We start from the raw sequence: 104,378 nt of genomic DNA, 5'->3' as shown, positions 1-104,378 counted from the left end.
GCGACCTTTTCAGGGTGTACCCCCTCCTCTTGCCCTTAGACCACTGGAGATAGTGACGCTGTGCAGAAGAAGAGGGTATAGAAAATAGATGAACTTCAAACACAGGACAAGATGTGATTTATCACAAAATTATTTCTCAGCATGTAATTCCATTCCAATTCCCAGAATCTTCGCAATTTGAGAACAGAAACATTTATCATTTTACTCAAGGTAGCAAGAACAAAGCTCTTTCTGGCTGGCCAGGACATTTCATACCTCACAAGAACTCAAATGCAGAACTCTTAGGAAGTCCTCCTAGGTTCCTCCCAGTAAAGCATTTATCAGTGTACCAACCACATACAGTTTACATTTATGACCAATCACCCAATAGTTCTTGGATACCACACAACCAAAATGTTCTGCTCAGAATGTCCCGAACCTCGGGTGCAGGAACAGACTGATATGTTGTTCTTGCAGCATAATAATATTTTACTAATCTTTAAATCCTAAAAAGAAAATTAACATGTTTGGCTTGCTATTTACATTTTTAATATATAGTACATTATTATTATCATTATTATGGAGATGAGGATGTCTTTTAGCCGCTTTACTGACTGTAAACAAAGTAGAACAAATCCAAGCTTTCTTTTTTATGTGGGGATGTGTCAGAGTTAGACATACTGATAAACTCAGAGAAGGTATGCAATGAAGACACAAGCGAGTCACACTTATCTTTGGCGGGCCAGGGAGACAGTCCGTTCTCTCAGAGGAGCTGCCCTGTGTCACAGCTTTTATTGAAGAAAGGGGAAAAAAACTCAAATTTTACCACATTGTGGGTGTGGCTACACACAGTTTCACAAATACAAGTCCTACTGAATAAAGCTGGTCCTATCCAGATACTGATACAGCCCACACATCCACATCTGGCACTCAAGTACCCGAAGATTGGCTTGGGTGCGAACAGCCCTCTTCCCAGAACACCCCCGCACACACACAAGCTCCTGCTCAGCCTGCATAGCAACCACCCAAATGCAACTCTAAGACAAGATAACAATTCAGTTAATAGTTTATAAAACACTCAAGATAAATATGAAAATTATTCAAACCACTTCTATCAAAGTTCACCAAACTAAATAAATGAAAATGTATTTTAATGATAAATCATTTAGGATAAAGAACCTTTTTAAACTAAGCAATGATAATTTATGTACAAATCTTCCAACAGGATGAGATATAGATCAATGCCACTTGGACAGCAACCATCACTGAGTAAAGACAGTCTTGCAGAACATTGGTCCATCAGAAGCAGTGCCAATCTTTCTTCTTCTTAAATACATACTGCTTTCCAACATGGAGTCATTATTATTACAGTCAGCCGAAGTATCATGAACTGAAAATTTGTTTGATGCTTCAACTTTAAATTTAGATCAACAATCTCAATCTGTCAAAACATTTTAGGATGCTTCTTTTAAATCTGTAAGACACTTCCACGCAAACCTTCGGGTTACTGAGACTTCAACAACAAGGCCCTTAATAAAAAAAAACAAAAAACACTTTTTCCTCAGGACAACACTTGACCTTTTAAACATGAGATCATAGAGGTCATATATTTGGTGGGTCATCCTTAGTTAGCTGATTAGCTCTCCATGCAGAAGTTTGTTCACAGCAACAAGTCTGAATGTTGGTGCTGCTGTGCAGAAACAGGGAACAGCCAATAAGCAGTTGATCATAATCATTACGACAGGAGTAGTCATGCTGCCAGCTCTCATAAAATGATATACTGTATGATTCAACAGCAATAATAAACACGAACAGAGTTGTTAGTCTTTCATTTTCAATGCACTAAATACGGTCTTGCACTTCTAAAGATACTCTGATCTTCTTTTTCTTTATAAAGCCAATTGATGAGATGAGCCTGGAAATTATGTAAAAACCTCTCTTTGGCTCTTTTTTTGTGAAAAGAAAAAGGGCAGTCATTAAGTGATACATCTGATTGATAAAAATACGAAATAGCATTTGTAACGTATGCAGCTATACATTATTATTTAGTGTGCGCCTTTATATAATGCATTTTGACAGTTTTATTAGGGGAGGCCTGAGTAATAAAAAATGGGCTAATTATTTCAGAGCTATATTCACAGTGTTAGAAAACAGTGTTTTCAAAATTGCATTACAACTGCAGTGATGATGTTTAACTGTATGGTTTGCAACTACTAATTTTCTTTTTTGAATTGGATTGACATTTGTTGCATTTAAATGGATTTTAATTTAAGCTTTTTTTCTTTGCATCTTGAGATATTGTTTTTTTCTGAGAATTGGCACTATATAAATAAAATAAGCTGAACTGCAAAGCCAGAAGCATGCTGCTATGTTGCACACAAAGACAGAGCTAATAGTGAAAAGAAATGCTCTGACTTTATGAAATAAGGATAGCCTTGAATAAAAGCTTGGATCTGGAAATGAATAATTTCCCATATCAAGTGGAATTTAATCTCAATTTGTTCATACATGTTTGGTATGTTAAAAGTTCAAAATACAGACAGGAACTTGGGATGAGAATGGTGACTATTGTAAACAGAAAAGTTGCATACTGTATCTTGGACAAAGAGAACAGGACATGGGGCACAGACAGAGTAATGCCTGGTTCACAGAATTTCTATGCCGATTTTTGACCCGATCTGTCCTTTCCGACAGGCCCCGGTTATTGTGATGGCTCTTATGATAATCTTTAGAGATATTCCTGCAGTGGGTGGTGTGTTACGAGTGATCTAGTCTGCTCGGTTGGATGTTGGGACTGCTCTGACCTCAGATTGGGGATATTCAACATGTTGGATTGTCTTGGCCCAATATCTTACGGTGTGGGGTGTTCCCTGAGGACAAACAAGCACGTAGCCCGTTGAATGTGATGTGTAGCCAATCAAACAATAATGTGACAGAAACATGGAATGGAATTACTCTGAGGTCACATTTGCTCTTGACAGGATTTCCTGTCTGACATCTGAATGTTCGTGAGTGAAATATGTTTGTGTGTGGCGTTTTGAGCTTCCCAGGTGGCTGGAAACCACACACTGTAAGAGCAAACCTTTTATACCTACGATTTTTTATTGTCACATGTGAATCAGAATCAGAATCAGAAAAGTTTTATTGCCAAGTACGTTTTTGGACATACAAGGAATTTGTTTTGGCGTAGTCGGTGCAATACAATACAAATTAAACAGTATAAACATATCCACAATATAATATAAATATATGTGCACAGTTTTAAGTGAGTGAGAGTAAATGTAGAGCAGTATAGGATGCAAGAGCAATACAACAGTGCAGGTGATCATTGTGCAAGTATGGCAGTGCAAGTAAAGCAGGAGTCCAAGCTGAGCTGTAACGCATAGAGACCTGGGGTCTCTCAGGTCTTGAAAATCAACTGACAATTTTAAAATCATGCCGTGTGAACCAGGCATAACAATAACAACCAGTGATCTTATATACTGAGGGAAGAGTGGAGAATGACACCAAATGCAGGTGAGATAATATGGGTATTAGGAACAGCTGTGGAGGAGAGCAAACAGGCAGACTGTGGGGGGGTGAATAATTAACACAGAGGAAACTGAACTAGACACAGAAACTACAAACTAAGGAGAAAAAGACTAACACTAATCTAAGAGAAAATAAACCCCAAATGCACAAAGAACAGAATACAGAAATAAACTAAAAACACACATTAACTAAACACAAACGAGCAAACAAGTATGTAAACAACTTTCCAGCAATAATGAATACAGATAAATTAACTAAACGTGGCAAGACCTTCAGAGCATAAATAAACAACAAGGAAATAATCAGAACAAAAGCATAAATGAAAACCAAAACCCAAACATTCAAGGATCATAACATTTTGATGGTTCATTTTATATTAGATCATGCTCTGCATGCCTTCTTACTGGTTTGGTGCACAAATACAATCTAGAGTTGGTGGTTTATAATTTATAATTAACTACATGTTTTGCCAGGCAGTATCATTTAGTCTTTCATTTTAATTTTAGGTGGAACATCATGTGAAATGCTTACAGACATACAGGTACACTTAATAATAAAATATTACTGAACAGTAAAATTATTTCAGCAATTCAATAAAAAAAAAAAATTAAACTTATACATTATATAGACTCATTACACCCAAAGCAAAATATCACAACATCTATTTCTGTTTATTTGAACAATTATAGCTTATACTGAAAACCCAAATATCTGTTTCTGTCAAGTCAGCAGTCATCTCCATGATTGTGTAGGCTACGAAATACCCATAACATTTCTATGTTAAAAATCATTTTTCATTGGTGTTACGATGCTGTGAAAAAGTGTTCACTTACTTACAGTTTTCTTTTCTTTTTTTTTTTTTTTTTCTTTTTGTCACTCCTAATTATTTCAGATTTAAAATTTCAAAACAAATTTTACCATTACACATACATAACCTCAGTAGATTCTCGGTCCACAGTGAGAGCCTTTTTTTTTTTTTACAATGAAGAAAACATGGACTGTTGATAAACGTTTACAGGAGAGGTCACCAAAATTAAAGCACTGCAGGCCTTACTTGCCTCAGTAAAGGTCAGTGTACAGGATTTAACAATCAGAAAGAAACTAAGTAAAAATGGCCACCATAGGAGACTTTCAAGATGAAAACCAATGCTCAGTTAAAGAAATAAAAAAGAAAAAAAACAACACAAATTTTTCCTCAAAAACATGCTGGTTCTCCAGACTTCTGGCAATATATTCTGTGGACTGACCACACAAAAGTGCAGCTTTGTGAGAGGTGTGCCTCCTGTTCAATCTAGTGTAAAACTAATGCAGCATTTCGGCAAACGAGAAAAACATCATACCGACAAACGTGGGTAGTGTAATGGTATGGGGCTACTTTGCAGCTTTAGGAAGTGGATGACTTTGTGTATTTGATAAAATCACAAATTTTGTTCTTTATCACAAATTGCTAAAGAAGAAAATCTGGCCATCACTTGTGGACATTATGCTTGAGAGTGCCTGGGTTATGCAGCAGGAGAATGATCTTAGATAGGGGTGTCAAACCCCAGTCTTTGAGGGCGAGTGTCCTGCAAATTTAAGACTTGTCTCCGCTTTACACATTGTAATCCAACAACTGGGTCATTAACAGGTCTTTGTAGAACTTGACTGCATGTTGTTCCTGTTGGAGTTTTTTTTTTATTTAGTGTTTTTATTTTTGTTATCATCTTTTTAATTATTAATTTGTATTCTCTTTAATTTTGTAATTACCTTTATGTACTTTTCCTATTATATTTCTTTTTTTTTTTTTTTTTCATGTACAGCACTTTGAATTGCCTTGCTATTGAAATGTGCTGTATAAATAAACGCGCCTTGCCTTTCCTCACCTTGCCTGAATGTTGAAGGACATTGAGCCTCTGGGACTAGGGTTCAACGCCACTGATCTAAAACATACAAGCAAGTCCACCTCTGAATGGCAGAAAAGACAAGACCTAAAATATTAAGGTGTGACAAAAAGCAAAAACAGAAGAACTCTGTTTTGGGCAAATGCCTTTTTACATCATTGACGTTATTATTATTGACAACATAAATGTTGTGTTTCATTTACTCATTTACTGTAAGCCATAGTCATTTAAATTAACAGAATAAATGCTTAAAATATATTACCCTGTGTGTAATAAATCTATATAAAACAAACGTGTCATGTTCATGAATATTCCAAAAATTAAACCTCTTAATGGTCAAGTAATTGTATTTGAGGAAACACAAACGACATAAAGGTGGATTACATGCAGGGGAAACAGTGGCTCAGGTGGTTCGTCTCAGTCATGTCCTTCACCCGCCTTGCCTGCTGATGGTGGTTATAGGGCTCGGTGGTGCAGATTGTAAGAAGCCCCACTCCTGTCAGCGTGCTCCAGGGCAGCTGTGGCCACAATGTAGCTAGCCACTGTCACTGTTTGAATGTGTGTATGAATGGGTGGATGACTGAATGTAGTGTAAAGCGCTTTGGAGTCCTCTGACTTGATAAAATGCTAAAGAAGTGCAGTTCATTTACCATTTAATGTTCAGGTAATTGTATTTGAGGAAACACAAACAACTACCTAAGGCTAGATTACATGCTAGATTGTTTTATTTGATTTTGTCAGGTAATGTATTGTGTGTTTAAATGCAGATAAAAGAAAATAATACATATTTTCCCTAAATTAGCATGCATCAAAATAAAATGGGAACTACAAACAACATTTTTCTCGTTTTTTTCCATCAGTGTATGCCATTAATTTCGAAAGTTATCACTTATTTTTCCAATATTTTATTCTGCCTTCAATGTGTTTTCTTTTTTTAGAACATTTCTTACCCACTTTAACTCAAAGGGCTACTGTCTCTATTATGAATTCCATGGCTCTTTGATATTGTTTATTGTTATTCCTTCTCCTCCTTTCTGAATGCACAGAGAAGAAGATCTGACATTCTGTCCTTGGTCAAGAACCGACCATTGTTCATGCATTTATGCCAAACGCAGAAACGTCTGAGCAGCTGATGGTTTATTTAGAAGCAAGAAAGAAAACATTCAGTGACATTTATAGATGCTCCTTTTTTTCATAGACAGCTTAATAATATTAGTAATGCATTTTAGAATGTCATCCATAAAAAAAGACATTACCGTCTGTACAACAGATTACATGCAGTTTCAAGACCGGATCACATGCCATAATAAGTCACGGGACGAGTAATTTACGACTATGTTGTTGGTACATAAGAAGTCATGATGTGTTGCAGATAAAATGCACAGCTTTGTCTTGTCCTTCCAAATAGGTAGTCATTTTCTTCATTGTGCATTGTGCAAATACAACATCGTAACAGTAGTCCTATTTCATATTTCATCCATTTAGTTCCTGCTGTCTTTCAAGATTTAGGTCTGTGTATCTGTGGGTTTTGCTTGTCAGATACTGCTGATTATGGAAACAATAATTTTGGAACAATGTTATTTTGGACTATTCACAGAAAACAGCAAGCTCACAATGTTGGTCTGTAGCTTCATATTTGTGAGGAGCAATCACAGAATGTCCGTAACTTCATTTTATTATTGTTATTTTTTGTTTATGTCTTTTGTAAATAGTCTAAATGTGGTCCTAAAAGTGTATGACATATAAGAGTAATTGTTTAAAAAGCATATTATAGCATATTACATTATGTATCCCTTGAGGGTTCACATTCATTTTAAGCTCCATCTGGGTCTCTTGGACGAGAAAAAATCTATTTTAAATATTGCCACAGAAATATCTTGCATCAACATATTTTGTTTCCACTTTTGTTGTGAAAACCATTACTAACTCCAGTCCACACCATTCATGGCAAGTATTCATGGTAGATATTTTTCCCTTCCCACTAATGCAAACTGATATTTTAGGGGGGTTATTATCTGATTCTAGAAGAGTCACAATTAGCAGCAGTAATGAATCACATAAAAGACTAAATGTTTTCTTCCAGTGGAAATGAAGCAGGATATTTTGAACAAAAAATGCTGAAGGGCACAGATTGTTCTGGTTTAAAAAGCTTATGAATCCCTTCATGGGGAAAAAATTTAATTAACCCCCAAAATACTTCCTGGCCAAATTATACTTCATTTTCCTTAAATGTACCTCTAAAGTAGTGCAAAAATAGGACACAGAAAATGTCTAGGGCCAAATGAATTTATGGTTTTTTCAAACAATGACACTGTAAGCTATAAAACAAGGAAGAAAAAAAAAGAACAAATTATGTAATGTTTTGGTATTTTGACCTTCATATTATCAACAGATGTTTGCATACTATGTGGAGTGGGAAAGACAATAGGCAGTGAAGACAACACCTTATGTTTTTCAGCCATTGGCAGATTATTATCATTTAAACTACATTTCCTTTCAATTATAAGGGTGAAATATTTCTGATCGAAACTCAACAACCTTCTCTTGAGTTTAATAAATGAACCATCGAAACATAACCAACTGATCTTCGTTCAAGAACAGAAGTAAAACAACTACAAAAAAAAGATGTCAGCCATTATTTCTTCACTTCAAATTGTTGTATGTGTATTGTCATAGTGTACATGTCTTAGAAAGCAAAAAAAAGAAAGATAACTCAAACAGTTATAAATGGGATCCAAGTTCTCCTTAGTAAGTCCGGTTCTCCATCATGCTCTGCCTCTGCCTCTGTCTCGGCGAACGTTGTTTCGTCTCCAGGTCAACTTAATGGGATGCTGACACCCCCCAAAAAAAACCACAAAAGCAGCTTATACATTGTTAATACTGCAACCCGAATTGTATAGTAAGGTTTTTAAACTCAGCTCACTTTGGATATTAAGAATTGTTTAATGCCAATAAAGGCAGATACAAATTAGATAAGAAAGCTTTTTCTGGTGTCAAACCACCTAACAGCACAGTTAGCATTGCTTTGAAGGGCCATTAATGAGAGTTGTTAGCTTCTTGCTTTTAGCGCTCCCTACTGTTCAACCTGCATTGATCTTTGTAAATAGCCTTTTATTTACCTTCTGAACAAATATGTATGATTTCAAGATAATAGGACCCTTTAGTTGGGAGGGGACCCATATCAAAGTAGTACGAGCAATAATAGCGGTGACACCAAATGAAAACAAGAAATCACTAAGAATATGAAATATTCATCAAATTCTCAAAATATTCCCAGATGATCAGGTCCATGTTTGGTACAAAATTATTTTCTTCATGCCTCTTTCAAGGAATTTTTTTAATAAAAACTGTTAATCATCATTAGCAGCTGGCATCAACATGTAATATAGTTCACTTGTAAACTAAAAGCACTGACTTGAACAACACTTTACCGCTTTAAAAGGCGAGCTGTTATGAAGAAGTGTGTGCAGAGTTTCATTGTAGTAGTCCAGAGATTTAGAGATACAACAGTTGTCTTAAATAATGTAAAAATGTAAAGCAACGGATTTCACGATAGATCATGAGTTGCAGGACATTTAATTTTTAAGTTCAAGACTCATAATTCAAAAATCTGAACTCATTAGAACAAACGGGTGATATTTATTGAACTGAAAATTTCACCTTTTCATTAACAATCCACATTCACTTCAGTTGTTCATTTTCATATAGACGTTGCTTTAGGAATAGACCCTTACTGCATGCACGAAGTTTCGTCCAAATCTGTTGGGCTGCTTTTTGCAAAAATAAACATCTCCACATTGCAGCACCCCCTAGAGTTGGAATAGTGTGATGTAGGGTATCCAATTTGGTTGCAAAATTGGATACCCTACCTCAAGGATCAAGTTTATGGTTTGGGATAAGAATTTCATCAAAATTATTTATTAACATATTTGAAATAAGCTGAACTAACATTGTAGCTACCCTTGTGATAAAACTTTGCTTGCAAAAATCTTTCTTACATGTAAAAATTTAAAAAATCACATCTTCAAATATGCAAAATTCTGGGTCTTTCAGTGTAAGTTTTTGCTTGAAACCTTTGCATATCATGTGGTTTAAAAAAGTTAAGGGGCGCGGCCTTGCTTATCTGATTCAGAACCACCAAATGTGCTGTATTGTTCCTAGAGAAGAGATACAATTAAACAATTACATTTGGGTTTAATGCTCCACTAGTTGCATTAAAAACGTTGCTGCTTTGCCTTTTTGAGCTTAGACCCCTAAAAAGCTCTTAACATACATTTCATGGGACTTGCAGCATGTGGCAGCTCCTGAGAAAACTTTGCTGCTTCTTTTCATCGCCATATTCTCAGCCAACTGTGAGCAATTACAATCAAAGGTTTAACAGGTGGTTGAAAGCCGTGCATGCAAGAATGGACAATGTGACATCAGCACCATGTTTGACTCAAAGCAGAATATTTGCCACAATTTAAGGCTTAACATTGATTTTAAACCCTTTGCATACAACAAGGTGTTAGTGTGATAAAAAACAAAATTAGAGACAATAATTTTCATAGTTGTGCATTTACCATATATAAATAAGAAGCAAAATACTTACACTACTATACATGGGCCATAAATATGATATGTTCATCTTTACAGAGCCTCATTAAAAATATGGGTCGGTAGAATATCAAGCAGAGCGACTGAACAAGGCATTTCGAATGTAGTTACACATGTCAGAACAAGTATGTATAAAGATATAACACAGTGTACTGTACACTCCTGCTTGGCTCACCTTTAAGTTCTCTGGTAGAGAAATGACTCCATTTAAAAGCCATGGCTGTTAAACTGTGGTTAATCATACACTAGCAGAGCCAGGTATTTGCACTAAAATGGCTCGCTTTTAATACTGCACAAACAGGCAGATGCATCTTCTTTGCTGGTTTGGAGCACGGTTTGGCACAATGATTCACTGCGACAAACACAAATGGTTCCGTTTATGTACATTCAGAAGTTTCTCCGGTTTTGTGGAAAGAGAGCAAACAATTCTCAGGTCCAAGTTTTATTCATCAGTCATAGCGAAATCTTAAGTGAGACAAAACCCTGAAGTGGCTAAAGCTAAAACGGCGCTGACCAGAACGGTGATTGGTGTTAATAGTTCAGGTGAACCTCTGCTGCAGCCATACAAAGGCTCGTTGAAAGCACAGCAGAGAGAAATAACCTTGAATTTCACCTCACAGTTAGCAACCTCTTTACACAGGCAGAAAAGCCATAAAACCTTTCAAGAGTAACAAATACAAACCAACTTCTTTACAATTAATTTCAGCAAAATCCATCCTCAAAAAGACATCTGGAGGAAAGGTTGGGTGAAGGCAAATGAACATAGGCAAATAACTGATTTGTTAGCTCATCATAAAGCATCAGAGATAAGCTGAGGGCTTTGACTGGAGGCTAAGATTAATAAGGCAGAAAGAACCACATTAACAGGCTGTAAAATAGGTTTTATAGATCAATCAACCCATCTACCTTGTTACCGGAAAATATTTCTGTCTATAGAACATATAATCCTTTTTAAATTAGGAGGGTGAGTTACTTTAATGATTCTTGATTTTTTGCCGTGAGTCTTATCCTTTAAATACAGGTAATTTGTTTAGAATTAATTCAAGCATGGATTTGCAGATTTATAACCTGACTCTGAGCAGAGCTACAGAAGACAGTTGGGAGCGGAAATGGTAATCTTTTTCTCTTCCGTTTTCAACCACTAATTAAAGCCCTGTGGTGACTTGTGTGACTTCAGAGTTGAGATCGTCGTTGGCAGATCCTCCACAACAGCGAGAGTCCACCGACGACCCCTCCAAGGCTAGTCATACCTGCAGAGGGGAAAAAAGTATTCCTGTGTCATGTCTGGGTTATCTGTCCTTCATTTGTTTTCTCCAAACTGTAAATGTCTGATTTGGTGCCAATGAAAAGCAAAACAGAAGAAAGTCAAAAATGACCTTGCAGAAACCATTTTATTAGGTAAATATGAAAATGTTAAATTTTGATATTTACCTATATTGTTTGAACACATGAGGAATGAGAGGCTAGCCAGGAATTAATGTGAACCTGATTATTCATCCAGTTGCTCCAAATTATCTTACAGTATTCCTTTCAACAGATAAATATCCTCGTAACGTGCCCACAAAGCAGTTGAATACCTGTTGATTGGACCTCTCGCCCGTGTTTGCACTGTTGTGTTCACGCTTTGGGACCTTGCGGCTGGTGGCTCCGGTTCTGGATGAGTTCTGTAACTCCAACACTGAAGGACTCGGTGTGCAGAACTCACGGAAGCAACGCTTAAAGTTCTCATCCAGGTAGCCGTAAAGAACCGGGTTCAGGCTACTGCAGGGCAGGAGGAGATGTAAACTGGTCAGTGTTTTGTGTTGACCATGACAGAACAGAAATCATCTTTCAGGGAACGTCCTAAACATCAGCTTTATTTCTGTTCACTACAATGGGGAATGGAAAACTGTGCACTAAACAACTTTACAATACATGCCTTTAGTTCCAGAGTTGCGAGCTTTGTTTTATTGCTATTAGCATCTTTGAGTGCTACACATTTTGCCCCTACATTATTGTGTGCTTGCAGTTTTAGCAGTCTTCTAGCTCCAGACACTTCAAATTGCCATGCATTAATTTTCACTTGCCTTGGGGGCATGCCATACCTGCTTTAACAACTGATGATTTAAAGTAATTTTCTATCATCAGCTCATCAACCACATTTACAAGCTTACTGCATGTAAATGCGGTTATCTTACTCCGTTAAATATAATTCACCATCAGGAGAATGCTTATAGCTAAATTGATTGGATCAGAGGTCCCAATCTCCAGTCGTCCAACCTCATTCAGAATAATAAAAAAAAAAGGTCAGTAGAAAATGCTGACTAAAGCTGATAAGAGAGTGACATTAAGGCCACTGAGAGAGGAGGAAGCCTTTATACCAGAAGCTACTTAAAAAGTAAGATTACAGTTTGTAAGCACACTCAGGACAATGACCTTTATTTTTGGAGACATTTCCTCAAGTCTGATGAAACCTATAATTAAAGTTTTGGGCATTTGGACATTTAGTGGAAAAAGAGAATCATGCGAGAAGATTGGGGGTGGTAGTTGTTTCATCATGTTGTTTAGGTATCTTTCTAAAGGGTGGGTTGGTGCACATTACAACATGATTTTCATGTTGAAGCAAGAACATCCTGTGGAAATGTTGAAGAAACACCCCAAGACATATCCCAGGAAGTTGAAGCTTGGGCAAAAATCGATCTTCCAAAGAGACAGTGACACAAAGCATACCTCTAAACTAATTACAATCCGACTTAAGGACAACAGTTTCCATCGCACAGCCTTGATTTCAGTTGTGTGTGAACAAGACGGCCGTTACACTAGTTGTGTCAGGAGAAATGGGCCAAAATTACATTGTGACAAATTTGAGGAAAGATCCCTAAAATGTTTGACCTGGATCATGCAGTTTAATGGACATTTTTATCAAATACAGAAACTATATGTACATCACTGAATTTGAAGAAAGTAAAAAATAAATTCTGGCACATATTTGTTATGTTTCCTTTCATACAGTGCATGAAAACATCTAAAACATCTAATATTAATGCACATCAGAATAGAGTGACTTCCCTTCAGACCACATTCTTGTGTTTGCACTTAACTACATAGTAGTTAGAATGTAATAAAGTGTATGCAGCAGCATGCATCAACAACATACTGAAGTGATGAGAACTGGGAGTAATGCTGCAGTGCAGTGTTGGATATTAGTGTGCATTGTGTTCTATCATTACATTACTGACTGCAATATGTCCTACAATATTATTTAGAAATTATTACAACAAACACATCTGTCTCAGTCTGTTTTGTACCTGTTGGTGTAGCCCAGGGCAATGCAGAAGTGCCAGGTGATGGTCTGCAGGGTGGAGCTAGGAATGTTGATCAGAGCTGTGATAATGACAAAGACGTGGATTGGGGTCCAGCAGATGATGAATACAGCAACCACAACCAGAACCATGCGGGTGATTCTCCGAAGATTCCTGTCCTTCTCCTTTGAGAGTTCGTATGGTATGTTTGTTGGGGAATGAAATGCAAAATAAGAATAAGCTGGTAGAGTAAGGAAGAATCATTATTTAATTCAAACCAATAATAAAAATAGATAGCACCTAAATAACACTTATGGAATGAAAGCTCTTATATTATATATATATTAAAGTGGTGAGTGTTAAGCACATAATTGAATCTAAATCACAGCCTCCTCCTTCAGTTGATTTCTTCTAATTGTTTTATCTGGAGTTTAATGAGTGGACAGTATTTCAAGGCATGCCCTGGACAGGTTCCCACTGTGCTTGATTACACTTAAAATATGATAAATTTAGTCCTTCAATCTTGTGTAATCAAGAGCCTACGAGATCTGAGTTTTGAAGAATATTCATTTAAACTGTCTTAAATATATAAAGGAAAAAATAGTTTGTTATAACCTGGGAGCCCGACAGCATTCGCACACTCTTGAGTCGCAGGATCATGAGGCCATAGCAGACAGTGATGATGAGGACAGGCATGATGAAGGCAAAGATGAACACGCAGATCTTCATCAGGGTGTCCCAGTACCAGGAGGGGTGGGGGAAAATCAGCTTACAGTCAATAATTTCGGAGGCTGTGCAGAAAGACAAATAGGCTTAAATACTTTTCCCAGAAGTTTAATTTAAAAAGCCCAGCACGTTCAGCTGTAAAATCAGTGACGTCACTAAAATTTAAAGACAGAGTTATGGAGCATTCAGAAGGTTTAATTTCCATTTCCTGTTTTGTCTGGAAGCCCACCTGTCTAGAAAACACATCTAGAAGACCAAGAGTCAAAACAAGTTACAAAAACACGTGTTATTGAAAAAAGATACAAGTAAATGCAGCTGTAGAAGCTCTTTATTCCATTTATATGATCTTTAACCTATTTCAATAGTGTTTCACTCCAGCCAATGGCATTGGAAGGGTACTGGCCCAGTCAAAACAAGCTTTTTGTCTCTACAGGTAGTGGGAGTGTTTTTCAATGACTGAATTATTTGCCTAAAATAATTGAAGAACAACTCATGAAATAATTACCATGGTTAAAGCGATTGATTGCATCATTTCTGCAAATATGTGGGGCTTAGAAGGATTTTCTGATGCCCTAAGGAGTTGTTTTACAAATAGAAATTAGTAGAGGTTTAGAGGTTAAAACTGAGAGCTCAACTCCCACGGACGCTAGCAAGGCTGCAACTTGGACGGGCACTATGTTTAACTGCATTGTCCCTATTACATAAACTGTATAAGGATCATTTTTAAAATCTGATAGGTCTGCCACATCCACCTGGGTGTACCTGGAAGAGAGAGAGAGAGAGGATCATTAGTCTCTCGCTGACAGATGGCTACCCAAAAGACTTTCCCACCCAAACTATAAACTATAAAATCTGATCTAGGACTGGCCTAATCACCTGGTTCTGGTTTGAATACTTTGGAAGATAAACCCCATATGTTTGTAAAGTTCTTGCAAGAGTGTGTTTGTTTTTCACCACTTCCATTGCGGAGACTATTCCAGCTTACCCTGCAAGTTTTCCTTTTTTTTTAAATTTTGTTGTTTTATTAATGACTGTTCCTGATAGGACCCAAAGACTCATTCATCCAAAAATCCAATGCTTGTGCAAGAGAGAACATCTTGTTCTCTCCTTCATTCTTCTTCATGTCGAGAACCACCCCACTCCCTCTGTGACTGCTGGTACATCTTTACTTCAAGATTAACTGTTTGTTTCTTCAGACGTCTTAGAATTGCATAAGATCCAAATAATTGTGATGTTTTAATCAGGTAGATAATGGCACTTAAACGTTAATTTCCTATTCATACACTTTCCAATCTGTTTTATTAGTATGAAGGAATTTCCTAATTCTTCTTCCACTTTGTAATAAGGATTGCTTTGGTAAATAAATATTTATCTAAATAAAATTGGAAATACATCCATTTAATAAATAAAATGATCTAGAATGAATTAAATGAATCAATAATTTATCAAATGCATAATTAAATGTTGAAATAAATGATAACGTTTATTTAGCATAAGTTGAATACATATAATTATTTCAGTATTTATGTAATTATTTTATAGTCATGTGTTATGTGTCAGCTACCACTGCTACCACAAAGCACAAGATGATTGGCTTTCAGCTGAGGTGCTGTGCAGGTTATACAATCATTTGTTAGGGTTTATTTGATTAGCCATAGTGATAGTTTAAATAACTTCATGATGGACTAAGCACAGGAAATATGAACTACATAGATACTGAAATAAATATATATGATTTAAATATGGACTGCATGGGTTAGCACTGTTGTCTTGCAGCAACAAGGTCCTGAATCACAGACTGGGGGTCTCTCTGGACGGTGTTTGCATGTTCTTTCAGAGTATTTGTGAGTTTTCTCCAGGTACTCCAGCTTCCTCCCACAGTCCAACATGATTGTTAGGTTAATTGATCTTTATAAATTGCCGTTAGGTGAGTGTGCATGCATGGTTGTGTTTCTCTGTGTTATCCTGTGATGGACAGGTGACCGGATCAGGGTGTACCCAACCTCCCGCCCAATGAATCCTGGAGATAGGTACCAGCCTACCCATGACCCTGCAAGGATAAGCGCGTATAGCCAATGGAGGGATGGATGGAGGGTCAGTCAGTCAGTCAGTCAGTCATTTTCTACCGCTTTTTCCATAGTGGGTTGTGGGGAAGCCGGTGCCTATCTCCAGCAGTCTATGGGCGGAAGGCAGGGTACACCCTGGACAGATCGCCAGTCCATCTCAGAGCTGGATGGAAAGTTTGAATGTACAGTACAGACCAAAAGTTTGGACACACCTTTTCATTCAGAGTTTTCTTTATTTTCATGACTATGAATATTGTAGCTTCACACTGAAGGCATCAAAACTATGAATTAACACATGTGGAATTATATACTGAACAAAAAAGTGTGAAACAACTGAAAATATATCTTATATTCTAGGGTCTTCAAAGTAGCCACCTTTTGCTTTGATTACTGCTCTGCACACTCTTGGCATTCTGTTGATGAGCTTTAAGAGGTAGTCACCTGAAATGGTTTTCCAACAGTCTTGAAGGAGTTCCCAGAGATACTTAGCACTTGTTGGCCCTTTTGCCTTCACTCTGCGGTCCAGCTCACCCCAAACCATCTCGATTGGGTTCAGGTCCGGTGACTGTGGAGGCCAGGTCATCTGGCGCATCACCCCATCACTCTCCTTCTTGGTCAAATAGCCCTTACACAGCCTGGAGGTGTGTTTGGGGTCATTGTCCTGTTGAAAAATAAATGATGGTCCAACTAAACGCAAACCGGATGGAATAGCATGCCGCTGCAAGATGCTGTGGTAGCCATGCTGGTTCAGTATGCCTTCAATTTTGAATAAATCCCCAACAGTGTCACCAGCAAAGCACCCCCACACCATCACACCTCCTCCTCCATTCTTCACAGTGAGAACCAGGCATGTAGAGTCCATCCGTTCACCTCTTCTGTGCCGCACAAAGACACGGTGGTTGGAACCAAAGATCTCAAACTTGGACTCATCAGACCAAAGCACAGATTTCCACTGGTCTAATGTCCATTCCTTGTGTTCTTTAGCCCAAACAAGTCTCTTCTACTTGTTTCCTGTCCTCAGCAGTGGTTTCCTAGCAGCTATTGTACCATGAAGGCCTGATTCACACAGTCTCCTCTTAACAGTTGTTCTACAGATGTGTCTGCTGCTAGAACTCTGTGTGGCATTGACCTGTTCTCTAATCTGAACTGCTGTTAACCTGCGATTTCTGAGGCTGGTGACTCGGATGAACGTATCGTCCACAGCAGAGGTGACTCTTGGTCTTCCTTTCCTGGGGCGGTCCTCATGTGAGCCAGTTTCTTTGTAGCGCTTGATGGTTTTTGCGACTGCACTTGGGGACACTCTCAAAGTTTTCCCAATTGTTCGGACTGACTGACCTTCATTTCTTAAAGTAAAGATGGCCACTCATCTTTTCTTTACTTAGCTGCTTTTTTCTTGCCATAATACAAATTCTAACAGTCTATTCAGTAGGACTATCAGCTGTGTACTGTATCCACCTCCTGCACAACACAACTGATGATCCCAACCCCATTTATAAGGCTTGAAATCTCACTTATTAAACCTGACAGGGCACACCTGTGAAGTGAAAACCATTTCAGGTGACCACCTCTTGAAGCTCATCAACAGAATATCAAGAGTGTGCGGAGCAGTAATCAAAGCAAAAGGAGGCTACTTTGAAGAGCCTAGAATATAAGACATATTTTCAGTTGTTTCACACTTTGTTGTTCAGTATATAATCCCACATGTGTTAATTCATAGTTTTGATGCCTACAGTGTGAAGCTACAATATTCATAGTCATGAAAATAAAGACAACTCTTTGAATGAGAAGGTGTGTCCAAACATTTGGTCTGTATTGTATAAGTAAATAAGATTTAATTAAGAATTTTCACATTATTATTTAATTATTTAATTGTGCATTTAATACATAATTAAACTATTTAAATAATTATAGGTGTATTTTTCAATGATTTAATATATTTAGTAGAGTTTTACTAAAACTATAAAATATATTAACATTTATTGAACAAATTGTCTAATTATTGGTCATCTGATCCACAATTGGTTTCCCAGATTGGAAAGTTAATCAGTTAATCAAGTCTAAAAAATACATCTGTTTTCTGATGATTCATTAGGTCACGATGAAGGCAAAATGGAGAAACTGCAAAAAAACAAACAATTCTTTATCGAGTGAAAACAACAAGAAGAAATGTTTAGTTATATATTAATTCTATTCTTTTGCGCCTTATCTGTGATTCTGAATGAGGATCCATCAAGTATGATGAAATCATACTTTGAATGAAGAGTTGAATTCACTTCATTTTTCTTTGAATCGTGTATTTAAAATTAAAATTAGACACACTGCTTTCTATGTAGAGATGCAGTATAAAGACACTGAGATAACTTCAAGGCACTTTGCAGCATAAAATATCAAAAACACAATCGATAAAACCTTTATTTTTCTTTTCGGTGAAGATGATAACTTTTAATTGCTTGTTTTTGTTCAACAAAGCCTGATTCAAGCACTTTGCAAAATCATGAACCCACGATGAACCATTAAATGTGGAAACATCAAAAGCTTATTTTATGCCTTCTTGATGTTGCTGAGTGAGTGGAAACATTCTGAATGCTCTCCTTTGACATCCATGTGATGCATCCAGCAGATACACACTAACATTAGAACTCTTAATAATATTTGTGCTTAAAGTTTGTTCATTAAGGCCTTGTTTACTCTGTTTAGGATGGTGCATGTTTACAGCTGTTAATCAGTATACATTTGTCATTTATGAGCCTTTGTGTGTACCTTTGTAATCACTGTATTTATTGTTTTTCAACATTAATGTTACCAGCAAAGATTTAAGGAGCTAAACCTTTAGGTTTTTGTATCATTGCAAAATCATCAACTGAAACAAGATGTTTTTATGAAGCTTAGTGGCACCTTTTCAAAATGCTTTTTTTTTTAAGATGTGCTGCTTTAATCGTTTGTAATCAAAAGCATCTCTAAGCACACATCTAGTACCTTATCCACCCTCAATGGTTTCTATTGTAGAGACAAAGACAGACATGTTTCTGTGCCAGTTTTTTACTAACCTCATTTTAGAAGAATTAATAGAAACATAAGTTGCAAGAGAAAAAAAACAATCAGCCTGTCCCTTGTTTTGTATCCTTTTTCCTGCCTGTCAGAGTACCTTCAGCATATTTTCTGCAGACATGGACATGCTTGTATTCATACTATTATTTGGTCATATGTATCACACAATTTACAGTGCCCTATATATCTGTTAAAATGATTTCATGTAAACATAGCAACATGGGAATGTCATACCGTTCACAAAGAAAATGGTTTTTGTGTTCCAAAGATGAATCCGTTTGAGGGAAAAATGTGTGCAACCACAGGACCAAAGTAAAAGACCATGAGAAGATACTAGCTGAAACTGGCAAGAAAGTGTCATTATCCACAGTGAAACCAGTCTTGGACAAAAAGACCACTCGGCAGGAAAGAAGCCAAAAATCCCAAAACAAACATAAAAAGATTGATTACAGTTTACAAATGCATACAGTGATAAAAACCTTAATTTTGGGAGACCCCATCAGATCTGGTGATTTAAGTGAATTTGAACTTGACATGGTTGTTGGTGCCAGGTGTGCTGGGTTTAGAAACTGGCGTTCTACTGATATTTGAACACATCACAGTGAAGCGACAGTGGCAATAATCCAGTAATCGGTGGGTTGCCGGTTCTGCTCTGTCTGTCTCAGTCGTTGTGTTCTTGGGCAAGACATTTCACCTGCCTTGGGCAAGACCACCGCCTTGCCTGGTGATGGTGGTCAGAAGGCTCGGTGGTGCCGATTGTATTGCAGCTTCAGTTCTGTCAGTCTGCCCCAGGGCAGCTGTGGCTAAAATGTAGCTCACCACTGTCAGTGTGTGAATGGGTGGGTGACTGATTGTAGTGTAAAGCGCTTTAGGGTCTCTGGGGACTTGATAAAGCACTATACAAGTGCAGGCCATTTAACATTTACCATCATCTCTTAAGTTGACAGAAAATTATCTGAAAAAGAGAGAGTATCCAGTAGCAACAAATGAATGAAAATGTCTTGTTACTATGAAAGGTCAGAGGAGAATAGGCAGACTGATTTCACATGACAAAGGCAACATTGGCTCAAACTATCACTTCCCACAACAAATTTGTGCAGAAAACCATCTCTGAATTCATAACAGGTCAAACCTTGAAAAAGATGGACTACAGCAGCAACAGAGGACCACACTGGGTGCCTCTACCATCAGCTAACAAAAGGAAATTGAGGTTACAGCTCAAAAAGGTTCAACCAAACTGACCATAACAAATTAAAAAACATTTCCTGGACCAATGTGTCTTGATTTCAGGTGATGCAATGATGTGGGGTATATACTTGGCCCACATTTTTGCTTTTAGTACCAACTGAGCATTTTTTAAATGTCACAGCCTACCTGAGTATTGTTGGTCAATTCTTTATGACCACATTATACCCATCCTCTGATGGCTAATGCACCATGTCATAAAGCTCAAATCATCTTCAGCACATTTTATGGATATGGCAATGAGTTCACTGTACTCGTTTGGTCTTCTCATGGAAATTCTCATTATGGATGTGCTGTTGACAAATCTTCTGCAACTGTGTGATGGTTTTAGTTTAATATGGACAAAAATCTGTAAGAAATGCTTCCAACAGCTCGTTGAATTTATGCCACAAAGACAGAAGGCAGTTCTGAAGGCTAATTTGGAGTCATTGCCATGCTGCAATGGGCTTATGGCTGAGGATAGCTGCTTTGAATAAACAGAGCGGTCTGAGGAAGAAAAGGCCAGAGGTCTTATGTTCGTTCTAAGAAACCAATATTGACTTTTCTTTTCTTACATTTTCTGTGGCACTCGTGCCTTTTATTTGAGAGGATTTGCAGACCAGAAAGGGGCGTAGGAAGAAGGGGTAGGCATGTAGTAAATAGCCTTAGCTGGAAATCAAACCCAGGATAGCTGGATAGAGGGTTATGCTCTGCACATGGGGCACCTACTCTACATTTCTACATTCTTATCAGGTTAGAGATTTAGACCCAATTTGCCCTCTGAGAAAGAGATACAATTTTTAAAAACTACTACTTGGTAGGGAGATGGTAGCACAAACTGAATAAAGTGTGTTACTTTTGTTTTATTGGAACAAAAAACAAAAATATATTTGGTGACATTCCAGGTAGTGGTCGTCTGCAGACTGAATACATAATAAACCCATTAGGTATTTTTAAGAAAGCTGATTCTGTTTCATCCAGCAAAGGCCTGCAGTACTAGATGTTGGTAAAACATTTAGTACATTTATTGTTTTTATTTTCTCTTAGTGTACGCTATTTGAGTAATTCCTGCACCAGATCACTAGCCTTGAACTTAGTCTTCCTTTCAAGTTCGGATTCCCTGTTGATGAGGTGTCAACCCCATGTCAATGATTTTCTGCCAGCAGTCACAATATTGATGCTAGAGCTGGTGTTACAGACAATTAAATAACACCCTAAAGCTGCTCTGCCCTTATAATGTCAACAGCAGTACTAGTTTAGTATTGTCATGGGTGAGCTTGCAGAACCGATTAAAGACCTAGATGCAGGAAGAGACAATACATTCATTCATCTGTTTTACTACATAAAATCACCCAGGTGCTGCAGAGTCATCTAATATTAATATACAAGGGCTTTTCCTCTTACAGTGAACACATAGGGAGTTTGTTTCATTGCTGGAATGATATTTTAGGGTTGTCCCTTTTAATTTCATTCCAAAATAAATGTTTTGCCATGAAACATAATATGCTTCAAACATATTTCCACACGGTCTTGCTATATCAGCTCATTTGTTCCTTCCAGAAGGGATGCACCCCATACTAAATTATGTCAGAAAAATCAATAACTGTTTAGATATATTCCATATATTCCATCTCATGTATATGAAATGTTTCTCATATACAAGTGTTTTTCTGATATCACACATGTGCTCATGCTTACGGGTGACGGCCGAAGAGGCCATGAACATCACAGGCAACCCAATGGCGGAGGAGAGAATCCAGTTGCAGACGTTGACAATCTTAGCGTTTCGTGGTGTCCTGAAGTCCAACGCTTTGACAGGGTGGCACACGGCGATGTAGCGGTCAATGCTCATGGTGGTGAGAGTGAAAATGGAGGTGAACATGTTGTAGTAGTCTATGGACATCACCATTTTACACAGTATGTCCCCAAACGGCCAGGTGCCCATCAAGTAGTTGACGCTCTGGAAGGGAAGCGTGCTGGTGACCAAGGTGTCTGCCAGAGCCAGGTTAAAGATGTAGATGTTGGTGGCTGTCTTCATTTTAGTGTACCTAAAGATAAGAAACAGGTTTCACGATTAGTGAATCTGTAAAGTCCGAACATTTAAAGTACCCCAATATTCCTTCACAGTATGAACACATATTAGTCGTCCTTTATCTTTTTATCTATAACTGTATTTTACTCCTTACGGATGAAAAATGGAATATATTGTGACCACGATCATCTAAAGATTGTGACTTCACTGACTTCTGTACCTTTAGCCTTAGTAAAAAATCTGTCTTAGATCTTACAAGCTTAACAAATATGTAGGGACTAGGCCGTTTCATTATACTACATTTATTGTACCTGAGCGTTCTCAAGTTTCCAGTACTGAAAAAAAAGCCGTTGATATTCTAATAGAGCAAAGCGCAATGAGTAAATGTAGGCCTCTATGAAAAGTGTTAAAACATACCTGCGAGAGTGTGTCAAAGGATAGTCTAATTTCCAACAGCTCATGTATTAATGCAGAATTATGTCGAGACAACCGCTGAAGTTCAAGCGGATGTCTTAAGCATTGGTAAACCTACATCATCAAACATGTTGGGTAAGAGAAAACTGGAATGCCAAACGTGGGGCTCGAGCCCACAACCCTGAGATTAAGAGTCTCATGCTGCAAACCTGAAATGTTAGAGTATACTGATCCAGAAGATGTTTAGATAGATAGCTAGATAAATAACAACCTTTAAGCAGGTGTTAGACATACCTTTCATCAAGCCCACATTACTGTACTTAATTGAGGTACTGAATAATAATACTAACACCAACTATTTTAAATAATGGCAACGCATTTGAGTTGCTCTGAACCACATTGTCTGATTTGGTGGACTAACTGTACGATAAAATATTGCTTAATTCAATTAATTAATAGATGTTGTTGAATACTTAAAAAAGTGGTATATTAATAAAAAAAAATTTTCAGTTACACTCATTTGAAGAGATTTTGTTAGAAAATAAACGTGGTAATGGTGATTCTAGAAATAACTTAGATTTAACTTTTCAGCAATAGGATGTTCTAAATAGTTAGATTTTTCAGTCTGAGATTCTGATAATGCAATAAAATCTGAAATTATTTGAAGTCCTGTTATAAATCTTTACAAAGAATGTGAATAAATGTGGGGAGTATTGTGGTTGTAATTCTAGATAAGTTCCAGTACTGTATGAATAAACTGGAATGTACTGTGAATAATTCAGATGTCTTAGATCAAACAGAAGTCATTAATGGCTCCATTCAATGTGCTCCTCAGACTCTTCAGCCCTTTTTAAAGCATGACAGAGAAATGCATTCCCCCAGACTACTTAGAAGCGATTATGTACAAATTTCAATGCATCTCTTATTAGCATAAATGTTTGAAATGTAAACCAACACTAATTCTGAGACATGTTTTTTTACAGACTGTATATGTTATACTATTACATTTATAGTTTAGACATAGCTTCTGAAACAAATGGAAACATTTATGCAACATTTAGGAGTGGATAAATACACATTTTCACAAGAACCAGAAGAAATGAATAAGAGGTTGTGTTGAAAGGCCCCGTTTACTTTCTCCTGAGTTGCCAGAAAGGACAAAGAAGACAGCACTCATTGACAAATGCCTTTTAAAAAAAACATTCTACTGGATTTAACAAAAATGTTCCTTCAGTCAATAACGTTAAAACTTGGAGCAAGAAAAAAGGGAATGAAAAGGACCTATGAAATGATGAAGTGATGAAGTAAAAAACAAACAAAAGAGACTATGTGCATCCATTAGCTCAGAGAGAGGATAAAACACAGACAGCAAGGACTCAACTGTTTAGACTGCTTGTCAGAAAAGATGTATATGATGTTTATCGTTTAATAGCTTTAGGCGGGAAGACACGCACAAAGAAATTAGCCATTACCCACACCCCAGTCACCCCACTGAAATATTAAAAACAGTTGAGACTGACAGATTTGGAGTTGGGCTTGGGGATTGTTAAAAAATTTAAATTGAATAAAATATGCTTTCTTAGAGGGAAAAATAAGGTTTGAAAAGTTCAAGTTCACTCAGCTTGAGACCTTTGAATGTTTGATGAGGGATATGTGGCATTTATTCAAGCTCTATTAGCTCTACAATTTGAAAATTAATATTCTTATTTTAAAGGTGATGGAGTTTTATTTTAATTCTCTGCTTGTATAGATCCTAAAAGGCAGGTTTAGCGTGTCTTGCCCATGCATTAATGTCTCCTGAGCTTTTTCACTTTTTGTGAATTTACAACCTATAATTTCAATGTATTTATTTATGTAGACCAACACATAATAGTGCAAAATTGGAGGAACAAAAAATTATATGTTCCTTTCAAAAATTGTTTTTAGAAATAAAAATGTAAAAACTATGGCATGTGTAAATACTTTGCTGAACCACCTTTCATTGCAATTACAGCTGCAAATGTTTTTTGGGGTATTCTTCTTCCAGGTTAGCACATCTAGAAATGGTGACTTCTTCCAATTCTTCTTTGATGAATAGTTTTACCTCAGTCAGACTGGATGGAGAGCATCTGAGAACAACCATTTTGAAGTAGAATTAGGTCTGGTAGTTGGATTTGAACACATGAGCTCAGGTTTTATGTTTAGGTTTGTTGTCTTGCTGGAAACTGAGCCTCCACTTCAGGTTCGAGTCTTTAATAACCCCTAACAGGATTACTTCCAGGTTTGCCGTATATCTCTATACACATTCCAATGAATTCTGATCAGTTTTCCTGTACCTGCTGAAGAAAAGCATCCCTGCAGCATAATACTGCCACCTCCATGTTTCACAGTAGGAATGATGTGCTCAGGGTGATTTCTAGTGTTAGTTTTCGGCCAAACAATGCCATCATGTAGGCGAAAATGTTTCATTTTGATCTCATCTGACCAGAGTAATTAGTTGCATAGGAGTCATAACTGCACAACAGTTAACTGATTTGTACTTGTAAAAAAAACTTTAACAACAATGTTTTCTTTTCCCTCCATTTCATTAATGTGCTACTGTCCCATCAAACTCAGTAAAACAGACTGATATTTGTGGATGTAGCACAATAAAATGGGAAAACTTTAATGTGAACTTTTTGCAAGAAACTGTAAAGGCCTCTTGATAAAATAAAAGATGTTTTATTATTTTTAATTTTTTTATGAACTAGCCACTTCTCATTTATAGACAGGGAATATTGCGGCTTTGTTGCATGAACTGGAGTTACCACAAATGTAATAAATTGAAGGATGAATAACAAAAACAAAAAAGGAAAGAAAATATTTTTTAACTTGATTTATTTTATAGTACTATAGTATAGATTATTTTTCTATTTCAATACTTTGGCACCTGTTACTGCTGAACTCTCTATGACAATGAGGCTGAAATTATATGAGATGTTTCTTTTTTTTTTCTTTGGAACACACATCTTCACTGTGTTTCTTTGACACTAAGTGTTTTTGTTTGGCTTTCGTTTTTAATGCCAAAGAGTATAGACCAAGCATTGTTACTTTGAACTTATGATTCCAAACACGATTCAAAGAGTTAAGGATGAGGTGGTGGAGAACCTTAAAGCAGAGTTAAAGGCAGATTAATGGTGGATATATTTTATTCACCAAACTAAAGATAAAGTTGCTCCAATGGCAGACTAAAGAACAAACAAACTAAAGACAAAGATGTTTACTGGGAGACAACTGAGCCCTACAACAGTCTACAGTGCTGCGAAAAGTATTTGCCCACTTGAAGATTTTTTTTCTCTTTTTGCTTTTTTTTCATTTAAATGTTTGAGATCATCTAATCTAATATCAGACAAAGATAACGTGAATATATACAACAAGCAACTTTTCAAATGATGACTTAATCACTTTGGGGGAAAGAAAAAGTCTGGTTTTAAGTTATCAGCCCCTAATTTTAATAACTGGGTTAGGACCAACAACTGTCATTAAACTGGTTAGTCATTCCGAAGAAATTTTGTTCTTTGCAGAATAGTACTTGAGGATTTTTAAGCATGAACGGCCTGTTTAAGCTCACAACATGAGCATCACAGCATCTCAATTGGGTCCAGACACTGACAAGGCCACTCCAACAGCTTTTTTTTTAACTGTATGACTATATTAGAACGACTTGGATTCATTTTGAATTTAATTTAGACAAAGGTGGATACTATATACAGTGCCTTAAAAGTATTGAAAGAGTTCCACATTTCTTTTGTTTTAGCTATTTTGTCGCACGTGTTACACAAGGTAAGTATAACTTGAGTAAACACAAAATGCAATGTTCTATTGATGATTCTATTTGTTATTGCTAAAAATTTGCTATTCAAACCAACCTAACCCTATGTAAAAAAAAAAGGAATTTCCCCCTAAATCTACTATAGGATGTGTGAAAACTAGCAATGAGTCTGTTTCTTGTAGAGGAATTTTGACTCGCTCTTCTTTGCAGAATTTCAGTGATATTGGAGGGCTCTTTGCAACATGTCACAGCATTTCAATCAGACCTAAATTCAGATCCAGGCCATTCCAAAAGCCTAATTTTGTTTTTGTGAGCCATTCCATTGTGAACCTGCTTGCATGCCTTAGCTTAAAGGTGACAAAATGATGGACATTCTCCTTCAGGTTTTTCAGATTGAGTGCAGAATTATTGGTTCCATAAATTAAAGCTAGTCTCTCAGATCGTGAAGATGCAAAGCAGCCCCAAATCATCATACTTTCACTATCAGGTTTGGCTGTGGCATGATCTTGTTTGTATACAATGCAGTTTTAGGCCAGGCATAACAAGATGCACACATTCCAAAAAGTTGCACCTTTGTCTTGTCAGTCCACAGAATATTTTGCCCAAAGTCTTGCGGAACACCAGTGTGTTTTTCAGGAAATGTTGGATGGGTCCTTGTGATCTTATTGGTCAGCAGTGGGTTAGCCTTGGAAGTCATGGATGCCATTTTGCTCCGTCTCTTTCTTGTTGCTAACTGAAGCTAGTGAGGCCTGCAGTGGTTTTGATGTTCTAGGTTCTTTTGTGGCCTCCTGGAGTTGATGAAGCACTCTTATAGTAATTTTAGTAGGCTTTAGTAGGCCTTGGAAGGTTCACCATTGTTTCATGTTTATAACATATGTGGATAATGGCTCTCACTTCGGTTCATTGAAGTTTCAAAGCCTTAAAAATTGCTTTGTTAGCTCTTTTAGACTGATAGTACTGAATGACCTTTTTTTATCATCTGTCATGGAGTGTTTTTAAACCCTTTTGCCTACTTCATGTTGTCAGACAAGTTCTATTTAAGTCATTTCCTGATTCTACAAATTTGGCCGTATAATCAGGTCTTGGTGTGGCTAGCCAAATCAAACTCAAAATGTGGTTAATAACTGTTGATTCATGGTTTCAAAAGGTGCACAATTACTTTTCTGCAGAGGGTCAGGTTGGTTTGGATAGATTTAGTTCCTTAATACCTTAAAACATCATAACATTATATTTACTCAGGTTATCTTTGTCTGATTAATTAAATTTGTTTGATGATTTGAAACACATAAGAGTGAATACAATCTAAACAAAACAAAAATAAATAAAATTATGTAGAAAAATCAGCTAGACTTCAATCTTGTTTCTATAAACAAGCATTTCCATGAAAGGGCCACTTAGATGCTCCCAATAAACATAAAAGAGGTTTTATTTTGTTCTTCTCAGCTCCGTGCCATTATGTTAACAAGCTTCTTGTATTTCCCAAACTATCCAGTTATTCCTTTTTACTCACTGTCAGGACTCTGGGGGATTATTCCTTGTTATGTGTTAATTCCAGTAGAGTACCCAGAAACATTCATGCTGAGAAAACATTGAATTAACATGAATATGCAAATACAGATCATCTATATTAGATCATCTAATGCTCTCATATTAAACCCCAAACAGTCAGTCCACTTTTGGTCCGAATATTTTATGTATGTTTTCTTGCAGCACTCTTCTCAGTGACCTTACATCTTCCCAACAGCTGCAGGTGGCAGTTAGTTTGTTAAAATCTGATTAGGTCTAAGCCACATTTTAGTGTGTTTGTTATGTCAGACTTTATTTGCACTGGGATCAACTAGACACCTTATGGTGCAGTAAAAAGCTCTCACTTGAGTGAATGTGATGAAGCTGGATCTAATTTTCCAACATCTCCACACTGACATAAAGATTCTCATCAAGACAACTTTAGATGAGCATTTTGTGTGTTTTCCCTGCAGCACAGGAAGGTAAATTGCCTCATTCCATGTAAATGTGCAGAATTAGGTGTTTGTCAATGAGCTTCCATCTTTAATTTATAAATTCTCCTAGTCATTTTACCTGTTAAGCTACAAAATGTTCACATAAACACACATTTCCTGCTTCTTCCGAAAGTGTTAGATTTTCGCACTTCTGTGGTTCCTTTTCCATATGTTCTTATCTAGTAAGGGTATGTTAAAAACGATTAGATGAAGTTCATGCAGTATCCTAAAGTATTGTGACCTTGGTTTTGTGTCCAGATTTATTTGGATATTTCATTGGTATTATTTTCTACTCCCCTCTATCAGCCATTTCTCCCATTTCCACGGTTCTACTCTACTCACAGCTGCACCCAGTTTCTTATCAACCAGCTGCTCCTTGTTCAGTAATCAACTCTCCAGCTTAAATGCACCATAGTTAGTCAGCTCTCAGTCAAAACATCATGTTACTCACACCAACGTGTTTCCTTGTGTTCCTTTTCTGATGTATGGACCTTAGTTTTTGTACATTTTTGAATTTCCTTTAAGTAAAACTATTTATTTTCACCTGGTGATTTCTGCCTCCTCCCAGCATGCGGGTTTACATGACATGACAAGAAAGACTGCTATATTTGCTTGCCTCTTCTCATCAAAACAATGTAAGAACCATTCCTTAGCGGGCTCTAGAGAGAATAAGCTAAAAACTGTTTGGTATCATAACTTATAAGAATCTCTTGACAATATGTTCATTTTCCTCCATGTTCTTAAAGGACAACTTTTGATGGTAATCAAGAGTTTACCTGCAGAGATAAGTACATAAAGCTTTATTTATATAGCACCTTTCAAGATAAAAATCACAAAGTGCTTCAACAAAAATAAATATGTAAGAGAAAATTAAACAAGAGCAGATTAAAAAAAAAAAGTTTTTAGCTGGCCCTTAAAGGAAACCACCGAGTCTGCTAAGCTCAGAACCAGAGGAAGGGAGTTCCAGAGTTGTGGAGCTACAAAAGAAAACGCTCTGTCTCCTTTAGTTTTCAATTTTGTCAGCAGGCCCTGATTACAGGACCTCAGGGCCCTAGTAGGGGTGTAGGGATGAATTAGATCAGCGATATACACAGGTGCCTGTCCATGCAGCACTCTCCAAGTCAATACTAGGATCTTGAAATGCACTCGATAATGAACCAGGAGCCAGTGAAGTTGCATTAACAGTTGAGTCACATGACAAAATTTAGAGGATCTAGTCAGGAGCCTAGCAAGAGCATTCTGCACAGACTGCGACTGGTCTAGGGAGGCTTTTGTAAGACATGTAGAGTGCATTGCAATAATCCAAACGAGACAAAACAAAAGCATGAATTAAGATTTCCATCTCAGGACGAGAAACAATAGGGGTAAGTTTGGCAATATTTCGCAAATGGTAGAAACAGGAACAAACGAGAGTTTTGACATGATTTTCCAGCGTAAAGTCTGAGTCAAGGGTTATCCCAAGGTTTTTACAGAAGATTTAGCCAAAAGACCAAGGGGACCAAGGATCTGCTTTATCTTTCCAGTTATTCTTTCTGTTGCAAAAAATGATTACTTCGGTTTTTTCTTCATTTAATTGAAGAAAACATTCCGTCATCTAATGTTTAATTGACACCAGGCATTTTCATAAAATGTGCAGTTCTGACACTTGATTTGGAAAAAAATAAATATATAACTGGAAATCATCTGCATAGTAGTAAAAGGAATTATCCTGAAAAGATGTCAAAATGGTACAACGGGGGAGCAGATAAAGCAAAAACCGAGGCCCTGAAACAGAGCCCTGTGGAACATCAAACTGAACAGGACAGGAATGGGATTTGTAAATAGATGCAGCCAAAAACATTGATCTATCAGTCAAGTATGAAGACAACCATTTTAAAGCAGAACCTGAAATACCAACTCAATACCTCAGCCTATTTGGCAGTGTTGGATGGTCAGCAGTATCAAAGTCCAACATAAGCAGCACAGAACATTTTCCACAGGTGTGGTAATAACCCTGTTAAAAACAGTTTAGAATTACCTTTGTTCCTAGCAATCAGATTAGAAAAATAATTTGATCTTGCTTCTTTGACTGTATTATTAAAATAATCTAAAAGATCCTTTAAGCACAGAAGATGCACCTGTAAATGAGTTTCCCTCCACAAACATTAAATTTTTCTACAAGTACGCTTTAAACAGCGGATACTATAATTTACCCACGGTGTGGAGTTAGAAACAGGTAATGATCTAATTTTAACTGGGCAGATATTGTCTAAAATAGAGAGACAATGTTTATTAAAATGATCAGTCAGAGAATCTACAGCACTAAAAGTTGATAAGAAGGGATTAAAATCCACAACAAAAGGTCATAATGTTTGTCTGGTTTCCCTGCATATGAAGCCTAAAAGTAAAAATTGTTAGACTGCTGCTGCAGTTTAAAGCTTTGTTTAGTTTTTGTCACCTTTCATTAGGTTTTGTGTTTGGTTTCTATATTTTGAGTCATTCTTCTGTCAGTTGTTGAGCCGACTAAAGCATAGTGACGAGTTTAATAGAAGGTGACAGATCCAAACTTACAAAAACTGCAAGGAATCAAAAGCGAGGAACACAGGATGCAAACAAACATGACTGGGCGCTATTGGGAGACTCTGAAAATGGAAGGGGTGAAGACCGTGAACATGTAAACTGGGACTGGATGCGGACAAGGTGGAACTAAGTAGAGTGGAAACAGCAAAAGGCGAAAACTACTGAGGCTAAACTACTAAGGAAGGCTGACTAAGAAAAAGTCTGAACACAACTGAACACAATGATGAAGGACACCTAAAAGAAAAAAGAAAACCTAGAACAGGCAATAAATACAGAGGCCAATTGGAAACCAGTGAATGCTAATATCAGCCAAGATAAGAAACTAAAATGGAAAACTAAAAAACAAACAAACTATGTCCTAGATCCAGACAGTAGGAATGTTTCAAGATAAGTCCAGAACAAAAAAACAACCCAACTCCAGGTGGACCGATGGGGCCTGGAAAAATGGACCAAAACAATAAACAAAAAGGACAGAATATTGACCTGAACTCTCTGCCTCATCAAGACAGCATCCCAGCTAAGCTTTCTCCTTTGTAGGGATGGCCTTCCAGCCTAGCCGCTTTCTCTGCCTCATCAGAGTTCCATTGTCCCATCCTTTTTGGTTTTGTTGTTTTTTTTTGGTCTCCGCCTATCCAGAGTGGTTACATAGGGGTTACTGTAATGGTTGTTACTGTCTTTATTTAGTTATTTGATTGAGTTTCAGTTTAATCATTTTGGTATTGGCTTATTTTCTATTGATTATGTTTTTTCACCCCTCTCAGTTGTTTATCATTAAGTTTTTCAACCTCATCAGTTTTCACTCCAGCAATCACGCCCTCAGAATATACACCTCCTATTTTTCTTTTACTACCCCTATATGCTGTACATGTCCTTGCTGCTTGTTGTTTCTCTCCATGTTGTTGTTCTTACTATTCACCAGTTTTAATTTGACCTCAACTCCTCCTCAACTTGCCATTTGGTTACCACTTATCTAATTGGTACTCAAACAGTCATTACATCACAAAAACATGACAGAAAATAAGAGACCAAGTTGCAGCATCTGCACTCAAATCAAATGTCTATTATGGACAGATTTTTGTCAAAGAAAAAAAAAATCGCTAATTGAATGTGAATAAGTTCTGTTGATTTTATTCTGTCTGTTTGCATTACATTTCAACAAATACAATGTTTTGTCTGCTGCCAATTAGCAGTGCATGCATGTAGGCAGTGCTGACATTTCCAGGAAAATAAACACCAACAGGTCTTCTATCTACAAGAAGCTGATCGCTGCAGTAATGACTTTTGTGTCATATTAATTAGTGACACAAGGTTAAAAATTAAATCCAACTTATGAAATTATATTGTATCACTACATTAGGTTTAAAATTAATTTCCTTCACAGTAGCAACATTTTTTGGCATTGGAAAGAAACATTGGCAATTACCATGAACAGAAGACAGAAAACCATAGTATTACTCGTGAGCTCATTAGTGTTCATTGGGGGTTATTTTACCTGGAAACATATCACAAAAATTTGTGCCATAAAACACATTTTGAAACCTCATCACCCCGGCTTGCATGGAGATCGAAGCGCTACTCTTATTTGCATTGAAATAAGTGCATAATATAATAACATGCAAGGCTTTTTGCTAATCAAACTATTACAAAAACATTAATAATGTCTTCTTGTAAATGATTTTCAACAAAAAGTCAAATAAATGAATGGGAGTTGATGAATGGCTAACGGTTTATTGAGGCCAAAATACATTTTTACAATTATGACATCAGAATGAAGTGAAAGACGGAAAAAAAGACTTAATTATTTCCTAGTGAGGCACAGGCCTAAGGGAAGGAAACACTGTCTATGTTGAGTCTCCACTTGGCAGAATGGTAGACAGCATACAGGTCCTTCTCAAAATATTAGCATATTGTGATAAAGTTCATTATTTTCCATAATGTCATGATGAAAATTTAAGATTCATATATTTTAGATTCATTGCACACTAACTGAAATATTTCAGGTCTTTTATTGTCTTAATATGGATGATTTTGGCATACAGCTCATGAAAACCCAAAATTCCTATCTCACAAAATTAGCATATCATTAAAAGGGTCTCTAAACAAGCTATGAACCTAATCATCTGAATCAACAAGTTAACTCTAAACACCTGCAAAAGATTCCTGAGGCCTTTAAAACTCCCAGCCTGGTTCATCACTCAAAACCCCAATCATGGGTAAGACTGCCGACCTGACTGCTGTCCAGAAGGCCACTATTGACACCCTCAAGCAAGAGGGTAAGACACAGAAAGAAATTTCTGAACGAATAGGCTGTTCCCAGAGTGCTGTATCAAGGCACCTCAGTGGGAAGTCTGTGGGAAGGAAAAAGTGTGGCAGAAAACGCTGCACAACGAGAAGAGGTGACCGGACCCTGAGGAAGATTGTGGAGAAGGGCCGATTCCAGACCTTGGGGGACCTGTGGAAGCAGTGGACTGAGTCTGGAGTAGAAACATCCAGAGCCACCGTGCACAGGCGTGTGCAGGAAATGGGCTACAGGTGCCGCATTCCCCAGGTCAAGCCACTTTTGAACCAGAAACAGCGGCAGAAGCGCCTGACCTGGGCTACAGAGAAGCAGCACTGGACTGTTGCTCAGTGGTCCAAAGTACTTTTTTCGGATGAAAGCAAATTCTGCATGTCATTCGGAAATCAAGGTGCCAGAGTCTGGAGGAAGACTGGGGAGAAGGAAATGCCAAAATGCCAGAAGTCCAGTGTCAAGTATCCACAGTCAGTGATGGTCTGGGGTGCCGTGTCAGCTGCTGGTGTTGGTCCACTGTGTTTTATCAAGGGCAGGGTCAATGCAGCTAGCTATCAGGAGATTTTGGAGCACTTCATGCTTCCATCTGCTGAAAAGCTTTATGGAGATGAAGATTTCATTTTTCAGCACGACCTGGCACCTGCTCACAGTGCCAAAACCACTGGTAAATGGTTTACTGACCATGGTATCACTGTGCTCAATTGGCCTGCCAACTCTCCTGACCTGAACCCCATAGAGAATCTGTGGGATATTGTGAAGAGAACATTGAGAGACTCAAGACCCAACACTCTGGATGAGCTAAAGGCCGCTATCGAAGCATCCTGGGCCTCCATAAGACCTCAGCAGTGCCACAGGCTGATTGCCTCCATGCCACGCCGCATTGAAGCAGTCATTTCTGTAAAATGATTCCCGACCAAGTATTGAGTGCATAACTGTACATGATTATTTGAAGGTTGACGTTTTTTGTATTAAAAACACTTTTCTTTTATTGGTCGGATGAAATATGCTAATTTTGTGAGATAGGAATTTTGGGTTTTCATGAGCTGTATGCCAAAATCATCCGTATTAAGACAATAAAAGACCTGAAATATTTCAGTTAGTGTGCAATGAATCTAAAATATATGAATGTTAAATTTTCATATTGACATTATGGAAAATAATGAACTTTATCACAATATGCTAATATTTTGAGAAGGACCTGTAGATCCATTCAAATGCCTCTGTATTTTAATGAGTTGATATTGGTGCATTGCATCATGTGCTTCACCATAGCAACTATTCGGACCGAAGAGATGAAAGTCCCACGGCCCTGGCCCACTCTTCTTTTAAGGATTTTGAGTTGATAAAACGGTGCTTAAAATTAGAGACAGTGACAAGAAAGGCAGTTTTATTACTTTGAAGAAATGTTCAACCAGAAAAACCAATATAGAATCTCCTGATTTGAAAATTTGGTCATTATATTCAGGGTATTTGATTGCATTCCAATTAGCTGGTGCTGTCTAGGATGGAATTTCTTCAGTCAGCTAATTTTACTTCTGCACCTGCAGAATTAGTACAACATTAAATCTTGATATGTTTATCTAGTTTAATGGTACACTTATAAAACAAAAAAACATCAGAATCAGAAAAAACTGCCAAGTCTGTGCATACACACAAGGAAACAAGGAATTTGACTTCCCTCCTAATTTGCTCTCAATGAAAACATGTTGAATGAAGAGAAATAAAAAAAAAAGTGTAAATATTCATATATACACATTGTTTTTACACAAAAGAGACATACATGGTTGATATAGTGCACATTTCCATGGTAACAATCTGGACACTGGACAAACTGGACAAGTGTTCATCAGAGAGACGGCCTATGGAAGGAAACTCTCTGTGGCATCTGGTTTTTGCAAATAGTGACCCTTCAGGTCAGCTTTGTAGTGCTGACCTGAAGGAAAAAGTCTAAAACACTTTATATCCAGCATGTGTGGAGTCTGCAGAGATTTTAGATGCCCTTTTCCTTACCCTAGACCTGTACCAGTCCTAAATGGAGGGAAGGTGAGCTCTGATGATCCTCTCTGAAAACATATTTGTTGAAGTTTGGACCTGTCCTGTTTTGTAGATGAGCCACACATCAGACACAGATGAACATAAGATAGACTGAATAATGGCAGTATAGAAGCTGACCATCAGCTTCCATATGGAATGTTGTACTTCTTGAGTTGCCACAGGAAATACATTCTCCACTGGGCCTACCTTAAAACGGTGTCTAAAGGTGTCAGAAGTTCACCGTCATCGCCACTGTCTCAAGGTTAAGCTCCAGGTGGTTTTGACCACACCAGTGGACCAAGCGATCCACCTCCTGTCAATATGTGGACTCTTCATTGTCCTGGATCAGACCAATAACCGTGGTGTCATCTGCAAACTTCAGGAGTTTCACAGATAGGTCTGCTGAGGCGCAGTCATTTGTGTACAGAGAAAAGAGGAGCAGGGAGAAAGCACACCTCTGGGGGACATCAGTGCTTATTGTTCTTGTATGCGAGAAGATGCTCCCCAGTCTTACCTTCTGCTGGTGGTCAGTAAAGAAGCTGGTGTTCTACTGACAGGTGGAGGCCGGCACTTGAAGCAGGGTTAGCTTTTGGTGGAGGATGTCTGGATTGATGTCTGGTGTTGAAGGCCAAGCTAAGGTCCACAAACAGTATCCTGGCCTACATCCCTGCATGGTTGAAAAAGTGCAGAATGAAGTGTAGTGCCAAGTTGACTTCATCATGCTGACCTTTTTGCTCAGTAAACAAAGTGCTGGGGGTCCAGTAGGGGGCCTGTGATGTCCTTCAGATGGTTCAAGACCAGTCGCTCAAAGGATTTCAGGACCACAGACATCAAGCCGAAAGGTCTTTAGTTCAGTGTTTTTCAACCCTGGTCCTCAAGGCACACTGCCCTGCATGTTTTAGATGTTTCCCTGTTTTATCACACCTGACTCAGATGACTGCAGTCTGTCAAAAGCCTGTTTATCAGTCATGAATTGAAATCAGGTGTGGTGAAGCAGGGAAACATCTGACACATGTAAGGCAAAGTGCCTTTGAGGACCAGGGTTGAAAAACACTGCTCTAGTCATTAAACCTATGATGGTGTGTTTCTTCGGGATGATGGTGGAGCCTTTGAAGCACAAGGGAATCTTACGCAGCTCCAGAGACTTGTTGAAGATATGATTAAAGATGGGGGTTAGTTGTTCACTGCAGGTTTTCAGGCAGAGATGGGAGACAATATCAGTACCCTGAGCTTTCCTTCCATTTAGATGCTGGAAGACCTAATTTACATCTTCTTCTCTTTAGTGCAGACAGGGAAAGGGGGTTGTAGATTTATTGGTGGGAGATGCAGGTTGACCCCTTGTGTGAGAGTGAGTTGTCAAAAGCTGGTAATCAAACCTACAGAAGAAACGGTTCAGAACCTCAGTAAGGCGGGGAGGTAGGGCTCCTATATTGGTATGGGTCTGCAAACTCCTTCATACCGAAGTATTGTCATTAGCTGATAAGCTGTTTAATAATGCTGTGTAATAATGGTCCAGTGTGTTTTTATCCCTGGTGGAACACTTAATATTCTGTTTGTATTTTGGAAATTCATTGGAGAGGTTTGCACTGTTAAAATCTCCCAAGAACAATGATGAGAGAATCTGGGTGTTTTTTCTCCACGTCCATTTTCAGGTAGGCGAGTTGTTTTTCAGATACAAAGTCTTGTGGTGGTATGTAAACACTGGCCATAACGAATAAGGAAAACTCCCTTGGTGAATGAAGAGGTTTACAATCTATGACAACTCACTTCAGGTGAGGACTACATGTCTTCTATAACACTGTGACATCAGTACACCAACCTACATTTATGTAAAGGCAGATTACACCTCCCCTCCTTTTTCCCCCCCGAGAATGTTTATGCGCAATCTGGTATGTGGTCACCTAGCCAGGTTTCAATTAACAGAGGGCAAATCCATGGACGTCTGGGTTTTTTGAGTTGATAAACTGCAATTCATCCATTTTGTTAGCAAGGCAATGAACATTAGCCAGGTGGATCGAGGGCAAAGATGTGGGGAGTCCCCTTTTGCCGAAGCTTCACAAGCACATCTGCCCATGTATCTTATCTGCATCTCCAGTAAATCCCAGAAAGAGGCGCTGCACCTCCAGCCAATATCTCAGTGAAGCTGGGGTTGATGTAAAACGGAGAAAACATGTTCAGAGAGGACTGTCTGATGTTTAGGAGTTCTCCTCTAGTGAAAGTGACCACAGAATGGTCACAGAATAAACAGAGTGAAGTACCAAGGCTGCCATCCAAGGCACCACCTTGGATGTTACATACAGTAATTATTAAGTCTACGACTTTAAACTACATCAAATAAATCAAATTTTAACTTACAGTACTGCAAATGTTGTTGTTATTCAAGAAGCCCACTGATAACTAACTGCTAATTATTGTCAATAAAGCTGTTTCCTGTGGATCTTTTTTTAAGGATCAACTGGACTGACTGGAATTATGAGGTTATTCAGTTGGCAATATTAAAGTTAGTATGCAAGAACCGGAATATTCTGTGATATGGAACAAGTGTGCATTGAGTCATCAGTCTTCCAACAGCAAACTTTCAAAAATGTCAAAACTGAAACCTACACACTTATGCTCAACGGTTTAGAACAGAAACATCCTTCTTTTTATGAATCGTATGCCACAGCAATCTAAACAAAATGCTTTATTAACCCGGTGCCTGTGAAGTGAGCTGGCCCTGTGTGTTTGTAGCCCTGAGTTTTATTCATGGGCTGCTGCTGCTAGGTGCAGATAAACCATTAAGTCCCAGCTGTAGAAACAGGCTGTTTGTTCATATGAGCAGACATCAGTATGCCTCTGGCTCTGAAGCGTACAGTAACACTGTCCATGTACCCTTGCACAAACAACATGATGGACGCCGGGTTGCAGAGTGTGACTGAGTAAATGTGTTAATGTAGTAAAAGTGGAAAGAATGTTGAGCTCTCCGGTGTTTGATGCTGCCTGAAGGTTGTAAAAGAAAAGGTTTTCACTCACTATGTGTGAAACCTATATATTACTTATACCTACACTCTGATGATATATTGTCTACAGATTTGTAAGGCCTATTCAAATATAGAACTACAAGGCATTTATTTTAATAAAAGTGCAACTCAAGAAATTAGTAAGACATCAAAAAATCGAGGAAATGTAAAAAATGAAAATTATATATTATTTAGATCCACTACTCAAAGATGGATTTACAGTGATGTTGTCATACAATGTTTGAAAAAGCATTGTTCTCACATTCTGACTTTAAATCAGACTAAACATTTCCTGTTATTGGCTAAATACAAGAATATAATAGAGTCATATCTTCTGGACAGTGGTCAAATCATCAGATTGTGTTGGCCATAATATGGCCACATCATATTACTTTAATTTATTGGTCTTAACATGATATTCTAATTCTAAACTGAATTTTGGATTTTCATGAGCTATGAGCTATAATCTTCAAAATGTACAGAAATAAAATCGAGAGACATTTTACTCTGTAGCTAATTAATCTATTGGTTTCACTGTTTGAATTTAATTAGAAAAATAAAGAAATGTTTCACAATCTGAATCAATTTAATTGGACTTGTTTCTGTGCACAAAAACAAAATTTGACTAAAGTTACACATGCTCATTTCATACAAACATCAAGTATAAATACTGTATATTAACTTTTGGTTTTTTTTAAAACCATTTTTAACCTGCTATAAGCAGTCCAGCATGCAGAAATGGACATGCAGAACAGCAAAATGCTCTTTCCAGTTTTCATTAGTTGGCTTGGTACAGCACAACACCGCTCATCTAAGGAAAAGGTCTTATTTAGTTTTGCTTCCAGAAATGATCCTGTGGAGAGCAGAGTCACCTTTTAACATTTACAGCTTTTACATCTACAGTGAAATACAGAAATGACCTTAACTTTACTGTTTGTTTACTTCATTACTTATTTAAACTCCTCTGTTCTGTTGCAAACATTAACACAAAATAGAAACATTTCAAACTTGCACGTGGAAGTGCCAAAAAATTATGTACATTTTATTTAACGCTGGTACTACTACTAAAAAAAACCTATTCTACTTGTGGTTATATAACATCTTCTTTTCATCAGACTCAGGTTTTTAATAACAAAACCATGTCTTATGCATGAGCCAGTGCATTTTTAGCCGGCTTATACCTGAAATTCAGGTTGGAACCAGAATATCCAAAATATTTGTTTTCAGCCAGAAAAGGATTCAGGAAGAATACAAAACATGTCAAGAGTGTCAGCTAATGGCAACGTAACATCTTGTACTGAAGTGGCAAAGAAGCTGAGCATTAAGCAACACCCCAATGCTCACTAAAATAGCTGAAGATAAAAGATAGAAGAAGTTCATGGTTTTTTTTTATTAGAACTAATAAAAACAGCCAGTGATCCACCATACCTTATGCAGATGCACTGTGTGCCAGCTTCACCAGTCATAGCCAGTTTGGTGGAATCCCTCAGCTGACTCCCTGTACAGATTATTACATCTCCCAGATGGCCTGGGAGCAGCTGGGGATTCCCTTGAACAAGCTGGAGGAGGTTGCTGGAGATTCCAGAACTGAAATCAACGGGTACCTATGGTAGGGCCAGAAAATTGGTCTTGCTTTGTTCATACAATCTAAAGTCCAAATCCTACCAATGGGCACCAGTGCAAAATGATAATTCTGGCAGCAGCATATCATTCTAAAACTTGCTGAGCAGTTAGTATACTGGCTTTGTAAAAAAGAGAGAAAAAAATGGTTTCCTATAATCATCATAGTGAGTCCTTCAATTTAGAACATCATTGTCATTAAGCTTCCACCAGTGGTGGTGTGAAAAATGTTAACACAAATGTTAGTCCTCTCATACACGTATGAGCCAAAATACAGGAAGAGAATTCACATGCTGAGCTGCTGATAGATGCAGAGAGACCATCAACCCAGATTAGTGTGTTGCATGTTATTTATTGTAATATTAGAGTGAGATCAGATCAAATTATTTCAAAAAGTCATGATTAGTAACCCACCACATTACATTATGGTGTGGTTTCTTTTTTGTCTGGATTGACAGATTTGATTAATTAAATGAATCTTTTACACCTTTCACATTATTTTAACTGTTGAAAAGGTTGAAGGGGTGTTTGGTGATTCACAAAGGTTGCAGGAGTTCTACTTGCTGCTGCAAAAGTCTGGTTATTTATTCAGTTCCATACACAGTTTTCTGCAGCAACCTAAAAGCTTCAATGTTTCATGGAAGACTTTAGACATCTTTGTACAGAGTCACATGGCCACAAGTCTGACTGGGCAGGGACAGACCTGATGTGGCAGAACCATTTGTGAGGCCACTTGTCCGTCCGTCCGTCCGTCCATCCATCCATCCATCCATCCATCCATCCATCCATCCATCCATCCATCAGGTAACAGGTGAGAAAAAGCCAGAAGTCCCTCCACCATGTGACCCTCTCTAGATAAATCTAGGAGTTCCCAAAGCATTCCCAGGCCAGAAGGGATAAAATAACAAAATGAATAAATAAAATAAAAATTCAATCAGAGGGCTTCCTGTTATCTGTAAAAAAACAAGTACATGTGATACCAGAGGGTAGATGCTTTTATGGATTCCATTTAAATAGAAACAGCAAAAAAGTTTACTCTTTAATGTCCCTGTGAACTCACAGATGTTAAAGTAGAAATCAATCTCATTTAGTCCTAAAAGATTTATTGGACAAATGTGTAAATGAAAGAGCATTCTTTTCAACGTAGAATAAAGAATAAAACTCTGAATTGAAAGCAAGTAAATAAAAATGTGATTTTGAGACAGCTTGATTAAAACAAAGTTTTATTTTATTCTAACTGCAATCTAAATTTTGTTTTCTGAAAATACCTACCATGATTGAAACATGCTGAGAAAGCGATTTATTGTATCTTTACTAAACCTTTACTGTCATTAAAATCCCTGCTGTGTAGAACAATTTGGTTATTGTTGTTTGATATATATTTGCTTCGGTCTGTTTTGTGTTAGTCAGAAAGACAAAATTAACTGACCAATAATCTATTCACACAGTGCTTTATTTTAGCAGACAAAGCTCTAAGCAGGGGCTCCGTGAGAGAGAAACCTAGCAGTAGCAATCTCCCCAAAAGGGCTTAATGAAGTGAATCAGGAATAAGAAGCCATAGCGGGTAACCATGATTTGTGAGTCAAAAATATTTAGGCATTAGGTTAGAACTATTTACAGATCAACATGTGCCACTGGAGGAAATAGTCTTTGCAGAGCTTCCTTTTTTTTTTTTTTATCTTGCATTTTGGATTTATTTTCCATTGCTTCACATCAATATTCCAGTTATAGAGAGAAGAAATAGACTTGTCAACCACATGCAAGACAAGCCTATGGATTTAACTCTTACACTTGACTGATATAAGGAGAAGAGTGTTGAATGTTTGTATAATTTCTGTACTCGTGTGAAATTCCTATTTTTGGTTTGAGGCTTCTGGACTCTACAAGGAACAAAGTCCACTCTGACTGAAGATCAGATTCGTCTGAACAACATACATTTTCAGAGTTGTCGCAGAACATCTGCTGTGAATCACCAATGCATCAAACTGGCAGAACCTGGATGATTAATTATACTGTGGAAAAATCGAGAGATAAACAGCCTGACACACGTGTTTCGAGGGGTTGTCAGGCAGAAATGGATGGACAGCAAGGTGATTTATGTGTGGCTGGAACAAATTCATATGCATACAAAGGAGTTCACACTCCTCTCTGAGGTTCTTTAGCATTTTTAAACAACAGAAACGTTTAGAAAAATTGGCTTTTAACTCGGCTGCATGATGGCACCATGGTTTGCCTTGCAACAAGAAGGACTTTCTGCATTTCTCCCAGTGCATATGTTGGTTCTCTCCAAGTACTCTGGCTTCCTCTCACAGGTCGAAAACATCACTGTTAATTTGTGTAACTAAATTGCTCTAAGGAGGGATTGTCTGCATGCATGGTTGTCCTGTGTCTCTGTGTTGCCCTGTGAGGGACTGGTAACCTGTAGAGGGTGTACCCTGCCTCTTGCCCGATGAGAGATAAGCACTAGCCCCCTGCGACCCTGCAAGGAAAAGCAGGTAGACAATAGATGGATGGGATTTCAACTTTTTTCTCTATTGAATTCCATCAAAATCAAGATATTTGATTTGTAAATGTTTTACCTAAAATAATTGGACTAAAACTCTTCTTTAGCATTCAGACTTTGGCTACTTTTATTCTTGTCATCCATATGTCGCAATGCTGCTCATCCAAAAAAATATTAAACAGAATTTTAAATGTATTTGAAAAAAATTTGAAATTTTGCAGTGGAAACTCTGGCTTGACAACAATCTGTCAGGATCTGGAGTTTGGTGTGTGTGTGTGCTTTTTCTTTTGTTACTGTGTTCACTTCTCAAATGGTGCTGGAGTTCTCAGGTGTGCTGGGTGACAGGTGCCACTGATCTGCTGATTGCTTGGAGGAGTATTTAAGCAGGAGGCTGCCAGTTCTTCAGCACCAGAGTGTTTTCCTTCAGTGGTACAAGCTCAAGCCACAACTAATCTTTGCTTTGTGCTATGCTCTAAGCAACCTTCGTTTGTGCTCCTTTACAGGTTGTTTTTACCTTTGGATAAATCTTGTTGATGACTGACTTCGCTCTCAGCATTGTTTTGCTGTTTTTGGATTTTCGACCTCTGGAGAAAGGTCTCCTATTTTTATGGAATAAGATCCAAATTTCCTGTTTACTTCGTCTGGACAACAACCAGCTGGCAGCTTCCTGCGTTGCAGGGTGAACGTAACCTGTTCACCCTGCAACGCAAGTACCTCCTTCCTGAACTCCTCATCACCCTCACAGATCTCTCAAGCCTTACCGGAGAAACTTCTGTGCCAAACACTCAAATTCTGAATCCCTCAACCCCCCCCCCCCCCCCTCCCCACCCTCGGCGGCTAGATTACTCCAACATAGTAAGCCTCATCTCATAACTCATTTATCACGTTTAGTTTAGTGTTTTTATTTATTCACCTGCTTTTTCTCTCTTTGTACAGTTGGCGATTTACCAGTTCCTGCACATTTCCCATTTTACCATTTTGTTTAAGAAAATCTTCTTCATAATCCAGTCTCTTCTTCTGAGTGCTAGTTCTGACCCACATGCAGAATTATCTCGAGCATAATGACACAATCAACACTCCTTCCTGCCACTTCAGGCAGTGGGAAAAGCGAGAAGAGGATGTCATGTAAAGAGGTAAACAGCCCCAGGATATAACACAAGAACTGAGCTATATCTGAGCATATATATATATATATATATATATATATATATATATATATATATATATATGATTCCCTTTTCTACAGACTTACCATGTGTTAACTGACAGAAACACTTAATGAACACATGCATCAGCTTTGAGAGGTGACTCACTGGAACACTACAGATCCTTCACACTGCAAGTGATGCATGGAAATCAATATCTATAAAAACTAAGATGAATGATGAAGGGGATAGAAACTCAGCACTTGCACCACAGAAGCAAGACTTTGATAAATAGAGCTGATGGGCTGGCTTTGTGTAACCATATAATTTTTTTTGGGGTCAAATATGAAGATTATGAGATCACAATCTTCAGTTTATGAAACAAATCACTCTAGAAATGAAGATTGTTTTAGAGCTCAATGGTCTAGTTTAACTATAACACAAACACAAAAATATTGTGCTGACAATCTCCTTTTAATTGTACAACACCCCTGTAAAAGATTACCTTCTGCTGAAATGAGAGATCTGTTTGAGGTCAGGTCCAGATGCTCTGTTTGTTGCCTAGGAACACTGATTTTAATGGACAAAAGACCTCAGGTTCAGGGTCCCTTTGGACCCTCTCAGACTGTAGTAGCAGTAAATGGGACTAAAAGATATTTCGAGTAGCAAATAGATTGGCCTCATAGATATAGAAGTATTCATACACCTTGAACCCTTTTACCTTTTCTTACAACCAAAACATCTGTGTATTTTATGTAACAGACCAACAACAAGTAGCACATAAAGTGGGAAGAAAATGGTTGGAAATCTGAAAAGTGTGGTGTGTATTTGTATTTATTCCTCTTTAATCTGATAATCTATAATTAAATCCAGTGCAACCAGCTGCCTTTAAAAGTAACCTAATTAGTCCACCTGTGCGGAGAACATTAATGAATAAACAGCATCATACAAACCACCAAACACAGCTAACAGCTCAGGGATGAAGATGTGGAGATGTTTAAAGCAGGTAGGTTTAAACAGCATCCCCAGGCTTTCAGGATCTCACAGAGCACTATTCAATCCATCATCTGAAAATAGAGAAATGTCCCAATTAATGTTTGCCATAAGCTAAGTGGGGGAAGTAGAAACCACATGGAAAGCTGTTCAGAGATGACAGGAAGATAGATGGAGATAAGTACAGGGCTAGCCTGGAAGAAGGCCCCAAAGGACGGGACTGGGAAAGAGGTTCACCTTCCAGCAGGACAAATCGCCCCAAGTCCAGACATAAACCAAACTGAGGATCAGTGGCAAGACACTTCTGTTAAAGGACACTCTCCTTCCAATCTGACTCTAAATAGCAAAGCTGGTAAAGACATATCCAAACAGCCCTGAAGCTGCAATTGCAGTAAATTGTGGTTCTACAAAGTATTGACTAATGGGGGCTGAATAGAAATGCATGCCACACTTTTGAGATCATATATTTTTGGATAGAATTAAAAACCACGTCACTTTCCTTTCATGTTACAGCTATAAACTGCTTAGTGTTGGTCTATTACATTAAATGCTAATGAAAGTACATGGACAGTTGCTGCTGTAACTGGAAAAAATGATAAAAGGTTCAAGGGCTGTGACTGCTTCTGCAAGACATTGTGTTTTGATTGCTCATGTTTGACCTTCTAAAAAATATTTGAAATGTCAGCTTTAAAGTTGCTATTATAGAAAATAAAGAGCAGAATCACAGTGAATCAGTCATTAAATGACACATGGACAAAAGAGTGAAGAAATTCCATCAATCATCGATTACAAAAAAACAAAACATAAAAAGGGTTTTCTTTTCTCTGTTTAATGATTCACCATTCCTTTCCTCTCTCAGCAAACAATCAATGACTTTCACTTCATTTTTTAGGAAAATTACCTTATGCATTTTCTCTCACAGCCCTGTGGTCTTATTGTTCCCCTTTCTTTATTTTTATCAAGTCTATTTTGTAATTTAACAGAAAACCTGCTGAAACAAAAAATACAGAGCTCTTCTCCCGGAAGGCCAAAGAACCTCATTACTGATAAACACAGATAGGGAGGGCCGTAAGATTAGCTCCTATAATTGTCATCCTGTTGTAAACTCTGACGCCGTTTTGCTCTTTTGTGAGGAGATACAAGAACACAATTAAGAACTGGATTCTCCAGGTCTTTTGCTCTGTTTCTCTTTTCTGACAGATGTGATGATTGCCAAATGTGCAGGTTACTCCCTGGTATGTTTTTCTCTACTCATCTGTGCCAAATGAGTTTGTCTGCACCCGAAAGCAAACAAGATAATTGCGGTATAAAATCTGCATGCGAGCGGCAATTATGGAGCTGTCAGTCTGACAGCTACCGTTCGAGTTGCACATGCAGATGTTATAAAACCGTAGCTTGTCTGCACAGATCATAACCGGAATATGTGCTGCTGCAGGTTTAATGCTGCTTTCTCTATAGACATCCATCACCCTCAGAAACATTCATCCTTATTCGAAGCATTCAGAACCATTTCACATTCATCAAGGAGAGGATATGAAATAAATTAAGCGATCCTGAGGATTTGTTTCTACATTATGCACACACACAGAGCTCTAATCTGCATTAATTAGGCTTAAAGACATTCTCCTTTATCCCACCTCCTGTTAATAGCAGCAATGCATGTGAAACTATTTCAAAAATGTAGGTGCATTCTCTCCCAAACCCCAGATCTTTCAGCAGGCGTTGACTTTATTGTGTATTAATACCTCATTTAAAAGGGTTCACATCTAGGACAGAAGAGTTCATTGTTTGTATTGTTTCCTGCATAAAGCTCCATCCTTCAAGAAACAACACCACGGGCTGTTTGTGCAAGCTGTTAGTCTGACCTGTGTCCACTCACAGCTATGGGGGGAAACTGCATGTAAAACCTCGTGTGCATTGGTAAACTTGGTAGCCTTAAACCTCTAGCTAGAATAAAGCTAAATTGTAAAAAGGTGAAGTTTAACTCTACCATGACTTTTTTACAGATGCAAACTCATTTGTTGATACCCCTGGTTAAGTTGAGTATAATAAATTTATGTTCTATTGCAGTGGAATAAGCTTACATGTAATTTTTTTTTTTTAAATCCAGCGCTTAATGTGAATACATTTACTTAGTGTTACGAAATAAATGTTTTCCACAAAATCCCCAGTGGTGCAATTATTGGCACCACTGCTGTTCTTATTTGTACAACCCCTTTCTGCTAAGTGGAAAACAGTCTTCTCCTGTAAACTTTCACAAGGTTGGAGAATTTCACAGTCTCTTTAGACCATTCAGACTCCTTATGCCCTTATCAATGTAGCTCAGCCCACGTTTCCTCAGCCTGGAGACTGAGATGGTCCTGGAAGAAGGTTGATTTTGTGTCTGGTGAACCATATCTGTGTTGATTTATCCAATGTGTTTGACAAATCAAAATAGCAGATTTTTATTTAAAGTTTGCTGCTAATTTAAAGAGATTATGTTGCTAGGCACCCCCCCCCCCCCCCCCCCTCCTCCCATGTTTATCCTTTATTTTACAGCAAATGGAAGGTTTTTCTTTGCTAATAAGCTCCATGTTGCTCTCATCTGACCAAAACTCAGTTTTAAAAAATGTTACATTTTTACATTTGTGCTAGTAGGATAGAAAAAGGGTTTATCCAGGCATCACTACCAAACACTTGTGTAACATCAACCTGCCAGGGGGGACTGCGGATGGAAATTAGCCTAAGGCTATAGTCTGGCATAATTAGATTTGTGTAAATGTTCGTATGCATTGTCCCTCATTTTCTTCCTAAATGACTAAATAACATTGCTCACTGACCATGTTGGCAAGATACATTTGGATTCAGCCAAAAGGAAATGTGTCTTTGTGTCATTCATTATGTATACCCCAAGGCAAAAATGGTGGATTGATAATAAGAAGTTCCTAGAAACTGTAGAAAACCTAAGATGAAGTACAAATTTAAAAAAATGCTTCAGTTATGTTAATTTTATAAGGATTGCTGGGGTAAAAACAAGTGTGCCACAGGTGATTTTGTTTTTAACTACTGAATAAATATACTAAAATCAAAGGTTGAATTTTTCTCAGAGTATGAGATCAGATTAAGTGATTTGAAGGATTATTCCACATCTTTACCATATTCCAACAAATGTGTCTATTGGAAATATTACAAAACCATTTGTGACTAAGCCAATTGCACAAATGCTGTGAAATCAAACAGTAATATGTGAACCGCTTCTGTTTCTCAAACTGTTAACTTTATTTATCCTTTGCTGCCACATACTCAGGTAAGGACAAGGTGGAAATTAAGTTATGATTTAGTATGAAAAAAGACTAAATAAATCCAGCTTCCGACATAAATGCCTCTGAGCTTTTGTGTCTGAAATACGGTGAGATAGGATCGGCCTTGTTCTGTAGATGTGTTGCCTATACAGACAAACAAACCGCCCTGACAGCTGTGATTGTTGTTTTAAACACAATATGTTCACGAAGCAGAACAACACTGCTGAAACATAAACTATTTAGAAAGGGAAACGTTGACAGACTCCGTGTGTCTGCGAAGACAAGAATCCAACAATCAATTACAGAAGAGTCCAAAATAACAATAAAACCTAACGTGTCCTAGTATGCCTTTAAAAATAAAAATAATTTTTGCTCTTGTCTTTGCAATAAAATTCATAAGAGAGCCTCAAAACCAACAATTAAAAAAGACACCCACTTAACATTTATTAAAATGCTTTCGATTAAAGAACAGTAAATCGTTAACCTTTTTTTGCATTTTTAGCTGTTAGACATAATCGAACTACGTGATGAAAAAGTAGAATTTTCTGACTTACTGCATCCCAGTGGAAATGGATGGAAATAGAGATACATGCATAATAAAAAAGGAGCCCATTTCGAAGGAAATTAAGCATTCAGGTGTAGCTGTACTATTTAAAAAGAATGAAAATAAAAAAATCAGAATTGAGGTATTGGTGTCATGCTGGAAATTGTGGAAATTGTAGAAACATTACATAACAGGAAAAATTTGAAAACTATAGCTTCTCTTACTGCTGTTTCAAACATGAACATGAATAATTCATTTCTATTGACTTTTTGAAAAAGCCACATACAGCTCTGTAGAGTCACAGTTTGTAGAGCTTTCATTTTTATTATGTTTATTTATTAATAACATGAATAGGATAAAAAAACATGAATAAGTTTAATGCGGATTTAAGTAACCTTAACTTTGTGTTGGTGCTTTTAGAATGTGCAGTCAAGAACAGCTTTGCTGGGTACTCTGCAGCCAGTACTCTCCTGCATTGTTAGGGATATAATGTTTTTATTTTGTAATTCAGTACAAGATTGTACAAATATAATTTACCTTTGTGATTAGAGAGGTTCCATCCATGACCTAAATTCAAAACTTCTTTAAAGAAATTGTTTTAAATTGTCAGGTTGGTGTAAAGTATTTTGACTGTAGGTCTGCTGTCTTAACCCTCCTGTGACATCCCACTGTTCTGCAGATCAGAATTATAGAAATACAGCTCTGTGCAAAAGTGTGTCAAACTGCCAAATCTGCACTGAACATTTAACTTGCTGAACTGTACAGATTTTTCTCCATTGTCCTAATTAAAGTTTTACTATTTAATTTACTTTATTTTATTTATTAGAATGTCACATTCTGCCAGTAGAATATAATATATTATGCAACAAAACCACGTTTTGATGCATAATATGCAATTGAGAAAATCTTACTGTATGTTTTTAATGAGTCTTAATGTCTTTATTCTTTGCATCCAAGGACACATATTTTCTTGAAAATGAAAAGGAAGAATATTTCTTTAGGTTTCAGAGAGTGCTTTGAAGTTTTTCTTAAGACTCTGAAAGCTTTTTCACTTTATGTGACCTTTTTGTACCTGCACATGACATAATCATTACATATTATGTTGGGTGCACTAAGAAATAGGCCCAATGGGCAAGTAGAGGATAAAGAACATGTTATCCTGTTAAGCCCTAAGTTGTTTTAGAGCAGTTTCCACTTGAAATTACATACCATAAATAAATCAAGTATAGCTCCAAAGTTATACGGCCTACATGCACACTTTTGGTACCAGTGTAAAGGTGAGACATAAAATAACATTTTCCCCGTGGAACCACTATTGTAACTGTTACTATGTCTGATTTATTTGTGATTAAACAAAGAAAAAATAAACATTTTTCAGCCTTGCCGAAGGTTTGTCTAAATGAACAATGCAAAACACTATTGAAATCCTATGGAATTCCTAGGATAACCCCTAGGTTGCATTCATCCACATCTTCTCTATAACTGCAGCAAATTTGGACTGGATAAGTTGAAGCATATATGTTCCTCAAACGTTTTAGAGGGCAATGTGCCAGGTAGAAATGGCAGTTAAGCAAAGGGTACCAAAACTTTCCCATATACAGGTCCTTCTCAAAATATTAGCATATTGTGATAAAGTTCATTATTTTCCATAATGTCATGATGAAAATTTAACATTCATATATTTTAGATTCATTGCACACTAACTGAAATATTTCAGGTCTTTTATTGTCTTAATACAGATGATTTTGGCATACAGCTCATGAAAACCCAAAATTACTATCTCACAGAATTAGCATATTTCATCCGACCAATAAAAGAAAAGTGTTTTTAATAAAAAAAACGTCAACCTTCAAATAATCATATACAGTTATGCACTCAATACTTGGTCAGGAATCCTTTGGCAGAAATGACTGCTTCAATGCGGCGTGGCATGGAGGCAATCAGCCTGTGGCACTGCTGAGGTCTTATGGAGGCCCAGGATGCTTCGATAGCGGCCTTTAGCTCATCCAAAGTGTTGGGTCTTGAGTCTCTCAACGTTCTCTTCACAATATCCCACAGATTCTCTATGGGGTTCAGGTCAGGAGAGCTGGCAGGCCAATTGAGCGCAGTGATACCATGGTCAGTAAACCATTTACCAGTGGTTTTGGCACTGTGAGCAGGTGCCAGGTCGTGCTGAAAAATGAAACCATCATCTCCATAAAGCTTTTCAGCAGATGGAAGCATGAAGTGCTCCAAAATCTCCTGATAGCTAGCTGCATTGACCCTGCCCTTGATAAAACACAGTGGACCAACACCAGCAGCTGACAGGGCACCCCAGACCATCACTGACTGTGGGTACTTGACACTGGACTTCTGGCATTTTGGCATTTCCTTCTCCTCAGTCTTTCTCCAGACTCTGGCACCTTGATTTCCGAATGACATGCAGAATTTGCTTTCATCTGAAAAAAGTACTTTGGACCACTGAGCAACAGTCCAGTGCTGCTTCTCTGTAGCCCAGGTCAGGCGCTTCTGCCGCTGTTTCTGGTTCAAAAGTGGCTCGACCTGGGGAATGCGGCACCTGTAGCCCATTTCCTGCACACGCCTGTGCACGGTGGCTCTGGAAGTTTCTACTCCAGACTCAGTCCACTGCTTCCGCAGGTCCCCCAAGGTCTGGAATCGGCCCTTCTCCACAATCTTCCTCAGGGTCTGGTCACCTCTTCTCGTTGTGCAGCGTTTTCTGCCGCACTTTCCTTCCCACAGGCTTCCCACTGAGGTGCCTTGATACAGCACTCTGGGAACAGCCTATTCGTTCAGAAATTTCTTTCTGTGTCTTACCCTCTTGCTTGAGGGTGTCAATAGTGGCCTTCTGGACAGCAGTCAGGTCGGCAGTCTTACCCATGATTGGGGTTTTGAGTGATGAACCAGGCTGGGAGTTTTAAAGGCCTCAGGAATCTTTTGCAGGTGTTTAGAGTTAACTCGTTGATTCAGATGATTAGGTTCATAGCTCGTTTAGAGACCCTTTTAATGATATGCTAATTTTGTGAGATAGGAATTTTGGGTTTTCATGAGCTGTATGCCAAAATCATCCGTATTAAGACAATAAAAGACCTGAAATATTTCAGTTAGTGTGCAATGAATCTAAAATATATGAATGTTAAATTTTCATCATTACATTATGGAAAATAAAGAACTTTATCACAATATGCTAATATTTTGAGAAGGACCTGTATGTTTTTCACCTCATAAAAAGGAAATAAAAGGGAATCTGGTCAAATAAAAGTGCTGATTTCCATTGTAGGAGTCCTTCTGCATATGCTATAGCCTTTAGTTATGACATTTACCCTGTGTGTCATCAAAATGCACAGTTTCAAACATGACTGGAAGCTAACGGAGTAGCATGCAAGCTAGTAGCCTGCAGACAGCAGCCAGCAGACTGTCAAGGGCAAGCAATGTCTAAGTGACCTTAAACTTCCTGTAAAACTAACAGGTATTTGTGCAAAGCTCATTTGTTTTGTGAAGATTAAAGCCTCCTCTTGTGATATATTTAAGAAAACAAAAGGGTGTAGTTTTACCTAGTTTGCCAAAAAGGGGCATGGCCTGGCGGGCCCGCCAGGCTTAAGAGGTTATGCCTGAAAGATAAATAATCTATGGTACAGTGGTGCCACCAAAGAGAGGCCATGTCAACCTTTATACTTATTTAAGCCTATGTCATTTTTGTCGTTTACTGAAAGCCATTTTTAAATGCTTATCCACTACCCCTTTACACATGAGAATAGTATAATAAAACTCCTAAAACTCTACTATGGCCAGTGGTTTTGGTTTGCCACTCCAGAATTATTAGCGGCTGCCATCTGGTCACTTTTTTTGAAGACACTACAGCACATGTGAAGAAATCTAAGAATTAGGAAAAAATCCAGCAAACACCTGACGCAGGGACCTATTATCGACAGTATGCCAAGTTGTGTCAAACTGTGCTGCATTTTATACAACAATGGTAACAAATTTAGCCTTTATGAGAGGCTGCCGGAAACTAAGCTTCTCCAGATGCAATTTCAAGTTTGTTCTTTACTAAGGTACATGTTGTTCATCCCCAGTTCCAGCATGTTTGCACTGACTGATGTCAGAAGTCATTTAAGGTTCTTTTGATGCTGTATAAGGCTCTAAATAACCAAGCGCCTTCATCTGTACTGCAACCCACCTTGTCAACTTCCATCTACCCCTAAATCTCTTAGATTTGTAGACTAACCTCTCCTAGATGTTCCTAGATCACACCTGATGCACAAAGGAGGCAGAGAGTTTTCAGCTGCTGCAACACGCCTGTGGATATTAAAAGTGTTCTCTTCATCCCTGTCTTCAAGGCTAAACTATGGCCCTGTCCCAATACTCGCACTTCTACCCTTGTGTCCCTGAATTGCACGTTCCCGTTGATGGGTTTGAGTGCATAGCGTGTCCCAATTCCCCAGAGGGGTCCTTAGCCCCGCCCCCTTTGTGCTCTCAATCCACACTTCGGCGAAGCCCGCATCTAAGTGGACTTCGGCAAAGTATATTACCCACAATTCACTGCTGCAGATGATGTTCTGAGCAAAAACCAATCACAACCATCAACGTAATCAACCATCAAATCAGAATAATAAGAACTCTGTAAACTTTAGATAGCAAGCCGACAAATATTTTTTTTTACTGGTTTTCCAGGCTCAACATTGTAAGATAAGACTGGGTGCAGAGTGAGTCTGGGCAGTCATTAGGCCATAACACTGAAGTTACCTTTTAAACAAACACTGGCGCGGCGAGAGTCTGGTGTATAAGTCTCCTTCGCTTCCTGCACTTTCTTCTCCTCAAAACAATTGCTTGTTGCAGTTTTAAATTGTTTTTTTAGCAGCAAGACTGTGAAAACAGCACTGGTTCCCACCCTTTTTGATGTTGCAGTTATGGTGCAGATGTTCAAGTCGATGACGTAACCCCTACTGTCCCAATTCTGCAATTTTGCACGCTTGTAACCTGCGCACTTCAACCCCTACATGCACTTGTACCAGGTAAACACTTCATATAGGGGCGTAGGGTGTAGTGTGGGAATTGGGACAGGGCCCAAGTTTTACCTACTGTTTGTTGGAGTAAGACTAGCTTAATTATTATTTTTTTATTTTAAATGTTTTAATATGTATAGCACCTTGAGCTCTGTATTTAAATGTGAATAAATAACATTTATTCACTTACTTTATGTCTGAATAGTTCTGATGTCAGCATAAAATGACTTAAACTAAAATACATTAATCTGAAAATAGTTTGATACTGGACTAAAACTGCAGCAGCCAAAGTCTAAAGAAAAAAAAAATATTGATGAAGATAGCAGGAAGTTCCGACTCCCTTGAAGCCAAATATAAAGAAATAAGAAGAATCAACAAACCCGTGCAAGACAGCATTTGTTGATCAGCTGGGTGTGGCATAAACCATCCATGTATTCAGACTAGCAGGTGCTTATTAGATTTTGTTCTTTCAAAAAGTATTTCAGAGAGAGTCCAGCCGCTGAAAGCAACCGACCACAGACACATCTGCTCATGTTGCCGGATGGGTCAAGGAGGAAGGGAATTTGGGGAAGTAGCGGACTTATTTTGCTCATCGTCTGGCTTCCAAACACATCTCCCTGTGTTTCCATGGCAACAGGAAGCTATCTGCTCTAGCGGCGGAAGAAGCATATTCCTTATGGAGCTCTGACTCCTTTTGTTCAACCAGAATTTATTTTTCCAATTGGGTGAGCAGCTCTCTGGTCTTTTTGGTTTGTGCTGTAAAAGTTTGCAGATGTTTGAGAGAGTTTCTCAGAGGGCCGAAGAGAAGAAACAGATAGATGCAGAGAGATAAAGAGTGAGAAAGAGATGTTTTACAGCTTTAAGACTGCATGACCAAAAACAAGAATCCCACATCAGCTGTTTTGCTTTAATATGGCCAAACTGCGTTCAAGGGCATATCGATAAAATGGGGATGGAGAGCTCAAGACAACAAGAAAACATCCATCTGCTGCTTGTCATTATCTAGATGGCAGCTCACTTTTACCCTGCCAAGAGGGAGAGAAAAGATGAACGGAAAGCAGAAACAGAGAACAAAACACTGACATTGAATGCAGCCCTATTGGATTGTGGTTTGATCCTTTACATTCCTTGTAATTCCCTAAAGCTTCATTAGCTCAGAAAGTTGGAAAAGAGCATGAAAAATGAGCAGATCCAGATCAGTGCTGGACAGATGTGGGTTTGTGTTTTAAGAATTAATTATTATTATTTAAATAAGGTCTCTCTTCGTATTTCAAGCTGTTTGCATCACTTCAGAGCAGGATTTTACTTCCTTAAAGATCATTTATGCAAGTTTCTTTGAAACCCCCAGCAGGGCAATTGGGATGTAATCAACTAATTTATGGTAATACACATCTGGCAAATATGTACCATACTATGCCACTTATTTCTGATCAAGTCAACATTATTTGTGAGACTTGCAGTTACAAATAAAATTGTTCAACTCCTGATGCAGAGGGGTTTTTTGTCAAAATTCTAAATTGTTCAGATTTTTGAAATAAGCAAATTACACAAGATTAGTTTAAATGGGTAAATAGTAGTACACAAATGTTATCAAATTTTAACATTAAATCCGACTTTTAGTTTCTACTGCAGCCTCAAAATTATTCAAACTCCAAAATAAATTTCTCCATTAGAGCGCACATTTGCAAATTATGTGTGATCTCAGGCACCAGCCAAGGACATAATTAGCTGCATCAGAAGTGCTTGAAATAAAATGCCACAAATACTGCGATAGCTGACTGCCTGTTTTTTCATGTAAGAAAAATGAGAAGGATCATTGCCTCGCACAGACAAAGAAAATGATTCAAAAAGATAGCAATGAATATTCCGAGACTCAGCTGAAAGCAAAGTTTGCACGTTTAAAGTTAAAGGAGCAGTGGTTGTACCACCTGGTGGCTGAAAGAGGGAACTGCAATCACATTGCATAGGAGGTAGGTAGTCAAAAACCTTCATCCAGTGAAAGGGCTGCATCCCTAAACTCCAAGATGTACATTACTAGTGATCCAAAACCCCCCTCAAAACTATATAATTAAGTCAAATAGGTTTTGGAATTCTGTTCAATGAATCTAAGCGGGATCTTTTTGGGCCTATGGATCTGTGTTGTATCTGGAGGAGGAAGAATGAAGCACATAATCAAAAGTGCACTATACCTTTAGTAAAGTATGGCAGTAGCTCAGTGATACTCTTAGGCTGCTTTTCTTCCTCTGGCACTGGAAATCTGTAGTGTGTGCAGGGTACATTATTTCAATCAAGGAACAAGAAAAATGTCATGCCATCAGTGAGGAGGCTAAAGATTGGGTGTCAATAGACCTTCAAACAGGAAAATGACTCCAAGTCTGCCAAGGATTGATTAGCCTGTAAGCTGCTAGAATGTCCACCATAATCGCCTGACTTAACCTCTATTGAAAATATCTGTGGGATTTGGAAAAAAAAAAGCATGCAAACCGAAAAATATCTATTTCAAATCAACTGAATGGATTTCCCCATGAGTTGTATGAGATTCTTCAGGAAAGCTACTTGAAGCTGGTGTCTGCATCACGTTTGCAGCAGGTTATCTAAACAAAAGGTTGCACAGCTTAGTGCCAAAGATGCTTGTCATGAAGGGGTTGAATAATTTTGAGTCTGCAGTGATCATTAAAAGTGACATTTTGTATTTAATCTGAAAAAAAAAAACACTTGTAATATCAGTGTGGAGTTATTTCAATTGTTCTGATTGACTTGTTTACAAACTGCTGCTAGTTTGTGTATTTTTACCAATAAACCTAATTTGCAGTGAAGGATAAAAAATTGTAGCTGCTGTTTTGTTTCAGGAAACATTCAGAGCAGAATCACAGTTGGTGATGGAAATAAACAGAACAAAATGCAGTTGTGTAACATCAATCAGTAAAAGATAAGTAAACAGACACATCTCTTTCATGTTTGCACTTTACAGCTGGATGGAATTAAGCTCTTGTTTGAAAATCTCTTCAGAGCAAACGTTCTGCCTGACCACTCCTTGACGACTCCATGAGATCAACGATGTGACAGTAAGCACTCCATGCTCACATGAGTAGAAAACCTTGAGCCTTCCTTTGAGTTCTGCTCACATAATCCGTGCATGCTCACAAATCACCATCCAGTTTTAAAACGTCCTCCCATGGGCAGTTCTTCTCCAAGTTTATCTGCCATTTTCCTGCCATCCCCCAGTTTTCTCTACTAATCTAGTACTTTTTTATTTCTACCTGAAAACACTAACTTACACAAATGCCATTCAATTTCATTCGATTATGATTCTGCAAAGCAAGGATATCATCAGAACACTGCATGTTTTTTGTTGAGAGAAAAGAGCCCAGAAGCTCTTTTCTTTGTGCAAAAGTTCAAAATGTTGATTAATGACACGTGAATCATAACAGGCTGTTTGTGCGATTAGGTAGGGCAGATTAAAATAAAGGAGTAAAAATTGTGCAGCCACTTTTATTTTTCCCATCTTGTGCGTAAAATCGTGAACTGTGAACCTGAGCAAAGAGAAACATGTGGCTATCCGTTGCTTATTTAGACGCATTTTCCAACTATCTCTGGCCTTTCCTCAGACTTGCATGAACTGAAAACACTGAATCCAAAGATATGGGGTCTTTAGACACCCTCTATGGAACATTTTGTTTTATTCAGCACGGCAGTAATGCGATTTCCCAGTTTAGTTAATGCGCTGTGGATCAAAGTGGCGTATCAAGAGATATTATGTCATAGTGTAAAACAACAAAGGAAAAGTGTTTGTTGTTTTTTTTTCTCTATTGCTTTGGGTTGTCGCCTTTTGCGCGCTAGAGTACACATTACAGCAGATGTTAGACGCATTTTACGCACGAACTGCAGCCCAGCTGGAAGCTGCGCGTTTATTAGACGCAGGAACACACAAATGCACAACACCTTTTAGTACAGCAGCAACAGGTTATAAGAGTTTTAAAGAGTCTACAAATTGTAAAATCTGCACCAAAAGACAAAGAATGGACATCATAGACTTTTTTTTTTCTTTTTAAATTGCTCTTACCTTACAATTATGTACATAATCAGCACGTTTCCCACTAGCCCCACCATACAAACTATGGAGTAAAGAGCGGTGATAATGATCGCAATGATGACCGGGTTGGCGTCTTCGTCCACTCTGCTGGTCAGTCCGCCGTCGCCGCATCGCCTCTCTGAGAAGCTGGTGTTGTCGGTGAGGTTCCGACAGAAGCTGTTGTTCTGGTTGATAAAAGGGAGCTGGCTTTGGAGGTCTGAGCTATTAGCGGCGCCCTCCATGGTCCTCGTCCGCTTTAACGCCACAAGCGCTTCTTTACGGGTGCCCGTCTGCGGACTCGGTGGCAGCGATGCCCTGCTGGGTGTTTGTGCCGGGTGGTGCGCTTCACAAGTAGGAAGAGTCTGAGCCGCGCCGCGCTGATGATGTGCTGTGGGGATGCTGTAGTGAGGGTGAGTTAGGTAACGACCCTTTCGTGGTGCTGTAATCCCGCGTGGAGGCAGATGGGATGCATGAAAATGAATTAATTGTCGCCCTTCCTTTTCGTTTCAAGTGCTGCGTCCCTCCGTACCATCCTCCTTCGCTTCTATCCTCCAGTTCCCCTTTCAGCTCACATATCAGTACTTTTTCATTAGTTCCTCCTTTCTCTTCCAGTGCTTCTTTTCCTTATGTCTTCTCTCACTATGCTCGCATCCTTCCTTCTCTCTTTTCCAGTAAAGATTATCTAATTTTCCGTCTTTCCTCGAACAGATTTTACCTTCCTTTTCTAATCTTTCCCTTTATTTGCATCCATATCCTCCCATCATCCTGTTTTGAGGCAGTTTCCATTTATGCATCTCACTAAATTAGAATATAATTAAAAAGTTATTTTATTTGGGTAATTCAGTGGAAAAAGGGAACATTGTTATATAGATTGACTACACACATACTGGTGTATTTCATGCTTACAGTACAGTTAATTTTGATGTTCATGACTTACAGCTAATAAATTCCTCCTTTAGTCCTTCTTGGTCCTCCTTTAGTATGAATCACTGCATCAGTGCAGTGTGGTGTGAAGGCTGTGTCACTGTTGATATGATTAGGAAACCCAGGTTACCTTAATAGTGGCTTTTAGCACATCTGCATTGTTTGCTCTGGGTCTCTCATCTTGCTCTTGACGATATTCTGTAGATTCTTTATGGAGTTTAGATCAGGCCAATTTGGCCAATCATGATGCCATGGTCATTAAACCAGGTATTTTTAGTAGTGTGGACAGGAGCTAGGTCCTGCTGGAAAATTAATCCCGCATCTCCACAACGCTTGTCAGAAGAAGGAAGCATTAAGTGTTTTAAAATGTATTGTTTGATGACTTTTCTAACAACCCAGTGGATGATCCCCAGATCATCACTGACTGTGGAAACCTCTAACCTGACCACAAGCAGCTTCATTTTAGTGGCCAGTCACTCTTCTTTCAGACTCTTGGATTTTAATTTGCAAATCAAATGTAAAGTTTACTTTCATCTGAAAAGAAAACTTAGCATAACTGAACGACAGTCCTATTTCTCCTTAGCCCATAGAGGACCAACACACTTTTTGGGAGGTGGTCATAATGCTATACCTGTTTAGTGTATATTGCAAAAATAAAACCCTCTGTAACAAAGTTTACTTTACTGTCCATCCTCGTCATAGCAGTGAGACAACAATACATCTGTTTCTTCCTGCTCTCGGTGGAGGAGGACGCTTTTTCTCTGTCTCCTGCACCCCTCCCATATCTGCCCTGCTTCAGCTCTGTGTCTTGTCTTCTTTTTGGAGCCTCTTTTTGCATATCTTCCAAATTCTGAGTTATGGATTTGGTCATCTGGTCTCTCAATGCAATTGATCAAATTTTCTCGACGAGAAGACAGGCTGAAGGAGAGCCCACTTTTCCGGACTGGACGTTTTTCTCTGGATACACAATGGACTCCTGACAGAAGTGGAGGATTGTGTGTTTGTCGATAATGTCAGTTGAGGATGTTGAAGATGTGTATATAATTGGATGTTTGATATCACGATTTATGCTTTTTGAAGTCAGCGGTTACCTGGCATATTGAGAAATTCGGAGAATGTCAGCAGGTGTTCTGGCAATTGTGAGGCTGCCTGGCATGTGTGATGGGATCTTCAGGGCGATCAACACTCAGACTGAGATGTTACGTGAGCTGAATCGCAGACTGGATGTGATCCTTACACAGGATTGCAGGCAGGTTGCGGTTCCTGGACTCAGGGGTGAAATGGGATAAATCTTGGAGAAAGTTGTTCGCTCGGATCTGGTAAAAGACCAGGAATTTGGCTGTTTGGATTCGCCTTTGAGAAGCACCAGTGAGACTCTCAAGGCTGACGGAAAATTAAGAGTCAGCCTAACCCAAATAATTATTGTTTTTCTGAATCTGGCTCCCCTGCACGGCCTTGATGGCTGGCTATCCTCAACTTCTCCTGGAAGTTATGTAAACATGATGCTCTGCTCCCTCTGCCCCCTCCCTTCCCTGAGGACATCTGTGGACCTGCTCAGAACTTTGTGGCCAGTTGATGAACATTCCAACGTACCATCAAGGACAATGGTCTCTGGGACAGTGCTTCATGGACTTACTTGCACACACACACATACTATATAACAGCCTCAAATCCAAATATCTTCACCAGCACACTTAAAACCTTGTGGGAATAAAAAAAAAAACATGTAATTTGAATGATCAGTGAGGACCGTAATGGAGGAGTCAAGAGATTATTTGACAAGATGTTCACACACAAAGCCTCTTTGAGTCATGTTACTTCCACTTTCGTTTCTTTGTCTAATAATAAGAGAGCTAGGCAATCAAAATCCAATAGCAATTGATTTTAATCAAAGTAATGTCTCTGCTTGCCTCATTACAATATCAGAGTGGCTTAAATGGACAAACAGCATTAACTGAACAGGCTTGATGGAAGCTTTTCAGCATAAATAGTCACTGCTGACATTCACAGTTATTGTCCTACATTTGGGACAAATGTACGACAACTTAGCATGCCTTTCAGGTTATAACATATATATATATATATACATATATATATTTATATATATATATATATATATATATATATATATATATATATATATATATATATATATATAAAGGCACTCTACCCATTTCCAGCTCAAGACCATGGCCTTGGACTTGGAGGCACTGATTCTCACCCGGCCGCTTCACACTCGGCTGCGAACTGTTCCAGTGAGAGCTGTAGATCACAAGCTGATGAAGCCAATAGGACCACATCATCCGCAAAAAGCAGAGACGCAATCCTAAGGCCACCAACACAGAGCCCCTCAACACCTTGGCTGCGCCTAGAAATTCTGTCCATAAAAGTTATGAACAGAATCGGTGACAAAGGCCAACCTTGGCGGAGTCTAACCCTCACCGGAAACGAATCCGACTTACTGCCAGCAATGCGAACCAAGCTCTGACACCGATCATACAGGGACCTAACAGCCCGTATCAAAGGGCCTGGTACCCCATACTCCCAGAGTACCCCACAGGATTCTTTGAGGGACACGGTCAAACGCCTTCTCCAAGTTCACAAAGCACATGTAGACTGGTTGGGCGAACTCCCATGCACCCTCCAGGACCCTGCTGAGGGTCCTAGAGCTGGTCCAGCGTTGCACGGCCAGGACGAAAACCACACTGCTCTTCCTGAATCTGAGGTTCGACTATCCGATGGAATCTCCTTACCAGAACCCCCGAATAGACCTTACCAGGGAGGCTTAAGAGCGTGACTCCCCTAAAGTTGGAACACACTCTACGGTCCCCCTTTTTGAATGGGGTCTGCCACCACCCTGGTCTGCCAATCCAGTAGAACTGCCCCAGATGTCCACACGATGCTCCAGAGTCGCATTAGCCAACACAACCCTACCATATCCAGAGTCTAAGGAACTACGGGCGAATCTCACCCCCGGGGCCTTACAACCGAAGAGCTTTTTAGTCACCTCGGTGACCTCAGCACCAGAGAGCCCACGCGAAGGTCCCCAGGCTCCGCTTCCTCAGTGGAAGACTTGCCGGTGTAATTGAGAAGGTCTTCGAAGTACTCCGCCCACCGACCCACAACATCCCAAGTTGAGGTCAACAGCACAGCCTCCCCACTGTAAGCAGTGTTGGTGATTTCTCTTTTGTTCATTCACTGCATTTTGTTGATTGATGAAAATAAATGATTAACACTTCCAGTTTTGAAAGCATTCTTTGTTTACAGCATTTTTTTACACCTTGCCTAAAACATTTGCACAGCACTGTATACTGTATATATACAAATATGTATGTGTACAGATTTGTACACATACATACATTGCCTCCTTTCACCATCCATAAAAACTCTGTCTGCTGTTGATAACTTCCGGTTCTTTTAGGAACCACCCTTTCTCCAGACCTGAGGTGGTCCTCACACATAGACACCGTTCGGTAGTAAGTGAAGCAGAGACTGTACTTCCTACATCAACTCAAGGAGTACAACCTTCCACAGGAGCTGCTGGTCATCTTCTACACTGCCATCATCCAGTATGTTATTGTGCTCGTCCATTACTGGTCCAAACTACAACAAACAATTAGATCTGCAGAGAGGATCATCAGGGTTGACCTTCCCTCCATCCCGGACTTGTACAGGTATATGGTCAGGAAAAGGGCATCTAACATCTCTGCAGACCCCACACATCCCGGACACAAACTATTTAGACTTTTACATTCAGGCTGCTGCTACAGAGCGCCAATAGCAAAAAATAGTGTCCACAGAGAGGCCTCGCTGATGGACACAGTGAACACCTCGCAGGCAGAGTAGTTAGCTACACTAGTGGAAATAAGTAAGCATATTTGCACTGCCACAACCTGTACTACATCTTTTATAAACATAAAAAAACTCAAACTTGTACACATTGTTCCCTGTTATTATTTATTTGTTTTTACAGATTGTGGTTGTTTTTTGGACTGATGTTAATATACAATGTGAGTCATGATAACCAAAGTCAAATTCCTGGTTTGTGTCAATCAATTTTGGCCAATAAAGTTAATTCTGACTCTGATTCTGACATGCCTAGCAACACTGGAGTGCTTATTATTAGGAGGAGGAGGGCAGGGTCATTGAATTGGGAAGACTTTGTTCAACACTTTACCCAACAGCTCTAAAACATATTAGCATATAGCTGTCATAATCTTTGATATATTTAGGTAACATGCTGTATTGTAACTGTCTTGTAACTCTAGTTTCATGTATTTCTCACATTACAGGCACACATATTGCAGACTAGTTCTTTGATGCTGTATAGTGAGACTGTGATTTATTCAAATATCTATTTGTATGCAGTATGCATCAGATGTTGTTCCCGTTTCTTAAATGCTACTCTGTTCAACGTGTATTATTTGGGTAATAAAATATATTACTCATACCTTGGACTACTGTTCATTACAATAAAAGACTGCATTTAAAAATATATATTTCTATGTGCCACCCCTCTGCAGTCTGTGACGCTGCCTGGCCACCCCGAGAACAAGGGATTCATTAATATCATTGTTGGGTCATTGCACTAACATTGCAGTTGGAGATGCTTTTGCAGCAGGGTTGCATATGTGCAGTATATACATGATTAGTGAGAACTGTGGCTCTCATCTACCGGGAATGTTCAATATGTCCGAAATATCTGTCACAGACTGGCTTACATGATGATCACTTTGTGAATGCTACAGTGGTAAATGTGCAGAAAAGTAATGTGGGAACATTATTTCCCAAGGTGATTGTGTCTTCCAATGTCATTGAAATAAAAAGAAAATCACCAAACAGGATCACAGGTTTCACAAGACCCGGCTAAAATGTTCCAGAACTCCACCATATACCCCTTCATTGAACTTAAAAATGTGTCTCTGAAAAAGCCTGAAACTGAGACAACAGGACAAATTCTTAAAACATGCAGTTGTCATAATCATGTGAAACGCAATGTTGTAATACTATATTAACTCTCCAGCATTAGAAAATAATTCCAGCAGAAGATAATTTGCAAAAACATTACATCACAATGTTTGAACCCAAGTGATGAACCAAAGAACATATTTTAAATAGGAAATATTTCTGGCATTTCGTTACCAGTAGCCTGCTGCAAAGACATCCCATTTTCATAATTCCTTTTTTGAATCTATGAAAAATATAAACGATAGCAAAGTATGATACACACGGTATCAACATGAGTATTCTGAAGATTTCATAACTGAAAACTTGGTGGACAAGAGTACAGGTGCTTCTCAAAATATTAGCATATTGTGATAAAGTTCATTATTTTCCATAATGGCATGATGAAAATTTAACATTCATATATTTTAGATTCATTGCACACTAAGTGAAATATTTCAGGTCTTTTATTGTCTTAATACGGATGATTTTGGCATACAGCTCATGAAAACCCAAAATTTCTATCTCACAAAATTAGCATATTTCATCCGACCAATAAAAGAAAAGTGCTTTTAATGCAAAAAACGTCAACCTTCAAATAATCATGTACAGTTATGCACTCAATACTTGGTCGGGAATCCTTTTGCAGAAATGACTGCTTCAATGCGGCGTGGCATGGAGGCAATCAGCCTGTGGCACTGCTGAGGTCTTATGGAGGCCCAGGATGCTTCGATAGCGGCCTTTAGCTCATCCAGAGTGTTGGGTCTTGAGTCTCTCAACGTTCTCTTCACAATATCCCACAGATTCTCTATGGGGTTCAGGTCAGGAGAGTTGGCAGGCCAATTGAGCACAGTGATACCATGGTCAGTAAACTATTTACCAGTGGTTTTGGCACTGTGAGCAGGTGCCAGGTCGTGCTGAAAAATGAAATCTTCATCTCCATAAAGCTTTTCAGCAGATGGAAGCATGAAGTGCTCCAAAATCTCCTGATAGCTAGCTGCATTGACCCTGCCCTTGATAAAACACAGTGGACCAACACCAGCAGCTGACACGGCACCCCAGACCATCACTGACTGTGGGTACTTGACACTGGACTTCTGGCATTTTGGCATTTCCTTCTCCCCAGTCTTCCTCCAGACTCTGGCACCTTGATTTCCGAATGACATGCAGAATTTGCTTTCATCCGAAAAAAGTACTTTGGACCACAACAGTCCAGTGCTGCTTCTCTGTAGCCCGGGTCAAGCGCTTCTGCCGCTGTTTCTGGTTCAAAAGTGGCTTGACCTGGGGAATGCGGCACCTGTAGCCCATTTCCTGCACACGCCTGTGCACGGTGGCTCTGGATGTTTCTACTCCAGACTCAGTCCACTGCTTCCACAGGTCCCCCAAGGTCTGGAATCGGCCCTTCTCCACAATCTTCGTCAGGGTCCGGTCACCTCTTCTCGTTGTGCAGCGTTTTCTGCCACACTTTTTCCTTCCCACAAACGTCCCACTGAGGTGCCTTGATACAGCACTCTGGGAACAGCCTATTCGTTCAGAAATTTCTTTCTGTGTCTTACCCTCTTGCTTGAGGGTGTCAATAGTGGCCTTCTGGACAGCAGTCAGGTCGGCAGTCTTACCCATGATTGGGGTTTTGAGTGATGAACCAGGCTGGGAGTTTTAAAGGCCTCAGGAATCTTTTGCAGGTGTTTAGAGTTAACTCGTTGATTCAGATGATTAGGTTCATAGCTCGTTTAGAGACTCTTTTAATGATATGCTAATTTTGTGAGATAGGAATTTTGGGTTTTCATGAGCTGTATGCCAAAATCATCTGTATTAAGACAATAAAAGACCTGAAATATTTCAGTTAGTGTGCAATGAATCTAAAATATATGAATCTTAAATTTTCATCATGACATTATGGAAAATAATGAACTTTATCACAATATGCTAATATTTTGAGAAGGACCTGTATATCAAGTAAAAAGCAACCTGTGTCTCAGGTCCTGTCAGGTCCTCACTAAATTATTATTCCTGTTCCTTAAAACGATTGTCAGATTCAGTTTATTCCATCTTCTATGCTTCTGCAATTGTCCTCAGTCCTGATTTTCTGTACATACTATACCAGTAGTCATATTTAGGTAGAGGCACTGAAGAGAAAATCAATGCCACCTACAGAGAAAATTATTCATTGAGATTGCTTTTAGATTAATTGAAAGTCTGACTATTTGGGAGCAAATTATAAAGAAATGGGTGTTGGTTTATTACGGTTGCACAGTATGTTAAAAGATTATGGAGGGATAAAAAGCTTTCACAGTACTATCGCTAATGTAGTCTAGTCCTCTTCATATATCTTGAAATGCAATATATTTCTTGGGATTTCATGTCATAGATCAACACAAAGTTGTAGATAGTCTTGGAAAGTGAACCTCTGCCTCAGTCTTAATTCTTTTTAATCTTCTAATGTTTTTTTATTCCAAGACTGCCATGTATTTAGCTCCATACACCTTTCAATCAAGTGTATCAGGTGCCTTTCCCTGCCAAAGAAAAGCATCCCCACGGTAGCTCATCACCATTTTTCACGATGGGGATGGTATGTTTGAGTTGATGTACAGTGTTATTTTTTTGTCACATAGCAAGACATTCAGTTTTGTCAGCCATTTCATTTAGGTGTGTTGGACCAAGGACATGTCTAAAAGCTGCTGGACACCGGCCCTTGAGGACTGGATTTTGACACCTCTGTTCTCTAGCAATAAAAATCGCAATAGGACCTCTTCTTTTCTCCCTATATCTGCTCCCACTTGGTTCCATATTAAAAAAACATGGTATTTCATTCCGTTGCCACGCAGATGATAGATTCATGTCCCTCTTAAAAAGTCAAATGAATACTGTCTCAGTCCGTTTCTTAGGTGTCTTGAAGACACAAAGGCCTGGCCGGCATTTAACTTTTTGAATTTTAATAAAAACAAGAATGAAGTGCTGGTCTTTGGGGGTACTACTGGACCCTTTCCTGTAGATTTAGATTGGTTGATCCAGTACAGCAAGCTGCCTGTGAGGAATACGGGAGTCAAACTGGATCCTGAGCTCAAATTAGACAGCCATATCAGAGCAGGTTTTATCATTTGAGACAGCTGTCCCAAATAAAACCCATCCTTCAAAGGAGGCACTTTGGTACAGTAATCCATGCCTTTGTCACTACCTGCCTGGATTCCTGTAATGCACGTTATATGGGGGTCAGTGGGTCCTTCATCGACGTGCTGCAGAGAGTCCAAAATGCTGCAGCACAACTTTTAATTGGCATAAGTAAACATGAGCACATTTGCACTGTTTTATCTTCACTGGCTGCCTGTACGTTTTAGGATCCATTTTAAAATTCTTTTATTTGCTTTTAAATCTTTGAATGGCCTAGTCCCACCCTACCTTTTTGAGCTGCTGCTTCACAAAAAACCTACCCTCTCTCTCAGATCAGCTGAGGGGGGATTTAAAATGCTCTTCAAAGAAAATTGGGTTGGATAGGATTGGATAAAAAAATGATGTTCCAGCTTGTAACACGGCAAAATATCAAGAAGTTCTGGAGTCATAATTTATTGGAAAGTCTGTGTACCAGGCATAACAAATGCGAAGAAAACTACATTGAAGAAGAGGATGGCACAATAGGGGCAGATGTGACAGTTATAAATGGGACCAAGTGTGACAATAGGAATTAAATTGAACCCAGAAAGTAAAACAGGAAGCAGGAAAAACCAAGGTTACGAAGAACATTTTGTTCTTTCGTAGGCACCTGATGCAGGAGAGACGAGTGTTTATTACTGCTGCTTTACAATGGTCTGCCTTTAAGGTCTGAAATAAATGTTACTCAGTGACTTGAAGGTTTTTTAGAGCTCCTGCCTGAATGACCTTTTCAGTCAGCTTTCACACTGGCAGTGTTTTTGCACTGATCAGTATGGTGCAAGACTTAGAGGTGTTTTTCAGACAGGTGGTACAAGTCCTAATAAAATATGAAACAAGCAGAAACAGACGGTGGCAACATTTCAGATATATCAGCACCCCTCCAGCTGCTCTGGTTGAGAAGTCTAGTCATGTACCATCCTTCTGCAGCAATACCAAGTTTAATTTCATTACTGGTCCTTTGTTAACAAGTATTAGCCTGTTTTTGAGTAAGGGCCTCTAATTCCTTCATGTATTTTGGATAAAAGGAAGACAGAGATGCCTTCTCTCAGTCTTACTGTAAGAAAGACTTTTACTTCAGAAATTATGTCCATCAGCCTCATTTTGACTGCTTTGCAATTTTACCCTCACTGCTGACCAGTTATACCTTTCTTTCTTTGATCTTTTTTTTTTTCATTCTATGTATTTTCTGCACCAGTTATACAAACCAAAATACAAACAAACACAGGCACACACAACCTTGGAGAAAAACAGAAAAATTATTTCAGAGATTTAATATCTCACTTCAAGTTTTGACAGAAGCAACAGTTTGCAAAAAAGTACGGCATATATTACTACATAACAGCCAAAAATCTAAGTTTACCAGTGTGTATAAAACATGATAGCAAAGCATAACAGCAACCTGTAATTTAAATAAGCACAGAGGACAGTAATGGAGAAGTCCAGGGAGTATTTGATGCATTGTCCACAAACCATCCTTAGCCATTTTACTTCCTACTTAGCTTATCTGTATGAAAATAAGAGAGCCAGGCAAATGAATGTCAGCATAATCCAATAGGGATTGATTTTAATCAAAGTAATGCTTCTGCTTGCCTCATTAAAGAGTGGCTGTAAATGGGCAAAGAGCAGTAACTAAAAGTGTTTGATGGAAACTTTTCAACATAAATAATCACTCCCACTCAAAGTTATTGTTCCACATTTGTTTTTAACAACTGATTCATTTACAAAATCCGGATATAAATAAAACTACTGAAACTTAACGGTACAACTATATATTCGTTGTTTAATATTTAAGCTTTGTCTAGTTACAGGACAGTGATAAGGTCTTCCTGATGTCCCTTGTTCGCCAATGTTGTCTAACAAACCTTTGAGGCCTTCACAAAACAGATGGATTAATATTGAGATGAAATTACACGGGTGGACTCCAATTAGTTGCCCTCCGAAAGGCAGTTCATGGCACTGGGTTTTTGTCGGGGGTGTCTAAATAAAGTAAGTTGAAAAACAATGCATACCACACTTTCAGCTTTTGCACCATTTTCCACTTCACGATTACTCTTTAAAATTGTATTTGTAACTACATTTGTATTTGTAACCCAACAAAATGTGAAAAGGTTTATAGGTTCTGAATAATTTCACAAGGTACTGTACGTGTTAATAGCCAAATTTATTGTTATAATCTTGTGATATCAGCTATCTGACATAAAACCAAGGCAGACCAAGAATATAGACAGAGGTATGGAGGCTGGCAGGCATTAAATGCTGCACCACCAGGTCTGGGTTTGATGTCTGAAATAAATGTGACTCAGTGACCTGAGGGCTTATTTCTAGCTTCTGACTAAATTACCTTTTCAGTCAGTTTCCACACTATGTGTTTGCACAAAGTATAATCCACTGGTGCATTATTTAGAGTGTTTCAGCGAAAGGTGTTACAGGTTCTCATAGAATGTGAAACAAACAAAACAAACAAACACAGTCATGCAATAAAACCTGTTTTTTTTCTAGCAGAAGTGGATTTATGGATATTTATTATTAAATAAAACTGATGTTAAATCAAGTGAAATCTGTATTTGTACTACATTCAAAACAGCTCCCAGTCTCTAAGGGGTTGGATGGGGGCTGAATTTAAATACACATCACTTTTCAGGTTTCTGTTTGTCAACAATTTTGTAAATGATTTTTCTCCCACTTCACAATAACGCACTACTTTGAAATGCATTAAAGTTGCAACACAAGAAATTTCAATGGAGAAAACCTTTGCATTGAACTATTTTCTTTTTCCAAATCTGTAATGTGTTTATACTCTAGCTTAACAGAAATAACGCTGGCTTGCTTGTTTGCTAAGTGCTTGAAGATGGGAGGTTTTTTTCTGTTGCCATGCTAACAATTGATGCTACATCTCACAGCAAAATAAAATTGTCTTTTCATGCTTGACAGGTGGTTGTTAACTCAGCAGTCATACCATTTGCTTTTTCTGAGGAGCACACAAATGCATAATACAACTGCATGCACAAACAAGACTACAGGTCCTTCTCAAAATATTAGCATATTGTGATAAAGTTCATTATTTTCCATAATGTCATGATGAAAATTTAACATTCATATATTTTAGATTCATTGCACACTAACTGAAATATTTCAGGTCTTTTATTGTCTTATTACGGATGATTTTGGCATACAGCTCATGAAAACCCATAATTCCTATCTCACAAAATTAGCATATCATTAAAAGGGTCTCTAAACGAGCTATGAACCTAATCATCTGAATCAACGAGTTAACTCTAAACACCTGCAAAAGATTCCTGAGGCCTTTAAAACTCCCAGCCTGGTTCATCACTCAAAACCCCAATCATGGGTAAGACTGCCGACCTGACTGCTGTCCAGAAGGCCACTATTGACACCCTCAAGCAAGAGGGTAAGACACAGAAAGAAATTTCTGAACGAATACGCTGTTCCCAGAGTGCTGTATCAAGGCACCTCAGTGGGAAGTCTGTGGGAAGGAAAAAGTGTGGCAGAAAACACTGCACAACGAGAAGAGGTGACCGGACCCTGAGGAAGATTGTGGAGAAGGGCCGATTCCAGACCTTGGGGGACCTGCGGAAGCAGTGGACTGAGTCTGGAGTAGAAACTTCAGTCAGTGATGGTCTGGGGTGCCGTGTCAGCTGCTGGTGTTGGTCCACTGTGTTTTATCAAGGGCAGGGTCAATGCAGCTAGCTATCAGGAGATTTTGGAGCACTTCATGCTTCCATCTGCTGAAAAGCTTTATGGAGATGAAGATTTCATTTTTCAGCACGACCTGGCACCTGCTCACAGTGCCAAAACCACTGGTAAATGGTTTACTGACCATGGTATCACTGTGCTCCATTGGCCTGCCAACTCTCCTGACCTGAACCCCATAGAGAATCTGTGGGATATTGTGAAGAGAACGTTGAGAGACTCAAGACCCAACACTCTGGATGAGCTAAAGGCCGCTATCGAAGCATCCTGGGCCTCCATAAGACCTCAGCAGTGCCACAGGCTGATTGCCTCCATGCCACGCCGCATTGAAGCAGTCATTTCTGCAAAAGGATTCCCAACCACGTATTGAGTGCATAACTGTACATGATTATTTGAAGGTTGACGTTTTTTGTATTAAAAACACTTTTCTTTAATTGGTCGGATGAAATATGCTAATTTTGTGAGATAGGAATTTTGGGTTTTCATGAGCTGTATGCCAAAATCATCCATATTAAGACAATAAAAGACCTGAAATATTTCAGTTAGTGTGCAATGAATCTAAAATATATGAATGTTAAATTTTCATCATTACATTATGGAAAATAATGAACTTTATCACAATATGCTAATATTTTGAGAAGGACCTGTATAATACTAGCTTTAGGCTTTAAGACCTTTTTAAAAACTCGTTTCAAAACACACTTTTTCTCCTTGTCTTTTAACCCAGAATGATCTAACCTTTCATATTTTTAATCTTTTTTATGTACTTGTACGATTTTATAGTCACAGCACTTTGGTCAGCTGTCATGTTGTTTTTCAGTGCTTTATAAATAAAGTGGTATGGTATGGTAAGACAATCAGGCATCTTTTTTCAAATTAAATTAAAGCCCTGGCTGTAGTTTTTTTTCAACGTGCCTTGTCTAGAAAGTGTGTAGGATGAATTTAAGGCACAATTGTTTTTCTCATTTTGATGGACAGCTGTCTTTTGTCAGGCAAACTGTTATTCTATTCTCCAACAGCTTAAAGTTAAAACCGATGTAAAAAAAAACCCCAGCACTCTCAGAACTTTATGCAATTTGTCCACCATGAGCGACATTTCCACCGTCTGGTCTCTGTTCTCCTCATTTTCTTTCTGTGGTGTACAATTCAAGTCATATTTTTTGCCAAAGGCTCAGAAAAACTGTTAGAACTATGTTTGTTTTGTTCTGACACTGGAAATGGTTTTTCCATCTTGGATTGCCTGTTGAAGAATAAATGCTACTGTTGTATTGCATGCCTAACTGGTTTGATGTGTTCAAATTGTGAGCCTTTTTGTTTTCAGCTGATAAAAGCACAGGCTGAGAAACTATATAGCAGGATATGTCTTTATTCTTTTAAAGAGTGTTACTAGTTTCTTACCCTTGAAGCTTTTTAGTTAACAGGATGAAAAAATACAGAAACTTGACATAATTAAAAACAAACAAAAATATAAAGAGAAAAAGAAAACAGATTGTTTCTCCATTGAAGGTTTTTGTGGCATGGAAAACTCCTCTCTGATGCTAGTTTGGGATTGTTTGCAAAGATTGCAGTATAATATTTATCATCCTTTTGATTACGGTCAATATTTCCTGGGCAGATTGGAAGATGCATCATTAACAGTTCCTTTTAGCAGATTGTTCTGGTTTAAAACTTGCAGTAAATGATGATTGGGGGTAGAAAAATAGAAAAATATAAGATTCGAGAATTTTAAAAATAGCTTACCTAACCCTCCCAAAACCATTTTTTGGTGTGTGTTTGGGATCATTATAGTGTTGGAAGACCCGATTGTATTAAAGTATGAATCAGCTGATCCACATTGTCATCCTCTCATGAAAGAACAGCATAAGAACCACCAAAATCCAGCCTATAATGTATTGGGAGTTGCATACATTTGGAGGGGCAAAGGTTTTTTTTCTCATTGTCTGACATTAATTCAACCTAAATGTTCCCAGCTTCAAGTAATGAAAGGATTACGAAAATTATTTATATTTACACAAAACTCCAACATAGCATTTTTAGGATGTGGTGAAATGGGACGTTCAGCCAACAAATCTGCAGCAACTGCATGATGCCACCATACTAATATGGACCGAAGTTTCAGAGGAATATTTCCTACAGTTCTGAAGGCAAGGGGGTGTCCAACCCAGTACTAGCAAGGTGTACTTTATAAATTTGCCGGTAAGCATATATTCACATGTGCCCAACCGTCACCCTTAAAGAGCCAAAAAACATGACCCTACCTACTAAAGCTTAACCATACAGAATCATACAAGTTGTTTAAAATAAGCCATTAGTAGTGTTTATAGTCATTCAGATACAATTTCCTGTAATCCCTGCATGTTGGAACACAAGCCCTGCAGTTTTTCAAACAAAAGACGCACATGTGCTTATTTTTTCCACGACAGGAAGCTGCCTACTTCACTGTCTGAAGTGTGGTGTTTTAGGAGATATATTTTCAAACAAAGCAAGATGTATTTTCTTTAAGAATGCAGTGCTAAATGTTAACATGTTAAATGTTATTTTTCCTTGTTCTCCTTCCTGTGCTTGCAGGAAAATTATGTAATACAGTCTTCTCCATTCATCATTCTCTATGCTTCCTTTGAATTTTTTTCTGAATAACGTTGTTCATTTTGTTTCAGCCTCCTATTTTATTTTTTTTGTGGATTCCTCTGCAGTCACACCACCAAGTTAATGAATTCTGGTCCTGGTGTTCCAATCACTTCCATGGTTGCAGGTATATAAAGTTTTGTGTGGAGAAACCTGACTGGCCTGACGTCAACCTTCTTGAAAACATTTGGGATGAATTAGAGCGGAGGCTTCAATTCTGGTTTTCTCATCTATCTGAACACACCCTAAACTGTGTGGAAGATGTTTACAGAATAGTTAAAGTTGCTGTTGCTGCCAACGGTGGGCCCATCAATAAAGTGGCCCTCATTGATTAAGAATAGGATGTCATCAAAGTTCATGTACATGTAAAAGTAAACAGACAAATACCTTTGGGGACTGAGAAAATAACTGTTTACTTTTTCTAAAGGCCTGTGTCTACCTTTGAATGCAAATGTGTTGAACAGAAAACTATGGGAAAGAAAGAAAAGAGGGAACAGACTCAAGGTAAGCCACATTTGATCTATCAGATCAGGCCACTAATGAATGACCACAAAAAATTTGATAAGAAGATTCCTTACTTTGGTCAGATATTAGACTGTTGCGTTGCCTCTCTGGGAACTGCATTTGGATCTCAGCAGTTTCAGTTCACACTTATTTCACAGACCGTGCTGACAGGAAACATCTTGAAACACAGCTCTGGTGTTGGAATGCAGTCAGGATGCTTATAATATTTAATTAAATAACCATTTGGTCTGTTAAGTGTTTCCCTGTGAATACCAGCCTAATATGGCAGTGGTATTAGGACAATAAATAAAAGGGTGAATCAAGCTCTGGCATTCTGGCATAACTGAACAGCAAAACTCTGCACACACATGGAATAAATTCACACAATTTCTTAAAATATAAGAATTTATAAACAAAAATTATTCCACTGCAAGTTAAAGATATTTCAATTAATCTCTTTACTATAGTAGAACAATTCAACTAAAACTACAAAGCAAAATGAAAGAATAAAGAAAACCAAACTATATACAAATGAAGGAACAAGGGAATCAATAAAAATCGTTAAAACCATGACCAACAAAATAATGCAATATTACCATTCAATGTTATTCATGTTTGAGAGGTTTATCTTGAGGAACCTGGAAATGAGGTTAGCTTATTCTTAGAACTAACTTGGAGCAATAATTGCTATTCCTCCAAACAACCATTCACAATGCAAAAATAATAGGGGTAGATAAAACAATTTTTTAAGGAATGACAACCTTCTCGGTAGTTATTTTTCAATGTTTGTTTGATTAGCTGTCTTTATTTAATAAAATAATATTTGAGGAAATATTATCTGAAATGGAAATCAACAACCTGTCTGGAAAGATGATTCTTAATGATGTTTAATTAGAAGTATTAAACTAATAACCTTTCTGGGTAGTTCATTCTAACTGTAGCCATTGCATGGGGTAATGGACTACTAAAATGGCGACGAGGAAGGTCTGTTCAATGAGTCGTGTGTACACATCTGACTTCACTGGAACTAGCATCAGCTGTTAGTGATTTCAGCTAACAAAGTAAAGTTTATAGCTTGTCCACCAATTCTTTAAAGTCATACATGTACCTTAAAATACCATTAATACAAAGATTAAGATGCATATTAGCATTGACGGTGCATTATGGCAGATCTGGGTTTAAACCGCCCTTTAAATAAAGTTTGTCCTAACTTTAAAACACAACACAGAACAAATAACTAGCCTCAAGGCTGAGAGGCCTGTTCACATTAGCTGAACAGATAGCCTGCTAGCACTTTGATAGCTTTCTTACAACAAACAAAGCAAAACACAATCAAATAAACACTGTTTAGATTATTTGATACGAATTTTCTCTGCCCAAACACCACCTCTTACGTGAACTGTTCTGAAGCAGATGGTCCAAAGGGTCCTGGTTTGGGAAGCTAAGTTGATCCAGTCTGGGCCCGTGGTGTGCACAGACAAAGGAATGTGGCATTTACTCTCAGTACCGGGGTCGGGCTGCATCAGCGTGCAGAACTGTGGTTCCGATACCTTTTTCTCCAGGTCGTGGGGAATACTCAACGTTGTTAGAGACAGGGTCTCTAGTGGGAACTCTCTGGCTGCTTCTCTGAAAGGCCCTCAGAAAGAAAAGCTCAAGCCACGCTTATCTTAATTACCCCTTATGTATGAGCGCTGGATTGTTTGAGCAGCAGATCATATTTAACTTTGTTGCACGTGATCGGCGGGTATTCCACCGTCAGATCGGAGTCACCCTGGATCCAAGTTTGAAGAGTTAGTCCTCTTTGCCAGCAAAGAGACATTCACACACGTTTCCTCATCCTGACCAGCCCTCATTTGAGAGTCGTGTGGAAGAGAAGGAAATGGAGCCAACATGTGGTTTTGTTTCACAGACTGAGTTATGTCACAGGGATTCCACCTGTGACTCCTCCTTCCTGGGATGAGCTAGTTGTTAGTGTAGATTTAAAGATGCAAAGAGGTTCTTACCGGCACCTTTGTTGTACAGTTCAGTCCATATTCCTTCTATGTTTTTAATCCATAGCTGGGGGCACAACAGTTGTCTGGTCCATGGTGTCAAATGGTCCAAAAGGTAAGTACAAAAGGTAATCTGACTGAAAAAGCTGTGCTTTTTTGTTTTGTAAATAGGTACAGCTTTTTTAGTCTGATTCCCTTTTGAAGAAAACAAAACAAAACAAAACAATTACTCAAACCAATCATGTGATCACTTTTGATTCCTGATGGGGCTAAAGCTTCTTCATGATGGTTCTGTGTTCCTCAGCCTGTCTTTAAGCTGAGTCAGCATCAGACCCTCATGTAACATCATCAGGTGCTAATTACCGCACCTGGGAGAACTTGTATTTGTGAAACAATACACAATCAATGCCAAAATAGAATTTGCTCTCATTTTCAAAGCCTGCTGATTAAGTTGTCAGGGATAGACTTTTCCAAAATACTTCATAAAAATATCTTTCTGGCTGGGGTCACTAATTTAAAGTTACCAATATGTCATGTTTTAAAGAGGAAAAACCCAAGAATGCATTTAACGTGTATTATAGCCCTTATTAATAATGTAATAACTACTGAGTTCTAAACTAGCAGAATAAAATCATTCACTACAATTAATGTGTATTGGCTTACATCTAAATAAACTGCTTCTGGGTCATAAAGATTGCATGGTTTCACAATCTTAGGAACATCATCTGTGTTATTGAAGAAGATTGTTTTAGTTCAACCTAACACCATGGTTAAGGGCTTAGTCACAGTCTGCAAAATGTTTTTTCTAAAGGTTCATATTTCTACAGGATTTATTTCCTCTGCATTTACACTCACTGGCCACTTTATTAGGTACACCTTGCTAGTACCAGGTTGGACCCCCTTTTGCCTTCAGAACTGCCTTAATCCTTCGTGGCATAGATTCAACAAGGTACTGGAAACATTCCTCAGAGAGTTTGGTCCATATTGACATGAGAGCATCACACAGATGCTGCAGATTTGTTGGCTGCACATCCATGATGCCAATCTCCCGTTCCACCGCATCCCAAAGGTGCTCTATTGGATTGAGATCTGGTGACTGTGGAGGCCATTTGAGTTCAGTGAATTCATTGTCACGTTCAAAGTCACTTAAATCACCTATCTTGCAGCAGATCCATGTCTACATGCCTAATTGCGTTGAGTTGCTGCCGTGTGATTGGCTGATTAGAAATTTGCGTTAACGAGCAGTTGGACAGGTGTACCTAATAAAGTGGGCGGTGAGTGTATACAGTATCCCAATTTAAGGTCATTCCAATTTGGTGCCCAAAAACAAGACAAGTGGGGGACACTTAAACTCACAACACATAAAAGTACACATGCAAAATCTTAAGATTCAGTTGCACACAGTGTATGGAATACAAGAATAAGAGAGGTTAACAGAGTTAAATATTTTTTATCTCCTCTGTGCAGTGGAACATGGCATTGTAACAGAAAAGAAAATCAACTAAAGAAGGTCTTCAGAGCATCTTTAACCAATAGTCCGCTTGCATCATGGAAGCTAACAGGATATGAGTATATGAAATAATGGCCAATGTGTCAGGTTAGATAACAGTATGAGACCTGGCACTGGAAGATCATAGCTTATGCATGACCTGCATGATGTCATTGTGTAGAAAGTGCCAAGGACTGCAGAAATAAGAAATGTAAACAAATACTTGCACAGACCATGCTGGCTGCCTTGTGCGTAATTCGGTGTGTGTTTCTAATGCTTGCTACTAATCATTTTATCTGGAGTGCAGAATAACAATTGGTCTTAAAACCTTTTATATTTCATGGTCAGAACATTGAATTTATCAAAGTTATAGTGTTCTTGAGGACTTCATAATTATGTGAAGTACTGTGCAATAGAAGCCACATTTATTTGTTTACACTCCTGTTTATCCTATTCAGTGGGTCACACACACAAACACACCAGTTAGCCAAATTTAACAATTTTTGCTGGCTTCACATTCATATCTGAGGGCATATTGATGTGATGCAAAATTATTTTTTCTGTCTGCACACACTTACATAGCTTCAGGGACTTTTTAAAGAGTTTTGTAGGATGTTTTTTCTGCCAGAGCTCCAAGGAATTTACTTTGGTGCTTTTGGCTCCACAGCAGTTATTTGCAAGGCATCACTGTTCTGGCTGCAACAAAAATGATCTAATCATGCCTCCAAATTGTGCAGACAGGCTGAAAAATTTGCCAGGCTGAGCATTGATCGCTCTGCAGATTCCATCCAGCATCGCAGTCCTCACACTGCATTTAGTTATGAAAAGTAGGAAAAACACGAGCAGCAGTTGATAAAGTTTAAAATATTTTTTTACAGTAAAACTCATAAACTAATTTAGAATTTAGAGCCTCAGTATGATCTGCTCACAGTAATTATTGTTTATTCTTTTGTACAGAGTGCTGTGCACAAATGGGCAGTGCATAGCTAACCCCTTCAATTGCATGGTCCAGTTCTGCTGGTAAGCTGATGAAGTTGCCATTTCCTCCTTACACTGGTGTCACAGAAATATGCCATATTTACAAGGCAAGGCAAGGTAAGTTTATTTATATAGCACATTTCAGTAGCAATTCAATTCAAAGTGCTGTACATGAAAAAAAAAAAAGAAAAACGAGACATACTAGCAAAAGTACATTACAGTGGCATAAAGGTAATAAAAAAATTGGTGAACACAAATAATTCAGACAATAAAAATTAATAATTAAAATGATAAGATGATAATAAAAAAAATACAAAATTAGGAATTAATGATAAAATGATTAATAAGAACATGTAAAAACTTAACTAATAATGTTTAGATAGCAGAGTCAAAGGCCACTCTAAACAAATAAATTTTTAATCTTTATTTAAAGCAATTTAGGGTTTCAGCGCTTTTACAGCAGACATGTGAAGACACTGTTGCAGTAATCAATTCTACTAAAGATGAACGCATGAATTAGTTTTTCCTGCTGAGACAGTAGTCCTTTAATCCTGGAGATGTTCTTTAGGTGATAGAAGGCTGACCTAGTTACTACCTTTATGTGCCTCTGAAGGTTCAGGTCTGAGTCCATCACTACACCCAGGTTTCGAGCCTGACTGGTGGTTTCTAGCTGTATTAACTGAAGCTGTGTGCTAACTTTTAAACGCTCTTCCTTTGGTCCAAAGATTATTACTTCAGTTTTGTTGTGATTCAGTTGAAGAAGATTTTGGCACATCCAAGCATTGATTTCTTCTAAGCATTTACCCAGCGCTTGAATGGGTTCATAGTCACCTGGTGACATTGTAACATATACCTGTGTGTTGTCTGCATAGTTATGATAACTTACGTTGTTGTTTATTAAAATCTGAGTTAGGGGGAGCATGTAGATATTGAATAGGAGGGGCCCTAAGATGGACCCTTGGGGAACGCCGCATGTAATTTTTGTGGTCTCTGATGTAAAGTTACCTACTGACACAAGAAAGTCCCTGTCCTTCAAGTAGGATTTAAACCAATCGAGTGCTGTACCAGAAAGGCCGACTCAGTTTTCCAGGCTCTCTAATAAAATGGAGTGATTGACAGTGTTGAATGTTGCACTAAGGTCCAGTAATACCGGCACTGTGGTTTTCCACAGTCTGCATTTATACAGATGTTATTGAACACCTTAACAAGGGCAGTCTCTGTACTGTGGTGAGCACGGAAGCCTGACTGGAAGACAAGGAGGTGGTTGGTCATTGTTAGGAAGTTGTTTAACTGGTGAAACACAGCTTTTTCAATAATCTTACTGATGAAGGGGAGGTTTGATATAGGTCTGTAATTCTGTAGTAGCAGCTTGTCCAAGTTGCTCTTTTTCAATAGAGGTTTTGAGGGCCTGGGGGAAAAAACCTGACTCTTGCTCTGCTCTCGGTGGAGGACGCAGACGTTTTCTCTCCATCCCTCTTGCCTGCTTCTATATCTGCTTTTGTCTGTGTTCTTCTCAGAGCCTCACTTTACATATCTTCCAAACTCTCAAATTATGGATTTGGTCAGCTGGTCTCTCAACGCAATTGATCAAATTTTTTTCCACGGGAAGACAGGGTAAAGGAGAACCCTTTTGCCCAGCTGGTACATTATTCTCTGTATACACAACAAATTCCTGGCAACAGTGGTAGATTGTGTGCTTGTCTACAATGTCGGTTGAGGATGCAGAAGACGTTTATGTATTGATTTTTTTTCTTTATAGATTTTTGATAACAGGATTTCTGCTTTTTCGAGCCGGCGGTTACCTGACCTATTGAGTGAGTAGCAAAACGTGGGCAGCTGTTCAAAGCATCCCAAAGCTGCCTTCGATGCTGGATGGAATCTGCAGAGCGATCAATGCTCGGACTGAATTGTTAAGAGAGCTAGGCCACAAGCTGGATCCGGTTCTTGAACAGAATCGTAGCCTGGAAGCGGCTTTTGGACTCTGAGGTGAAAGGAATAATTCATGGAGAAGGTTGTTCGCTCCAGAACTGTGGGAAAGTCCCAGAAATTTTGATATTTGGATTCGCAACTGAGAGATAACTGTAAAAACTCTTAAAGTGGTTGGAAATCCACACAACTACTTGAACCAGAACACTTATTGTTTTTCTAAATCTGGTGCCCCAACTTGGCCTTGGAAACATCTGCTAAGTGGCTATCGACAAAATATCTCCTGGATGTTATGTAAACCTGGCGCTCTTTCCCAGCACCCCAGAATAGCTGTGACCCAGATAAGACTTTGTGGCCGATTGAGAAAACATCCATCTCTTTCCTCAAGGACAAGGGCGCTCTATCTATGTTGACAGTCTAATTCTTGCGCACACACTCACAGTTATTTATTTGCACACCCAGGTTTCCACCGCACCCTTGCAAAATCTTTTCTTCTTGTGTGTTGCTTAGCCCTGCACCTAATTGCGTGATTTCATTACTTTTCATAGATTTTTAGTTTTATCAGAAGGATTACCAGCAAAAACCAAACATTATTAGTAACAGAACATTTGGACTATAGCTGCTTATACATCAATGACCTAGCTTTCTTAGTTAGACTACAATGGACTTTTATTACTTAGTTCAACTTCAGTACCAGTAAAAGCAATATATTATTAGCACCTAAAAATGTGGATTAAAGCTGTTTTTGTACCAGTGACTCAGCTTCCCTGGTTAGAATTTAGTGGAATAATGAGACTATCAATATTATCATCTTCTTTTAGCATAAGATGCTTTATTATTAAGAGTGGCTTGGAACCAATTTCTACCAGTTAACCTGGAAAGATTATTAATTAGTATTACTCCCAAGGATTATTAGAGTCATTTGATTTGTTTTTCTGTGTTCTGTATCATTGTTGTGTTTTTCCTCGTGTACAGCGCTTTGGGTGCCTTGTTGCTGAAAAGCGCTATATAAATAAACTTGACTTGACGTGTTTATTATTTGAGTTAAATCAGATGTTATGACAGGCAAAGCTTTCTTAAGGAAAGCTGTGGGTAAAACATCGAGACAGCAGGAAGAAGCGTTTAGTTGCTGTACAATTTCTTCTAAGTTTTTTGTAGATTTTTTGGTGAAATTGGGAAATGTTTGTCAAATCAGTTCTAGTTGGAGACAACTTTGCTGCTGGAGTTGATGTGGATGTGCTGAATGCCCCTCTGATCTTTTGGATTTTTGTCAGTGAAGAAGTTAGCAAATTCGTTGCATGCCCTGGTAGAGTGGAGTTCAGATGCTACAGTTACAGGAGGATTTGTTAACCTGTCGACCATGGCAAACAAGGCACAAGCATTATTAATGTTTTTGCTGATGATCTCAGAGAAGGAAGATTCTCTCACATTTTTCAATTATATCTGTATAGTCTCTCTTTATAGATGTTAAAGTGAACCTGGAGTTTAGTCTTTCGCCACCTGCGTTCAGCTTTTTGACATTCCCTTTTTTCACTTCTGACTGGTGGGGCACTCCTCCATGGAGACATTTTCTTTCAAGATTTGGAGGAAGCATCTTCCTTCACATGTAATACCTGTGGCGGTAGCATTGTGATGGTTAAGAAAGCAGCAAGAAAAAATATATCTATTCTGTACCAAGTGCAAAATGTGAGCATGCTTCTCTTCACACTGAAATGACTTCTTTCAAATGTTCTTTAATCCAGTAAACTTTAAATGGTTTTTGGAGATCCTAATCTTCTTAACCTAGAGTGAAAAAGGCCTTAGCAGAAGGAAAAGGATCCTCAAGGGGGTAGCTTAAGATTTGGCATACAGAGGATCAACTTAAGGTGTTGTCTCAGGCCACAGTGGCTTTTTTCCTATTTCCTGAAGAGATGATATACAATACAGATCAAAAGTTTGGACACACCTTCTCATTCAAAGAGTTGTCTTTATTTTCATGACTATGAATATTGTAGCTTCACACTGAAGGCATCGAAACTATGAATTAACACATGTGGAATTATATACTGAACAAAAAAGTGTGAAACAACTGAAAATATGTCTTATATTCTAGGTTCTTCAAAGTAGCCACCTTTTGCTTTGATTACTGCTCCACACACTCTTGGCATTCTGTTGATGAGCTTCAAGAGGTAGTCACCTGAAATGGTTTTCACTTCACAGGTGTGCCCTGTCAGGTTTAATAAGTCGCAAAAACCATCAAGCGCTGCAAAGAAACTGGCTCACATGAGGACCTCCCCAGGAAAGGAAGACCAAGAGTCACCTCTGCTGTGGACGATAAGTTCATCCAAGTCACCAGCCTCAGAAATCGCAGGTTAACAGCAGCTCAGATTAGAGAACAGGTCAATGCCACACAGAGTTCTAGCAGCAGACACATCTCTAGAACAACTGTTAAGAGGAGACTGTGTGAATCAGGCCTTCATGGTAAAATAGCTGCTAGGAAACCACTGCTGAAGACAGGAAACAAGCAGAAGAGACTTGTTTGGGCTAAAGAACACAAGGAATGGACATTAGACCAGTGGAAATCTGTGCTTTGGTCTGATGAGTCCAAGTTTGAGATCTTTGGATCCAACCACCGTGTCTTTGTGCGGCACAGAAGAGGTGAACGGATGGACTCTACATGCCTGGTTCCCACCGTGAAGCATGGAGGAGGAGGTGTGATGGTGTGGGGGTGCTTTGCTGGTGACACTGTTGGGGATTTATTCAAAATTGAAGGCATACTGAACCAGCATGGCTACCACAGCATCTTGCAGCGACATGCTATTCCATCCAGTTTGAGTTTAGTTGGACCATCATTTATTTTTCAACAGGACAATGACCCCAAACACACCTCCAGGCTGTGTAAGGGCTATTTGACCAAGAAGGAGAGTGATGGGGTGCTGCGCCAGATGACCTGGCCTCCACAGTCACCGGACCTGAACCCAATCGAGATGGTTTGGGGTGAGCTGGACTGCAGAGTGAAGGCAAAAGGGCCAACAAGTGCTAAACATCTCTGGGAACTCCTTCAAGACTGTTGGAAAACCATTTCAGGTGACTACCTCTTGAAGCTCATCAACAGAATGCCAAGAGTAGGCAGAGCAGTAATCAAAGCAAAAGGTGGCTACTTTGAAGAACCTAGAATATAAGACATATTTTCAGTTGTTTCACACTTTTTTGTTCAGTATATAATTCCACATGTGTTAATTCATAGTTTTAATGCCTTCAGTGTGAAGCTACAATATTCATAGTCATGAAAATAAAGAAAACTCTTTGAATGAGAAGTTGTGTCCAAACCTTTGGTCTGTACTGTATATGATTAATCTTCTTTTTAGACCTGTGTAAGAATTATGATTATTGATTAATTAATATTTATCAAGAATTATAATTTAAAATCATAATTTAAAAGAAATTAATTTCTTAATCAAAAATCATTACTTACGAATAGAAATCAGAGATGTCCTCTGTTGTTGTGATTATGGCCTCAAATCTCTTTAATAATTACAATTAGCTATTCATCATTAATAATTGATAAATTATTGACCAAAACCACAAAATGTCACTTAAACAGTGACATTTTCAACCGTTTCACCGAAGGTGGGGGAACTTCAACCTTGTTTTGACAGATAAATCCCTCTTGCACGAAATAAACACAAACGCTTCTCTTAATTATATATATGAAGATTTATTAAAGCCAAATAATTCTGATATACCATTATTCTGGTCCAAAAACCTTCACCTAACTAATAAGAACCATTCTACACAAAGGGGATAAAAATGAATACCTAAAAATAATAATAAAAGAAAAATATATGCGCATTTAGTGTCTACGAAGATCAAACCAGCAATTTTATGGACAAAATGTGCAATTTGGGTTAAATGGCAAGAGAAATCCTCCTGGTGTGCTGATGTCTCAATTGCAGCTGGTAAAACGGTGGGGCCACGCCCCTTTAGCCACAACCAGCTGATCGCCCCAAATCTGGAACAAAGAGTCATAAAACTCTGAGGTGGGAACTCAGTGGAAAAACTCCAGTAATAAAACTCGAATAAAGGAATGGTCAGGACCGCAGTTGCTTTGAATGAAAAAACTTTTAAAAGTCCAACTTCTAACTCCTGGCTGATTTGGGATCAGCAGGACAAAAACATGAACACGCACGATTCAGCAGCGCTTGCACAGCAAATCAAAACACAGCTCAGCATAAAACACTTCTATCAGTATTGCATGCAACAAGTTAATACCTTAGATGAACTACTGGTGATTCTAAATCACCTCAACTATACTTCATCCCGCCCAGACTTCTAAATGCACCTATCCAGTTTAATATAGAAAGAACAAAATTACTTTGACGTTGATTTGTTCTCTTCACCGGTTGGGTCAGGTCTGAAGAAAAACTAGGGAGGGGATCACCCATCCGTGATCAACTCAAGAAAAAAACGGTAAACTTCTTATCCGTCCAGGAGGGGAAAATATGAAGAACCGTTTAGTCGACTGAATCAACAAGGGTTTTTGATCGGTATATAAATCTTCTGATCTTCTTGTATCAGACAGATTTCCAGCTTTCAAGCTCTTCCGGGAATGGCCTTGTGGAGCAAACGTTCGCCTGCAAGCTTTTGTCACTCTAGATATGCGCCTCCGTTGCTGGAAATGGCAACAAAACCTTTTTTTTGGCGGATTGATAATCCCGGTGACATCAGAGCTGCAATGTCTGTTGAGCTGCGCATGTCAAACTGTGCGACCAAAATGGATGACTCCAACACCTGACTCTTTCTCTACTATCCCTGCGTTTCCTTATTTTCAACAATGCACCACAAAATGCTGTCACAGTCAGATGCAAGGACAGGAAAAACTACATGTCTTCAGAAAGACTTCAGAAAGAATATTTTACCAAGACCATTGGAAAGACTACTCATCACTGTTGTGATTATGAATTTGAGAATATTATTTAATATTTAATATTAATATTTTAATATTTTATCAAATAATATTTCGGTCTGTTAAGGGTTATCCTGTGAATACCAGCCCAGTAAGGCGATGGTATTAGGACAAAATAGAAAGGTATGAGACAAGATCTGACATTATTGAACAGCATAAACTCTGCACACACATGGAATGAATTCACACAATTTCTTAAAATACAGGAATTTATTAACAAAAAGTCAACTCAAAGTCAAACATATTTCAATCAACAAACTCTTTACTATGCTAAAACAATCCAACTAAACTACCAAGCAGAATTAAAGAATAACGAAGACTCATGGGCTATGTACAATATAAACAAGTTGATTAAAGATTATTGAAAATCATGATCAGAAGAGTGATGCAATGTTATTTATGTTTGAGAACCAAGGATTATCTTGAAGAATCTGGAGGTGACGTGATGTTAGTCTTGGAACTAACTTAGACAACCATTCACAATGCAAGATCAGATAAAATATTATTTTAATAAAATAATGTTTTAAGAATGATCTGCTGAATAAAACCAACCTTCTGGATGACTAATTCTCAACGGAGTCTCATTAGCTGCCTTTATTTATTAAAATAATATTTAAAGAAATATTATTAAGGGAATATTTTGGAAAAGAGCCAAACCTTTCTGGAGAAATGGGGCTTAATGATGTTTACTTAGTTATCAGATTTAGTAAAATAATGTTTAGAGACTATTATTTACTTGATTGAAAACTAACAACCTTTCTGTTAAATATTCCCTAACAGGCAAGCACGTGTTCTTAGCTTGTTAGCAGTGAAAGCTAAAAAAGGAAGCTGATAGCTTAGCACCACAATCAGACACACACCTTTAAAAATACCGTTAATAAAAGGGTTAAAATGCATAAGCGCAGACGGCGCGTTATGATCAATCTTCTGTGTTTAAAATCACCCCTTAAATAAAGTTTGTCTTAACTTTAAAAACACACAAACAAAGAACACAAAACTGAACATGTGTGCTGCAGATCATCTGCTAGCACCAAGATAGCTGAGTTCAACACAAACAAAACCAAACTTCTTGAAATGAAAAACTTTACATCATTTCAATCTAAATCACTTCTATATTATTCTGCCCAAATACCAAACCTCGTATGAACGTGTTGAGGAGCTGTCCGGGCGACAACGAAGTTTGAAGAAAGCTCTGTGAACAAAGGGTTAGCTTCCAGCTAACCTCCGGAGCAGTGGCTGGGCAGCTCGTTCTGTCTGCTGACCACACTGCACGTTACCACAGGATGCGGCTCCTGTTGTTGTCCTTTCAGACCGGGGAAAAACCGCTCCACTCTGCTTCATAGAGACAGCGTCTCTGCAGGGAACTCTGGAACACAGTTTGCTTCTGCAAGGCCTCAGAGAGAAAGTAAAGCAATGCTTATACCTTAATCTCCCTTTATGAATGAAAACCGGATTCTTTCAACAGTAATTCATCAGTACTTAACTTGTGCATATGATCGCGTGATCTTATGACACCCTTGGATCCAGTCTGAAGAGTTTATGTCTTTTTTGCCGGCAAAGAGATATTAGCACGCTGTCCCCCCTATCAGGTCTCTCTGGAGGCCGTGAGGAAGAGGCAGGATGTAGCAAGAGCGGTGCTTTTATTTGGCCAGTGACGTCACAAAAAGTCCGCAGTTACCCCGTTTCCTGGCTGTGCCGGAAGTAGGTTAATGTAATTTATTTTGAAAGTTCCAGGAAAGTTTGTACTGGCCTTTCACGTTGTAACTCATGGCTATGGGTCCCAAAATCACTCTGGATTGTAATAAAATAAATGTTTGTTGGTTTAAACTTTGTAAAGTTTGATGTTTTTATTCCCCTTTATTTTGTTTTTATGATTTTATAAGATAATTAACTGATTAGTTAGAGACAATATCTTTATGAATGTTGCTTCACCCCTTATTCTCCTCATCTTCTACATGTAAATACCCTTAACAAGTATACAGCCACCACAGTCATGCACTTTTTAAGTGTCATGATTCTGGCTGTTTGTCTTAAGAAAAATCTGGCCAAAATGTACCCTTCACCGGCACAACAGTGGCGTCTTGGTGTCGAGAATTCTATTGCCAGACTTGATGCCGGCTTAAATGAAATTTTGGGCATGTTACGTTACCTGTTCTCTCCCAGTTCTCTCCAGACTCCTCAGCCCTCAGAGCCCTCCCCTCGATCTTCAGTTCCTGTTGTGGCCACTAGAGAGCCCCGTTTGTCACCTCCTGAACTGTTCAGAGCCAATCATGATCAGTGCAGAGCTTTTCTGAGTCAATGTGAGATTCATTTTGAGCTCCAGCCTTCATCATTTCCCTCCAAAAGGTCTAAAGTGGCGTTTGTGATTTCACTTTTAGCAGGTAGAGCGAAGCAATGGAGCTCTTCAGTGTGGCAAAATCAGGCCGCTTCATGTCTCTCCTATGCGGCATTCACTAAAGAGCTCATTAGAGTTTTTGACCCTGTTCTTCCTGAACGTGAAGCAGCTAGAGGCGTGTTATCTCTGAAGCAAGCCAATGAAAGTGTCGCCCAATACATTATTGACTTTCATTTGTTGGCCACTGATAGCCACTGGAAACAGAAGAACCTCATGGATGTGTTCATGCAAAGGCTTAAGGAAGAAATCAAAGATGATCCCGCGATGAGCCCGCGATTATCCTAAGCCCTTAAAGGAGCTAGAGGATCTGGCTACCAGCATTGACCTCCATCCCACTGAAGGGAGAAGAGAGAAAAGCCACTGGGGGGCTCAGATAAGATCTGCAAGAGCACCTGCTTCTCGTGTGTTTGATGGAAACATCCCAGCGCCTCACGAGACTTCATCAGATTCAGAACCCATGCAACAGAAGCTGAACGTGTTCATAGAAGACAACTCAATCTGTGCTTTTATTGTGGTAATAAGGGACATAAGGTCACAGAATGTGTCAAGAAAGGTCAGAGAGGATCTCGTCTGAGCAAAAGTAGAGTTTCCACGCTTACCTCTCTGAACTCTTTCCCGGCTAATCTTGTGGTCTCCTCCGTTTCTCACCAGGTCTCAATCTTTGTTGATTCTGGAGCCGACACAGAATTCATGGATGGGTCATATGCCAAGAAGCTCGGCATCAAGCTTTGTCCAGCCCCTTCACCACACATCGTTTTTGCTTTGGATGGGTATCACCTATCCAATACTAACCAAGTTACTGAGAGCATCTGTTTAACCATTGGGGGTGTTGGGGGTTATGATTATTGATTGATTAATCTTGATCAATAATTATAATTACCAATCATAATTTGACAAAATCAATTTCTTAACCAAAATCCTCATTTATGAATCGAGACCAGAGATGTTTCTGGTGTTGTAATTGCGGCTCAACGCCTTTGACAATTACAACCGTTAAATACTCCGTAATAATTAATAACTATTGCCGGAGATGTCACTGTTTAATCGACCGTTTCTGCCGAAATGTGTGGAACTTTAACCTTATCTTGACTGACAAATCACTTTTTGCACACAATGAACACAAAACGCTCTCTCTTTATCTATGTGAACATTTATTAATCTTCACCTACTCAACATGCAACTCCAACTGTACTCAGTGATGTCCTGATCATAAAACTTCCCCCAACTCCTGAGCAGACAAAGGGTTATAAAGCTTTTGGCGGCAAGCTGCGAGCAGTGAGATTGGAGACAAAGGGAAATGGAGAATTTCACCATGAGGTGATTTTAACAGTCCAGTCTTACTACACACCTGCATTGACTCTCAGGTGGTAAAACACGCACAGAGCTAGCACAGCGGCTTCATATATCAAGTTCCAATAAGCAAGGTTACATGCACATATCGTTCAGAACACATGAGATCCTAACTAGTGATTCTGATCGCTCTACAACCTCTGACCCTGCCCAGGCCTTCTAATAAAGAAATAAAAATAAAGGATGGGTTTTACTTGGTGAAGCTCCTTCTGGGGCAGCGAGTGAGAGGGAAAGAGGGGGGGGGGGGGGTTGAAACGTTGTGCACGTCCGCAGCTCAACTCCAGGAAAGCGGTCAGTCCCCGTCCTTTGGCCTTCTTGACGAAAAGGAAAAATATGATCTGACCATCAAAGTCGACTTGGGATGAAAACACGGTGGCGGTTCGTTTCCTCGAACTCCATGTTTTTAGTTATGCGTTAAACTCACGTCTTCGATCGGCAAAGTGAAATTTCTGGCCTTCCTAGTCCAGAAACCTCAGTTATGAATAGTTCGTTGTCCAACGAGAGAGAATGAATGAACTCTGCAAAGAGCTCTTCTCTTGAAGTGGCGCACTTCAGTCACTAGTCCGGTTCCTAGCAGAAGGCGTATGTTCAAAGTGAGCGCCTTCATATATAGCGTCCTGTGACGTCAGACTTGGGACGCCCAGTCATATCAGTCGCAATGCTCAATGGAATATGTAGGAGCGGGCTGTCCTGGATTCAAAATGGCCAGTGACGTCCAAGATCGTGCAGATAGTCCAATACTCAGCAACAAGTGGTCCAACAGGGGTAGGCATTGTGAAAAGATTGCCTTCATTATCATTCAATCCCCTCAGTTACCTATTGTGTTAAGGGCCACCAGGTTAAGGAGACACAGCCCACAGATTGATTGGCAATGCAATACCATAATGGGTTTGTCAAAGACATGTTCTGCTTCTTGTATGCTTTCTGCCTGTTTTGCTCCTCCTGAGCCAATCAGTTCAATAGAGGAAACCTAACCAGATCTAGCTAAGGTTCCATCTGAATATCACAATCTGAAGGAGGTGTTAAATAAGTCCCAGGCGTTTAAGCTTCCCCGTCACCGGCCCATGATTATGCCTTCGATCCTCCCAGGTACATCACCTCCTAGGGGCACCTTTATTCTGGTCTACACCTAAAAAACCTTGCCATGAAAACTTATGTGGAGGACTCCTTTAAAGCTGGCAACATCCGTCCATCATCCTCCCCTGGAGCTGGATTCTTTTTTGTGGGCAAAACAGACAGCTCCCTCAGGCCATGCATCAATTACCGTGGTCTTAAAGACATAACGGTTAAGAAACATTATCCACTCCCCCTAATGAACTCTGCCTTCAACATTATTCAAGTATTTCGCGAAACAGGATCTCTATAATGCTTATCAACTTGTTTGAATCAGGGAGGGGGACAAGTGGAAGACCGCTTTCAACACCCATACACGACATTATGAGTATCTCGTGATGCCGTTCAGACTGACCAATGCCCCAGCATTTTTTCAGGCATTAGTCAAGGACGTCTTTAGAGACATGGTGGGACATTTTGTATATGTCTACCATGACGACGTTCTGGTTTTCCCACAAACTCTAGAGTCCTAAAAGCTCCATGTCTGGTCTGTCCACATTCATCTCCTCCAAAATCACCTGTTTGTCAAGGGTGAGAAATGTGAATTCCTCACTACCTCTACTTCTTTTTTGGGCTTTGTTATTTCCCGTCTTCTTTTTTGGGCTTTGTTATTTCCCCTGACCAAGTCACTATGGATCCTGCTAAGACCAAAGCAGTGTCGAAGTGGCCCACAAAGGCTTCTGGGCTTTGTCAACTTTTATCGTCGGCTCATCCGTAATTACAGCCAGGTTGCATCTCACCTCCTTGCCCTCACCTCATCCAAGGTCCGTTTTGTGTGGAATGAATGATCAGGCTGATAAGGCCTTCACCAGATTGAAGTCTCTGTTCACTACTGCTCCTGTTCTTCGCACCCCGGACCCAGAAAGACAGTTCATAGTGGAGGTCGATGTCTCAAACACTAGGGTAGGTGCTATTCTCAGCCAAAGGTGTACTGACGGTCGTGTTCACCCATGTGCATTTTTTTCTAAGACGATGTTGGAGATTGAGAACTTCTCGCTGTTAAGCTCGCCTTGGAGGAGTGGAGACACATGCTAGAGAGAACCATTCATTGTCTGGACTGATCACAAGATCACAATTTGGAGTACCTCAAGTCTGCTAAAACACTCAGTCCTCGATAAGTCAGGTGCGTCTTATTATTTGGATGTTTTAACCTTTCCTTTACTTTTTTTCTTGCTCTCGGTGGAAGACACATGCGTTTTTTCTCTCTCCCTCCCTCACTGCGGATCCCTGCTTCTGCTTTTGTCTGTATTTTTCTCAGTGCCTCGCTTTGCATATCCTCCAAACTAAATTATGGATTTGGTCAGCTGGACTCTCAACATAATTGATAAAAGTCTTTCAACAGGAAGACAGGGTAAAGGAGACCCTCTTGTCCAGACGGGACATTCTTCTCTGGATACACAATGGATTCTTGGCAGCAGTGGAAGACTGCGTGCCTGACTACGATGTCGGTCGAGGACATAGAAAATGTGTACTTGTTTGGACTTTTGATAACAGGATTTCGGCTTTTCGGAGTTGGTGGTTACCTGGCTAATCGAGTGATTCGCAAAACGTGGGCAGCTGTTCAAAGCATTCCAAAGCTGCCTGCGATGTTGGATGAAGTCGGTAGAGCAATCAACACTCAGACTGAAATGTTAAGAGAGCACAATAGCAAGCTGGACACAATTCTTGAACAGAATCGCAGCCTGGCAGCGGTTGGACTCAGAGGTTAAAGGATATAATCTTGGAGAAGTTGTACGCTCGAGATCTGCGGAAAGTACCAGAAATTTGGCTATTTGGATTCGCAATTGAGACATACCAGTAAAACTCTTCAGATAGTTAGAAATTCACAACTGCCTGAACCACAACATTTATTGTTTTTCTAAAGCTGTCGCCCCAATGTGGCCTTGGCAACTTCTGCTAACTGGCTATTGACAAAATATCTCCTGGATGTTATATAAACACAACGCTCTTCCCCAGCACTCCCCTACCAGCTGTGTGCTGATAGAACTATGCGGCCGATTGATAAAACTTCCACCTCTCTTCTCAAGAACAATGGCGCTTCTATCAGTGTTGACAGTTCTTGCAAACACACTCAGACTTATATATTCACACTCTCAAGATTCCACCGTACCCTTGCTAAATCTTTACTGATGTGTGTGTTGCTTACCCCTGCTAAGGTTTTTTTGTACTATTTCAGACTCTATTCTAAGAATAGAGTCTGAAATATGATTTGTTTTTCCTCCTATCTTACTTTACCTAAATGTGTGATTTAATTACTTTCCATAGATTTTCAGATTTCTTCACAAGGATTACCAGCAAAAGCAAATAGTATTAGTATTTGAAAATTTGAATACAGCTGTTTTTACAACAATGACCAGAGATTTTTAGATTTCTTAGAAGGATTGATAGATTTTTAGATTTCTTAGAAGGATTGTATTACAACAATTTCATACCAGTGAAAGCCAAACATTATTAGTATTTAAAAAGTTTGGACCTACCAGTGACCCAGCTTCTCCACTACCTATCCCGTCACACCCTTCGTCTCACCTGGCAATGAACTTCGTCACAGGTTTGCCTTCATCTAATAGTCATACTATCATACTGTTCTGCCAAAAAAATCAGTTTGTCTTCTGGTTTTCATCCCCAATCTGATGGACAGTCTGAAAGGGCTAACCAAGAGGTAGAGACCAAGCCGCGCATCCTCAGCGACGCCAATCCCAAAAAGTGGTCGCACAACTTACCGTGGGTGGAGCACACCATCAACTCTCTTCCATCAAGCACCACTGGTTTGTCTCCTTTCTACGTCCTCCATAGATTCTAGCCACCGATGTTCACCAATCAAGAAAGGGAAGCCACGGTCCCATGCTCATGCTGCTGTCATGAGATGCCAACGCATATGGAGAAAAGCCAGAAAAACCATGATTGCAATGTCAGAAGTGCAAGCCAGAGCTGCTAATCGTCGGCGCACTCCTGCCCTGGCATACCAAGTTGGACAGAAGGTTTGGCTCTACACCAAACATCTTCCCCTGTGAATGGAGAGTAACAAGTTGGCAGCTTGCTTTGTTGGGCCATTCCCCGTATCCAAAGTAATGAACCTGGTGGAGGTCCACCTTCAGTTACCCCGCTCCATGAGAATCCATCCTACGTTCCATGTGCCCCGGGTCAAGCCCTACGTCACGTTTCAGCTGAACCAGACTGGAGTCTGCACCATCTCTGTCATGCCTCACCCACTCCACCTGCACACCTGGCTTCATAAGCAGTTCTCTGACTGACAAACAGTGCCAGATTTTCAAAAGCCTTTGTGTTTGTAGTGTCCACATCCTTTCTTGCTTGTCTGCCTGCCTCATCTGATCTTGTTTTTTGCCTCTCGGATTTGTCTGCTCTGCCTTGCCCACGTCGGATACCTCACTGGCTTCTGCTCTCTGGACTTCAACCTTGTTTCTGCCACCTGACAACCGCAAACTGCCTATCCACTGGGTAAATAAACCGGAGAACCTGTGTGGCGCATTCTGCCTGTTTCCCTGCCAACACTCCAAAGGAAGAAACCAAAAATTCAGCTTCCTGATTCCTTTACGGATTCTGAAAAGGTTAGTGGCTTTATTTCTGTTCTCAGTTTTCTGCTCGGCCACTAACCTGTCTCTCTGCCCTTAGAGGTTCCTGAGTTGCCGCTGGTGGCTACCTGCCGAACATCTTCCATAGCTTTTTAATAAATCTTTTGAATCTGATCTGTTGTGTCCGGCTGAAAGTTTGGGTCCTCAGAACCTCCCGTTATATTAACACACATTGAGGTGGAAGGAGTTTTATATATTAACTCAAAATCTAAGCAGGCTGCGGGGACGTTAGTGACTGGCAGATCAATTAATCCTGCTACTTAATAATTTGGTGCACCAGTAAGACAAGACTGTGGTCTTGTTTTTGACTGGAGTGTGTGTTCGAAATCTCAGTCGAGGGATGCTCACAAAGTTATTACAAACAAAAATGTCAAACTTCTTACCTAATACAAATTTTAAATATATCTACACTTGTGTTTTTGCCTATTTTGCCCAGATGTGTGTGGTGAAAAATATCCAGGGGACATAGTTTTTAAATAACTGGCCGAAAGGCAACATTACTACCTCAACTAGTGACATCAGGAAATTAAATATTAGTCATAGAAAAAAGTTTTTTTCTCTACTTTCCTAAAATAAGCGTTTCCTCGGTGCTTCAACAGCATATTGTTATGGTGACCTTAGAAATTTCTCAAGGACACTGTGGCAAAATGGTTTACTTTTACAATGCAGAATAACATAAAGAAAGACATTTACCTTGAAGCCTGTTAAAATGTTTTCTTTCTAACAATTGCTGTACTGCAGCTCTCTTTTATAAAGCTTTTTTCTTTGATGGTATACAAAGAAATATTTTGAAAAATTTTGAACTGCTTTCAGCTTTTGCACATTTTTCTAATTCTAAATTTCAAATGAGGATGTTCTCTTCAGGAGATGACTGAATAAATAAGAGGTAACTTTTGTCTTATGTTTTAGTTCTCCTCAATCTACAGATACAGTCTAAGATTGTATGGCTTCCCCAAGTATTGACACGGTGAGCAGAGTTAAACTGCAAAGATGCTGACTGGTTAAACTGGGCATCAACCGCTCGATGATTTACATTAAACTGTAGCCATTCAGCTTTTATTATACCGGCGATTATTTACCAAATCTTAGAGAATAGAATAGCATCAAATAGATTAGAATAGCATATAAATATTCTTTATTGTCCCACAGTGGGGAAATTCAGGTAGCAAAGTAAAAGGCAAATGGATGCATGCATGTATAAAAATAAAAAAAACAAAAGTAAATTGCACAGTAAAGGACAAATGTACAACATGAGAAAAATAAATACTGTATAATTATTAAAAATGGCATGCTCAGATTAAATGGAATGTGCAACTGAGTAAGATGATTAAAAAATTTATAAAAAACACTTTTGTAATTGTGCATGAGAAAACAACAACAAAAAATGGAAAAACTGTGCCAGCATAGATGTAAACACTTATTGAGTTTGTTGAGCAGTGATGGTTACAATTCTAGAATTGCGCCGCTCAAGGTGGCAGCAAGTTGGAGTAGCTCTGTTACTTTTGATTCTGATTTATTGTTTTTTGGGAACTATTCCTCTTGTGGTGGATACAGTTGATTTTTTTTGGATGACTGTCCACTCCAGTGTCGGATGCTGTGCAGCTTGGAGGATTTTTCTTAATACTTTCTATTTTTGGACATTTGTTATGATGCATTGCCATGGCAACGGGGTTGTTTCTTATAACCAGGAGCAGCTGATTAATATCTCAAAAGCTCAAATCATACTTCAGCTCCAACCCCAAATCCCTGATGAGTTGAAAAGGAGACGCCGTGGATGCAGAGCAGGAGCTAAGAGAAGAGAGAGAAGGAGGAAGTTCAAACCATCTCTTCCATCGATCATGATGTGCAATGTGAGATCGTTGGGAAACAAGTTGGATGAACTCCAAGCCCTACAAAAGACCCAGCCAGAGTACCGGGCATGCAGTATCATGTGTTTTACTGAGACATGGCTGCAGGATCATATCCCCGACTCCAGCGTCTCTCTGCCGGGCTTTTTAACCATGCGAGCAGACAGATTTAAGGAGGAGCGGCAAATGTAAAGGAGGTGGACTGGCAGTACTTGTGAACAAGAGATGGTGTAATCCAGGACATGTTACTGTGAAGTGTCATCTCTGCAATCCAGATATTGAACTATTGGCAGTAAGTTTTCGTCCATATTATTTACCCAGAGAGTTCACCAGTGTTATTTTGGCAACAGTTTACGTTCCACCTTCCGCTGTTGCTTACACTGCATGTGATGCTATCAGTTCAGTTGTTGCTAAGCTACAGACACAAAACCCCAATGCTTTTGTGGCAATTTCTGGTGATTTTAACCATGCTTCACTCTCTGCTACACTTCCAACGTTTCAACAGTTTGTCAGCTGCTCTACCAGAGAAAACAAAACATTGGATTTCTTTTATGCAAATGTCAAGGACTCATACATCTCTACAGCAAGACCTCCTCTAGGCAAATCAGATCACAATCTTGTTTTTCTCTGCTTGAAATATAAGCCCCTTGTTCAGAGGCAACCTGTAATAAAGAGGACTGTGAGAAAATGGTCACAGGAAGCTGAAGAAGCTCTGCAAGGTTGCTTTGAGGCTACAGACTGGGACGCACTGTGCCAGCCACATGGAGAGGACATCAATGCCATGACTGAGTGTGTAACCGACTATATAAACTTCTGTGTGGATAACATCATCCCCACCAGAACCGTGAGATGCTTCCCCAATAACAAACCTTGGATCACCAGTGACCTGAAGGACCTGCTTAACAAGAAAAAAAGAGCCTTCAGAGAGGGAGACAGAGAATTATTGAGGAGTTTACAGAAGCAACTTAAAGTCAAAATAAGAGACAGCAAGGAGGTGTACAAGAAGAAGCTGGAGAGCAAGCTCCAGCAAAACAATATCAGAGATGTGTGGACAGGGATGAAGAAGATCACAGGATTCAAGCAGAAGGATGATCAGACCGATGGAGGTCTGGACAGAGCCAATGAACTGAACACATTCTTTAATAGGTTCAGTTCAGAAACAAGCTTCGCATCCTCCTCTCCTGCTCACAGCCACACAGACATTCCACCTTCCTTTGACCCACAGGACCCACAGCTGTCCAGTAACACCTCACATTTTTTATCTTCCACCTCAGCCCTAGACCCTTCTGCTTCTACATGTTTGCCTTCAACCATATCAGAAGATGCTGATACTTCCTTTACTTCCCCCTTCCACCTGTGTGTCTCATGAAGTCAGGTGAAGAGACAACTGGAGAGACTGAATATGAATAAGGCTGCAGGTCCTCGGATGATACTGCAGTCGTGGGGTGGATCAGAGATGGACAAGAAGCTGAGTACAGGAAGGTGGTGGGCCGCTATGTGGCATGGTGTGGAAACAATCATCTCATTTTGAACGTGACTAAAACAAAGGAGATGATTGTAGATTTTAAGAGAAACAGGAATAAGTCCAAAACTATTTCTATCATGGGAGAAGACGTGGAGGTGGTGGAGGAGTATACAGGTCCTTCTTAAAATATTAGCATGTTGTGATAAAGTTCATTATTTTCCATAATGTCATGATGAAAATTTAAGATTCATATATTTTAGATTCATTGCACACTAACTGAAATATTTCAGGTCTTTTATTGTCTTAATACGGATGATTTTGGCATAGAGCTCATAAAAACCCAAAATTCCTATCTCACAAAATTAGCATATCATTAAAAGGGTCTCTAAACGAGCTATGAACCTAATCATCTGAATCAACGAGTTAACTCTAAACACCTGCAAAAGATTCCTGAGGCCTTTAAAACTCTCAGCCTGGTTCATCACTCAAAACCCCAATCATGGGTAAGACTGCCGACCTGACTGCTGTCCAGAAGGCCACTATTGACACCCTCAAGCAAGAGGGTAAGACACAGAAAGAAATTTCTGAACGAATAAGCTGTTCCCAGAGTGCTGTATCAAGGCACCTCAGTGGGAAGTCTGTGGGAAGGAAAACGTGTGGCAGAAAACGCTGCACAACGAGAAGAGGTGACCGGACCCTGAGGAAGATTGTGGAGAAGGGCCGATTCCAGACCTTGGGGGACCTGCGGAAGCAGTGGACTGAGTCTGGAATAGAAACATCCAGAGCCACCGTGCACGGGCGTGTGCAGGAAATGGGCTACAAGTGCCGCATTCCCCAGGTTAAGCCACTTTTGAACCAGAAACAGCGGCAGAAGCGCCTGACCTGGGCTACAGAGAAGCAGCACTGGACTGTTGCTCAGTGGTCCAAAGTACTTTTTTCGGATGAAAGCAAATTCTGCATGTCATTTGGAAATCAAGGTGCCAGAGTCTGGAGGAAGAAAGCTAAGCCTTTCTATTCCCCCCGTGAGTTCGCTTCGTTCATCCTGGTCGGTGTTTACATCCCGGCGCAAGCTAACGTGCAGGTCGCACAGTGCATGCTCGCTGACCAGATACTGAGTGTGGAGCGGACCAACCCGGACTCCTTAGTAATCATCGTTGGCGACTTTAACAAAGGTAATCTCACCCACGAACTCCCCAAATATAGACAGTTTATAAAATGTCCGACCAGAGAGGACAACATTCTGGATCACTGTTACACCACCATCAGAGACGCTTATCACGCAGTCCCACGTGCTGCACTGGGCCAATCCGACCACATCATGGTCCACCTGATTCCTGCATACAGACAGAAACTAAAGCTCTGCAAACCTGTTGTGAGGACGACAAGGAAGTGGAGCAGTGAGGCTGTGGAGAATCTCCAGGCGTGTTTAGGCTGTACAGACTGGGATGTGTTCAGGACTACTACCAACAGTCTGGACGAGTACACAGAGGCTGTGACTTCCTACATCAGCTTCTGTGAGGACAGCTGTGTACCATCATGCACCAGGGTGAGTTACAACAACGACAAACCCTGGTTCACAGCTAAACTCAGAAGGTTAAGACTGGATAAGGAAGAGGCCTTCAGGAGTGGGGACAAAGGCATATACAGAGAGGCAAAGTACAAGTTTGGCAAGGCAGTGAAAGAGGCCAAACGACTGTACTCTGAGAAGCTCCAAAACCAGTTCTCAGCCAACGACTCTGCATCTGTCTGGAAAGGGCTCAAGCAAATCACCAACTACAAGCCGAAAGCCCCCCACTCCATCAACGACCGACGCCTCGCCAATGACCTGAACGAGTTCTAGTGCCGCTTTGAAAGACAAAGGAACAGTCCTGCAACCATCCCCCACGACGCCCCCCAACAGCTGCAGCCACAATCCACCACCCCCACCTCCCCAACCTCAAGAGGCGCCTTGGCACCTCCAACCCCCACCCTGAAGTTCCCCCCCACCAGCCCCCTACCCATGCCGAGGACGGCTCTTTCCATCCAGGAGAGGGACGTCAACAAACTCTTCAGGAGACAGAACCCCCGGAAAGCTGCTGGTCCGGATTCTGTCTCACCAGCCAGCCTGAAGCACTGCGCTGATCAGCTGTCTCCAGTCTTCACAGACATTTTTAACACCTCACTGGAGACATGTCATGTGCCAGCCTGCTTCAAGTCCTCCACCATCGTCCCTGTTCCCAAGAAGCCAAGGACCACAGGGCTTAATGACTTCAGACCCGTCGCCCTGACCTCTGTGGTGATGAAGTCCTTTGAGCGCCTTGTGCTCTCACACCTAAAAGACATCACCGACCCCCTCCTGGACCCCCTGCAGTTTGCCTACAGAGCCAACAGGTCTGTAGACGATGCAGTCAACTTAGCCCTTCACTTCATCCTCCGGCACCTGGACTCCACAGGAACCTACGCCAGGATCCTGTTTGTGAATTTCAGCTCTGCCTTCAACACCATCGTCCCAGCTCTGCTCCAGGAGAAGCTCTCCCAGCTGAGTGTGCCCGACTCCACCTGCAGGTGGATCACTGACATCCTGTCTGACAGGAAGCAGCGCGTGAGGCTGGGGAAGCACGTCTCTGACTCCCTGACCATCAGCACCGGTTCCCCCCAAGGCTGTGTTCTCTGTCCTCTGCTCTTCTCCCTGTACACCAACAGCTGCACCTCCAGTCACCAGTCTGTCAAGCTTCTGAAGTTTGCGGACAACACCACCCTGATCGGACTCATCTCTGATGGTGACGAGTCCGCGTACAGATGGGAGGTGGACCATCTGTTGGACTGGTGCAGCCAGAACAACCTTGAGCTCAACGCTCTAAAGACAGTGGAGATGGTTGTGGACTTCAGGCAGAACCCAGCCCCACCTGCCCCCATCACCCTCTGTGACTCCACAATTGACACTGTGGAATCTTTCCACTTCCTGGGAACCATCATCTCCCAGGATCTCAAGTGGGAGCCAAACATCAGCTCCCTCATCAAGAAAGCCCAGCAGAGGATGTTTTTCCTGCGGCAGCTGAAGAAATTCAACCTGCCAGAGACTATGATGGTGCACTTCTACACAGCCATCATTGAGTCCATCCTCACCTCCTCCATCACCATCTGGTACGCCGCTGCTACAGCCAAGGATAAGGGCAGGCTGCAGCGTGTCATTCGGTCTGCTGAGAAGGTGATTGGCTGCAGTCTACTGTCGCTCCAGGAACTGTACACCTCCAGGACCCTGAAGCGGGCAGGGAAGATTCTGGCTGATCCCTCCCACCCCGGTCACAGACTTTTTGAGACTCTCCCCTCTGGCAGGAGGTTGCGGTCCAAAACCGGACCAAAACCTCGCACCACAAGAACAGTTTTTTCCCATCTGCCACCAGCCTGGTTAACAAAGCCCGGAAACCACCCTGACACTCTCCCTTCCCCCCCCACCCCCACCCCCCACCCCCCCTTTTTTTTTTGCTGACAGGACACTTGTAACCTGCAACTCTATGCGTTACATTAACGCTCAGCTTGGACTCCTGCTTTACTTGCACTGCCATACTTGCACAATGATCACCTGCACTGTTGTATTGCTCTTGCATCTTATACTGCTCTACTTTTACTCTCACTCACTTAAAACTGTGCACATATATTTATATTATATTGTAGATATGTTTATACTGTTTAATTTGTACTGTATTGCACCAACTACACCAAAACAAATTCCTTGTATGTCCAAAAACGTACTTGGTAATAAAGCTTTTCTGATTGTGATTCTGATTCTGATTCTGAGAAGGAAATGCCAAAATGCCAGAAGTCCAGTGTCAAGTACCCACAGTCAGTGATGGTCTGGGGTGCCGTGTCAGCTGCTGGTGTTGGTCCACAGTGTTTTATCAAGGGCAGGGTCAATGCAGCTAGCTATCAGGAGATTTTGGAGCACTTCATGCTTCCTGCTGAAAAGCTTTATGGAGATGAAGATTTCATTTTTCAGCACAACCTGGCACCCGCTCACAGTGCCAAAACCACTGGTAAATGGTTTACTGACCATGGTATCACTGTGCTCAATTGGCCTGCCAACTCTCCTGACCTGAACCCTATAGAGAATCTGTGGGATATTGTGAAGAGAACGTTGAGAGACTCAAGACCCAACACTCTGGATGAGCTAAAGGCTGCTATCGAAGCATCCTGGGCCTCCATAAGACCTCAGCAGTGCCACAGGCTGATTGCCACCATGCCACGCTGCATTGAAGCAGTCATTTCTGCAAAAGGATTCCCGACCAAGTATTGAGTGCATAACTGTACATGATTATTTGAAGGTTGACGTTTTTTGTATTAAAAACACTTTTCTTTTATTGGTCGGATGAAATATGCTAATTTTGTGAGATAGTAATTTTGGGTTTTCATGAGCTGTATGCCAAAATCATCCGTATTAAGACAATAAAAGACCTGAAATATTTCACTTAGTGTGCAATGAATCTAAAATATATGAATGTTAAATTTTCATCATGACATTATGGAAAATAATAAACTTTATCACAATATGCTAATATTTTGAGAAGCACCTGTAAATACCTCGGTGTTCACCTGGACAACAGACTAGAGTGGAGATGCAACTGTGAAGCCATCTACAAGAAGGGACAGAGCAGACTGTACTTCTTGAGGAAGCTTAGGTCCTTTGGTGTTTACAGCAAGATGCTGCATATCTTCTATAAGTCTGTTGTGGAAAGTGTGATCTCTTCTGCCATCATCTGCTGGGGAAGCAGCATCAGAGCCAGGGACTTAAAAAAGCTCAACAAGCTGATAAAAAAGGCTGCCTCTGTTCTGGGGACTCCTCTGGAACCTCTGGAGATCATTGTGGAAAGACGAATTCTTCATAAAATGAAGAACATTATGGAGAACCCTGAGCATCCTCTTCATGAGACTGTCCTACAACAACAGAGTGTCTTCAGTCAGAGGCTTCTTCAGATCTGCTGTAAGACGGAGCGCTACAGGAGATCCTTCCTGCCCACAGCCATCAGCATCTACAACGGCTCTTTGAGGAAACCTTCATAATATGAGCTATAACAACATTTAATTTCCCTTTGGGATTAATAAAGTATTTTTGAATTGAATTGAATTATAAAGTGTAACAGCTGCTGGGAGGAACAACACGTGGTAATGCTTCTTTGTGCACCTAGGATGCAGGAGTCTGTTACTGAAGGAGCTCTCCAGTTCTGCAACAGCTTCATGCATGGGGTGTAAGACATTGTCTAGCAGTGGTGTTATTTTTGCTAAAGTCCTTCTGTTGCCGACTAACACGAGGGGGTATCCTAGGAGAGAGCTGGCCTTCACGATGAGTTTATCTGAGCACTTCCTCTTACTTCTATGTAAGCTGCTGCTCCAATATACTACACCAGAGAAGATGTTTTATGCTGCCAAAGACAAAAAAGGTCTTGCAGAGTGCCCCTTGCACTAGGTCTGCTCTGACCCTTGTTGTGGAATTTCTTATCAAAGTGGAGAGAAGTTGACTCACACGAAGAGAAAATCTGGACTTTGTCTTAATAAGTTTTATTCAAAGGCATTCAGCGTTTGACTTTGTCACCGAGCAAGTCAGTTAAACAGAGCCCCGAACAGAAATCACAAACAGTATTTATACCAAAAATGAGGGTGTTATCTCAACTTCAAAGAGTTTTAGAAATATGGCCCCTAGACCCTCCCCGGGTCAGAGTTAACAAAGTTATTTATGAGGCCACCCATCTACCTTCCCTTGAAATATACACTTCAGGAAGTGTTAACCATAAAACTCTCCAGCATTTGAATTTAGAGTCCATCTGCTCTAAATAACAGAACACTAATAAAACACAGAGGTCAGAGGAGAGAGGTAGATGGAAGGTCACCTGTGGGTGATAAAACACAGAATCAAAAAAGAGAGGTGAAGGGAATATCAGAGCACTTTGAAAGAATTTTCCATTACACTCCTTTCTTCTGATTACAAGATAATCACATAACTAAAAGAAAATTCTACAAAACCATCACCCAAGCTTATAATCAAAGTAAAACTAATAAAAGAAAATAATATATAACCCATACATGTGTTATATCATGGCTTTCTCTAAGATCTACTGTTCTCAAATTACAACCAAAACAAAGCTAAAATAATAAGGATAACAACACTTAAAAAAAAAAAAAAACTCCAAATCTCTATATATACCACTAAAATGCTGAACATCAGTAATAACTCCCCAAACACTTTAGAGTTAGCACATCATTAAAGCATCTTAAGCAACATAAAATCCATCGGTATCCATATCATCTGTCACCTCAAATGCAGAATCATCACAATCATGACAAACAGAAATTAAGTTCACATCCTTATCAACAGGCAACATAGAAAAACGTATCAGTCTCATCACCATTCCCCTAACCATTGGAATAATACAACATGAAAGAAACATCAAAATCAAAAAGAAACATAAAAGAATCACTCCAATCTTTACTAACCAAGATGTCCATCCACCAGTAAAGAACCAAGACCAAGGATTCCAAGAGGAACTCATATTCTCCTTCTGTTGGGTCGTCAGCAAGTCCTCAAACTTATCATGGATACTTGTCATGTTCTTAGACACATCGGGAATAAAAGTGCAACATTGTTCCCCAATTAAATGACAAATGCCACCACTCTCAGCTAACAGATAATCCAAAGCCATTCTATTTTGCAAACTCATAGTTCTTATAGCCTGCTGCTCCGTAGTTAGAACAGTGAAACCTTCCTCAGATAAAGCAGTAAGATTTTCTAACTCAACTGACAACTCATTAATCCTATGGGCGGCGTTAGCAGCACCATAATTAGGAAAAATTGTACCCAAAATCCCTTTCCAATGTGGGATCCTAGCTCTCTTTTGCCGTTTGAGCATTGTCTTCCTCTCTAATAATGGGCTGATTGAATCATAAGTCATGACTGTAGGTAGTAAATGAGCTAGATAACATACTCCAGACCAATTAGCAGGCAGATACAGATATGATCTGTTTCCACACATCCAAACCATGTTCTTAGGACACGAGAACCCATCTCTACTAGGAAAAGTAACAAGAACCCTGGTTAATTTACCTGCCATGCCATACAATTGACTTCCATTCGGTAAGGCTGTAAGATTAAGAGTTAACACAAAGGGATCTGGAGCCAAAGATTCTGAAATAGTATAAGGACCAGTTCTGACAGGACAAGGTCTAGATGTATTAATGTGGGTCAAGGCACATGAAACTGGTATAATAGTTTTACAACCCACCGTCTTTCCAAGGAAATAAGGTGTGCTTTCCTCCTGAGCAATACAAATATCTGGATCTTTAATTGGATTTCTATTACCCCGAAATCTATAAAGAGTTCCTGTAGACGCACACGTTAAATTAGTCTCACTAGAAAATTTACTAACATTTCTGCTTTTCCGTACAGCATAATTCCTCACCCAAGGAAAAAGGACCTCCACCAACCGGTTATCTGGAAAGAAAGTAGTTAGAGTATAAGCAGTATCAATAGGAACTGGTACCAAACTTGGTTGATCATTAATAGCATGTGGAATCAAACAACAAACATAGCAACTATCATTTCTTATCTTCCTCACGGTTTGATGCATCATTTGCCACCAGACATTATCAGCATATCATAGTAGTCAGAAAAGTGATGGATCTCTCTTCGAATCAGCTGATGAGTATTATTAACACAATTCCTCAAATTAGCCTTACATTGTCTTTGCTGCACCTTTTCTCAAATGAACACAAGAGTTATAAAAATACTTGAAATACCAATTTTAGCGTCACGAACAGGATCTAACGTGCCAGAGGAGACCGCAGGAGGGGACACGG

The 104,378-nt window shown here is 39.4% G+C and overlaps 1 protein-coding gene across 1 annotated transcript; it reads right to left on the bottom strand.

The window, feature by feature from the left end:
- Positions 1–6,509: 6,509 nt before the first annotated feature.
- Positions 6,510–58,271, bottom strand: oprm1 (opioid receptor, mu 1). The gene is made up of 6 exons (XM_047352318.1): positions 57,602–58,271; positions 22,030–22,379; positions 13,883–14,058; positions 13,274–13,452; positions 11,564–11,747; positions 6,510–11,236 (listed from the first exon to the last, which is right to left on the bottom strand). Exons 1-6 carry the CDS (start codon positions 57,850–57,852, stop codon positions 11,231–11,233), a joined length of 1,146 nt encoding a protein of 381 aa, XP_047208274.1. The 5' UTR covers positions 57,853–58,271; the 3' UTR covers positions 6,510–11,230.
- Between the last annotated feature and the right edge of the window lie 46,107 nt (positions 58,272–104,378).

Source organism: Girardinichthys multiradiatus, chromosome 22, assembly GCF_021462225.1.
Source record: "Girardinichthys multiradiatus isolate DD_20200921_A chromosome 22, DD_fGirMul_XY1, whole genome shotgun sequence".
NCBI classification, from domain to species: Eukaryota; Metazoa; Chordata; class Actinopteri; order Cyprinodontiformes; family Goodeidae; genus Girardinichthys; species Girardinichthys multiradiatus.
This window is presented reverse-complemented; position numbering and strand designations above follow the sequence as displayed.

Bases quoted from the DNA above. Each gene is read 5' to 3' on its own strand.
- oprm1 (XM_047352318.1), bottom strand. From the start codon at position 57,852: ATGGAGGGCGCCGCTAATAGCTCAGACCTCCAAAGCCAGCTCCCTTTT. The intron at 14,059-22,029 runs GTAAGCATGAGC...CTTTCTGCACAG, and splicing joins GGCCTCTTCGGCCGTCACCC to CCTCCGAAATTATTGACTGT. The intron at 11,748-13,273 runs GTACAAAACAGA...CCTGCCCTGCAG, and splicing joins GCCCTGGGCTACACCAACAG to TAGCCTGAACCCGGTTCTTT.